At 41.4% G+C, this 121,896-nt stretch overlaps 10 protein-coding genes and 1 pseudogene across 13 annotated transcripts in view; 7 read left to right on the top strand and 4 right to left on the bottom strand.

Moving 5' to 3' along the window:
- Window positions 1–9,570: 9,570 nt before the first annotated feature.
- rorca (RAR-related orphan receptor C a) lies at window positions 9,571–21,658 on the top strand. 2 transcript variants are annotated; one of them, XM_085264244.1, is made up of 10 exons: window positions 9,571–9,851; window positions 15,009–15,094; window positions 15,202–15,343; window positions 15,460–15,900; window positions 16,007–16,128; window positions 16,794–16,926; window positions 17,255–17,362; window positions 17,533–17,643; window positions 18,385–18,497; window positions 18,620–21,658. In XM_085264244.1, exons 1-10 carry the CDS (start codon window positions 9,845–9,847, stop codon window positions 18,779–18,781), a joined length of 1,425 nt encoding a protein of 474 aa, XP_085120370.1. In that variant the 5' UTR covers window positions 9,571–9,844; the 3' UTR covers window positions 18,782–21,658. The 2 variants fall into 2 exon arrangements, with proteins under 2 accessions (XP_085120370.1, XP_085120371.1); XM_085264245.1 differs by lacking the exon at window positions 9,571–9,851 and adding an exon at window positions 10,658–10,834.
- A 1,736-nt stretch (window positions 21,659–23,394) lies between these two features.
- On the top strand, window positions 23,395–39,605 carry sh3gl1b (SH3-domain GRB2-like 1b). 2 transcript variants are annotated; one of them, XM_085263612.1, is made up of 10 exons: window positions 23,395–23,781; window positions 31,092–31,160; window positions 33,309–33,381; window positions 33,466–33,609; window positions 33,806–33,939; window positions 34,134–34,292; window positions 34,921–35,024; window positions 35,125–35,258; window positions 35,762–35,797; window positions 37,198–39,605. In XM_085263612.1, the coding sequence occupies exons 1-10, from the start codon at window positions 23,737–23,739 to the stop codon at window positions 37,389–37,391; spliced, it is 1,092 nt and encodes a 363-aa protein (XP_085119738.1). In that variant the 5' UTR covers window positions 23,395–23,736; the 3' UTR covers window positions 37,392–39,605. The 2 variants fall into 2 exon arrangements, with proteins under 2 accessions (XP_085119738.1, XP_085119739.1); XM_085263613.1 differs by lacking the exon at window positions 35,762–35,797 and having other exon boundaries at window positions 23,399–23,781.
- Window positions 39,606–40,584: 979 nt separating this feature from the next.
- On the bottom strand, window positions 40,585–49,653 carry mpnd (MPN domain containing). Its single transcript, XM_085263611.1, is given in 13 exon segments — window positions 40,585–41,482; window positions 41,553–41,645; window positions 41,737–41,826; window positions 42,169–42,239; window positions 42,702–42,870; window positions 44,953–45,029; window positions 45,119–45,191; window positions 45,276–45,372; window positions 45,454–45,604; window positions 45,607–45,709; window positions 48,622–48,843; window positions 48,943–49,145; window positions 49,498–49,653. Coding segments are annotated over 13 exon segments (1,440 nt in total). The 5' UTR covers window positions 49,502–49,653; the 3' UTR covers window positions 40,585–41,395.
- A 1,708-nt stretch (window positions 49,654–51,361) lies between these two features.
- Window positions 51,362–55,151, bottom strand: LOC146546753 (galectin-3-binding protein B-like). 2 transcript variants are annotated; one of them, XM_085265721.1, is made up of 6 exons: window positions 55,041–55,144; window positions 54,674–54,746; window positions 53,517–53,708; window positions 53,300–53,431; window positions 52,917–53,187; window positions 51,362–52,844 (listed from the first exon to the last, which is right to left on the bottom strand). In XM_085265721.1, the coding sequence occupies exons 2-6, from the start codon at window positions 54,729–54,731 to the stop codon at window positions 51,821–51,823; spliced, it is 1,677 nt and encodes a 558-aa protein (XP_085121847.1). In that variant the 5' UTR covers window positions 54,732–54,746; window positions 55,041–55,144; the 3' UTR covers window positions 51,362–51,820. The 2 variants fall into 2 exon arrangements, with proteins under 2 accessions (XP_085121847.1, XP_085121848.1); XM_085265722.1 differs by having other exon boundaries at window positions 54,674–55,151.
- A 6,288-nt stretch (window positions 55,152–61,439) lies between these two features.
- LOC146546752 (granzyme B(G,H)-like) lies at window positions 61,440–62,835 on the top strand. The gene is made up of 4 exons (XM_085263614.1): window positions 61,440–61,590; window positions 61,691–61,820; window positions 62,020–62,274; window positions 62,376–62,835. Exons 1-4 carry the CDS (start codon window positions 61,487–61,489, stop codon window positions 62,541–62,543), a joined length of 657 nt encoding a protein of 218 aa, XP_085119740.1. The 5' UTR covers window positions 61,440–61,486; the 3' UTR covers window positions 62,544–62,835.
- A 7,986-nt stretch (window positions 62,836–70,821) lies between these two features.
- On the top strand, window positions 70,822–81,169 carry LOC146546751 (trypsin-3-like). The gene is made up of 6 exons (XM_085263892.1): window positions 70,822–70,879; window positions 70,968–71,118; window positions 71,210–71,342; window positions 71,502–71,756; window positions 71,863–71,989; window positions 81,051–81,169. The coding sequence occupies exons 1-6, from the start codon at window positions 70,822–70,824 to the stop codon at window positions 81,167–81,169; spliced, it is 843 nt and encodes a 280-aa protein (XP_085120018.1).
- Window positions 81,170–88,803: 7,634 nt separating this feature from the next.
- Window positions 88,804–90,856, bottom strand: LOC146546750 (granzyme K-like; annotated as a pseudogene).
- Window positions 90,857–94,564: 3,708 nt separating this feature from the next.
- Window positions 94,565–96,053, top strand: LOC146546749 (trypsin-like). Its single transcript, XM_085264503.1, has 5 exons — window positions 94,565–94,696; window positions 94,784–94,931; window positions 95,021–95,153; window positions 95,312–95,566; window positions 95,673–96,053. The coding sequence occupies exons 1-5, from the start codon at window positions 94,639–94,641 to the stop codon at window positions 95,865–95,867; spliced, it is 789 nt and encodes a 262-aa protein (XP_085120629.1). The 5' UTR covers window positions 94,565–94,638; the 3' UTR covers window positions 95,868–96,053.
- A 2,887-nt stretch (window positions 96,054–98,940) lies between these two features.
- LOC146546748 (trypsin-like) lies at window positions 98,941–100,111 on the top strand. The gene is made up of 5 exons (XM_085264391.1): window positions 98,941–98,998; window positions 99,083–99,233; window positions 99,329–99,461; window positions 99,590–99,847; window positions 99,944–100,111. Exons 1-5 carry the CDS (start codon window positions 98,941–98,943, stop codon window positions 100,109–100,111), a joined length of 768 nt encoding a protein of 255 aa, XP_085120517.1.
- Window positions 100,112–116,087: 15,976 nt separating this feature from the next.
- Window positions 116,088–118,369, bottom strand: LOC146546747 (granzyme A-like). Its single transcript, XM_085264390.1, has 5 exons — window positions 118,306–118,369; window positions 118,030–118,171; window positions 117,276–117,414; window positions 116,752–117,021; window positions 116,088–116,640 (listed from the first exon to the last, which is right to left on the bottom strand). The coding sequence occupies exons 1-5, from the start codon at window positions 118,367–118,369 to the stop codon at window positions 116,491–116,493; spliced, it is 765 nt and encodes a 254-aa protein (XP_085120516.1). The 3' UTR covers window positions 116,088–116,490.
- Window positions 118,370–121,315: 2,946 nt separating this feature from the next.
- The window catches only part of LOC146546746 (trypsin-3-like), a 1,177-nt gene continuing 596 nt past the window's right edge, over window positions 121,316–121,896 (top strand). Inside the window, exons 1-3 of the mRNA XM_085264392.1 lie at window positions 121,316–121,373; window positions 121,462–121,612; window positions 121,704–121,836. Coding sequence (XP_085120518.1) covers window positions 121,316–121,373; window positions 121,462–121,612; window positions 121,704–121,836 — 342 coding nt within the window. The remainder of the gene's footprint in view (window positions 121,374–121,461; window positions 121,613–121,703; window positions 121,837–121,896) is intronic.

The raw sequence follows: 121,896 nt of genomic DNA, 5'->3' as shown, positions 1-121,896 counted from the left end.
ATCGCTGGAACTCAGCGTGTCCGAAGTGTACTCAGAAGTGTCTTCAAATGGGATGGGAACATCACTCTCCTCAGAGCTGCTTTCCACTGCAATTTTTGTCTGGGTTTGTTTCCTCTTCCACATTCCTTGCTTTTTGTGGATTATTTCTTTTTTGCCTTTCAGTTTATTTGTCCTTTCTTCATGGGCTCTCTCTCTCAATTGCCTGCTTTTCAGGTGTATCAGTCAGGATTCGTGTCTTCACACGCTTTCGATTTGTTTGTTTCCTGGGCTGCTGACTTTTGGGTAAGGGTAGAATATCAGTGGGAGACACATATCGAGCATGGTTGGGGTCACTTCGTGAACCACATGCATGTACAGGGTCTGGTAAAAATCTGGAACTGCTCTGCAAGCTTCTTGATATGCTCTGATAGCTCCTTCTCCACCTCCTCAGAGAAGACTCTCTTTGCTGAAGCTGTTCCACTATAGCCAACCGATTTGACCTCCTATGTGTCCCTCTTTTTAATATATCGCCTGAGTGTTGACCTGTCAATTTGTCTTTCTTTAGCCACTGATCTTATGGACTTTCCTCCCTTGACTTCACTCGCTGCCCTTTCAATCTCCTCCAGGGGTGTTGAGCCCCAGCTGGTCTTCCGTCTGTAGGTCCTTGGCATGATATCTTTTCTATAATAGTTAACATATGACAAATACAACAAAAGGGTTCAGTATACTGAACTAAAATACTATTTAATAAGTCAGAGCCTTAAATAAATTTCAGTGCCTTATGGTGGGGTAGGTTGAACCATTGGATCAATTTACCCCATAGCCTTTGGCTCACTTTGCCCCATAGCCACCATTTTGAAAAAAACGGGCTAGCTTAGCAATTTAGGCTAATCTTTAGAAAACTTCTTCAGATGATATTATATTTTAGAAACCCACCAACATGTATAATATATCATTTTAGACACAGATACGTTTGTTTTAATATTACAGTCAATTTACCTGATATGCAGAAATTTTACTTTGACAAGCAAAAAACATTTTTTTGTGTAATACAGACTTACCCCTTCTCCAATGTGCTCCTCTTTAATATAGCAGGATGGAAATGATGAGTGCTTCCTGGATTTATGGTCACATGACAAAACATGTACACAGTTACCTAGATACAAGGGGTGGTTCAACTTACCCACTGGCTCATCTTACCTCACTCTCCCCTATATGTTTTTAGGGTAATTAACCTACTAATTTTTATCATTCAGAGGACCAGTGTGTAGGAACTACAGCTAAATACTTTTTCCAGGCATAAAGGAGAACTGGAACCATCATTTCTTTACAGTTTGTGTTTGCCTACTTTCAGCTCCTATCCAAAATGTCATACACAACTGAAGACTTTATGTGAAAGATGGACATGCTACACACTGTTTCATGCAGTACGAATGAAGCCCCTAGTTAAGAGTTATGATCAAAATAACACAAATACACACACCCATAACAGTGTCATTTGTGTCTTACACATGCCCTGAAGCACAACACATAATTTACAAAACAAATAGCATGCTGTCTTGAAACTTATAAACTTGATTGGAATCTTAACTTCTATGTTTGAAGACCTGTAGAGCCTGTATTTATACTGTTGTTGGTATCCGAGTTGGAGAATCTCTTTTAAAAGATTACCGAAACAGACAGCTCACTGCACCCACAGATGATCTCCTGTGAGCAAGCACTAGGTGATGGTGATTGATGTACACAGAAGATGAATGTGTGCCTCCTATAAGGTCTACAGGCACATCATGGGGGCTCTGTGAAAGAGTGTTCCTGACAACAGCTCCACCCAAACAACGGTCGTATACAGCGTCCTTTAACATAAAATAGCTGCAGTAAAACTGACTTGATTTGAGTGTTTTTTATGTTGAAAATGTTGCTTTATCCGGTCGTTAAATCTGACGTCACTAGCTGTGTCTGGGCCTAAACTCCGCTGCAGGTCCATATATCAAACGATCACTATGGCATTACTGAGAGTTGAAAAACTGTCTAAAGTCTTTCATCTTTAATAAAATGATCAGCGTTCTGCTCTACCAGGTGTAACAATTGAGTTTAACATCCAGGCATCCATGAAAACAGAATTTATGACATTTAACGGAGTTAGAAGTTAGCAGGAAGTTAGCTCGCTAGCTTCTATCTAAATACAATATAGCATGTCCTGACTGCGGGGTTTTGGAAGCAAATTAAAACGTACAGCTCTGTTATCACTTCCAACATAAATGAAGACAGAAAACTAAACAGCAGTGACGTTTGTAGGGTTACTGAAGTTTGGCTAGCTGGTATATAATGATGTGCTACGTGACCGCTAGCGACACAGCTATGTTAGCATAATATAAACAAGCTAACTTTTTTCCACTCGATAAAAGTTAACGTGAGTGTTCTCGGTGGTCAGAAACAAATGTAATCACATGGCAGGATGCTGTAAAAGGACCAAACTTCAGCCAGGAGAACAACTGAGATAATCCATCCACAATACGAGGTTAGTCATTCATATACTGCTGCATGGGCTGGGCTGTAGTTACATCCTAAGGTTTTAAAAACTGAGCTTAAATAAATGATTAGCGGTAATAAAAGCCGAGGGAGGTCAACAGGGATCACTGACTGTTTTAGGAGCTTTTTGAGATCAAATAGAAGAAAATACATAACATTAAACATGTTAACAACACAAAAGCCATATTAAACGCAGACTACTTTAGGCCCGGAAGTAGGATTCGTCACTTCATCACTTAACGACCGGATAGATGACGTTCTCAAACTGTGTAGAATAGAAGCAGATGAGGCATGAAAAATATGGACTGAAGCAAACAGAATGAATATAATTTATGAAGGGAAAAGAAATGGTCTTTGAAGAAGCTAAATATGTCATGACCCTGGTGTTTGACTTTTGCTGTTCTTTGTCCTTAATTAAGAGTTTTCTTCCCCCCTTGTATTCCTGTAACTATGTTTTGGGTAATATGAGGAGTTTCTAGTGCTTGAGTTTCAGTCAATGTCTATTTTTCTACTTGCATTCAATTTGGCGTGTTTTTGGTGTAATTAGTTTGATTCTGTTCACCTGTGTTTTGTTTTCCTCGGCTGTTTCCTCTCTCCTGACTTAATTCGTGTATATTTAAGTCTTCAGTTTTCCTTAGTCTTTGTCACGTCCTTCCTCAAACTCAGTGTGCTCTTGCTTTGTGGCTGGGGTTTTGTATTTCTGGCTCCAGCCCTGCCTGTTTTGTGTTTTTTAAACGAGACATCAGTGTTAAACCTGCTTTTCTGAGTTCTGTCTCCAGAGTCCTGTAGTTGTGTCTTCCTCTGCCTGTCACACCACCGTTCTGTGACTTGGTTAGGCAACTATTCAATACTAAAACTCCCACTTCTGTGAGAGCTGAATTAAAGTCTCTGAAAGCTGATCCGACATAAGAAGAGAACGTGGTCGTGTGCGTGTCTGTATGTCGCCCACACACTTCACACAGACCTGTGTGAACACTCGCACAATATGTGTTTTCTTGTACTTACATGCACATGTGTGAATCTTTGCATGCACAAATGTGTTTTGGTGGGTGTTACCGTACCTACAGCACAGATGATTCATTACAGACGAGCCACGAGGTCGGGGGCCCTGCAAGGCTGTTGTCATGGAAGCGAGTGTAAGACACAGTAGATCTCCTTTCAGTATCATCTTCAGATCGTTGGGACGTCAGGCTGGTTCCCTCTGAGTGTCTCACTCTTGTGCAGTGTCTCGCCTTTTCTCTCCTGTTCAGGTTCTTTCTTTGTTAGTTTATATTTTGTATGGATATAAAAGATTCAGAAGAGCTTTTTTTAAACACATTTTGTACACTTGGTCTTTGTTCTTACTCGCAGCATACTTAAACTGCAATCCCTTTAATAACCACTTGGGGCTATCTCCAAGTTATCTGTGCTGTGTGGCAAGCAGGATAGGACCCAAATGTTCCTCACTGTAAACACACTATCAATCAATAGCAATGGAGAAAGAGACCCTATGAGTGTCCTGTGAAGCAGGCTTTCTGATAGATTGTGTTCACTCATCTTTGTTCATTTGTCTTGTTCACATGCATAGACAATAAATGTTAATAAGGGTAAGTGTTTTTCTCTTCTTTTCCTCCCCAGGAGCACATCTAAATATATGCTCATGCCAAGAAAATGTGGAGTGGATTAGCAGTTAATTAGTAATGAAGGGAAGGGTGGGAAAAATAACAGCAGATGGGAGGAAGGAGATAAGAGGTAATGAACATTCAGGCCTTATACGCTGGAGCCACTCGAATGTCTGCAGCGTGGTCATTCAAAGACCCCTGTGGCGATGAAGAGACTTGCTCATGATCTGGTTTGGAGTCATTATAGTTGGAGAATGATATATAAGCTTATGTCCACCAACGGTTTCAAGGTGGAAGCGCTGATTTTGCAATACTTGCCTTCAATGCTGATGCTAGAATAATGTTATGCTGTAGCAGGGACTGAGAAATGACAAATACATGAGCTGAATACATGAGTGAGGATCAGTAATATTATTCTGAGGAGATAAGTACGAACCCCAGTAGGCAGCAATCCCTTGTCCAGCTCTGTCCTTATTTAATGTTCCTCTAAGACTCCATTTTTATCTCCCAGTCATAATCTGCCATAATCTCATCTGGGTCCTGGTATTATCTATTAGGCTGTCTAAATTGATGTTTATTCCTCTGTCCTTTTATCAAACCCCTGTGACAACTCTGAAAATGCCTTCAGCCGCTTTTTCCTGTCACGATTGTAAGATTTGATATTATCTAGATGGAAGCAGAAACAATATCGACAGACAACGGAACAAAGAGCGTGTGCACACACAGATACACCATGCTAAATGTCAGGTTTAATTGGATGTCTATCATTTGAATATCGCCTTTCAATACCAAATAAACAGCACAACTTCACAGATGACAGGATCCAACGATAATGGGCACCTAAGGGTAACAAATGCAGCCATCTCTGGTATCCACAGCTGCTGATGGAGGACAAATACCAACTTAAAAGTGAACTGAAGGGCACTCCAGTTTGCATCTTCTTTGTTTGTTTAGTACTTTAGTGCATGCTCGGCATGTCACATCCAGTTCACCTTGGAGAAGTATGACAGCAGTTGTAGCTGGTGGCATATGAGAGGAAAAGGTGGGTGAGGGTTTATTTGTTTGTTTAACACAGATATTGTTTGATTAATTTAAAAAAAAAAACATTTAATCAAAAGAAAAACCGACTATCTGCCTCAGCAGGTGTCAGCCGGACTTACAGTGTTGCTTTGTAGATCATGTCAGAGGTTTATCCTGGTAAATCTTTGTGGTTCACATGAATTCCACTTACTTCTTTTTCCTGCCTCCCTTTCTGCCAAGCTCCTATGCCTTCCTCAAAATAAACTGCATTAACTACTATGACTCAATTACTTTATATCTGCTGGCATTATAAATTCCACATTTAAAAGCTTTTAGTCAATGACTAAACACTGCAAAGTAAGTGAAGTTGGCCCTTATGGTGATAAATGTTGTATTTGTAGATTGCTACCACGATGATAATGTTCTGCTGGTTGGCTGGAGCCTGTTTGGAGGCGGCACAGGGCTACATTAGAGCACTCTGTTGCCCAAGTGCTCAAGTTTCTCCCACACTTCCTTAAAGGTATCTGCTTGCTAAGTTAGCTATAGGTGGGGATGTGAGTATGAAGGGTCTCTTGTTGTGCCTCCCTCCTGACCCTAGCTGGACAGGCAGTAAAGAAATGAATGGATAATATGCAGAATGTGACTGTGAGCCTTCAGGACAAGTCGATGCAAAATCGCAGACCAGATATCGTTCTTGAATGTGGAAACATTATCCAGCAGTCTCATCTATGGCACGCTTAACCTGCTGGTTCTGCAACTGTCCACCATCTAACACGACCCTCCATAAACTTTTAAACTTTTGTCATGATACGACTGAAAGCTTGGAGAGCAAGTGTAACGGTAGCTGCGTGCACCTGGAGCAACTTCATCAAACACCAGGAGGAGGAGGAGACATCCCTCGTGTTTTGGAGGAGATGGGGAGGGATGAGAGGTAAAGAAGCGCGCGGAAGTGGTACCCTATAGTTTGACATACTGACCTATTGATGCGAACCTGGTGCAGGTGAAAGAAAGGTGCAAACCAGATTACAGCCACACAGAAAGTCCAAGTGAGAGATTAGTAAGCATTTGAAAAAGGAGAAGGGAGAGGGTTTAGCAGGATGAGGGAGAGGAGAGGAGAGAGGATTATGGAAGCCAGAGCCTGGATCCTAAAATAATCCTCTCAGTGCACTGGGCTCGCTGCAGTGTGTGACAAAGGCCAGCTGAGGTCTTATACTGTTGTTGCATACATGCACCACGCTGTGAAACTTCACCACTCACTTCTGAACGTGTTAGCATCATTAGTGCAGTCTCTGTTTTAGAGCTGATGGCGATTTGATTTGTTCTTTGATTTCTGTTTCTCTGACACACACACGCACGCACACACACACACACGCACACACTCATTCCATTTGACTTAATCTGGAAAGCTGGTTGAGCGCTACGTGCCCGTATGTGAAGCTCTAAGCGCCCCCTTCTTTCCATGGGCAGTGTTCTAATTTGGGTATTGCCATGGTTATATAAGATTCAGGATCAGGAGGTCGGTGACGTTGGCGGCGAACACCAGATAGATGTGTGACTACTTCATGGCGACATGATATAATCCGAAAAAGATAGCAGATGAGGATGAGGAAGGAAACATACTGAATGCTGGGGAAGAAGAGGAAGTTTACATTTGCAGAACAAAATAAAGCTGAACGTTCCTCCAGCGTTTCCCAGCACTGTATTCTTAAACAAGGACAATCAATACACTGTGGCTCTGCATTTAAGTTTAAATGTTTTGCTTTCCTTTTTGTTTCAAAGATGTGTGGGAGAAGTCGTACAACGAGAATAGCAAAGGCGCGCAGTGTACACAAACCTCCGACAAACAATGAGCACAAATATAAAGCATGCATAGGTGGAGATGAGAGACTGATATGATTCAGGAGAAAAGTATTCACTGTGGAAAAAGACAAGAGGAGACTCACCACGCATGCACAGCAGAAAAACCAGAGAAGGAGGGGCGTAAAAGCTCTGCGTTGCTCCACTAACCTACTTACCATAATCCCTCTCTTCTCCCTATTTCATAACTGTGCCTACGTTACATGATACACTCGTCATCTCGCCCACGCCTGCAAATCAGTTATTTACATCAGAGCTGTTATTAATCGTTTTGGTGTGCTGTACGGTGCCGGGGTGTTTCTGCTGCGCTGTACACACACCTACTTCAACAAACACAAAAGGGAATCACAACAGGAATGAAAATGCATGTCATGCACAGAAGCACAGCTAAGCACACCCTACATCCCTCGCTTTCCCTCCTGATGTCTTTCTTTCTTTTATAACTACACTACACAAACACTGTGGTCAGTTCATTAGTCTGTATTTTATGGTTAAAAGATTTGCTCTCAGCTGCTTCCCAAGTCCAACATTTAGCCCGGATTTCCCCATATCAGGAAACGGAAAACAAAACAAAATGCAGCACAACAACCTGTGCTCACACTTAATTCCTCTAGCCAGATTAGTGTTTGTTAATCCTGTGATGTAATTAAGCTCTCTTGCAATGTATCCAAGTAAAAGGTAAGCTGAGCACAATCTTCATGTATATAAACATATCTATATATCTATATCTATATATATATATATGGGTGTTTAGTTTGCAAATGGAGTACCACATTCTTTCAGCTAGAACATACTAAAGTAAATGGAGTGTTGTTTGTGTGACTATTCTTACTGACTTCTGTATTTACACAAGAAGTGTTTACCACTTAACACATTTTCATTCATAGAATTTATAACTATGCTAAAAACAGTTTTAACATGCATGCAGATGTCACAGCGCTGCAGTATATTTAAAGACAAAATGTTTTTCAGCCTATTATGGGTCACTTTAACAGCCATGAAGAATAAATAGATTTTCAATGTCACATGTCATCATCTCTGCTGTCAGGATCTTTACATCTCGCCTGTATGTAAGGTTTTTATGGAGGTCTAGCTTGTAGGTCCAATTTTAGGCTGGACAGACTTTGCCAGTTTGTTCTTAATGATGTGATGTGTGATCATTATTTTGTATTTTGGCTTTCATTAGTGGTTTTTAAAAATACAAATGATTTGGGGACACCAGCCTGGAGCAAAAGCAAAAACTTCTGTGAAAAAATAGTCCAATTTGGACTATTTTTTCACTTAATGCTTTCCATTGATGCTGAATTAAAGTAACACACAGTATGTGGGGGTTGGGGCTGAGGCTGCTCTGTCAGCCAGCGCTGCCTTCTTCATCAGGATGGGGAACTTCACAGACTGGAATATCATAAAGGAGACTTCACTACTAGCTGACTAGAAGACCAGCATTCCCCAAGCATCACATGAGGCAAACTGGCTTCTGTGTGTCCAGCCTGGGCATTTCTGGTCCCTGTACATCTGTAGAGAGGCCTTGGTTTGCAATGCCAGCAGTACGTAAGAATGAGCTTCTTCTGAAGGGTATCTGCCCTCTCCCATAGAGGCAGGGTGAGGAGCTTGGTGGTCTGAGGTACCAGAGTAGAGCTGCTACTCCTCCACATCCAGAGGAGCCAGCTGAGGTCATATGGGAATTTAAATGGAAAGGGACTGGTTCTGCTTTCCTCAGAGCCCTATGCAACATGCCTCCTTCATAAAGGCACTTCCCATATGGAAAAGAAATAGTAAAAACATATATGATTTACTCATGAAAGTGGCCAATTTCTCATTACTTTCATATATCTTTTTAGTATGTATACAAAACATACAAGTTTCATTATATAATTTGTATAGTTTTCACTCTTGTATGCTTTTCATACAAGTTTCATACAAGACAGATAAAAACTTTATAAGATTTATATATATCTTTTCCATATGGGTTGGACTGGAACAAACGACCAACCTTCCAATTAGTGGATGACTGACTCTGCCTCCTGGGTTACAGCCATCTGACCAGGATCACCCCTGAACACCTCCCAGGAGAAGTGTTTGGGTCATGTCCTTCCAGGAAGAGGCCCCAGGACAGACCCAGGATTACATCGCTCCAGCATATCCTGCATGGATGGCTGGTTATGCTGCTTTACTTTAAATTACGACTGAAAACTATATTAAAAAATAAATATATGTATATGTGTATATATATATATGTGTGTGTGTGTGTGTGTGTGTGTGTGTGTGTGTGTGTGTGTCATTATTTATATACCTAATAAAGCTGTGATAGTTTGAGTTTTTGTGTTTGCTGCTCTCTGAGTGTTCTCACACTCAATGATGGGGGGGTCTTGGGGGTCTCGGGACCTCCCTGGCAGTCTGCGCGTGCCGCAGGTCTGCAGGAGGAGAGTAAACAGTTCCCACGCTGGTCTGCTGCCGGTCTGAAGTGACACACTGCCACACTTTCCCACGCACGCGAGAGCCTCCTTAAAGCGCGAGGGGGAGGGGGAGCGCGCGTCAGCTCTCTGGGCACGAGGCGGGCGGGCCGCGGGATGAGGATCATGTGTAGTCCACGCGCCGAAACTAGGTTAGAGCGAACCGCGCAGCAGAGAGGAGCAGAGCGCAGAGCAGGCCTGGAGTTTCCCGCAAACAGAACGCACATAGCGGAGGCGTGCTGTCACACACTTGCGGGTTACGGATCCATATGAGGAGTCGTTGTTGTGACGGTTTCCAGCGGCTCCGGTGTGGAGCGAGTAAGTGCGCGTTGCTGTCACAGTTCCTTGGCTTCATTTCCACGCGGACATTTATGACCCCAACAGTCGGTTAGACCCACGGCAGACATGAGAGGTGAGGTTTCTTTTCTTACTGTGGAAAACGTGACTTTTGGGTGTATTTGCGTGTTTGTTCGTGCGCTAGCGGCCGCAGAAAGTTTCCGACTACGCGCAGCTGATCGGACGTGAAGTTACCAGCTGTCACTTCAAAGACTGCCAGGCTCGTTTGCACACTTTTGACACAAAGAGTGAAAAATATAATTTTAAAAAGAGGGTCGTGTTAAACATAGATTATGGCCGTGAGCGCGGATCCGAGCAGGGATTCGTGATTAGAGGAAATCTAATCGGCGAGCGGCTCCGGTTATGTAAGAGGCAGGGAGGAGGAGGAGAGCGGAGTGATTCGTGGCTGCACAAAAACCTGCAGCCAGGATTGTTTACGTTATTTCCAGCATCAGCTCTCAGTGATTATTAACCTTCCTACTGTTTATACTTACAGACACGCTTTAGAAGTAGTTTTACTGTTAACATGTTAGAGCTGCCTGCTGTGTGATACAGTTTACTACTACTAATAATAATAATAATGATAATAATATGGAGGTTGTTTGAGTTTCTCTTTTGTCCCGGTGTTTCCTTTAATTCATAAATCAGAGAGTTTTGTGTTTTCAGACTCGGTTTTTCTGTGAAAGAGAGAGAGGAGGTGCTCCATTGACCTAGTTCTGTCATTGAGGATTACGGCGCGTGCGTGAGTGCGCGTGCGTGTACACCGATACTGTTGTCAGACTAATAAAACACAGTCGATCATTTCCTTCAGGGATGTTTTCATCGGATGGGAGCTGAGCTGGGACAGCCTGCTGTCTTTAAAGATTCAGTTTTCTTCAAAGTTGCAGATAAAATAATGGGACACAAACGCGTCTCCTCCTCTCATGTGCGTGTTGTGTTTGGAGTTGACTTTGCCCGTTTCAAATGGCTTTTGCGATGCTGGACCATCATGCACACCGCTGTGACAGGCAGGATATGGACACAGCAGGGTTACAAGACACAGCCACTCACAACACAAATGTAAGCTAGATCTTAAAGTGCACTTGAATTTGGCCTTTTCCAGAGTCATGAGTGTAACTGAGTTTGAGGCGCGTGGGTGCAGAGAGTTTCATACTCGGTGCCGCTGCATTTGAGCTCAGTTACCCGCCCCCCAATCAAAGGCACGGTGGCAGTAAAGAGGGACGCCGTCTCTGCTGTCCAAGGACACTGCTGTGCTGAGCTCAGCATCAAAGCCACTATCTGTGGGCTGTGCAGCCTTGGGGAAGTTCACAGCAAGTTACTGTATGTGTCAAGGTGCCCTTTGTGTCTGACAACTGCATGCTAAGATTCCAGTCCTCTTATCTAAAGCTTTAACTCTTCGTGTAACCTGCAGGCTGCTGTGTGAGCACAGTGTGACAGCTCTGTGTGTGTTATGACTGCACTTCATTCTGCAGTCACTGTGTTAAAAATATCATTTTGTTCTCTTTAACATTTGTTTAGAGTAAAAAGTATCATAATCCATTATCATTTGATAGGTGTGCTAATACACGATAAGCATTTCTGTGAAAGCAGATAACAGACATGCGAACAGACGTAAAGAGATTTTAATTCAAGGTGACTGTGATTGTTTCTGCACAGTCCTGAATTTGTTCCTGCTGTTTGCAGCAGCGAGCGCGATTACATGCTGGGAAGCGAATTCCTCAGTCCGTCTTTGCTTGTGTTGCACAGGCCCACTTGGGTTTGAGCTTGGAGTAGCGCGCACACACACACACACAGCCAGCTGAATGCACTTTATCTTTTCTGATCAATGGTGCGGGATTACAGAGACCCGCTTTCTCGGCAGACGCAGCACTGTGCTCAGCATATAATTATTTAATACAAGGCAAACAAAAAAGTAGAATGAAGGCGTGCAAATATTTATATTAAGGCAATCACTTTAAATGTTTAATTGTTAGCAGTGTAATACAGCCAGTGTAAAAACGTGAAGAGAAACACCCTTTTAATCTGGCGAGGCTGACGTGTGCAGACAGGCTTGTGTACGGCACATTGTGTATATGCACTGACGTGGCTGGCTTCCAGTGATAGGCTGGTTATACTTCAAGCCAGATGTGTCTCATTACATTTGTCTGAAAATCTGAGATAATTAGAAGAAAAAGTGTACTGTGGGAGTGTGACATCCTCTGTGTGCAATAAAATGTTTCATTTCACCGCAGATCAATCTATTACGCTTGCAGCACATTTTTAAAATGTTCGGGGTTAGTGTCAGGCCACACTGTGCTCCATAGGTAGGTCAGTGGGAGGAGAAGAAGAGAAAAGGCAATCATTACTCCTCATCTACCGGAGCTGTACAGAAAACAGGTGGCCACTGGGGCCCTCAATGGGAAACCTGTAGAAAGTGGGTAATTGAATAACCTGGCTGCAGCAAGCTCTTCAATGGCAACCAGTCCTCATGCTATGTTGCACAAAACCATATGCCGTGCTATACCACACATGCCCCGGATACCCGTTCGATTATGGGTTAAGTGTACAATATGTCAGGTAAATGTAAAGTCTAGGGCAAATAGGACCTTGGACGGTATTTGATTAGCTGGGATAAGAGGGCAAAGTCTGCCTCGCTCACTGTTTACAGCGCTGACAAAGAAAGAAGTGTTGAGTAACTGGCACAAAAGAGACTTTTACATGAAAACCTCTTTGAATTGGAAGGTTTCAAAGGCCGTAAACCTGATGGAAGAATAATTCTTTTTGAATTGGAGGTTCCAACAGGTAGCACAGCCACAGGTAGCACAGCCTGTGAGGTAAAAGTTTACATATTTGAGCTCGATCAAGCTTCACTTATACAGCTGGTGTCAGTTAGTACTGAAGCCACTGATCACTGAGCTAATATTAGGTTCTAATGTGACTGTGTCTAAAAACACACAGATTTCTGGGCTTAAACATACAATCTGGCATTGAAACAAAGAGGAGTTTCTTTGTTTGGTCCTGGAACAAAAATGAATGCTGAGAAATAAACAGGGCGAGAATAAAGACGCTCTTGTTCAGACCCGTCCTGCACAGCAACATGTTTACGAATCACAGCAGCGTGTGTTAGCCTTTAGGGCTCGGCATGATTAATCTACAGGCTGGTATTTACACAAAATCAAGTGTACTTATGTGCAGCATTTTAGTTTATGCAACATTTATTGGTTTATTTGGCAAAGAGCCCCTGAGAGCAGGGGAAATCTCTGCACAGCCACTCTGCACCAGGGTAAAAATAGATTTATGGCCAAGCTCAAAGTCAGATGCGATTTCACTCAAACACCTGACATGCTGTAACAAGTTAAGACCTACTATTTGCTGCGTCTGCCTGCGTTTTACTGTACGACATGCTGCTGGAAATAAGTTGGATATTTGTGTCTTCAGTCTAGTCTCCTTCTATAATCAAATGTTACACCCTTGTCTTTCTAAACCAGAAGCAGGAATCCACCCCGCCTGTACTTAAAGACCGAGTCAGATCTGATTCCACCTTAAAACCTGCCAGAAGCAGGATTGTGTTCCTTGCAGGCTGCCAGCGCAGGCGCCTCCCCTCCACTGAATGGGAAACTGTGTCAGTGGAGCAGCTCTTGTTTGCTGAGCTTGGCTGTGCCGCTCAGCTGACTGGCAGGTGAGGCTGCGACTCACAGGCCTGACTTCTCCCTCGAAAGCCAATAGGAGCGCAGGAGGGTGTGGGACTTTCGTCACACTGTTGCCGGGACAACCACCTTTGAATGAGTTCGTTCGTGGAATGCAGCCAGATGCAGTTATATAACAGGCTGAAGGGCGGGGTAAGGCTCTGAGGGGGGAGCGATAAAGGGAGCAGTGGAGAATGGGACTTTTTTTTTCCATTGCCTTTTATTTATTTATATCCCACACTTACGTTTCAGTGTCTAGCTCGTTCTAGATAAACCAGATCCTTAAAGATATGTCACCTGTGCTGCACACAAAACTTCTCTATAAGGCAAAAATAAGGGGAAATTAATGAGGCAATAAGTCAAGATTTGCAGGATGTCAGTCACCGATCCGTCTAATTTAGCCTCAGTGTGTGACGCAGGTCTCTCCCCACGCAGAGTGACTCATGAAATTTATTGGTTGTGAGTGGTTTAAATCAGCCCCTTCAGAAAACAGCAATTTTCTCAAAAGCTCTGAAGACCAGTTAAATCCTTTTGTGTGATTTACCGGTTACCTAATGCCCCTTGTGACCCAGCAAAGGTGGTTTAGTGGATTGTTTGGTGCGGCTGAGAGCCCTAGAAAAATGGGATTTTGCACACAGCATACACGGCGACAGTCAGCGTGGCAGTAATAGCTGCTGTTTACCCGCTAACATTGTGTTCAACCTGGAGGAAAAGCTACAGAGCAAGAAAGAGCTGTGAAACTTTATAACCCAGGGCCTCAGCTAATGCAATTGACCTGCTATTCTGGGCTCGAAGGAGGCCCGGCTACTTAGATAAACAACATAATGAAAAGAACAGCCTGTTCCTCGGTAAGAAGGCTCAGGCTTTCAGTGAACTCCACGGGTGTACTGCGTACGTTTCTTTTGTGTTCCTTCTCCTCCTAACATAATCACAAATGTGTCTCATCTTCATCCGCTGCATTTCAAATATCGTGCCGCAAAGATGATGCAATGCCAGTTTCTGTGAGGAAAAGTGCGCCAAAAAGTCTCCTATGCACGGCCGCCACTCGATCTCAAAAAGCTGAGCGTTATGTCAGCCTGGAGTAAAGGCCTGACAATACCTGCATTCAGCATGACTGCCCTAAAAAGCAGACTCTGTTCTGGGTTTTCTGCAGAGGATTGAATCCGCTTTCATTTTCATTGAAACTTACTGATATTTTTATTATAAATGTGACCAATTCGATTTTGCCAGTAAAATCATAAAGAAAAAAATGTTTCTGACAGTTAAAAGCAGATATAAATAATTGATCAACTCTTGTTTTAATAAAAGGTCCAAAAAATATTGAGAAACGCCGCGAGCAGAGCAACAGGTTTGCTGAAAACAGGTTAATGTTTCAGGCGTCGCCCCCGCTGAGAGATTTTAACGATGAACGAGTGATGGATTACGTCCTTTTTATGTTTTGTGTTTTATGTGTACTCTGTATAAATTGTATCATATTTCTGTTATTGTCACATTTGTTCTGATGAATCTGTACCTGTGAATGTGGATTTCATAGTTTCTCGTTTTTCTGCACTTGTCTCTCTCTGCAGCTCAAATAGAAGTCATTCCCTGTAAAATCTGTGGGGACAAATCATCAGGGATTCACTATGGTGTCATCACCTGTGAAGGCTGCAAGGTGAGCAACATTCATCAGCAGTTGGTTTAAAAACAGGAAGAGCTGATCTTTAGAAAGTGTCGATGCGTTTTGTCAGATGCGCCCCTCACGTCTGCTTTTGTTTGCAGGGTTTCTTTCGGCGCAGCCAGCAGAACAATGCCATGTACTCGTGCTCGCGACAGAGGAACTGCCTAATCGACCGGACCAACCGTAACCGCTGTCAACACTGCAGGCTGCAGAAGTGTCTCGCTCTGGGCATGAGCCGCGATGGTGAGTTCGCTTACAAGATCTGTATTTAATTCACTCCATTTTCGCCCATCACAGTGGTGAGACGCTAACGCTTGTTTTACCGAGACCTTTAAATGTTTCGTTTTTCCCCACTGCAGCTGTAAAGTTTGGTCGAATGTCCAAAAAGCAGCGTGACAGCCTGTACGCAGAGGTCCAGAAGCACCAGCAGTCCCAGGAGTGCGGAGGGATTGGTTCCCGCGAGGAGAAGAGCGACACGGCTGACCATGGCCGTACCTACAGGAGAGGCTCCAGCGCCACGCTCAGCGATCTGGACGACATCACAACGCTGCCGGAGGGGCTGCTTTTTGACCTGCCGCTGACCCCGGACGATGGCGGAGGAGACTACTGTAACCTGGATATGATGGGAGGAAGTGCAGGCAGCGGCTCCTCCTCGCAGAGCTCCCCAGAGCAGACCAGCTTGGACTTTGGTGACGGAAACCACAGCATCAAGCATGAGTACCAGCTGCTGCATGACTCTGGACTCTTCTCACACGCCATCTTCAACCCGCTGCCTGACGGCTGCTCCCTGCTCGAGATAGGTCAGCATCAAACCCTCTAATAAGACGTTCATGAATATTAGAAACCTCTCGAATGCTCTTGCAAATCTAAAAACAGAAACTAAAGTAAGACTTTCTTTTGGTTCAGAGCGCGTTGCCCAGAATGTGGTCAAGTCCCACATCGAGACGAACCAGTACACCTCGGAGGAGCTCAAGAGAATGGCGTGGACCTTGTACAGCCCAGAAGAGACCCGCTCATACCAGACCAAGGTAAACTTTAGACAGATTATTGCTGACAAATTTGCTGCTGACCTAAACGAGTGCAGAGTCATTTTTGAGGGTTTTTTGTTGCTGCTGCGAGTCCAACTGTAAACTTGCAGAAGTTGGTGAAACTGTAAAACAGAGTAACACAACACAGCTGGTATCGTGCGCACCATTTCAGCCGCCGTTGTGCGTTTACATTGTTTTCCCTGGAAATCAGTCACACGGCCTCCGTGCAAATTGTGAAAGTCAGCGAGCGACTGTTTGTTGAGAAACAGTGAGACTTTATGACTTTATAATTAGCTAATCTGACACAGTGGGACAAAAATGATGTGCAGCGTGATTCCAGCTTGTTAATCCTACTCTGTAAACTCACACTGTCCTTTACAAGGTTATCAAAGGAATGCTTTCAGTTTTTACAAAGCGCAGAAATCAGAGGTACGACTTGTTGGAATGTTCCTTTCTTCGTTGTCGCTTTAATCTGAACATTCGTACAGGAAGGCCACAGATGGACACTGCAGATTCACACGAGATGCGTGAAATACTTTAAACCACACTGTACGACCGAAACCCCCCCCCCCCAAAAAAAACTGTAACCATGCCAAACAACTTGTTTAATGTCTCATGTGTTGCTTTAATCCGATGGCCTTCCTGTGTTTGTCTTTCTCTTGCAGTCAGCTGAGGCGATTTGGCAACAGTGTGCCGTTCACATCACCAATGCAATCCAGTATGTGGTGGAGTTTGCTAAGCGCATCTCTGGCTTCATGGACCTCTGTCAGAATGATCAGATTATCCTCCTCAAAGCAGGTCAGTACATGACACACACAAACACAAACGCTTTATTTTAGCTCTCTCAGATCAGAACATCGCAGCTCAAAGTGGTCCCATTGCATTTTAAATCAATATAATTTATGTGTAGTTTTGTGTAAATCTAAATCTTCGCCTTTGTGTATTGTTGTAGTAGAGCATCTTTACTGGAAATGTTGTTGTTGTTATTAATGTGTCAGTCACATGTGGGATTATTTGAAAAATGAAATAAACCGAACATGTGACTGTGGTAACTGGTTTTATCGTGTTTGATCTCTGCTCAGTATGAATGTGTTTATCCTGAATGGCTTTTTGTTTGTGTCAATAGGCTGCATGGACGTCCTGCTCATCCGCATGTGTCGGGCCTACAACCCCATCAATAATACAATGCTCTTTGATGGAAAATTCTCCACTCCTCAGCTTTTCAAAGCTCTTGGTGAGTCCACACGTTTACGGTCTCTTCCTGGCTTGCTAGTTTTCTCTCCAAACAACTTTTATGAAGGGAAGAGCGGAGGATTTTAGGTCATTTTTAAATTGTTTACCGTTCTCATCACAGCCACTAGATTTTTGTTCTGATGCCATTTTTTTCCCTCTCTGTCCCCGAAGGCTGTGACGACCTTGTGAATGCGGTGTTTGACTTGGCTAAAAGCCTGAGCCGTATACAGATGTCTGACGAGGAGATTGCTCTTTTCAGTGCTGCTGTGCTGCTCTCGCCAGGTGAGATGACAGGAAATCACCCACTCACACATGCTAAACTGGTGTAACTGATATTCGGTGCGTCCGAGTACCACCTTGATGCTCTGGTTTTGTTTTTCTAATGCACGTAGAAGGGTCAGTACAGGTTTTCTGCCTGGGATCTGTAAACTTATAAACCTTTTTGTTGGGGATTGATTGCTTGATTGATTGAAGCTTCCCTGTTTTGTTTTTTTTACCTTAAAAATGAATGAACCTGTCCGGATGTCCTACAAATGTAGCATAAGAACTGTGTCTGCATGCTGGGTTTGAACAGGTTTCAATGCAGTTCAAATTTACCTCACAGTACTAGCGCTCACAAGATATTTATAAACCCCATAATTTGCTAAATGTTCTGGCACAAGCTGAAAACTACTGTTGGCCTTTTACCAAAGCATACTATTGATGAATGAATGATTCATCTTCACCCCTACCTTGCAGCCCGCCTACATCATCATTGTATCATAGTATAAAAGTGAAACTGAAACCATGGCGACTGTGGTTAAATTGTGGATGTTTAACAGTCAATAAAAGCTCACGTTTTGGAAAAAGGTGTGCAGTCCTGTAAAACACAGACAGTTATATATATACTTTTTTTTTTTTATAGCAAAACAATATAAAACTACTTGTAAAAAGCTTCATGTTTTGTTTATATGTAGTTACACATTTAAAACTTACTGGGTTCAGATCCAAACAATGACCCGATGTGACTGCCTTCTCTTTCAGACCGACCCTGGCTGACGGATGTTCAGAAGATCCAGAAGTTGCAGGAGAAGGTTTACGTGGCTCTGCAGCGCTGCTTACAGCGACAGGGAACATCAGAGGAGAAACTGGCTAAGGTACAAAGCCTGCTGCAGCTCCTGTATCACCATTATTTTGGCTAAAACACCCTAATATTTTAACATTTACTGGAAGTTGTGTCCACTTTAAATCCTTAATCTTTTCTACATTTCTCTTCTAGATGGTGTCTAAGCTTCCCATGATGAGGTCCATTTGCAACCTTCACATTGACAAACTGGAGTTTTTCCGTCTGGTTCACCCAGAGACGGCGTATACGTTCCCTCCTCTGTATAGGGAGGTTTTTGGCAGTGAACTCACCTTCCCAGACTCCACAGAGGGCTAGGGCTATTTAGCTAAGTGCTGTGAGTCATATAGTGACACTGAGGTGCAGGGAGAGGAAGATTCAAATGTGGCAACCAGCTGAAGGAACACCAGCCAGCAGCTCAATGACAATCCTGCATGCTACGCTTTAGCGCACACTCCTCTCACCTCTGGCTCTCACTGCTCTGCGAGCCAGTCCTTTAAACCTAACACGACAGGAAGTGCTGCTGGGTAATCCATGCACTTTACCTCCTTTTAGGGAGTTAAAGGAACTATTCAAAAGTAGCCTACGCTCTTTGTATTCTCAAAATTATTTTTCTATAAGACCTTAAACCTCTCGTTAGGTTGAGTTCTTTTCTAATAAATTGGACTCTCGCCGCTCTCACAGTTCCTGTAAGCTATTGTTGAATGTACCTCCCGTTCCCTGAACCATTCAGCACAGCCCTGCGCTTGATATAGAATGTACATACCTAAAATCCTCACCTACTTTGTGGAGATTTGCAGTAACGATGCCTGTTTCCATCGTCAGTCTAGTAACTGTTAATTGTTTCTTTAAGTATTTTTGGTAGCACCCATATTTTTTCAGTTTTCTAACATATGAACAAACTGTTTAAAGGGACCATGATCAAACTCTCGAGCAGACAGAGTTTTTAAACTGTGTGGGTCATGGGCGAACATTTAGCGTCTCTGTTGCCAAGCACTTGGAAAGTCTTGCACACGGAGTACAAAACTTAGCGTTTACGCTGAAAATGTCGTAGGTATTTTTATGAGCACACCCTCAGACACTGACGTAAGTGATCTCTCTATTTTTTTTTAAATCTAATCAGTGACCTCAGTCCTATTACCTTTTCCCTTTGCGAATGCCACTTAGAGAGACGCACACAGAGCTATTGTGGGTCTTTCGGAGAGAGACAGGCTGTTGCTGAGATGTAAAAATGTAAACTAGCACTTACGAGTCCTCCTTAGAATCAAAAAATGACCTCTGGGCACGAGATGTTACGGGTTCGCGCTCATGCTAAACCAGTGAGAAACACTAAATAAACCCTCCCGCTGCCCAGAGTCCAGCCCCCGAGAGGTTATCGTGCCCCCCGGAGGATCCCCTCCTTACCGTCGCCACCCACAGGTTCAAAAGACTCGGGATTAAAGAAAGCTCTTGAATGTGACAGTTAGTGTATCACCACCAGTATGGTTGGAGGTAGGTGGATGGTGGTGTTAGAAGATTTCCTTTCTGCTCAGGTCCTCGCCGCTGTGGGGTCGGGCAGGCGTTCTGATCAGAGAATTCACCCTTCTGTTTCTTGTTCTCCACTCCTTTACTACCTCACCCTTTTCAAACACTACATGGCACAGCAAAGGGTTGACAGAGCCATCAGCTACCCCCCTGAGTTATTATTTCTGCTTCGTATTAGAAATCAGCAATTAGTGCTAAAATCTGAACACCAGTGCTAACTGTTTCAAAATGTACTGTGTTTTTGCTTAAAACTGGACAGGAAATGAGTGCAAATGACCTGCTGGATGTGCTTGCCCTGAGGACATCCTCTCCGATTGTCAGAGCAACTCATGCCCTTAGGTCCAGGAAGCCCGGGATAGATACAGATCTATCTTGAATCCTGGAGACGCACTCTGCAGACAGAGGGTGCGTCTTCATAGCTGGGGAATGTATTGGACTTGTGTAGAAACAAAGGAGCATCCATTCTGCCAATATCCTAAAAAGGCTGTGAAGAAATTGTAATTCTAAGTTCTATTTCGAGCATTTTTTAAGACAATCACGCGACAGATGTTGGATGTCTGCTTTTGTGTAAAAATGTAAGCCAGGTTTGCTCTGCACTGCTGGGACAGTGCTCTTCACCATACACTATATTTTGTCAGCTAGTATGAAGGGGGTGTTACTGTTGTCTTGGTACTTAAGACAGAGGCATTGTGGGATTGTGCAATGTTGTCTTTCCCATCGTTCTCAGTACATTGAGCTGTTTTTTTGCCGTGTACTATAGCTAATATTTTCATAAGCACTTTGACTAAGTTGACCTTGCGGCACAGCAAGTAACGCTATTTATAATGTAATGTACCAAATACACAGCCACCTTCTTTTCAGATCGGCTGAAAATGGCCGAACGGCATTTAGAGATTGTAACAAAGTGCAATACTTTGTGCGTCGAGCCTGAAAACGCTAGACGCGCTAACTTCATAAGATTGAGTATATTTTGTGAGGTTGCAGGCCTAAAGTCTGTCCGGGGGGCAGTAGTTACGCTCTGCACTCGCATTTCTGTTTAGAGTCACTCAGGGAGATAGCTGGGCTCTCTGTCCTACAGTGTCTGCAGTCAGTCTAGCTAGCAAGACACCTTGCACCAACATAGAAGACCTTTAAACCTTGATCACTGTGTACAGTACATGTTCTTGTGAATGTTTGATTACAGAAGTATCAAAGATTTTACCCCTGTCTAATATCATTATTGCAAAATGTTTTTTTTGAGTTATAGATTAAATAGGATATATATAAATATATATATCTACATATAAATATAAAAGATGGATTATAATCTCGGATTCTTGTGTTGGTTTTGTTGTGATCTTTCATTTCTAAATTTTTATCCTTTTATGTGCTTGTTTCTCATCGGTTTAGTGTCCTTTTGTCTTGGAGAGATGTAATTCTATTTTTTTTAAAGAGCGTTTTTAAACATGTCGCCCTAAACTTTCTCTTTGTCATGATCCTTCTGTTTATATTTTCACTCTATTTTAAGATTATAACTATGAAATCAATATAGATTTTAATATGGAATAATTTATGACATGTCATGAATATAAAGCCCTTTAGGGTTTAACACAGTGAAGTGTTATTGCACAATGGTGATACTATATGTGGATTTAAGAATGTAATAAAAGTGTTTTTGCAATTAAAAAGAAAGTTTGTTGTGATTTTGTGTTTTGGTGACAAGCTGCTGGTAAGAAAATTGCTTCTTTGTTAAGTTTTTGGTTGGGTTGGTTGTTGGGTGGCTTAACAAACTAAACATTCTTCTGAAAATGCTCAGGTCCAAGGACTGGGCTCAAAGTAGCTGATGTGGAAAGAGAAGCTTTGAAAGCCGTGCAGGGGGCTGGAGAACTACAGCTGAAGACCAGTTTAAAAACTTTTAAAAAAGAAAGTCAACCTCCTTAGAAGCAAAATAGAAAGCAAAGTGCAATAATGTTTAAGAGGCATCTCCTCAGCTGTGTTTCATGAGCTGGAAGATGTTTACACTGTTCTGTATTTTGTAGAGTAGGTGATGGAAAAATGTGCACCACAAACAAAGAACTGATATAATACAGAGCTTTACATAATGACCCAGGGTTTAATGTAGGCTGTAGGTCAAAGGGCACGACCAACGCACCAAACGTGCAGCAGAGAAATCATTAACAATTCCAACTTCCCAGTTATCCATGTTTAGATTTTGGCACGTCTTAATTCCTGTAACTCTCTGTCAGTCAACCCTGCCCATATGGAAAAGATATATATAAATCTTATAGAGTTTGTATCTGTCTTGTGTGAAACTTGTATGAAAAGCATATAAGTGTGAAAACAGATATAAGACCCCTTGAAAAATTATATAATGAAACTTGTGTCCCACCTGCAACTTGTCCGAAATTCAGCTATAAGGCTCCTGACGGTTACCAGAGAGAGTATTACTCGGATACTTGCATCTTTACATTGGCTGCCAGTTAAGTACAGAGTCGATTTCAAGGTTCTGTTATTTGTTTTTAAAGCTCTCCAACGCTTGGCTCCGGGTTACATTTCAGATCTCTTAGCCCGCATTAACCACTCGAACTCTGCGGCCTTCCAGTCAGATGATTTTACTGGTCCCACGCTCCCAAATAAAATCTAAAGGTGACAGTTTCTTCGCCGCCGCTCCCCCGAGACTCTGGAACAGACTTGCCTCCTATTTGGAAATCTTTAAATCAAACCTCCTTGTTTTCACAGGCTTCAGATCACTTTGAAATCGGCTGCTGGTCTATTCTGTCTTTGATGGATGATGGATGCATGTGTATATGTATATATGTATTCATGTCCATGTGTGGTCCTGTGTGTGTGTATATGTATGTGCACATATATGCATGTATAGATGTAAAAAAAATAATAATTTTTTATCTCATTTATTTTAATTCTTTCTTTTATTTTGACTACATTGTCCCTCTGTTCAGCACTTTGGACAAGTAAAGCTGACTTGACTTGAATAGAATGCATCCCAGTACAAGCATGGAAATGTACAGCAAATCAGAAATACTTGTGTTTGAATCATAAACAAGTGCACTGTCTAAATTTAATATAATAATAAATGTTTTTGAGATTTGGTAGTAGCGTTGTAAACTTACTGCTTATCAGACACATTATTTTTTCCTCATTTGGTTTTATAAATATTTTATATCCCACTGAATGTAAAATTCTTCAGAGCGTCTTTAGTACATTTTGAAACTCCTGGTTTATTTCCTAATCTCAGGTTCTACCACGAGGAAATTGTAGTTTTTAGACATAAATATATAGAATTTACTTAAAATTGTGTGTATGTGATCAAATTACACCCGACCAGAGCACTAGCAGCCTGCGTTTTCCTGTTCCATCCAGCAGGGGGCAGTGTTCGCCAACAAAACATCCGCACTCTCGGAAACTGATTATTTCTTTGAAAAAAGAGCCGTGCGGCTTTGGCGTTCTGTGTAAGGCGGGCTGGCAGTATTGAGTCACAACGTTTGTGGGTTTTCTCAGCTCGGAGAGTGCTGATCCCGCTGTCTGTGGCTCCGTGGGCCCCGTTATCTGCCGTGACAGCGCGAAGAGTCTCTCGACGTGGACGTGGTCAGTTGGCGTGTCCCGACTTGGAGTGACGGCTGTGCGGTCCTATGATTTTCCCGACACGCTCTTCGCATTGGCCCATTTTCTGAAAAACTATATCGCCAACTTCACGTATACCGCAACCTTTTTCACCTCGGTTGGAAGCTGAAGACAAGACGGGCTTCAAGATGTCTGTAGCGGGCTTGAAGAAGCAGTTTTACAAAGCCAGCCAGGTTTGCAAAACTTTTCTTGCCGTTAGCGGCTAGCCTCGTTAGCATGTGCTAACGGTTTGCGGTGAGCTAATGTTTGTAAGAGTTTGTTGTGTTAGTTTGTGGTGACAGCAGCAGACTGTCCGTGTCAGCGTGAACTGTTTCTGTGGGTTTAACACTTAGCTTGTGTCTGTCTACTTTTATTAAACCATCCTAACTAACTAACTTTGGCCGATGTGAGGTTAACTGTAAGACCGCTTGCATGGTCCGCAGGTATCACAGACTCTCAGGGAGTCTGTCTTCTGTAGCTTCTGACTCGGTATCCTGTGGTAAACATTAGCTGTGCCGCAGGGACTCTCCGGGTGAGTCAGAGCTCTCACTTAAAACAAAAGTGTTGGAACTCAGTCCGAGTTTGCAGAATGCACTGAAACCACTTCATCTCCATCGGTGTAACCTGCAGAACGTCTGCTTTCAGCACAGCTGTCTCTTTTCCAGCGGTGATTTTTAGGCTGGGCTCGGATCGGTATTTAGGGCAGCTGAGAGGAGTAAAAAACACAGCACTACATACCACTGTGATAAAAATGCCCCTACTCGCACTAGAAATGTAAAAGTCATGATTCTGGCGTCTGAGCCTCGGTGTGAATGTTTTTAATTTAGGCCAGCTCTCAGTGATGGGAGGGGACGGTTTGAGAGGGTTTTTTGGAGGCGCTTTTCTTCCTACCCTGCTGATCTAAGCAGGAAAGACATTTGGGTTCTGCCCCAGCTTCCTGTCAGGAACAGACACAGATCCCTGTTGGTTTGCGTTTAACGGGGAAAATAAGATGATTTAGAAGCTTCGTGTCGAGGTTAGCAGCTCTTACTCTACTGAAAATCATCAGGAGAAGAGATTAAGTGGATTGGTGCGTTAGCAAGTGACCCCAGAAATGAGGTGGAAAGAGTGCGCTTTCCCTTTATTTGACTGCATTGCAGCTGCTCCTGTTGCCAAAACTCCATGAGAGTCAATAACAGTCACATAGCTCAGATTTTCTACACTGGAGGCATGCAGGAAGTTGGCTGTGGAAATGATATCTGTGCCTCGCTCCTCTCATCTGCTTGTTTTTCTCTTTTAACGTCTCTCTTTCACTTGTACTTGTTTTACGAGATAAAATCTTCAAGCCTGGGATGTTCTCGTACAAATTCTGGGTGGGACGAGTTTTTAGTACTGAATGAATACTTAGATACTTAGAAAGCAAAGTACTTTCATGTGAGAGTAACTCTGAATACATCAGCCTTCACGTGATTTAATGGTTGACAAGAGGCAAATATCAGACACCTTTTGCATCGTTTATTTTGTTAGTTTAATAAAACAAAACTTGGCTGATTCTAGTGTGCAGTTAGGAGGAATTATGAGTGAGTAGTCATAGGAGAAAGTCTTGATATGCAGTGCTTATTATTATCTGTCATCTTAAAAATGTTTCTATAAAAACATTTTGTTGGACCACAGCGCAGGCTTAGAAACATCAGCCAACGTTATTCTTTTTAGCTCATGATACTGGGTATTAAGACGCTGCATTCAGAAAAGGATTAGATTACTGGTGAAAGGAGATTACATTTTGATGCAGACTTCATCTGGGATTAAAACCATTTATAGGAGCGATATTTCATCTGCCGTATAATCCCAGAGCTGCTTTTTATCACTCAGAGTCAATTTTTGGTAAAGTGTGCCGGTGAAAGGATGCTGGCATTGGTGTTTAAATAAATAGACAGCGTCCTTTATTTTTGCCTGTGTGTGCATGATGTTCTTACTGCTGAAAGGCACAGAAAAGACTCCCTTCTACAGCTAGTCCACCTAAGAATTATTATCATTAGATAAACCATTGTTTTAATAGCGAATGTCTGTGACGTGAAGTAACAGAAACAACCATTTGCATCCTTTGTATTTGCTGGAGAAAACTTGAAAATGTGGGATAGCTGGTGGCTACTCGGGACAAGTCATAGTATATGACAAGGCCTCCCTTATACCTTCACTTTGATAGCAGGCTCATCTCTTAGCCATCATTTCATTCTGTGCCAAAATAAATTTCAAGTATAGTCGTACTTTAATGCTTACAAATAAAAAGAAACCGGAGTGTTCTTGGATGATTGGGTGGGATTTTTCCCACATTTGACTTGTTTTGTACAAAATTACATAAATGTGATTTGGATAAACGTGACTCGTGATGATGATATTATGAAATCATATTTTTGATAAGAGTTGAGCATTAAGTTGGGAATCACTGAGTAAGACTACTTTTAGCAGCTTCTGATTTTTGTACAAGTTTGACACCAGTGTGATAAAGTACTCTGATTCATCATCGGCTTAATTTGCTGCTTTAGTCAGCAGTACAGTCTTTGGAACAATAGATCGGGGGGTTTGAATCCTGACCAGGGCCAAAGGAGGAGAGAAGCCACTGACATCAAGCGTATTATCATGCATGAAGGGTTTCACCCTGAGACTGTACGCTAAGCAAAAGGCAGGAGGCCGAGGACAGAGTGTCAGAATGATTATCCAGGACAAGACAAAGATCCATGAGTACGTGAAACTTCAGGAAGATAGCCTCAAACGATCATGTGCTCAGCAGCCACATAAAGCTGGTTCAGACGGCCTGATGGCTTCAGGGCAGCTGCTGCAGAGTCTGGCTGCTACTGTCTCACATAAGCGACTTCTAAGTCAGAAGACGTTTGTTGGATGATTGAAGGCGGTCACTGCTTAAATAGGCCTCAGTAAGATCGGTAACCTGGCCATGCAGAGCTTCATATACAGCTGATACATAAGAAAGCGGCTCCCTCTTTCACAGCAAGTAGATCTGTTTGTATTTGATTTGGCAGTTTTACGCCGGATGCCCTTCGTGATGCTGGCCTCGAGAGATTTGTCTCCGTCTGAACTTGAACCTGGATTCTTTCTGCTTGCAGTTAGCCAATATGCAGCTGATTGTGATAAAGGTTTAAAATCTGAAATTCACTGGAAGCTAATTTAAGGAAGGAAGAGTGCCGTGCATCTGCCAGCTAGCTTCTGTTAGAGGACGTATAGGCTCCTGATCAAGCCTGTTACCATGAGTATTCTATCCATGTTACCCACCAGCAGAGCCAGCAGGCTGTTGTATGCATTAGGTGTGAAATTATTAACCAGGTATAACCTGGAGGGAGCTGGAGTTTAAATTTTAAATAGAGAAGGATGTAAAAATAATTAAAAGCACAAACCTTAGAAGCTTTTTACTTAGAGTAAAAATGACGTAAGACATCATCCGACTTCTGACTTTTAACTCCATAACAGTTCGTTGTGTCTGAGTTTCAACTACCTGAGAATCATAACTTTTTTCCACCAACTGTCTCTTTAACTGCAAACCAGACTTTTGGGATTTGCCATCTTGATGTAATCTTAAGCCAAACAAGAGCTTGAACCTTGTGATAATGTGCAGGTATATAACTAACACCGAGTCATTGTGAAGAACATGATACGTTGCACAGGCTGATCCCTCTGTGTAGCACTGTGAGCTGTTTATACCAAAACCTAGCTGTGATAGGGTTTTTCTGTGGATGCTGTTTAGCTTCTTCTCTTTATGTTTGTGTGCATGTAAATAATGATGTTACACTCACAGTAAAGACGATGCTTGGATCAGGAGAAGAGCTGAGGTGTTGTTTAGTGGCCAATCAATGTTGCCAACAGAGCTGCAAAGGAATAAGATTTGGCGACGTAATAAAAATAGCCGAGTTCCCCATTATGAATTTAATTCTTTACTAAAGTAGGGCCGTGCAGTGCTGTGTAGGTCCTGAGTTGAGGCTGTATCTATACTTGTGACCTCAGAGTCCCTGGTCATGTGATCTCTGCATACAGAAGTAAAGCCTGAGGATACCAGACTGCTGTTAGAGCTACAGCTGAGATGCGGACGTGTTGCAGTGGTTATTCTGTGTGTGTTGAAACCTGATAACCTCAGTGAAACAGATGAAAGACAAAGTTTGTCATGGACACGAGGAAGTTTCTGTGATTCCAGTTATCACATAAAGATTACAAACAGCAGTTTTGAGTCATGTAGGAAATGACTTCAAACAGCTGCTGATGGTTTCATGACCAGCTTAGGGAAGAGCAGGGGCCTGTTCTTCGTACATTGCTTACTACATCCAAGATCAAATGACACATCCAAGATCAAATCATCGCGCTAACCGTGAGCTCGCTAATCCGGTTCCCCGAACACGCCTGCTGTTGACGATTAGTACAGCTGGACGCAGTAATGTGACATCACTGGGTGTCGTAAAAGGGGCTACGCATCGATAGTAGAAACATTGATCGGCAACCCGCTGATTGGTCGGCGAAAATGTCCAAGGGGCGTGCTCGGTATTTTCCGGCAGCAGAGCAAGAACTCATGAGTGAGGGATTTCAGGAGTTTCAGAGTTTAATTAAAACGCAAGGGAACACTGCAAAGGCTGCAGAAGCAAGGAGAGAGGGCTGGCAGAAAGTTGCTGACAAATCAAACTCGTAGGTAATTTAATAATAATACTAATAATAATGGATTGGGTTCATATAGCGCTTTCCAAGGCACCCAAAGCGCTTTACGATACCACTATTCATTCACTCCCACATTCACACACTGGTGGAGGCAGCTACGGTTGTAGCCAGGCTGCCATATCGCGCCATCGGCCCCTCTGGCCAACACCAGTAGGCGGTAGGGTAGATCTATCATATGACACTATATTGTCCAATATCATATGGCATTATATTATATTATAATATGTTATATTATATCCCCTTTCACATTAGAGCCACAACAGGACCCACAAGAACATGGGAACAAGTAAAAGTGGAATACAGGAGTATTCTACAGAATGGTAATATTTATCTCTTAGATTGCTTTTCGTCTCTTGGCAAGGTAATACTGGCCTGTAATACTCTGTTAGTTTGTTCATAACAGCAACCAAGAAAAGGGCAGAGGAAAAAAAGACAGGTGGTGGTCCTGCACCCCCTCGTCAACAAGTTGGTTATGTAAATAATACCCTCACGGGAAAATCGATATCTCTCAATGAGCACACTGTCGCGCTGAGCTAAAGGATCCTGTCTATCCCGTAATATACGCTGAATTCTGAGGACTCTCCTTATCAATCTTGCACCTTCCACAATGGGTTGCTCGCGTATACGGACAGGACATGGCTGCGACAGGCTTCCCAAATCCACCTTCGCTTTTATAGCCGTGGTCTCTCATCTTGATTACACGAAGTAATTTACAATTACTACTCTGAAATATGAATTACATCTGTAATAATCACATACATGTAATAGAATGTTAATAGTACATTTCCCTTTTTTAGGAAATGACCTGTATGTATCTGTGTGACATCAATGAAAGGATCAAGTGCTGCATTATCTTTAGTTACATTGATGTTATTTATTTATGGTGAAACAGTGGTGGAATATCGCTGTTGCTTTCGTATGAATGACGCGGACATACCTGCGTGGCCGCGATCTAATCCTGTTTACATAAAGTAAACCTGCTCCCGAGCAGGTTTACGCTTACGGCTCTGTTGCTATGACAGCAAGTCCCGGATGAGCTTCGGGGAACCGACTGATCCAGGATCACGCGAAATCGTCAACAATCTAATCCGGCTAACCTACTTAGCGAGGTACGAAGAACGGGCCCCAGGTTGCTGTGTGCAGTGTTTTTCATCTATCCCCGGGGCGATCGTGGCTCAAGAGTTGGGAGTTCGCCTTGTAATCGGAAGGTTGCCGGTTCGAGCCCCAGCTTGGACAGTCTCGGTCGTTGTGTCCTTGGGCAAGACACTTCACCTGGTGGCGCCAGTGTCCGGCAGCCTCGCCTCTGTCAGTGCGCCCCAGGGTGGCTGTGGCTACAATGTAGCTTACCATCACCAGTGTGTGAATGTGTGTGTGAATGGGTGGATGACTGGATATGTAAAGCGCTTTGGGGTCCTTAGGGACTAGAAAAGCGCTATATAAATACAGGCCATTTACCATTTACCATTTATCCCCGCTAAAACCAGCCAGAGTGTTTCCAGCTGAGGCAGACTGTCTCCCGCTGGGTGCTACATGTGGGAGGGTCACTGTGGACAGTGTCCCGACCAGAGTTCATGTGCCAAAGAGGCTTAAGGTCAGGAACACTGTATGTCTCTGAGTAGATCACCGTGGGAAAGGGTTGACTGATCAGCCTTTAATGGAGTGAGGGCTGTTTTAATAATATACATGGATACATAGCATAGACTGGATCCACTGTGTGCATATGGGTCTTTAGCGTTATCATCTACTGTACCTTATCAAAAAGGTTTAAAAGATATTTCTGAAATGTCAGCAGACTGCACGGATGCCGGCTATGAAGGCCTCATGACTCATTACCTTAATTATCCTGCTGACCTTTTGTACTTAATCCACTCCCTAAAAGGGTGCTCTGAGTTGGGGGGTGGCTGAAAATGAGATCCAGGTCATACATGTGTAGCTAAAATCACGTATTCTTTGCTTGTGATGTTTCCTGTGTTTCATTAACTGTGCAGACGGTATAAATGTCTCCCTCTGTTATTACTGCATGGTGAAATATTTAACAATTAACAGAGAGCTTGTTGCAGCTTTCCTCAGAACTTCAGCAAACAAGAGCAAAGCAGATTCTTCACATCCAGGTTTTATTGCTCTCACAGTTTTATTGCTGTTGACTGGAATCATAGCAGAACCACAAACAGAGCACAAATTAGTCATTGTGGCTGGCTTTCGTCTTTGCACAACAGGGCTTCCGGGTGATATTAGGCCTCGTTTTGCTCCCTGTTCGTTTGAAAAGCTTCAATATGGTATCATGTAGCCTGTGAGTTATTATCTTGAAGTCGCTCCAGCGCAGACTCATTAAAGAGACAGAATTAGCACTTTCGTTGAATTCAGCCTCCTCAGAAATGTAGATCATTAGAAAACAGAATGTACAGCAGTACTTGCACAGTAACGTTGTTCCTTCATTTCTTAGCATGATCAGAGGCCACAGGCAAAAATCCAAGTGAGCTCTCTAAGATAGTTGCATGCTGTCAACATCAACAAGATCTACTTTGAAATAGCATAACATTGCATTTTTCATGCATTTGTGAGATTTCTGTGGTATTACTGCAAGCTTCTCTGTTGTTCTGAGTCACCCGAGGTTAAGGTTAGGACCGGGCATATAGCACGCCATGCTAGCGGGCACCGACCCGTCTTCCTGGGTGTATGATCACAGAGCAGGCAGTGATAAATTAAAGATGTGCTTCAGCTTGTTTATCTTCTCAAATGAAAACCTCATGAGCAACATTAATGAATTTGCGCTCTTGTTTTCTCAATCCTCTCCCTCCCTTCCTCCCTCTAGATGGTGAGTGAGAAAGTTGGAGGTGCAGAAGGAACCAAACTAGATGATGACTTCAGAGACTTGGAACGGGTAAGAGAGCCATCCTTGTGTAGTCTAACAGAGAAACATGCTGAAGCTGAAGGCCTGTGTGGTTTCACCGAGTACACAGGCAGCATTATTGTGTTATTTTTGTTTGACTTGAATTTACATCCCATGGAAAGCGTTATGTGATCCTATCATACAGGGTCAACAGTTTATCTGCTATATGTTGCACACATCTCAGAAAAAAGAAAAAGTAAAAGTAAATCCTTATAAACGGATCCTGATTGAGAACCGGCGCTGAAAAATACCATTTGGACCCACTTTAGGCACAAATGGCAAAGAAATGTCACTGGTGGAAGCTTCCCAGGTTTTCTGATGTCCTTGGGTTTCAAACTGTTGTGCAGACAAAACAAGTGAAAGACGTCTCTTTGGGAATGTTTTTTAACCTTTATCTGAAATGTTTCAGGGCAAAACTTTCATCATGAATAAATCCAGTGGAAAGTGCATAGAGCAGCATGTGTAGATGCATCTCAGTACAATATAATATACCGATCAAACTTTTTCCAGTTCTGAGATACCTTTACTTGCAGTATCTGACAAACCCATCTCATACCAGTGCTAAATTAATAAAGTGTAACTGTGGAAGAGCCTGGGAGTCATTCTTTTATGCATGACCTTTAAACACAGTTTTCCTGTGAGTGTTTTAAACTAGCGTGACATGAACACACAGTGAAGGTTGTTGCTGTAGCTGGAGTGAATTTCTTTTTCTCTTTTTTGCATATTTATCCCACTGACATGTTTCAGATCATCAAACTAATTTTAATATTAGACAAAAATAACTTGAGTAAATACAAAATGCAGTTTTTAGATGATTATTTCCCTTTCTCATACAGGTCGCCTGGACTTATTCAGTAATTTTGGCTGTAAAATTACAAAATAATAAAAATTTTTCTGAAACTGTTTGAATTTTGTCTGGAGCACAAACTGTAACTGAGTTACGTTATTTAAGGTTATCTAAAGAGGGCTTATAAAATGTGCCCGTTGCAGGGCTAGTAATGTTTTTAAATGGTTAAGGGGAAAAAAACATCCAGAACACGTGGGAATAAAAATCATAAATTAACTTTGTTAACCACATTTCTCAATTCTAAATTTAATTTCACTGCCACACCCAGGCCTGATCACTGTCGGACCTGTTGAATCACTTCAATAGAAGCTGTCTGACAAAGTGAAGTCAGGCTAAAGGATCTAAAGAAACAGCCGAGAAACAAAGTCACTGACATCCATCAGTCTGGAAAAGTTTAGAGACATTTCTGAGGCTCTGGGACTCCAGTGAACCAGAGAGATCCATTATTCACACATGGAGAAACTGGGAAAGGTGCTGAACCTTCACAGGAGTGACCGGCCTACCAAAATTCACCCAGGAGGTCACAGAAGAACTAGAACAACTCGGGCAGCAGGACCATGACAAGTCCACCTCTGATTGGCTCAGAAAGGCTAAATAAATGTTTTGGAGTGTCCGAGTCAAAGTCTGGACTTAAATCAGACTGTACTGCTTCAGCGGGACCTTAAACAGGCGTTCATGCTGGAAAACCCTCCAATGTGTCTGAATTAAAGCATTTCTGCAAAGAAGAGTGGGCTAAAGTTCCTCCACAGTGACGTGAAAGACGCACTGAAGGCATCACAAATGCCTGGTGGTGGAATAGCCAGTTATCAGGTTTAGGGGCTGTTACTTTTGCACAAAGGACAGGTAGGTTTACATAACCTTTTTCTCTTAATAAATTAAATTATCCTTTAAAAACTGCATTTGTAAGTGTGACAAACGTGGAAAAACCAAGGTAATAAAGGAAGGGCCAAATACATTTCCACGGTACTGTACTTCCAAAGTTGTTTGGCTTTAATGTTAGCTTCCTGCGTGCTACGTTAGGTGTCACAGTGAACTGATAGATGCGTGCTGGATGGACTACACACGGCTGAGCGGTTTGGATCTGCCCTGGGCAGCTTGGTGTCTTATCCAGGCTTTCCAGTCGGCCGTATATTGGATTTATGCAAACTTATAATATTTATCTTGTTACTGTGACAAAAGTCTGTTTGAAAACACGAACAAATTAGCACACCTACTCTTTCTCTCTGTGCTGTTTAAGTTCTCTGACCTGGGGCTCTGATGCAAATGTATGACGAGAGTGTGTGTTTCTGCAGAAAGTGGACGTGACCAGTAAAGCAGTGGTAGAGGTGATCTCCAAAACATCAGAGTACCTTCAGCCCAACCCAGGTGAGGAGAAGACCGGTTTCCCTGCAGCTGCTTAGATTATTTAAACTCTGGTTAGTTTCACCTCCATTTCCTTTATTTTCACAGCATCGCGAGCCAAACTGTCCATGCTGAACACCATGTCCAAGATTCGCGGTCAGGTGAACAACCCGGGCTATCCTCAGGCTGAAGGGCTGCTGGGAGAGTGCATGGCCAAGTACGGGCGGGAGCTTGGAGAGGACACTAACTTTGGTAAGATGTGTGTCTGTATTCTGGTTTACTGTCATATTTTCATGTCAGAATAGCACTTCTGTGAGTCATTAGTGGTTTTGATGTGTGTGGTTGTGGTGCTTTTGGGTGTGATAAATTTAAGCTTACCCAGAGTGTGCTGAAACGCTTCGGCTCTAAAGTCACATCTCCGCTTTCAATGTCTCTGTGTGTGGTTAAGGTGGCGCTCTGGTCGATGTAGGAGAGGCCATGAAGAGGCTGGCTGAAGTCAAAGACTCTCTAGACATTGATGTCAAACAGAACTTTATTGATCCACTGCAAGGGCTTTGTGACAAGGACCTGAGAGAAATCCAGGTATCATACACTGGAAATGTCTTTTATTAAATATCTTCTTCAAGTTTGAAGAAGCAGCACGATTGCTGTTTCTGTAAAATATTCAATGAAATACCTAAAGCGTCCATCTGAAACTCCTGACTGCTAACGTTAGCATTTTAAATGACAAAAGTCAGTGGGGCCAGTTTCATAGCTAAACAGTACATTTTCTGCAGCACTATCTGAAGAAACTGGAAGGGCGTCGCCTGGACTACGACTACAAGAAAAAGCGTCAGGGAAAGATCCCAGACGAAGAGGTTCGACAGGCTCTGGAGAAGTTTCACGAGTCAAAGGAAGTGGCTGAGATGAGCATGTACAACCTGCTGGAGACTGACGTAAGGATTTATTAAACGTGTTTGGCACGTGAGCTTAAGCCTGATCCTTAATCCTGTTCCTGAATCCACTTATTTCTGTCTCTAATAGAGACATGTTTCAAAAATATAACTGTGGACATTTTCAGCCTGGTGGTTCTTTAGATCTGATGCTGATATTACTGTATTATACAAAACTGTAGTGCTCCGTGACCTGGTCAAATACAACCCACCCACAGAACAAACACGCGTTCCAGTAGCTGGACCTGTAAAAACTGATAAAGCACAGCCATTCAGCGCAACACTGAAGACAGCCTGCTAACGCCTGCAGTTTATCAGTCACGACCTTTGATCCCTTTATGGTTCAGTACTTCTTATTCATAATAATCAAACTAATAATGCATCACTGCAAGATAAGGATTCATTTTAGTAATGAAGGCTGGTCGACGGGGATGAGTAGGCTACTTGGGATGAAGTCTGCCAGTTTCATATTTCCTTGTTATTTCTCTGGTGTCCTCCGATCTGTGGCGTGCGTCTGTAATTTTGGACGTTGGAAACTAGCAGTTGGTGGAAAGTTGAATTGTTTCACAGTAAAAATCAGTTCATAATAAACAAAAGAGGTGAAACTCAAAGATGAACTCCGTGTGTGTAGATCGAGCAGGTGAGCCAGCTGTCGTCTCTGGTGGAGTCCCAGCTGCAGTACCACAGACAGGCCGTGCAGGTGTTGGAGGAGCTTTCAGGCAAACTCGGAGACAGGTGCAGTAATGAAACCCGATGATTTAGCGCAGCTGTGCAGGTTTCTGCGTATGTCTTTCAACGTGCTGTGGAAGATGCATTTGTTCATGTTTTTGAACAGGATGAATGAAGCTCAGTCTCGAACAAGACGTGAATACACACCCAAACCCAAACCCGTGTTTGACTTTGGAGACAACAACCATTCAAATGGAGGCTACTCGACCCCCATGGCTCCTCCCCCGTCACGCATCTCGGGTAAGAAACCTTTTAAGAGGACTTAAAAAAAGGTTCAGTGTGAACAAGTTGCCATGTTACAGTGAACAGAGTAACAAAAGATGGCATCTTGGCAAAAGAAAAAGCAGTACTGTCTATTGTTTTGTGTTCATGCTTCCAGCTACAAAGCTGCATTAAAGCACCAAAAATGAGCCGCCCTGGCAGAATTTTAACAGCTAACCCTGCATCTGTTTGTGCCGACACAGCAGATGGGCTAAACCGAAGCAGTGTGCCCGAATAAACTTCAGTCCTTACAAATCTGACACAAAGTCAACTGAAAGTTCTTGGCATTGCCAACAGGATTGCTCAACAAACAAGCGCCACTGAGTCCAGTGAGCATCTCCGTTTGTCTGCTGTGTGAGTGAGGTTTTTTAAAAAATGATGGCACTGAGTTGGTGTGTGTGTGTGTGTGTGTGTCTGTGTGTGTGTCATCTTTCCGGCCTTTCTCCAACCGACCTTGTTCCTCTTCCTTGTGACATCATCAGAGGCGACTTTTCACTTGACCAGGCCACAAGGATTGTGTGAGTCACCGGTTATGTGTGTGGTGCTGTTTCTCAATTGTTTTAAGCTGGTGTGTGTGCGTTTGCGCTCACTTCTGGGGTGAAATGTAGGAAGTGGACCAAAAGCTGCTTTTCATTGGTTTAACAGATAGTGGTTTATGCATAAAACTGCAGCGAGTATGTGGTTTTGTTTAAAATGACTGACTTCCTGAACCTGCAAATGTTTTTTTTTTTTTTTGCTGTATCTGTATTGTAATGACATTTCAGTTAGGTTTTAGAGGTGAACACAGAAGCACGAGTACACGTAAACCTTCAAACATGTAACCCAGATACAGACACTTTGGTCTCTGCATGGAAAAACTACATCATAACTGGTTTGTAAAACTATAGTTATGTTGGCCCTCGTTCGTTGTATGTGATATTTAATTTGTGCACAGCGAAGCGTCCTGTTTCCATGTTTTAATTTGCATGTCATGGAAGCATAAAACACAAATAACTGACAGGGTTTGTTGTGGCCCTGAAAAGGCCTGTGGGTGTGGCTTTGACTGTTTATGTGTGACCTTTTTAATAAATAATAATGTCTGTCCCCATGTAACTTAACCAGTTAACATTACAGGACAACACATCTGATTGAATGAAGGATTGTTTTCATTTGTGAATCGGTACTAAATCAGCCGTGTTCGGCACAGTTTTAGAGTCTCAGCAGTGTGTTCAGTGTTAGATATTTTTTTTTGCAACTTTTTTTTTGACATTTGTCTTCATTTACTCTTTGTTTTTTTTCCATTCATCATTGTTTTGCACAGTGCAGCGAGCATCATTTATCATCTGTGTGTCCGTGTGTGAACGCTTTACTGTAAACACGTGAGCTCAGATAGTTGTGAAAGAATTTCATGCTTGAATCACAAAAAGAAAAAAGTATGACGGTGAAGGAGAGTTCATCTGATCTGATTCTCTAGATATCAGCACCTGTGTTTTGGGTTGTAAATATAAGAAGCAGTTGGTCCTTTTCCATTTATAGTTTGTGTTGCTGCTCTTGTAAACAGATGAAGACCAGAGAATGGCTGACCAAATCTTTTCCCATCTCTAGCCGTCCCAGCAGTCTGCGGGTTGAGCCAGATACAATGAGAAAATTGTGTGGCAGAGAAAAAGCCCAGTTTGTCTGTGCATGGAGCCTCCTCTCTGCTGCTGATCTCAGTGAGGTCACAGAGAGCGAGAGGGAGGATCTGGTCTTGGAAAGCTGCTGTCAGAGGAAGTTCTTTATGCTTTAGTCTGTTCAGAACGTCTCGTGAGCACCGTTTCCTAATGTTATACTGATGTTTGATGTGACTTGCTTTTCCTGGAACTGACAGTCTGTGACCTTTAACCTTTTCAAATATCCTGCCGTCTTCCTCATCTCTGCTCTGTTTACTGGTCGTTTTCAGCCCCGGAACAGCCGAGCTGCAAGGCGCTGTATGACTTTGAGCCCGAGAACGACGGAGAGCTGGGCTTCCGTGAGGGCGACGTCATCACCCTGACCAATCAGATCGACGAGAACTGGTACGAGGGCACGCTGAACGGCCAGTCGGGATTCTTCCCCCTGAACTACGTCGAGGTCCTCGTGCCGTTGCCACACTAATGCAAAGAGAGGGAGCTAGGAGGAGACTGATGTAAAGGAGGAGGGGAGAGAAGGTAGAATGAGAAGAGAGCGAAGTGGAGGGATGGTCCGCAGAGGTTTCATTTTTCACCTTCGGCTCCAACGTCATCATCACAGAGCACTTTTTGGTCACCTGGAGTCCCGAAGAACTACCCGACCAGAATATCAGCGTTTCACATGGAGTTGTCCAACAGCAAGAAGCGTATCGAGGACTAACTGATGAAACAATTTGTAAGGATTTCTAACAACAAATTAATAATGTAGAAAAAATTAATGTGGGTAATTGGAGCGGTCGGGGTGACTCTTTCATATCGTTTTCTTGTATTTTCAGTCTGTTTAAAACTCAGGTTGGTCACCAGATTAAGAGGGATGGGGTGGGGGTCATGCGTAACTTGGCTGAACATTTTCCTCATTTCAAAGTGAAAACTGCTGGTTTTCACTTCAGCTGTGGACTGGTTTGTGCCTGGTGATGCCACCTGCTGGCATGACTGAGAATTAGTAAACTGAGATGGAACCACACACAACTAGCTGTATTAAAAAAAAATACTGCTTTGATATTTTAATGATAAACTTGAGCCAAATTCTTCTCAGATTTTGAACATTTTCAGGTTTCCCCTGTTGCGTAACGACCTGTTTGTTTTATCCCTGTCAGGCTGTGCAGCAGCACTCACGCTTACTCCGTTCTAGTCTTTGATCGGTGTCCACTCAGCTGACTTTGGTATCTTAGTAAAGTTCAGCTGGTAACGTGTGAGAGGATGTTGCAACTGCACCTTTGTCCTCAAATGAGATTGATGTGTGTGACGGACATCTCCGGCGTCACACAGACCCGAAGGTTGCGCGTGTCCGATGTGTGGAAGAGCAGAGCGGTGTGTTCTGCTGAGGAGATGATGCAGGAGACTTTATAAAATGCAATAGAAACATATCGCTCGGCGTGCCTGTTTGTTTAATGATTCTGTACAACAGCCATACTTTATAACATTTCTGGCCTGTTTGTTAAGTATGTTAACCTTTTCTCAGCCTTTCGGCCCACTTTAGACACCCGTCGGCTACACGCAGAGACAACGCTGCTGGCAGCGTCCATCTCTCTGTCACGCCAACGTCGTCTTAGCTCAGAAACGTCCTCGTGCCCGTCTTTCTGACGCCTCACGGGCTCTGATTCACGTGATTGGTTAGTGTGTTTAGGGCGGATGGAGGCAGACTGTGTAGACAAGGCTGGCTTCTTGTTCTGGATTTGGCCTCGGTGCACACCTGTGGGTGGAGTCTAATCCAATACACCCTGTACAGTCTGAGGGAACAACGTGGAAGTAAAAGGGAACTATTGAGGGAAATGTGCATGTAAGCGGTTGTCCGTTTGGATTATTTTGGAGAACCTTTGTTAGCAAACCTTTCTCTTCAGTGCGTCTGATTTCAGATGCTGAATGTTGAATACACTGTGCAGTTTCTTCCTTTTGGTCCATCACTCCATGCTGCCAAACACCAACTCCTGTCTAACCTGTTTACATCTTTGACCCTTCTGCACTTGGACGCTCACATGAGGTTCGGGGTGAATGTGAGCAGAGGTGTGCTGTCTGGGTCTCACTGTTATCAGAGCCAAGTCTTTGTTTTAGTGCCTTTGGAAAAGAGAGGGGGAGTATCCCAGCTTACACAGCAACCAAAACCTAACGACTTACGATGGTCACAATGTCTTACTGCGTTTTCTCATCGTCGTCACCTTCCCGTGTAAAGGGGACATGCACTTGTGCATATTTCTGCACATTTTGATGACACTACATGCAGTTTCCTGGATATCTTGATGTGACATTTGTCAGCAGGCCACCAAAGGAAACTGTCTCTCTTTCTCAGAGATTTTAATCCCGTTTCAACATTTCTCACCGATCACTCATCGTAAAGGGTTGCATCTTTGTTTCATCGGTCTTAAATGCTCTTTTCACTGTTAAATCCTTCTGACTCTCTATAGTATTATTTTTTTTTATATATACAAGACCTAAAAACCTTTAAATTAATCTCTGCATGTAGTCCTATATTACACCTAGTACGTGTATATCTTAGATTTAAGTTGCTTTTTACTTTTGGTATGAATACAGAATTTAACGACAATATTGTGTCTTGTATTATCACAGTATTTGTACATGCTTCTGTCCTGTCCCCTCATTTCCCTGTTCTTAAAATAAATAAATAAATACAGTTTTAAATGAAGCCGTTGTTTGTAGTGAGGTGTCAAATTATGGCTTTAATGTTGGATTTTATATGGAAAACGCACACAAAAGGGTGCATCACTCGAGTGTGTGTGTGTGTTCACACTGCTCAAAAAGAATTATGAGAACTTTGAATCATCAGAGTGAAGCGAGCATAAAGCACTGAACCTACTCCGGTGCAGGTGTGGCCACAGACCCTTGTTTATCCCTCCTGACTCATTTTTCCGTAGTTTCACTTTTCCTTAGTGACCTCGTCTCCTCTGGTAGGAGCCTATAGTACCTGCGCAACCATCCAGCTCTACCAGGATGAAGCATTCATGGTTGGAGATATCAGGAGATGGGCAGTCTAAGGAGCTCGGAAAGAAAAGCGACTGAACTTCTTTAAGTTTCCTTGAAAACGTTTCATCCGAGAAGCTTCTTCAGTTCTAAAAGCAACTGGTGGAGAGTCTCAGATTTTAAGCCCTATGGGAGTGTCTATTGATCTTCTACCTAATCACATGACCCAAGGTGTGGGTCACAATCAGCCAAAGTTTTGGGTGAGCCCATTGTGAGACCTAGCCCCACCCTATCATCTTTCCTTGGCTAATTGTGACCCACACCCGCTTTTCTTTCCGAGCTCCTTAGACTACGATGAGCTAGATGACTGAGGACAGCTGGACAGGACTATAGAGGGGTATAAAGGGTTCACGCTGAGCCCATGTGACAAGCGTGAAAGAACCTGGAGATGCTGCGGCGAGCGTCACTCTGTCGTGACAGACCTGCCCGGTCTATTGTTGGGACAGCACAGAGGAGCTGGACTACCTGTGCAGCCTGAATAGGCTGCATGTACCATCTCCTGTTACCGACAACAAGGACACTAACAAAAGCAGGTCAGAATCCGTTGTTGGTGTTGGCCCTGCTGTTCTCCGGTCCCTTCATTTCTTTGGAGCAGTGTGTTTTAGACTGAAGGGGAAAAAATAACCCACACTTGTGTTTAAATAGTTCCAGTGTGTATATTTTAATGCTTTGTGGATCATCAATCAGCAGGCTTAAGGCATTGCTCTGTCCTCAAAGATGTACCTCTACAATCCACAGGCAGTAATAAATACAGTACAGGTAGAGAGGAAGCAAATGTGTGTTCCTAACAAACAGGACTCAAGTTTCACACAACCTGACAGGAAGACAGTAGACGGGCACGTTCACAACACGCTGGCACAAACACAGACACACACCTGTTCACTTCACTAGTGGAACTGAAAAATTAACTTGTGTGGCACAGCGGACTTGATGCACTCACAAATCCGGCTGCAGAGCACACTTCAGGTCGCTGTCGTAGATTCTGCACTGCTTTTCACTTTTCCCCAAACGCCGATCCATTGGCTTTTGTCAATAAAAGGCAATTATAACACAAATTTTCACATTGTATATATCTGTCAATATTTGCTCATTGCCACAGGTTACTGGCACAGACAGGCACATACTGTAGGTCCATGTGTAGAAGGTAGAAAGGCCGATTTGTCTTCTGCAACGTGGTTCTGAGTAGCGTCCTGAGGCAGAAGAGCATGGTCTCGTGTTTTCTAACATGCTGCTTTTTGGGTCTCCTCTAATGAAAACAACCTTCTGGGGCAGCTAATATCACAGCCACTGTAATGTATTTGTCTGATAATGCTGTATAACAGGTAAATATCACTCTAACGTACGAGCAATCGAGGCATCTATATGTTTGTAAAGCAGGGTTTACATTGTATTTCACACCAATCCTGCAAGCTCTGCAAAAAAAAAAGGTGTTTGAAGTGAACAACGGTGATCCGCTCAGTTCATGCTCCCCAGCTGACTGTAGACGTGCTCCAGGATCTGAGAGTAGGCCTGGTCTTTGGGAGCGTGGCAACTGAGAGAGCCCTGAGAAGGAGGACGAGCTCAGTCAGCCTGCCTGCAATCTGATCAGGTAAACAGTGAGACTTTAACTCACCTTAATTTTGTCCATCATGGTCGTATCAGGACACCAGTACTGGTTGAACTGGACGAGGTCAGGAGCTGCCCTGTAGTAGTCGACCAGCAGCATCTATGCAGAGGTTTTTTTTGTTTTTGTTTAGTTACAGCATCACAGAAGCTTTTTCCAGTCTTTTCATACGATGCATCATGCAGTATCATACCATCTCATTAAGAACATCACTGGTGAGGAAGTTGTCCTGTACGTAGGTGACCTCGACAGCAACTGGGATGCCGTAGTCATTAGGTCTTTGCTGCAGAAAGAGACCACATGTGTCAGAAAAACTCAAACCCATTTCATCTGACACTGCAACCTAACCTGCTGACCTCTTAAAAACTTTTCCATTCCCTCTTAAGAAGCTTGAGTCTATTCCGAAAACGGTCACACTTTAATACAAACTGATGAGAAGCAGCCTCATGAGAAGGTCAACGACAGCGCATCTGAAATTTCCACATTACAAAGAAAGACTGAGTCTCTGTGAGCAGGGAGGCTTCGAAACTGAACAACTCATTATGAGACCCTTTGATGGGCCAGTTCTGGCTCCAGGCTGTACGTTTAGGTGAAGGGGACCAGTTCAAACACTTGCAGCACTCACCTCAGGTGGCGGTACGACCCAAAATGGAGTTATTGTTGATGCCACGCCTTGATTTCCGTGATAATACGGACCTGAAAGAGAAGAGAGATGAAAGCTCAGCCACCAATGCGCTGACACAGAGCCAGTGTCAGAGAGTTCTTATATTTTTCTGTTTGCAAACACAAACCTATATCAACATGTAGATTTGACCATCAACAGGCTTCACTGTGAGGTGTGGTATAAATAGATGTCAGGTGAGCTCCGGCTGTTTACGGCTCGTTTTTCATTTATTTTCTCGACAAATTCCCACATTACCCTTGAATGCAACACTGCTTGAAAGGCTGATATTGACACCTGTTATCTTGCAACATCTGCTGAAACCTGAACTCTATAAAGCTGTTATGCTGTAGAACTCTGAAATGTGCGTATAATCCTGCAATCTGCTAACATCTTTCTTAAAATAGTTTAAATACATCATCCCGTCTGAAGTGCAGTGCACCGATTAATACTCAGTGAACCCGATCGTTTCTGCAGCACCGTTATGAAGGACGTACCACAGATGATGCCCAGGCAGGGCTGGAAGCCGTTGTTTGAGCCCTGCAGCCTCAGCTGATGGTCCATCTGTGAGTCGATGTCCTGCAGCGACGGCAGGGCCGGACCTCGCGGGTGACTGTGGTACCAGCCCACCAACGACAGCCCACGCATGAACAGGTTCTGACAAATCTGAGACGGCAAGCACGACAAAGAAACAATGATGGACGGCTCGTTTAATTTTCATTTTTATCAGATCAAATCAAAGAAATCACAGAAAAAATACTGCTCTGACTTTTTTGGCTGTATTTTGTAAGCAACTGTGTGATTTCACAGGACGAATTTGCAGATTTTTTTTTTTTTTGGATCAAGCTACATTTTATTTCCCAGTTTTTCACACGTGAATAAACAGACCTGACCAATCGGATCACTGCATGTGGTAACAAGTGTGGTCAGGGCTAAAACGCGCACCAGTACTGAATATCCAATGATATTTAAACAGTGACCTCAGACTCGCAGCTAGCTGAAACGATTCCTCCCAACTCTGCCAACAGGAGCACAAACCGATCAAACCAGGGAATCATCCTTGCTGCTGTCTGCTCCTCAGAGTCGGACGAATCTCTGTTTCTTCCTTCTCTTGTTCGAAAAAAAAAAAAAAAAAAAAAGGACCGTCGCTTCATGTACGCTTTTTTTTTTTTTTTTTTTTAAACCCACAGTGTGCTTTTTGGAGGATGAATTCTCTTTATACACACGTTTTCAAATTCAGATACACTCGTTGTGTAAAGGCCTTTGGATTGTAATTTTCATGCACAGCCATGATTAGAATTTGGATATTTAGTCAAGCCAAAGTTTATTTCTACAGCACATTTTAAAGAACCTGAGGTGACCACAGTGCTGTACAAGCTATACAAAATACACACTACATACAACAGTCAGTAAATCAACACTAATAAAGTGGAATGGCACGGGATCAGGGGGGTTATACTGCACTGGGGGGAAGAATTACTTAAGTGACAGGAAACAATTCGTGAAGTCCGGTGAATATTCCTCATCATGCTTGGACATTGTGTGTGGTGTTCCACAAGGCTCTATACGAGGTCCAAAATGAGTTATTATTTACATAAATTATATTTGCAAGGTCTCTGATATAAAATTAGTATAATTTGCAGACGGCACAAATATTTTTTGTTCTGGGGGAATCTAAAGGAGCTGCTCGATACGACAGGAACAAACTATCACTAAATCCAAGTAAAATTAAAATCGTCTTATTTGGGAAGTGCAGATTCATATAGATGGTGTGGCAATTGAAAGAGTTCTTGAACATAAGTTTCTTTGTGTGATAATAGAATAGCTAGAAGTCTCATATAAAATCATATATATAACAACATTTCAAGAAGTATTTCAATTTTGAGTAAAGTAAAACACATTCTGGACCACAAATCACTCCACATTCTCTACTATGGTTGCTACTGGTGTTTGTAAAGTACAGGGAGAAAGTAAGGCTCTGATCGGGTGTATCACCCACTATTTTCACAATAGGGATGTTTAAATATATATATATATATATATGTACATATGTGTGTGTGGGTGCACAGTATGTTCATATACGTAGATTTGCAAATTTGACGTGTTACTGGGGTTATAAAAAATAAATACGTGAAGCAAATTATAATGAAGAATTTCTGATGGACAGGGCATAAACAGGAAGAAGTTGTTTAGACTATGAGTTAATAAACAGTGGAAAGGGGGTGGGATTAAATAAGCTCATGCTTCTTCCTGCTCCTTTTTGAACATGTAAGTTATTTATTATTGTTATTGCTTTGTTTTCCTTTGTTTGTCTCTTTTTTCCTCTTTCATTGTTCTTATACTATTTAAACATGTTTAAAATAAAGACTCAATACAATCCAAAAATACACTAAAACTCAAGTAAATAATATAATAATAAAATGTGTATTTGCAAAATAAAAGCTAAGATAGTCTCAGCTAGACGTCAAAGCCAAAAACAACTTGATGCAGAGTCTTTGGATTCCTGTAGCTTCTGCTCGACTTCAGATTCGAAGACTCACATCTCAGATGCAGGAAACTACTAAACACTTGTGTTGTTGTACATCATTTTAAAGGCAGACACATCAACAGCAACAACCTTCAGCTCGCAGGCGAAGATTCAAGCGCAATTTTTTGGTTGGTGTGGAAATGCGTGCTGCCAGGCTGCAAACTGCAGCTTGCAAGTGTTTGAAGTGGGTTTTTCCACCTCTGTGTTTCTGCCTGCGTTACCTCCTCCTCAACAGCGGAAGCCGAGTCTCTGTCTGCCAGCCTTGTCCGACACGGGAAAGCCCTCAAGACCGTCAGCACTGAAATACAGAGCGAGAGGACAGCTTTAGCCCGGCGTTCTGCGGATTTGATCACTATGCTCTCTTTTGTTGGATAAAGTTGCACTCACGCTGCGTGTTGGTATCCCATCGTCCCCCGAGGTATCCCACCACCTCACTGGTGGTCAGGTGACAATGGAAGTCCTACAGCGGGAGAAGTGGGCAAGTTAGTCTCTTTACCTGTGATCAGTGTGGAGCTGGTCTGCTTGAAAGCGTGTTAATGCTTACCATTAGCAGCAGCACATTACTGGACACGGCTACATTGAAAGGCTGGAACCTGTTGATGGCTGAGAAGGCTGACAGCTCCACTAGTGTGTGTGGATCTCTGAGGACACAAGCACACCTTTCATCGTACTCTGATTCGCTTCATGCACAGAGCTGTGAAAGAAGTCAGGTAAAGTGGTACCTGGCAGCATCTCGGGTGCCCAAAGTGCAATATCTGACGGGAATTCTCTCTCTGTCAGTCCTCCGTGAAACCATCACATCTGTAACATCGAACAGATGAGGATGAGAGGAGGGGAGCGGGGAAGGAGAGGAGGAGGAGGAGAGGAGGAAATGATACCATGTAGTCCAGGTTTGGTGTTTTTGTTCTTGTCGTCTGCCTGCACAGCTGCCTTTCCTTCCTCTTCATCCTCGTCATCATCTTCCTCACTCACCAAGCTCTGACATCACAGGAAGTAAAACAAATGTCAAAATAAAGTTCTGGTTACACTGGATTTACCTTACTGTAATGAATGTTTCATCGTTTCCTGTTTGCAGAGACTCCAAATCGATTTCACCATCACATTTTTCTTCTTCTTTACATTTCCTTTTTTCCCATCAGCATGTGAGTCAGCACTAGCTAATTGTCGTGTCAAACCACAACCTTTATTCTATTTTCACGGCCTGGCCAGTTTTAATACTTTTAAAGGCTCGATCGCCCTTTGACAAAACCTTGGAACCACTCCTTATTTTTAACACCACATCTGTTTAAAAGGGTCTTTCCGAGTACTTATACCATCACTCCACATTTCTGCAAACCGGGGATTTTAAACTGTGAGAAAAATATATACTGGTCCAGCTCACGATGTGACACGGGTCAAGTGTTCCTCCTGTTACAGGAAGTTAATAAATGTTTTGAATGTGGGCTCGCTTTCACATTTACATTTTCTAAGAGACAAAATGTCCCCGATGTCACCCTGCAGACTTGGTTCAGAGGCTGTTAATAAATAAGTGTCTGAAAAAAAGACACAATGTATTTCAAAGTGTGATTAAAAGGATTTTCCATCCATCCATCCTCTGCCGCTTATCCTTGTCAGCGTCACGGGTGGGCTGGAGCCTATCACAGCTGTCTTTAGGGTGAGGGTTCACCCTGGACAGGTTGCCAGTCTGTCACAGGGCTAACACACACACACAGACAATCATTCAAACTTCCAATCCACTCCCAGTGTCACAGTGGACCAGGTCAGGAGACAACTGAGGAAGCTTCGCCCCAGGAAGGCAGCAGGCCCAGACAAGGTGTGTCCTAGGATGCTAAAGGCGTGTGCTGCTGAACTTGAGGAGCCGCTACAAAGAGTCTTCAACCTCAGTCTGCTACTGAGGAGAGTGCCCGCCCTCTGGAAGACGTCCTGCATCATCCCCAAAAAGAACCGGCCCAACGAGCTGAATAACTTCCAACCGGTGGCACTGACGTCACATCTTATAAAGACTCTAGAGCGGCTCTTCCTCAACCTCCTCTGACCACAGGTACAACATGCCCAGGATCCACTACAGTTCACATACAAGGTGGATGTCGGAGTGAAGGACACCATCCTGTACCTCCTACACAGAGCCCACTCAAACCTGGACAAGGGAAAAGGCACGGTCAGGATCCTTTCTTGACTTGTCAAGTGCCTTGAATAAAATCTGGCACTGTCTGCTCCAGGAGAAACTGGACAGGATGCAGGTGGAGACCCCTGCCTGGTCACTTGAATCTCCAACTACCTCACTGACAGACAACAGTATGTCACTGAAGGACATCACGTCTGACACTGTGGTCAGCAGCGCAGGAGAACCACAGGGAACTGTGCTGTCCCCTCTTCTCTTCACCCTGTACACCTCTGACTTCTGCTATAACTCTGAATTATGCCATATTCAGAGGTTTGCTGACGACAGGGCCATCATGGGGTGTATCTGGGATGATCAGGAAGAGGAGTACAGAAGTCTGGTGAGGAACTTTGTCACATGGAGTCACACAAACCACATGCAACTCAACACCTCAAAGACCAAGGAACTGGTTGTGGACTTTGGGAGGTCCAGACCAGGTCCACTGCCAGTTCAGATAGAGGGAGAGGAGGTGGTCAACACGTACAAGTACCTCGGGCTTTGGTTGAACAACAAACTGGACTGGTCATGCAGCACCTGTATAAAAAAGGCCAAGGCAGACTGTACTTCCTCAGGAGACTGAGGTCTTTTAACATCTGCAGGAAGCTCCTGAGGATGTTTTACCAGTCGGTGGTTGCCAGAGTGCTGTTCTATGCTGTGGTGTGCTGGGGGAGCAGCACAGCAAAGGAGGACATGCCCAGCCTGGAAAAACTAATCAGGAAGGCTGGCTCTGTGGTCGGCATGAAGCTGGACACTCTGGTTTATATATATATATATATATGTATATATTTCTTTCTCTTTTTAAATATCCAACAGTACAATAGACTCACAACATCCCCACTAACTTTATGTCTTTGGACTGTGGGGGGAAGTCGGAGTACCCGGAAACATGGGGAGAACATGCAAACTCCACACAGGAACACCCTGACCTGGTGGAATTGAACGAGGACTTTTTCGCTATGGGGCAACAATGCTAACCACCATTTTTTTATTTTTACATTCTGAAATCGTTTCAGTGTCTTATTTCATTTGCAGGCGACAGGCTGGACAGGACATAACGATGCTTATGTCACAATGGATGCTGGCTCTGTGTTACACCACGATGACATGCAGTTTTTACGTGGTTTCACTGCCAGAGCTGAAATTTCATGTATTAGATAAGAAAAGAAAAACTAACCTCTTCACACGGTTAAGAAATTATAATCCTGTAAAGGTTTAAATGTTTATAACGTCTACTAAGTAATCATTTCAGAAATGTCTAAACCTTCACGCTTTAAATAATACTGTTCATTTCTTATGCCTGTTCTGAGTTTTACTTTGACATCTGTGTTTACAATAATTTTTTCTTGTATTCATCACAGTCACTAAAAATAAGAGTTGTTTATACTGTAAACAAGCGTCACAAGGTGGATGTGTTGTGCTTTACCTCATCAGTGAAACATGGAAAAAGAGCTTTGTGAAACAGTGATACTCTCACAGATATTACTTCCTGTAAGTCACGTGACCAGAGGAGCAGCAAGGGGACGTGTTCATGAGTAACACAGGTGAGAGGAAACTCAAGGTCGTGACTTAATTATTAGACTTTGAACATTAAAAACTCAGTTTGAAGTCTAAAAGCAAGGATAATAAAATAGGCTTAGAAATCTGTACTAACCCATTTTTACACAAAATACATTTTGTAATGGAAGCACCAAATATTAGGAATGCTCCCCTTCAGTCATGCTCCTCTCACCATGTCGGCACTGGGCTGGTACTTGTGCAGCCAGGTGGTTTTGTACTGGACCAGCTTCTGTCCCCGGTACCGCACCGACGCCCAGCCGCAGCCAGACTTTTTGGCCGGGTTCACCAGGCGTTTGCAGTGAGTCGCCCAGGCGCTGGGGGAGTTGAAGATCTGGCCCGTCTCCACCCATCGGATTTTCCCATCAGTCAGCAGGTCTCCCACAAAGTTCTTACCCTGCAGGAGGAGAGAAAGCAAGAGTTTATGACCTCCTGTCAAGTCACGCATACTGTGGTGAGTCAGAATCATGCTCACATAACTGCTACGTGTTATTACCAAATAGTGTATGGCTAGCACGCCGTCCCCGGGCTCCACCAGGCCATCCTTGAGGAGCACTCTGAGGGTGATGCCCCTGCGGGTGAGCAGGGAGCCCCGGCCTGAGCTGGACCGCAAGTCTGCCTCCTCCCCTCCGCTCAGCTCCTCCTCATCCTCCTCTCCTCCATCCTCCACCACCTGTGGAGAGCTGGGAGGCTCTGACCCTAGGGAAGCACAAAGCAAAACTGGGATGTTGGCTTGGTACAATGCATGAACCGTGTTCTCATGCAGCAGGCTGTGAATGGCACATTGCTGCGTTTACGTGTGTGTATGTGTAGACTGACTGTGTTTCAGAGGCAGAACAAACAAACGCGCATTACTGACAGCGTCATGGCAGCCTGCATCCTCCATAACCGCAGGAGCTCAATGATAATAAGCGCGTGCACACGTGACGAAGAGGAAACCGAAACTGGCCCTTCGTGGATTCACGAGATCGGCGGGCCTTTGTTTCCTGCTACTTGACAACGGGTCTGCCGCTCACCCCCTCACCCTCACCAAGAGCTCCGTTATCCTCACCCATGTCTCAGGGAGCGAGCCTGTGCGCGGCCCGGTGTGCGCAGCTCGTTCCCGGTCCGTGTCCGGTGGTTGTTGAGAACGAGCTGAAGGCGTCCGCGGCTGCGCGGCTGGTTTCCTCGTTGTGCTGCTTTACCGTCCCCCCCACCGCCCTCTGCTTTCCCCCCGCTCTCTCTCTCTTATGTTCCACAGCGTGCCGTGCCGTTATCCGCGCTTTGTGTCACCGTGGAGCAGGAGCCCTGTCAGACCAGCTCACAGAAACACGAACCGTGACGCTTTTCTCCGCCAACACCACGAAGCGCTGCCGCGTGCGCGTGCACGTGCAGCGGGTGCCGTTCGGTGAGTTGTGCGTCGGCGGGATCGTGCAGAAACCGCGGAGCTCTCAGTCACCGGAAGCGACCGAGCGGTTCCTCCTTTATCTCCGACACCGAGCACATTTACCGGGAAGCTGCCGGCGGAGGGCAGCAAACCTCCAGCAGCCTGTCCTCCTCACCGGGCCAACCGTATGCCGCCCCCTGCTGGCAGCTCCGAGCGCAGCTGGCCGTTCTCTGGTGTTCAGTGGAGAGGGGCTCTTATCTCAAGCATTTAGACCAGGGGTTTTAAACTTGCGGCCACGTCACCCCTATTTGCGGCCCGTACATTGACGTGAGAAATGTAACACAATTTGGCCCTTGAAGGGACTTTTTTTGTTAGGGAGGATTTGTTTGTTGTTGAGTGCAATGTTAAAATAAGTTCTTTAAAAAGGCAAAAATAATTTCATATGAAGGAACTATGAGCAGAGAGTACAGACATGCGGAGGGATTTGGCTGTGTTAGTTAGGTGAGAGAACAAAAACTAATGTGTACACTTATATCTGCATTTTTATTTTGTTAAATACAAACAAAAGTATAGCAGAAGTGCTGCCGCATGTCTGACTAGAACGAGAGAACCAATGTGGTTTTTTTTGGTAGTTCAATGAAAGGCTTCAGTTAGTTAAGAGTGAGAAAAAAAATAAGCCCATGTTTGCAGTTTTGAATTGTTATACAATATCTGATTTTTTTTAAGTGTTTTGTTGTTTGTTTGGCTGGGTTTTTTGTACTACTTGAACACTAAAGTGGCCCTCCAATGAGACGACAGTGCCACCCGTGGCCCACAGCTCATTTGAGTTTGAGACCGCTGATTTAGACCCTTTACTTTAGTCACAGTATTCAAAACATTAAAGTGAGGAAATGAGAAGCGTTGTTTATCAGAAAGGTTTCTGCCTGTTTTTGTTGAATTAAGCTCGGCAGGATCTAAAAACCAGCTCCATAAAATAAAAGTGTTTATGATTTTGACACCAGTCCCATTTAAAGAAGTGCAAGAAGAATTTATTTCACTTAAAAACCAACAGAAACTAACAGCAGCAGAGTTGATGTGAATGCTCCCGGCCTCTGTACCGTGTTAAAATTAGCTGAAATAATTTGATGACATAAAACACGTCTCCTAAATGATTTAGCAATCATACATTTGTACTTACATAACTTTACTTGTAACTTCATTTCAAAAGAGTTTGTTTTTTTTCTTAAATCTTTATTTTCAATCCATCAGCCTTTGGTATCATTATCACCCCACCGTGGGGCGGGTGGGCCGCAGTTGTATCTACACAAAATCTTGGATGAATTCAAATCTCAGTGACCTTGACCTCAAAAAAGTCTTGTGAATGCGATAATTTGAGACATGGGTGATGAAGGATTTTCAAACTGACACCATAGGAGGAGGCAGCCTGCAGTATGTTTAAACGTTCTGTTACTTACAGCGGATTTTAACAGGTATTATTAATAACTGTCTCTATTCTATCATTCTACTGTATTTGTATAAGGACAGACAGATTGTGCTAAGACTGCTGGACTGTTGTCATGGCAGTGACAGTAAATATTTTCAGTGAATCAAATACATTACAGAAGTGTATACACTGTAATCTGATTACACATACATTGCATAATAAAAGAAATGCATGACCTTCTGCAGACAGAGTGATTATAACAGTAGACCAGACCTTTTTTTATTATTTTTTCACTTATCATCAGATAGAAATGCGGTGATACTGCTCTCTGCCCAGGTTTACACTAGCACCACGTGCCCAAACAAGCCACAGCGATGCATTCCACAGCAACTACAGGACAAGCTGGCTCATGTTTAGAAAACTTGCATGAAGTCAATTCTACCTGCTCCAGGATCCACCTTAATTGTCACTGTGAGGTTTCCACTTGCAGCCGCTGCACGTAAGGAGGAGAGAGCTGAAAGCATTATGTGCGTGCAGTTCTTGCGCTGACGCACACCCTCCTTCTCTTAAGTTCTCTAGTCAGTTCTAATCTGTTGAGTACTGAGGACGTACCACCACCTGGTAGGAGAACAGGTTTGAGTGGCACGGGTAGACTTGTTCTGAGATGCTGGGAACAGCTATGGGGCTGTCGCTGTCAACAGCATTAAATTCGTTCACGTGGAACACGTGCCTTCCTGCGCACATGAGAATGAGCCTGTTGCTGTAACGGATGCGGCCCTCCATCTCACTGGGTAAATTCTTTTGTTCAATCTTCAAGCTGATCGCTGGTAAAGAAGCACAAGTGACACTTTGCTTCGTGCAGTCTTCCTCTCTGACGTAGGTCGTGACTTTCCAGCGCATGGTGTGAAAAGCGAAATAGGCGCTGTTATGAACCGGGGTTTGGAAATCAGACGTCAAGCTGCTGACTCGCTGGCCTCGAAGGATGTAGACCCCGGAGTGCTGGTAAGCTCGGATCTCCTGACTGCTGAAGGTGAAGCTCCACGGTCTGCCAGTGTAAATCCTGGGTGTGTAGATGGTTCCTGTCAGGTCGCTGAGGAGCATTTTTACAGGAAGAGCATTAAACTGAAACCCCTCCAGCTTGCTAGCGTGGTACTCTGAGCTGTCAAGACTGTATAAGTCCTCAGCTGGTATCATCGGGAAGCGGACGAGATTTAGAAGTATCTCACGCATGGTTGCGTTTCCTCGAGCTTCTGCCCATCTCTCCAGTCCGCTCAGGACGACTGTTTCGTTACGCACCACGAGGTCTGAGCGAGAAAGGAGTGCTTTGACCAGATTAAAAGGAAGGCTTGTCCAGGCCGGGGAGTTGATCAGCGCCTCGCAGTTCCACGCCAGGTAGCGAAGACATAGTTGCTGCAGCGTGTCGTCACTTCTGCGAACTGCGTACTCATAAAGAGAGTTCTGACTTTGGAAGGTGGGGTCCTCGGGGAGAAACAGTCTGAAGAGATTCGCAGCCTCATTGTGATATTCAGTCAGGCCCCAGTCAGAAGCCATTTTCAGGATGCAGTGGGAGGAGGCTAATGTGACCGTAATCTTCCTCGTGTAGAAGTATCTGAAATTCAAAAATTTGATTGACAGATCACAGGTTTACATAGAAATATGTGCAAGTGTGAACTTTTTATACCTGACAAATATGTCGGCATGTTGGCTGCAATCAGAAGACACATTAATGAGCAAGCTGCTGAGGTCTGGATGCAAAGACTTGAGGTTTGAATTGAGAGAAAGGATGACCCTGTGAGCACAGATGGTCTCCACTATGTTGTTATCCACTGCCACTGCAATGTCCACGTCACAGTCCTGTCTGCTGTCAAACAGCTCGCCTAGCTGCTGAGAGAGGCTCGCATTGTGGTCCAACGTGTACTCGTGGTTGAGGTCCCTGCTCTGAGGCTCCGCCCCTGATAGAGATCACAGACACGGTGAATACACCTGTTTCTAAGACAAATGTCTTTCTGACCTTTATTTCTCAGAGGAGGTTGGAGACTTCTGTCCTTATGCTAACATCCTCACCTTTCTCACATCTAACTCCGGCATCTTCGCCGTGACCGCAGTTATGGACCCCCCAGCCAGGAAACGTACACTGGAGTAGGTTAATCTCCGACCCACCGCAGGTTAAATCGTCCATCCAGATGTTACCGACCCCTAAAACCAAAACAGCCACACAATTACAGTCTAGCCATTAACCACTGAAATGCAGCGCGTAAGAGGAGCGTCGTGGTTTCGTTACCGGCGCCAAATGCAGCTGATCCAGGAGCCTCGGCTGCACCAGGGAAACGCAGCTGTCGACACACTACATGAGCGTCATTTATGTCCCAGCCATCGTCGCAAATCGTCCCCCAAACTCCATCGTGAAAGATCTCCACACGGCCCTCGGAGTATTCCTGGCCACCAGCCAGCCTGATGTAACCTTCTTCATAGGCTAAAGGAACAACAATGCAGTGTAATCGATTTATTTGGGATTTATGGAGAAAGATGAAGGATCATGTAGATTTCACAGCACAACAGATATATAGCTATTTTCCCACTTTTATTTAAAAATACTGATATCAGATCAGCGGTGGTTTGTTCTAGAGACTGTAACAGGCTGCAGAAATTCACAGCAATATGAGCAAACGTCTCGACAGCGTTAGTACTGTACACAGCGTTACAACATCAGCTGTTCTTTACAGTGACCAGGGTTAAGACCATGCAGTTATTAAACAAACAAACAAACATGTTTTTAAAAAATGAACATCACTTTTAATTCAATTCAGTTGTATTTATACAGGGCCAAATCACAACAACAGTTGCCTCAAGGTACTTTATATTGTAAGGTAGACCCTACAGTAAATGTCTGGATGGAATTTCCTCCCAGGACAGGAAAAGTTATTAAGTGAGCTGTGACCATAAATGTTTTCCTTATAAATTTTTGATTCATTATTGCACATATATAAAGCATTAAATAAAACTAAAGTGCATCATTATTAGCACTTGCATTATACTATCGCGGCTATGTTAGGTGCAAACATCTGAAACCTTTCTTTGTATCTGCACACCTCATACCGTGATAGCCAGTTGGTGTTGGGTTGTGAATGGCTGCCATGTTAGTAAACTAACTCATAACAACATCCTGAGAATGCTCATAATCCTCTGTGCTGGTAATAATTATTTATTTATTTGTTGTGACACGATAACTTTATAAAGTAACCCTTAAACTGTCGACTGACGGTTTCTTGCGGTTATGAAACCTTGGAAACAAGCGACAACCTCATCAAGAACATGCATGCACATGCACATGTGTTTTAGGTGTGTTCTAATACTAAACAAACAACACTACACTTGTGTTCAGCTTAGATTGTAATATTAATAGAGAATTGAGTTTAATGGGAAATCAGTTTTACTCACCACTGGATAAGGTGACGCTCAGCAGCAGAATACAGAATAAAAAAGCATTTCCATTCATTTTAATGGCGCTAAACTGGAGACAAAAGGCAAAAGTGCAACACGTTTCTGTATTAAAAATGCGTTCTTTTCTTTATCAGCAATCATCCTGCTTCTTTCACACTTGAGCATAATAATGACGTTTCTGCTTTAAAAAAAATACATCAGAGTTTTAAGAGTTGGAGAAGTTTTGTGTGCACATCATCACATTCAAATGCAGCTTTGCAGAGCAGCGACTGAAATCATAAAAGAAAAACTAAATGTCCTTTTCTTTGTTGCCAGCAAATCATCAATCATACGCATTCCTGACCAAAGCTAGGAAAGGACTTACCAGAGCTCCAGGTTAAGAAAAGCTGCTCTGTGATGAGGTCCGTCAGTCCGTGAACTGAAGGAGCCACTTTACTTACTTTATTTGTAGGCGGTGGTTTTCCAGGAATTACCACACCCAACGTGCTTTTCAAACAACTTGGGATGATGCCACATTTAGTTCCAAAACATATGACTTTGTCACAAAAGATTCATAACGAGGCTTTATATTTTAATGGCCAATAATATTTTCATGAGATTATGGATAGATCATACTCAATACAATGAGAAGTGAAAATAGTAAAAACAGAAAGCAGGACGAAATGTAGACTTTAAACTTAAATATTGCATTTCTAAGCTGTTGGATCATGTATAGCAGTTGGGCATGCATACTTTTGGAGTCCCCATGCTGCCCGCACATGAGCTAGAGATAAAGTTATTTCAAAGCCAGAAGTTGATGTTTGTTTAGAGGCCAGTCTGAGTCCATCACCAGCAGATGGCGACATCATGAAGGCCAAAGAGCGCGCTCAGACAGACGACAACTTCAGCAATGCTCAAGCATCCAGGCTCACTGTCACATTGTTAGCATGAGCTGTGCTCGCCCTGCTGTGAGCTTTTAAACCATCACCAGGCTCTATGAACGTAGCTGCAGAAATAAAAACAGCTGTGCTTCCATCATCTCACCTCCACAATCTTCCTGCTTCACCTTCAAGTGATCGAGCAGCTGTGAATTTCTGGAATGTTTTCAATCATTAACATGTCTCCCAGCACGAATTTCTCGATGTGTGTTTCAAACTAAACACGGTTTTTAGTCTGTATCCAGTGTGAATGCATCACTCCCATAACTGTGAGATTCAGCTACAGTTTATCACAGGGATCAAATGTTTTTCAGTTTCCTTGATCTTACCCCGCAAGGGACACGGGAGAAAAAAAATTACAATGAACTTTTGTGAGATCTCGCAAAACAAACTCAAGATCCCGCAAAACTTTTAGCCGCATTCTTCGGAGGCCGCCAGCTCGAAGCCGACCGGGAGGTCGAGGCACGATGTGCCGGGAGAGCGGTGTTCCTCCCGGCTGTATTAGGTCTCAACCTCCCATTAGCTTCGAGAGCTCCGAAAACGTCGGAGCACTTTTGCAAATATGTGATGTCTTGTAAACCGAGCAGATATTTGACGTTTACACAACTACGTTCACGCCTCAAAATATCTTAAAAGTTTATTTTGTGACCCAGCAAGAGTAATATTACAACTAAGTAGCTGCCGCCATTGTTGGAATTCAACTTTTGCGAGATCCCGAGTTTGTTTTGCCGCCATTGTTGAAAGCAATGACTGTATAAAAGATACATTTTATACAGTCATTAGTCGAAATTCAACTTTTGCGAGATCTCGCAAAACAAACTCCGTATGATCTACACCAAAGAGTAATTAATAATTAATAATAGTTGTTTAACAATGTTAAAATTGTATGTGATGACAGAAACCAATAGCAGCTTGTGCTGATTTAACTTAAGTGAAAATCAGGTCACGCCCAAGGTCACACCAAATACAAAAGTCAGCAAACAGAGCAAACCTCTGCAGCTTCTTCAAAACCAGCTGTGGGCAACCAGCCATCACAGACTGATACAGCTACTAAAGATTTCAATGAAGAATATTTAAAACTTTCTGATTAACACTGCAGACACTAAATAAGCAATATTTATTTATCTGTGTAGGTACACCTGTAGGGAAATTTGCGTATAGAGCAGTGTGGTAAAGTAGCAGAAGCAGAAGCTTCAGATTTTATAAAAGGATGACATGTAGCTCTCATGCGTTCCATCTTCAGCAGCTAATCTTTCAGTGTTTCAGCTCTATGAGGATCAACGGGTGGGAACTTCTTATTATAAGAGCTTAAAATAATGACGACTAAACATGATGAGTGTGTTTCACACCGATAAGCTGATGAACATGATGATAACACCAGTTTCAGTCTTACACTGGGTAAAGGATGCAGCTGAAAGCCACATTTACCACATATGATAATCGTACTTTCCACTGAAGCAAACTGCTCAATAAAAGTTCACCTCAACACTCCTACAAACACATGCTGGCATCATGCTCGGTCTGCAAAAATTTCTACTCATCTGTGTCCTGGCATGCTTCGTACAACTTGGTAAGAACTGCAACTGCAAGATGATTGGATCATATCACTCATCAGACCTCACTGTTAAATATAAGCTCTCCTCTTTCTCTCCTGTCCGTCTTTCTCCATATTTATTTTAAATCCCTCTTTAATACTCTGGCACCTGTTTACTTGTCCAATCTGCTGAAGCCCTATGTCCCCCCTCTTTCACTCCAGTCAGCTAAGCAGCTGTTTCTCTTAGTCCCTAAATCGCGGCTGAAACTTAGAGGAGACTGAGTGTGACTGTTGTGGCCCCGAAGCTTTGGGGTGAGCTTCCTCTTCACATTAGGCAATCTACTTCAGTGGTGGTCTTTAAATTCAGGTTAAAAACTCAATATTAGACACTGGCTTTCAACTCAGTGGGTAACTGACACTTGTTTTACTGCAATCTATTCATTGTATTTATTATACTTATGGTACTTATATGGTATATTTCTGCTGTACAGCACTTTGGTCGCCCATGTGTTGCTTTTAAAGTGCTATAGATATAGATATACACACACATGTGTATATATATATATATATATATATATATATATATATATATATATATATATATATATATATATATATATATATATATATACATATAAAACACCCAGCACGCCCCTGCGGGCGGTTTATCCTTCAAGCTCGGGTCCTCTACCAGAGGCCTGGGAGCTTGAGTGTCCTGCGCAGTATCTTAGCTGTTCCCAGGACTGCGCTCTTCTGGACAGAGATCTCCGATGTTGTTCCCGGGATCTGCTGGAGCCACTCGCCTAGCTTGGGAGTCACCGCACCTAGTGCTCCCATTACCACGGGGACCACCGTTACCTTCACCCTCCACATCCTCTCGAGCTCTTCTCTGAGCCCTTGGTATTTCTCCAGCTTCTCGTGTTCCTTCTTCCTGATATTGCTGTCATTCGGAACCGCTACATCGATCACTACGGCCGTCTTCTTCTGTTTGTCTACCACCACTATGTCCGGTTGGTTAGCCACCACCATTTTGTCCGTCTGTATCTGGAAGTCCCACAGGATCTTAGCTCGGTCATTCTCCACCACCCTTGGGGGCATCTCCCATTTTGACCTCGGGACTTCCAGGTTATACTCGGCACAGATGTTCCTGTACACTATGCCGGCCACTTGGTTATGGCGTTCCATGTATGCCTTGCCTGCTAGCATCTTGCACCCTGCTGTTATGTGCTGGATTGTCTCTGGGGCATCTTTACACAGCCTGCACCTGGGGTCTTGCCTGGTGTGATAGACCCCAGCCTCTATGGATCTTGTGCTCAGAGCTTGTTCTTGTGCTGCCATGATTAGTGCCTCTGTGCTGTCTTTCAGTCCAGCTTTGTCCAGCCACTGGTAGGATTTCTGGATATCAGCCACCTCCTCTATCTGCCGGTGGTACATACCGTGCAGGGGCCTGTCCTTCCATGATGGTTCCTCGTCTCCCTCCTCTTTCTTGGGTTTCTGCTGCCTGAGGTATTCACTGAGTACTCGGTCAGTTGGGGCCATCTTCCCAATGTATTCTTGGATGTTCGTTGTCTCATCCTGGACTGTGGTGCTGACACTCACCAGTCCCCGGCCCCCTTCCTTCTGCTTAGCGTACAGCCTCAGGGTGCTGGACTTGGGGTGAAACCCTCCATACATGGTAAGGAGCTTTCTTGTCTTTATGTCAGTGGCTTCTATCCTCCTCATATATATATATATATATATATATATATATATATATATATATATATATATATAACTGTACAGAAAAAGATAAACTACAAATAAATACAACTGTGTTGTACTTGAATAGAAATAGAAACAAATGAGATTAAATAGTACACTGACAGAGTGGAACAGTGCAATACACAATAGTGTAAGTATTGGAAGTGAGGGGATAGTGTTATGTAGTCTAAGAAGTATGTGGAGAAGAGAGAAGAGAGTCCAGTGTTGTGTTCAGGAGTCGGACCGCTTGGGGGAAGAAACTATTTCACAATTAAAACTTTTTTTTTTACTGATTTGGTGTTGCTGGTCCAGGACAGGTCCTCTGTGATGTGAACACCGAGGACTTTGGTGCTCTTCACTCTACTTGTGATGAGCACCGACGATGACACACCAGCAGGAGAGTCTTCTATGGGTCGATGTTTGATGTTCGGCGGCGTGCAGTGACGTCAAATAATGTCTCACCTCAATTGTGTTCAAACTGCTGTAGAAATGTAAGAAAGTCCAGATATTTGTATTAAAAGTAGAGAGTACGAGTTTAAAGTTGTCATAAATATAAATACACAAGCATAGGCAGCTGTGGCTACAACTGTAGCTTGCCTCCACCAGTGTATGAATGTGAGAGTGAATGAATAGTGGTATTGTAAAGCGCTTTGGGTGCCTTGAAAAGCGCTATATAAATCCACATATTATTATTATTATAGTACTTCCCACCTCTGGAGATTACTGCATTACTTCATTTTCAATAAACACATTACTAACAAAGTTTACTAAGAAATCAGAGTCATGATGAGTCCTGATGCTCCTTTAAAATGTGCTAGGGTCATGTTGTGTAGCTCTGCCAGCTCAGCTTGAGACACTTTACTGTGTTCTGGCTCATTCAGAGAGCGTTTGTGTTTCACAGTCGGAGACTCACTGTGTTTATCTGTCAGCTCAGTCTGAATATCTGAATCCAGAATCAGCGAATCTAGAACCAGCGGTGTCTGTGGTTCAGATACAGTTTTCTGAGAATTTAAACAGACCGTGAGAGTGAGCATGTTGGTATTTCACATCTATCTATATATGTGTGTGTTTAACATAAGCTTTTCTCTACATAAACAGACACTTCTTTTTAATGATTATGTGTGTGTGTGTGCGTGTGTGTGTGTGTGTGTGTGTGCGTGTGTGTGTGTGTGTGTGTGTGTGTGTGTGTGACCTTGTTTACATATCTTTGTGGGGAAAACTGGAAAGTTTACTATACTTGTGTGGACCAACAGCCCTTATAGGGACAAAATCCTGGTCCCCACGAGTTTGAAGGCATTTTTGGGACTCAAAATGTGGTTTTAGTGTCAGAGTTACAATTAGGTTACAGTTAGAGTAAGGGTGTGTGTCTGTGTGTGTGTGAAACAGCTTCATAGTCCCAGAAATGTGTATCTTTTCCAAAAGTAATTAAGATAAGTGTCTGGTGATATAGAAAAAAAATCTTATGTTACAAACATACACAGACTCTCTCTCACACACACACACACACACACACACACACACACACACACACACACACACACGCACACACACAGCATTATTGTACTTGTACATCTGCTTCTGTAGGTTTAAACGTTAAGCTTCGTGTTTTTTGAGTTTAGCTGTTGTTACAAAAGCTTCAGCCACATCATTGGCTGGACTACTGCAATTCATTATTATCAGGATGTCCAAAAAACTCGCTGAAAAGCCTTCAGCTAATCCAAAATGCTGCAGCAAGAGTCCTGACAGGGACTAGAAAGAGAGATTAATAATCATATCTGTTATTAATCTCTGTCTCTCTTCCACAGCATGTATTTTATCCTGTCTTCCTTCTCTCACTCCAACCGGAGTCTGTATCTGCTGTACAATATAAAGCACCTTGAGGTGACTTTTGTTGTGATTTGGCGCTATATAAATAAAATTGAATTGAATCATTTCACTCACATCTAAATTAGCATTTGCTCTTTAGCTGAACATGAAGATAAAAGCCAGTTTTATCTGTCAGGGTTCCTTTTTGTCCTGTAACGATTTCATTACGAGTCACAAAAGGACATTTACAAAAGTTCTCAAAGTGATTAAACTTTATATTTTCTGCGTTGCTCTCTTCTAAGAGCAAATGCCGACAAAGAAGAAAACGAAACCAGACAACCAGCAGCCTTCTGAAACCCAAACCCACTCTTACATGTGTTTTTGTACTGATAACCGTGATCAAGTTTGTGGTTTGTACACTCGGCTCTGTGACACGTTTTCTATATAGTCTCTCATGTTTAAGACTGCTCCAGTTAACGCTGGCTGCTCTGAAAACTCTCAGTGCTGAGCGTCTCACCTGTGTGTGTCTGTCTCTGGTCCTCAACTTCTGTAAAAGAAGATGGTAACACTCTCCTCAGCTGGTGCTGCTCCACAATCCACCAACACACTGCGCACATCTGGAAAAGAATCACTTTAGCGGCCACAGTGCAGTTCATCTATAGTTTGCTGTGAACTGTGCTCATAATATGTGAGACAACATGGCCCACCAAACCTGGAATATCCCTAGACTTTTTTCATTTTTGTTGATTTCATTTGACCTTTTCAGCACATGGAAGTGAAATCATACATGGTACAAAAGCCCCAGAGAACTCGATGCAGTACATGGCCTCTGTGCAGAACAACAAGGGTGAACGTGTTTGTGGAGGATTTCTCATGACTGAGGACTTTGTAGTGTCGGCTGCACACTGTGATGGCTCGTGAGTAATCAAACATCTTCTGCTGTAATCTCTGACTCATGTCTTTGAAACACATTTAGAAAATGTATTGATTTCCTTTAACTGATTACTCCTTCATCAGCCTCACACACGTCGTTCTCGGCAACCACAATCTCAAGAATGGCAATCATCAAAAAATAAAGATTGAAAACAAAACCATCCATGAAAATTATCAACAGGTTGGACTGGGTAATGACATCATGCTGATTAAAGTAAGGACATATTCACAGTTTAACATGATACATATTTGTGGTCTTATTATTCTAATTGTATTTTTTTTATATATTATTTTAGCGTCTTTACCTCACAAATTAAAGCACGTTGAGAGAACTGTTGTTGTGATTGGGCGCTGTATAAATAAAATTGATTTGGACTGAAACAGACATTTCTATTTTTACTTTGTGTCTCCAGCTGTCTGAGAAAGTTAAACTGGGCCATGGCGTAGAAAAAATTAAGCTTCCACAGGCTGAAATAAACCTAAAAGAAAACCAAGTGTGTCAGGTGGCTGGATGGGGAACAACTAAAACTCACGGTAAACCTGTTGATGAGCTGAGGGTGGTGGACGTGTCTGTCATTCAACGAAAGGTCTGTGAGCCCCAGTGGCCTGGTCTTCCTGCCAATGTTATCTGTGCAGGTGGATATGAGACAGACAAAGGATTCTGTCAGGTATGTTTTCTGTCCTTTCCGTGTAAACTGGCTCCTTCATCACAAATATATAAAAATAAATGGAATAAAAGCTGGTAAATTAACATTCTTCCTCTTCACAGGGAGATTCTGGTGGTCCTCTGGTGTGCGACGGGTTGGCTGTTGGCATTGTTTCTTTCAACTATGAGAAAAACTGCAGTTACCCCAATAAACCCAACATCTATACAGACATCTCAAAATACCTTCAGTGGATCAACAGGATTGTGAAATCCAGAAAATATGAGGAGTAAAAACTTCACTGAAAATTTGGCTTGTATATTAATGAAATGTCAGCATTTCTGATTCTCTGTCAGTGTAGTCAAAAATGAAAAGAATTAAATATGTGATTTCCTTTTTTTAAATGATTGTTTTGTTTGAACATTATAAATAATAAAAATAACAATAAAACACAGTAAACAGTAAAAAAAACCCCTACCCATATAAATGTGATAAAGACTGTTCTCATTTACCAACTTACATCAAAAAATAAATACCATCAAAAATTTGTAGAATGTGTCCTTTCCTGTTAAATACCTGGAAGTTCAGTGAGGTTGATCCACTTGATCATATGACCCATGTCCTGAAAATACACTGTACTTATGATATAAGGTTTCTACAAGTAATAAATTACATATGAATTAAAATGACCTACAGTACTAGCAATTACTTACAGTATTTGTGTATTTCCTTTCAAGTACTCAAAATTTAGGTACAACCTAAAATTACTTACACACTACTTAAATGCAACTATTATTATTTTTTAAGTAACTGGCGTTGCAATACTTAAAACATCACGTTGCAATGAATAATTATATACCACACAATCTACACACTTGAAAATGAGCAGTTATTTAATCATATCCTCATTAATGCTGTTTAATCATTTACAAATCACTGTTTTTCCCCTTCAGCCAGTGGAACAATTACCCACTCAGTGTAAATACACTCTACTCTGCTTTATTGTCATCTTCAGATAACAACAGATGATTATCACCAACCACAGTCTTCTCAAAGTTTGCAGAGTCATCTACGCTTAAATATAAATGAAACACATATAAATGTACATCTGTAGTGTTCTGTGTGCAGCATATGTATATTCCAACACATGCACAGTATTTTAAAGTGAGCGGGGAGTGTATTGTGCAAATGATGCTCCTCATTTCTGTTAAACACTGTTGGTGGTGATTCTTTCAACTACAAAAACAACTGCAAACACCCCGATAAGCCCAACGTCTATATGACATCTCAAAATACCGTCAGTCTACTGACAAGCTAATTAAGTTTTACTTTTGCATTATTGAAATGTAATTTCTGATCGCACTGTAAGTGTGACCAGAAATAAAAAAATAAAAATATCATTAGACATTTCATATCCTTTTGTAACAATTGTGATCTTTTTTATTATCAGCTCGATTTCAACAAGAGTGAAACATTTGTTGATTCAGTCATTTCAATTAAACTGTTTAATAAAGGGTCATTGGGACAAAAGGAAGATTAAAAGAGTACATACTGATGAGGAAATAAAGTCACCAGAGATCACTGGTCTATTGCAAGACTATCACATAGAGAAAGACAACCTTTCACACTCCTGTGTGAATTTAGAATCACCCGCTAACTTCACTGCATGGGGATAGATCCCATGCGGGCGTGAGCATCACTTAACACTGTGGTCACATCAGGCCTCACACATGCAGGGCAAGACTTAGGCACTGTTATCTTGCTGGCCTTGTTGAGAGCAGCCACCCAGTCTCTCATGTCGGTCACATCATTGGCTTGCAGGAAGTACCGTCACGAAAGTGCATTGATGACAAAGCAGAACTCTGTCTTGGGCTTTTGCTTCGTTGTAGCTTCACTCACCTTATGTAGGTTAATTTCAGGCTGCCAGTCTCCACTGGGCAGGTTCTGAGGGTTGTCCAGTTCAAATAGGCTGCACAAACAATTCAGCTTCCGTGTGCTTAAATACACCTGCAACAAAAGGATGTGCATGGGCAGGTGGGCGAATGACTGAAATGAGAGTGGTGTACGTGTCTGTCATTAACCCACAAGCCTGAGGAACAATGGTGTGGTCTTCCTGCCAGTGTTATCTGTGCAGGTGGACATAATACAACACAGTTAAACCCCACAGTTAAATAGGGCAATGGCACCACCTACTGTCTCAAAGGCCCCTCTGCATGGACTTATAATGCCAAAGGATTATGGGTAATCCTCAGAGTAGGAAGATTCACAACCAGGTAATGATGTATATAAGCCTTTCCTAAAGCTGAGACTGCTCAGACTCTCTTCAAAAGCAGAAAATCGCACGAGGCCTACCCAATCTTAATTTTTTTTCTAATCAAAAAATAAGAGAAAGTGATGTCTTTCCTTAAATGTGTTTTTTTTTAAACAGCATTACCAACACAGACTGTTAGTAATAAATCGTTAATGCTACGCAGTCATATGCAAGGTGGCTACCACTGCAGAGTGAATATTAGAAGCTAATGTGCAGTAAGTTTAGGTCAGAGTAATGAATAACAATTAAATTAACCACCTCCTATAACCAATTTTGATTCACTTTTTATATAAATAAATACATTTATATAAATATGTAACTCTACATACTTCTAAAAATCTCAGACGGAATTTGGTTATTACTGCGATTCGCCTGCAATACCTTTGTGACCCACCAGGGGGCCCCCAGCCCCCAGCTTAAAAACAAATAGTTATGTCTATAACTTCTGTTCCCTGAACGAGAGGAATGAGGTACAACATTAAGTATGGGATATCACGCCCTCGCGTGTTCTGGCTGAAGAAACCTTTATTCACGTGATGAAACGCGCACGGCCCAACCTGCACATATAGCCGCTGTCATCACAGTAGGAAACCGGCCCTTGAAGCCTGGAGTTTTACACCCCTGCTTTAAAGTCTCTTTGTGCTGGCTTTCATCTTCTCTTTGTGATGTGGGCGTTGTCTTCATACCTAAATACTAAAAGAAAGATCATACGTGTCCTCATCAGGATAGGGATTTGTGTTGGTGTGTGGGGCTGTAGACTCGGGTTAATTTTGTTACATGATGGTTATGAGACAGTGTGTTTCAGGTCATTTTACAGATTAACATGAAAGTAATGAAACTATTGAATTACTTTTTCTTACTAGTAATTCATTAATGCTAATACTTCTGTAAAAAGTGCTTTGTGTAATATGTGTAATACATTCATTCTTTTAAATATTGACTGACAACAAAGAGGGCACATATCTCCAACATGCACAAACATGTGACCAACAACATGTAATTAATTTGCATGAACGTAATATGATGTTTGGCGATAGTGGTGACTTTCAAAGAGGAACCAGTGAGAATCGATGATGAAATCAGAATTGCTAAATTCTTATCAGTTCCCATCCCTACAAGGAACATGACTCAAACACTGTCTCCTCCACACAGTCCTCATTCATAAAACGCATTCTTAAAATGCCTGAACATTACGGCCAACAGGTGGATTCATATGAGCTAACAAACAGTGAAGAACCAACCAACCAACCCAGTGACTTCACATTCTGTACTGCCACAAGATGGTGCTACACTCTTTAAACGGAAACTTTAAACTCTTATTTTGAAAATCCAGCTTCACAGACAGAGTTCACGCATGACAGTTTTGGGTTGTTGTTTTTTTAAAGTAGGGCTCCATGGTGTAAATTAGACTTAATACTTGTAGTGGTTTATGTCCACTTTAAGCATCTTGGTACCAAAAATACCCCAAAATTCTGTAAAAATACAAATAAAACAGCATCTAGCTTATTATAATATATTATAGCTTGTTTGGCTTAACATAATAGCTTCATAACTTGATTTAAGTTATGAATGAATTTGGGATGAGTAGTAAGAGTAAAAAACGAATTATCATGCAAAATACCAACTGATATTTCTGTAATAAAACTACATCTGTGTTTAAAGCATCCGAGAGAAGTCACCTGATTTAAAAACATGGAGGAACACGAGGAGCAAAGTGTAAACATTACAAAAGTCAAATGATATTAAGAGCAGAAAACTGAAGAATGAGTTTGTTTAAGAAATTGTGTGAAAATCACCACATAATAAAGGTTTCGGACTCACACTGTAATACAGCATTTATAAAGATATTTATGAGGCCGTCTACAGGTTCAGATCAGAAATGAAGTCAGATTAATAGTGCAAACACACAGTCACTGAGACATCAGCATAAGTGAAAGTGTTCTGAATGTGAACACAGATGTGAAAGATGAGTATGTGCGTAAATGTTTTTCAAGTAACTATAACAACAGCTCATCTGAATGCTGTGGTTTCTGTGTTTTATCTAGTTTGCTGCACTGAGCTGCACTTTGATAATATCACTTAAATGTGTTAAGTCTTCAGTTTGACTTCTTTACTGTGCTGTGTGAAAGATCAGAGAAAACAAGCCTGGAATGAACAAATCCCAAACTGAGTGAACAAAAATAGAAATGACGGGGAGAAGGATATTTTTGGCCACAATCTGTTGCTTATTGATTATATGCTGTGTACTGATTTTACTTTCTGTTGTAAGATTGGATGTTGCTTAAGAATGCATGCAACACACTGTAAAACTAAAGCACATTAGGTCATCTTTTTATATGGAAACCTCCAAAACCTCCAAACCTCCAAAAGTTAATCCACCAGCTATATTAGTATGAAACTCTCGGGTGCACTGGGCCTGATTACATATAAGGAAGCTTGCAATAATATGAAATAAGTCCCAATTATCAACTTGGTGTCATCTGCTGGAAGAAAGTGAGAAGTAAAATTATATATATTGCATTACTGGCTGAAAACCATATTCTGGTATTAGCAGTTATTAGCAGAAAGCAAACCAGACTTAATTTCTGTGAAGATAGAAGTTTGACGTGACTGTTCAATGAGCAACAACTGGAGAAGAAACACTGACACAACAAAGCTTTAATCTGCTAATGATCTTACTTCTGTTTTGATAGGGCTGGATAACATTTGCTGAAGTACTTACTAAATAATTGATGGTTAATTAGTAAGCAGTTAACTGATATTCCACAAATATGTGTCAGATGTGTCAATATGGTCTGCAGAAAAACCTGCTCTTCCATCTTCTGGCATGCCTTGGAAAAGCTCGGTAAGAAAGTTTTGTTATTATTCTCTGATCATTTAATATGGCGTTAACTAGATTTTCTTTAGTTTGTTCTTTTGGAAGTAACATCATACATGGTGAAAAAGCACCCAAAAACCTGATGCAGTACATGGCCTCTGTGCAGAACAACAAGGGTGAACATGTTTGTGGAGGATTTCTCATCAAGGAGGACTTTGCAGTCTCTGCTGCACACTGTGATAAATAGTGAGTAATCAAACATCTTCTGCTGTAATCTCTGACTCATGTCACTGAAACACATTTAGAAAATGTATTGATTTCCTTTCATTGATTACTCCTTCAGCAACCTCACATACGTCGTTCTCGGGAACTACAATCTCAAGAATAGCAGTCATCAAAAAATAAGGATTGAAAACAAAACCATCCATGAAAATTATAAAGGTGTTGGACATCATGATGATTAAAGTAACTACATGTTGGTGTTCACAACAGCTTCACATGACATATTTGCGGTCTTATTATTCTAATTACATTGCAACAAAAGAGCAATCATATGAAAACTGGTATTTTTACTTTATGTTGTTTGTCTCCAGTTGTCCAAGAAGGCTCATCTAGGCCATGGGGTACAAACAATTAAGTTTCAACCTGCTGAAATAAACCTAAAAGAAAACCAAGTGTGTCAGGTGGCTGGATGGGGAAAAACTGAAACTGATGATGATAAACCTGCTGATGAGCTGATGGTGGTGGATGTGGATGTGTCTGTCAGTGGGGTGACTTCTAAATGGCCACCATGGTCACCACCCATCTGGGGGAGTTTGCCCCCTCACGTATACTAATGTGCCACAAACAGGACTTTAACATCACCAACCATTCCCATGTTATTACGGTGTATCCATATAAATGGCCCACCCTGTAGATTACTGTAATCCTCTGGTTAAAATGAGGAGACAATAGTTTACAATTTAGAAATTTTCCTTAAATGAAGAGAGGAGTCAAATCTTACAATAAGATAATGAACAGTGGATGGACAAAAAAAAGTAATCACTTGACTGATTCTTGAATGTATATCGGGAGCAGCTATTATCACGACCTTGGTGTTATTGGAGTTTAAAACAAAGCAATTATTGGAGAGCCAGCCGCAAATCTCGGATAAACAATCAACTAAGGTGTATCCAGCTGACAAGGCTTAAAAGACATAAACAGCAGAATATCATCGGCATGGAAATAAGAAACAAAAGAATGGAATAATGCTGAAGGTAGCATGTAAAAGAAAAATAACAATAGACCAAGGACTGAACTTTGTGGAACCCCACAGGTTAGAGAAGCAGTGCTAGAGAACTTGTTCACCCTGACAGAGAAATATCCTTTCAGAAAAATAGGAAGAAAACCAGAATAGCGCTTAAACAGTGATTCCAGACAAAACCTTGCAAAATATTTTGGTGTAACGGTATTAATGGTAACATTTTCTCATTGAGGCACCTGTTAATTGTATTAACACCAAAGCAGCAATTAACAACCCCCTCTTCTACTTAACTGACCAAATCAGTATCCCAGAATGACTGACTTGATACAATACTTGTTTATAATTCTGAGCACATACGTGTGTGTATTTACATATATATTCGTATTTGTAAATGCAAGTATGTGTACTTGTGTATATATTGTTTTTTTCTGTATATGTCTGAAATAAAGATACAATACAATACAATAAATATGTATCTGTGAAATGTTCAATCACATTAATTGTGTGGTGTTTTTTATGATCACAATTTAAAAAGACACACAATCACACAATGTATTACCTATCAGACAGTGTGATAAAAAAAAACAAAAAACACTGCTATATTCTATTTGAAAATGTAAGAGAAGCAAAGTGATTTTTACCTCGTCAAATATGTAAATAAATAAGCCACAAAGGGCTTGTTTGACAAAGAACAAATCAAGAATGTGGCCTTACTGCCTTTTTAGGCTTAAAAGACATTTAATTTGGTTAAAAATGAAGGACTGATTACCAATTTTTGATCAAGATTTTTTAAATTAAGATTAAGATTTAGTGATGTGAGAATTAGAAGTTACTGTAAAAACATGACACTTTGAGAGAATTACAGTACAAACAATAAGAGACAGACAGAAGGAAAGATATCTTTACTTCAGCTTTATTAGAAAGTAGGAAAGGTAGAAAGTAAAAGTAAAGTAAAATATTGTTTTGTATCAATTTTGTTTTTTGTGGGGTCTTTGGTGGTGTCAAGTACAAATACTGAACAAAACTAAACAAGAAAACATATTTTAAAAATTTATCTTTGTGAAAAAATCTGTTCAAAATCCTCATATTCATTTACTGGACATAGTGAATGTCTCTGGGCGACAGACTGGACAGTCTCACTGTTGTTTTACTTTTGTGTGTGCATAAACAGACTAACCACAGGCTGCTATGTGCACAGTCTGTAACGATTAGAGCAAGCCAGCAGTGACAAAGATTCCATAAAATATAACATAATCAATGAGATAATAAAATGATGCTGGTCAAGTGAAAGGTATGAAATGATAGCTCAGCCGATTAAACATCATAAAAGCATAAAACATTGTCATCTAGCTTAGTTTATGTGGACTGATGCCTGATGACTTTTAAGACTTCATAGTTTCTTTGATCCACTTGAGTTGCCTCTTTGAGAGAAACGAGTAGACTCCAGGCTTGTAAATGTCCCCACAACCGGCTCCAAAAGAAGTAACTCCAACCAGCTGAAAGCCGCACAGCAGTGGGCCTCCGGAATCCCCCTGCAGCAAGTACATATGCACTGTAGACCTTTTTCTCACTTACAGGTGTCAAAACGTCAAAAGGGTGCTGAGCTCAATGATTACATGCTCATATACATTCTTCATACTTACTTGACAGGTATCCGCTGCTTTTTTGCCATTTGAACCAGCACATACCATTTTACTGACTTTGTTGTATTTACTGATTCCTTAAGCTGAGAAAGAGTTGAAAAGAAATGTTACATTTTGACAGTGACTATCTATATGTTACAGACTTGCCACTGTGATAAAGTCTGGGTCACTACTTAATAATTTATATATTTTTTTTGGAAAATGGGAAATAGGTGAGGCGAATTATTGAAACATGTATAAACATACACAGAAATGGACTTTATAAAGTGGAAACAAACGTATTTTTTTAGGCAGGTTTGTGTGCATGTGCTGATGGTGTACTAAAGTTGTGGTGTGAGAGAGAAACTCGCAACCATTAAACAGCCCATGTGTTTCAGGAAGACAGTGTAGTGTTATAATGATAAACAAGATAATGTAAAGATAATACAGGTGCCCAAAAAAAAACAGGATGCGGTTAGAAGTCAAAATGTGATCATCAGACTTGACAGAGCAACTGCTGTGTAAAACCTCCACTTCACACTCGTGCCAACACAACTTCACCTTTTTTGCTGGCATCATGCTCAGTCTTCAAAAAATCCTGCTCCTCCATGTTCTGGCATGTCTCGAACGACTCAGTAAGAACTGCAAGTCTTTCTTATTGTCCTCCGACCGTTTAATGGAACGTTAACTTCATTTTGGTTTGCTTTATTTGACTTTTTCCAGCACATGTTATTGCCATCATACATGGAGAAAAAGCCCCAGAGAACTCGATGCAGTACATGGCCTCTGTGCAGGACTACAACGGTCACCATGTTTGTGGAGGATTTCTCATCACTGAGGAATTTGTAGTCTCGGCTGCAAACTGTGATGACTCGTGAGTAATCAAACATCTTCTGCTTCTGCTTCTCTGACTCATGTCATTAAAAGCCATTGTATTGATTACCTCTCATTGATTACTCTTTCAGGAGCCCCACACACGTTGTTCTCGGGAACCACAATCTCAAGAACGGCAATCATCAAAAAATAAGGATTGAAAACAAACTCATCCATGAAAATTATAAAAGTGTTGGACTGGGTGATGATATCATGCTGATTAAAGTAAGTACATGTTCATGTTCACAACAGTTTTACATGTTGTGTAATTTCCCCTTGTGGGACAATTAAAGGATTATTCTATGTGGTTTTATTATTCAGATTATATCTAGAGAACTATCGTATGAACATAGATATATTTTTTACTTCATGTTGTGTCTCCAGCTGTCTGAGAAAGTTAAACTGGGCCACGGAGTAGAAATAATTCAAATTCCACATGCTGAAATAAACCTAAAAGAAAACGAAGTGTGTCAGGTGGCTGGATGGGGAACAACTACAACTAATGGTGAACCTGTTGATGAGCTGAGGGTGGTGTACGTGTCTGTCATTGACAAACAAGTCTGTAAAGAACAATGGCCTGGTCTTCCTGCCAATGTAATCTGTGCAGGTGGATATGGAACAAACAAAGGATTCTGTCAGGTATGTTTTCTGTCCTTTCAGTTTAAACAGGTTTCATGTTCACATATCTTAAAAACATAAACACAATAAGTATAAACTGATAAATTAAAATTCTTCCTCCTCACAGGGAGATTCTGGTGGTCCTCTGGTGTGTCATGGGTTTGCTGTTGGTGTTGTTTCTTTCAACTATAATAGGAACTGCAATTACCCCAATAAACCCAACGTCTATACGGACATCTCAAAATACCGTCAGTGTTTCTGAAAACATTTTTTTGAGTAAAACACTTAAAATAAAAAGGTTTTTCTTTTCACTATTGAAATGTGAGAATTTCTGATTCTTTCATCTGTTTAACCAAAAACAAAAATACAAACGTATCTGTTAGGTATTTTGATACCATAGTAGCATTTACAGGATATTGTTTTATACAGGAAAACTGTTACTCAATAAGGCCCAACTACTAGTTGTTTTTCTCTTTCTCTCTGACCCAAGAATTGATGTGTAAGACTCACAGGCTGGTACCTCAAGGTCAAAAACACCACAGAGATGAGACCACTTCCTTACTCCCATCCTCCCTTTTTCTTTATCTCCTGGAAAAGGCTTGTTAAAGGCTAGGTGGTTTGTTTCAGAATTCACTAATGAAAGAACTCTGTATTTTATGTCTAGGAGTGTATTTTGCTGGGATGATCATAAATTATAGCTGAACTGATAAACTACACAAGGGATACTTTGCTCAGAAGGCAGGAAGACGTTTCCTTATTTGGTCTGTACCGGTTTGAACTGGGAAAGCTGACACACGAACCTTTTTTCATCTATATAAACTGCTGTGTATCAAATAAACCTTTGAGTCGATTTGGGAAGACAACCTGAAGCAGTCTGTGTTTCCTTGTTCTCCCAAGCTGCTCCCGACGTCGTAACTAACCCAGCTGAATGGCATACCTGAGTGTTACTTTAAATAATTAGGAATCTTATAAGGAAAGGACAGAACTCTGCTTATCGCTCACGCCACGGAGGAAACCCGGGAAGGCAATTTCCTTCAATTTTGGTGTCAGAAGTGGGATTACTGACAGAAGGTAAATATGCGTCTTTCATATTTATATAGAGACCATATTATACCTCTCTCAGTGATCGATCCATAAAAAAACGGGATATGCTGACGAAGTTTCACTTAGTGATCCAGAGAGATACACTGACTGACTTCCTCAGTCCCCGAATAAAGTAAATTAACCCTTGTGTGGTGTTGGTGGACACAGGAAGTTGCCTGTTGTCTTGAATATTTTAATTTTGTTTAAAAAATAATAATAATAATAATAATTAATTGTTTAATTAAACGTACGTTAAAAAGTGAGAAGTTGCTCACTCAGAAAAAGTGACACAGAAAGTTGCCTGTTGTCTTAAATACTTCTCGTTAAGTGAGAAGTTGCTCATCAAAGAGTGACACAGGGAGTTGCCTGTTATCTTGAAACGTACGTTAAAAAGTGAGAAGTTGCTCACTCACAGAAAGCTAGTAAATAATTAAATTTAATTTTGTTAAAAAAAAAAAAACGAAAGAAAACTGAAAACGGGTCTCACAGACCCGATTACCATACAAGGGTTAAAAGCAGTAAATTAAAAGCAGAAAGACACAGGAAGTTGCCTGTTGTTTTACGAGAAGTTGCTCGTTAAGCGAGAAGTTGCTCGCTAAGTGAGAGTTGCTCACACAAACAAAAAATTGCTAGCAATAAATTTAAAGTGACCTCAGCTGTGCCGCAGCGAAAATACTAACCTAAATCCTCCTAGCGTGTAAACCCCTCTGGAAATCACTGAACATGGGTCAGAATTATTCAAAGACCACAGACAGGTCCGATAAAAAATCTAAAGTACCTGTAAAACCAAAAATTAATAAAATACAAAATAAAGTCTCAAATAACGGCTCAGTATAACTCCCATTTCCGGTTACGTGTAACCTACGTCCGCGAATCGGTGAAGACGTCCATGATCACGTATCCAGAACATGCGGGAGTGCTTATGTGACTGACTTTGTTTACAACTTAAGAAGTTCAATGCATTCTAATTTCTTTTCGGAGCCTTATCCCGAACGATTATCGCCAGAAAACAGGTCAGTAGAAATGTTGAATATCATTTGTGATAAGAAAAGTAGTCTGCTTAAAAAGTCCTGTAGAAAATATATGATAGAATGCCGCGACGTGATGCATCAAATGTTACCGCTATGGACAAAAGGAGGGTAAATAATGACAAAGTCGCCGATTTCTTTAAGAATCTAAAGAAATTCCTGCTAACAATGTCCAGAGACAAAATTGACTTAAATGCAGTAACTATGTGTAAACAGAAGCCTGATGAATCCATCCTAGTATTCATAAAACGCTTTATGCACTGTTGGACAAGCTAGAGGTGCAAATTTAGCTCAGTTTTCCAGCAGCCGCAGACACCCAAAGCAAAAATGAATTTGTGTATTTAATTTAACATAAAGGGTGAAATGTTTGCTGACACTGATAACAGCTTATGTTTTCTCTGCCCTATGTACCGACATGATGGAGAAGGAACATCCTCTGTGTCAGCTGGACCCTCAGCAGAGAATGAACTCAACATCCTTTTTGTCCGGTACTCTATGTCACACACTGTGCCAAAAAAAAAAAAACGTGTACAGACGCCACTAACAGGTAATCCCATGACTGGGAGCCACACTTTTGTTTCTCTCACACTGTTCAACAACATGATAACTGCTCACACAAGTGAAGGTCAAACAGTGATTTTGTCACATAACTCAGACATAGGTTATGATATAACTACACCATGTCGTCACATAGATCTAACCTACCCTATCCACTGTACTATTTCTGCACTTACCTTGCCAGCTGAATACCAGAATATGACATTGTGGTCTAAAAGTGAGAATGATATAGGATTTATTGACTGTACACTTTATCACGTACACCTATTAAAACACAACAAGCAGTATATGTCAAGCAGCATCCCATTTCCACGGAAAAAGCCGCAGCCCTAGATGTCATGATAGGAGATTTATTGACTACAGGAGTAATAAAGCCCACACTCCTGTCAATCCTGTGCCAAAGCCTAACAAACCTGGCGTATGGCGTTTCATACAAGACTTAAGGCAAATTAATGCAGTCAACATTCCTCTGCCACCTCTCGTTTCAGATGTTCACAACATATTGACATGCATTGCATACACATTTTACCGTGGTGGATTTATGCTCCGCTCCTTTTTCTCAGTACCTGTGACACACAGCCGTTATTTGCATTCACACATAGAAATAAGCAGTACACTTGGACTCGTTTGCCCCAAGGCATGATAGACAGCTCTGCTGCTTTCTCAATGGTGCTTCACTCCTCCAGGGCTGCACCCTGATCCACATGTGGATGACCTCCTCCTCTGTGCTGAAAGTGAAAAAACTGTGTCAAACTGCTACACACATGCTTCTCCAGCACCTCCAAAAGACTGGCCACAAAGCATCTGCAAAGAAAATGCAGTACTGTCAGACTTCTGTTCAATATTTGGGATTCACACTGTCTCACGGAAAACGTTCCATGACTGCAGACAGGGTCAAAGCTGTGACCTCCGTCCCTCGTCCCACTACACAGAAGGACATGTCGTCCTTCTTAGGCATGGTGAACTATTGCAGACAGTGGATACCAGACTGTTCTTTTCATGACCACATTCTGCGTGACTGTTGTAAAAAAGACAAGCCTCCTCGAATACTGTGGTCCACAGAAATGACTGCCTCTTTCAATGCATTACAGGGAGTGCTGACCTCCGCCACTCAAAGGTGCTGCCTGAATTGTTCAGGAATGCCGGCCTGCCTGAGGGCAGTAGCAGCTTGCTCTATCATGATAAGGGACTGCGGGAAGCTCACACTCTCACATGACACTATTCTACACACCAATCACAAGGTCACGACCATTGTAGCAAACATAACTACACAACATATGCAAATCTCACTATAAAAGCGAGCAGCACACCTGATTCGCCATGACATTTATTGATACTATTCTGTGTTCTTCTGACCGACAGGATGGCTCAGACAGGCTTGACGTTCATGACTGCATGACACGTATACAGGAATCCACAGCACCACGTCCAGATTTAGAGCAAACACCTATCTCAGACTCAGCCACGGTTTATGTGGACGGGTCCTGTTCAAGGCCGAATGACAACTCATTTCTTTGTGGCTATTCAGTGGTGACATTGCCTGACATCATACTAGAGGCTCACTCATTACCATTTCACTCAGCACAAAAAGCAGAGCTCATGGCTTTAATACGCGCCTGTGAGCTACATTTGGATAAGCATGTGACGATTTACACAGACAGCCGCTATGCATTTGGCGTTGTGCATGACTTTGGCACATTGTGGAGACAGAGAGGATTTAGATCTGCTGATGGAAAATAAATTGCTAAATTGTGATTTTGTTCAAAGACTTTTTCAGGCTATACAGCTGCCATCGGCCGTTGCAGTTGTAAAAACGAAAGGACACAGTACAGCTGACACAGACGAAGCAACAGGTAATGCCTTAGCAGACGTGACAGCCAAGGCTGCAGCTGCATCACAGCTCCCACCTCCGCAGGAAGTATTATCTGTGCCCCTACAGCTGCCACTTGTTACACTCCCAGACTATTTAGACACAAATGTTGATTTAAAATTCATACAAGAGCAAGCCTCTGCATGTGATTACACCTATTGGGAGAATAATGACTGTACCTTAGATGACAGAGATGGCTTATACAAAATCTTAAGGGTTTGATTGCCCTCTCATATTCCCTGATGCCAGTCCTTGCCCGACATTTTCACTGTGTGAGTCATGTCGGACAAAGAGGGGTAATAGGGGCAATAAAATCAAGATTTGTAATTGAGAAAACATCACATGCAGTAAAAGCATATTAGCAACCTGTCTAACATGTGCACGAACTAATGTAGGTAGCTCAAAAGCAAAACATCAGCATTTACCACAACCAGATTTTCCATTTCATACATTACAAATTGATTTTACACATATGCCAGCGCAAGGAAGCATCAAGTACTTACTGGTAATAGTGGATCAATTTAGTAAATGAGTAGAAGCTTATCCAACCTCAAAAGAAACTGCAGAAGTAGTCTGTCAAAAGTTGAGCAATGAAATAATACCCAGATTCGGAATACCTCACCAGATTAACAGTGATAGAGGATCTTCATTCACATTAGAAGTAATTCAAAAGTGTGCTAAAACTTTAATGACCTGGGTCAAATTACTTACTCAAGTCCTGTGTGAGATTAGAATGACTCAATCTGCAGTAACCAAATTATTTCCATTTGAAATAAGATTATTTCCAACACCATGGTCAGCTTCCAGAGGGGCACCGCTAGTAGAAGGTGATGTATATTGCATTGTCCACTGATGTTCACAACCTGGTAGAAAAACTGAATAATAACTATCAGAAAGTTTGTCTCTCTCAGCTTTTCCCCTCCACAGTTCCACCAGTGGAGACAAGGAGACGCATGTTGGAGAAGCCACTAAAACCAAGGACACTCTGGGAGGCCGCGCGTGTTCCAGCCCCCAGGCTTTACTGGCAGTGACGAAGAACCAGCATCCTCACAGACGGACAACCTCAGTGGATTCATGCCAGCAGGGTTAAGACCAGCCCAATCGGACCATCTCAGGCGTCGGATCAAGCAGACGACATCTCCGGCGAGCCAGCGCCCGGAACTAGAGCAAATAAACACACACGGGTAGATGACATCTCCGGCGAGCCAGCGCCCGGATCCAGTGCACACACGCAATCACTGATTAACACACAACGTCTGAAAGAGCCACAGCAAGGTACTCAAACATCCAGCAGGAACAGAAAGCCAAAAGTACCACATGATGTCTAACCTGATAAAGCCAGACTCATTCCATCCTGATAATGGAGAAAATGAAATGCCCATTGTCATCATACGACGCTTATTCAATGTCTCTCGAACCTGGGACCAGACCAGGAGACGACTGAAGAACTGTTTTTCTTATATACTTTCTTATATATTTAGGTTATTTATCATATCTATCGCATTAACCTTAGGATTTCTCTTTGCTATTTTGTATTGTAAACTGCAACCATGTTCACATTTCTGCAGGTCATATTTTGCTGACTATACCTCATGCTCCATTTTGCAAGACACCTACTTAATGCACTCCTCACGTTCCCTAAAATCAGTAAATAGCAACATAGACGCCACTAATAAACCATTTTATGCACCCTCTAGAACAGGAGCTAACGCCTGGTATGAAAATGCCAGAACAGCCGCTCGTGATTTAGGAAACAGTAACTGTTATGTCTGTTCAAAGGCTAATCCAGAACAGGTAATAGTAGGATACCCCATATCCGGTTTCCCCCTCACTGAGGGACTAGAGAAAATCAGCGGAAATAATGCTCTCTTTAAAGACGCTTTACAGTTGACTCTGAGCCCTCTCGACTGCCTACTTAGACACACACACACACCAACTAACCCTGAGACTCCATTAGGCGAATTATTGAAGTTATCTAATGACACCGCAGGGACCTGCGCCCCAATGAAACGCCCTAAGAATAGGTTAAAGCCCTCACTGCCCTTAGGACAGATCCCTCTCCATTTTAATACTAGTATGATATGTCTGCGCAGACTAAAGTTAACTGGCCCAGACACACACATAGATTATACAAAGGATAACTATACATTCTTCTCTGACTCCCCAGGTGCACGCTGTAATGAGACATGGCTAGCTGTCTCTGTGGCTGAAGTTGTATCATATCTGGAGGAACACACACACAGTTCAAGTTCGAGCAGAGAATCGATCATTGTTCCCCCAGACGGTGTATTAAATGACACTGACTGGGGGGAGTTAGTTAAATCACACATGGTCACGCGCCTAACTAGACCAATCCCACATGCTTATTGGTTGTGCAATAATACCCTTAGATTAGCTTTACCTGTTAATTGGACCGGTACCTGTGGTTTAGTAACCGTTGATGTATGCTGTACTTTCATTCCCAATAATACCGCTCCTAACGGTTCATTCACACAAGCTATGAATAAACTTGAAGCATTGCAGATAGAACTAATTGCCAATACAGGTCACGGTCAGTGGCTACATAAGTGGCTACAGGACACGTTTGGAAGATGGAAGAAACTAATTGTAGCCTTTGTAACCGTTGCAGCATGTTTTTGATGATTATTGTCTGTTGTGTGGTACCCTGTGTACGTTCAATGATAACCCGTATAGCTACTAGTACAGCTACTTCAATGTATTTGCAATTGGCACAAATTGACCCAGATTATGTGTCAGATGTTACCAATGATGTTCCTGATGTGTATATTGAACATTAGGTTGTGAACTATTACATTTTATGATTTGCTTTTTATATTATGTTATTACATTTGTGATTTTTCCTTTCTATTTGAGTTATTATTTTTAAAAAATAATAAAAGAGGGGAACTGTTAGGTATTTTGATACCATAGTAGCATTTACAGGATATTGTTTTATACAGGAAAACTGTTACTCAATAAGGCCCAACTACTAGTTGTTTTTCTCTTTCTCTCTGACCCAAGAATTGATGTGTAAGACTCACAGGCTGGTACCTCAAGGTCAAAAACACCACAGAGATGAGACCACTTCCTTACTCCCATCCTCCCTTTTTCTTTATCTCCTGGAAAAGGCTTGTTAAAGGCTAGGTGGTTTGTTTCAGAATTCACTAATGAAAGAACTCTGTATTTTATGTCTAGGAGTGTATTTTGCTGGGATGATCATAAATTATAGCTGAACTGATAAACTACACAAGGGATACTTTGCTCAGAAGGCAGGAAGACGTTTCCTTATTTGGTCTGTACCGGTTTGAACTGGGAAAGCTGACACACGAACCTTTTTTCATCTATATAAACTGCTGTGTATCAAATAAACCTTTGAGTCGATTTGGGAAGACAACCTGAAGCAGTCTGTGTTTCCTTGTTCTCCCAAGCTGCTCCCGACGTCGTAACTAACCCAGCTGAATGGCATACCTGAGTGTTACTTTAAATAATTAGGAATCTTATAAGGAAAGGACAGAACTCTGCTTATCGCTCACGCCACGGAGGAAACCCGGGAAGGCAATTTCCTTCAGTATCCCACACTCAATCTGTCATTTCTTTCTGTAACAGCCAAAAGGCTGAATTTTTTATATTATTTCTGCCTTTGTAGTGGACCACGCTTCAGTTTGCCTGTGATGAAAGACATATTTGCATCCTTGTATGTTTTTTTGCTTCTCAAAATTTTAATTCAGTTTTTTCCAATTAAACTGAAGTTCAATATCAAAAGAAGTAATCAAATTCAGACTTGAACAGCTCTTCTGGTACAGCTTTATCATTTTACCTTTTTTTTTTTAAATTGGTAAATTATATTCATAATATAATTTTAAGTCTGCAGGTGTTACCATGGATACAGGCCAATGACTGTAGAGCCACATTCTTCTACCAGAAAATGAGAAAACATGTTTCATAACATTTCATTTTTTATATTCCTTGTTTGTTGCTCTATGAATGATGAACAGAAACATACTACAGTAAAGCTCAAAAACATGCTGGGTTCAGGGAATGACTACTTTTTGGTATTTAAGTAATATGAGGATTTTGTCGGCTTACTGTCGGCTCCAACATGTGCTCGGTTGAGATTATGTTTGTTTTTACCTTAAATGCATTACACAATATTTGTCCTCACTCTCACAAGTCACCACCCGATGTTTGTGGAGAGAGGTGATTATTGGCAAAAAGACATAAGATTTGAGGGTAATAGTAGAATGACCTGGTTTTCAGTGGCTTGGATTTTTTTTATACTGCACACACCTGTGCTGGAAGATTTTATCAAACATTATAACAACTTCATCTACTGAAACAGCATGTTCTAGTGGTTCAACAGAGACCCATACAAATCTTCCTCTGAGCTTCAGTGCAGGGCAATGAGGCTCAAACAACAACACAAAAGGTTTAATTTATGTGCACTATATCTTACTACAGCTGGAGTACAGATTTATTAGGATGAGGATAATGAATAATAAATTCACATTAATGCTGCAGATTCTGTATGAATGATAATTCAACAGATGAAAAGCTCTGATTGTACGTGCAGTTCTGCTAACCACAGTAATAGTTTCATAACTGTGAGTGTAGAGCATCGACTCTTAATCTAAAACACAAAGGCAAATAAGTATATAAAATTACACATTATACTTATAAAAAAAGAGTCCAAACCTCCAAATTCTACCAACTACATTAGAATGAAATTGTGTTGATATAATTATATAGATATGAGAAGCTCTATTCAACCCAAAAGAGTCATAAACTGGCTGTTAAGCCAGCAGGAGTCAACCCAAACGCAGACTCACAGGCAGGACTTTAACTCAAAAAACACAGCTCTTATTGCTGGATATGAACAGAGGTTGAAAGAGTACTAAAATATTCTACTCAAGTAAAAGTAATATTACTTTGATGAAATTTTACTCAAGTACACGTAAAATTACCTGTCTAAAAATGTACTCAAGTAAAAGTAAAAAGTAGCTAATTTAAAATGTACTCAGAGTAAAAGTTAAATAGTTGTTTTTTTTTGACAGCAGGAGAACAATGGGATACAAATCTCAAAGTAGTTGTTTTTTAATTAAAAGAAAAACAAATTAAAGTGCAATGGCAGTTAAACTGGGTAATGGTCATAAGCATTGTTGGTCAAGTTACTTGAAAAATTACTTTCCCCCAAAAAGTAATCCCGTTACTTTACTGATTACTTATTTTCAAAAGTAATTATTTACTTAGTTACTTTTTAAAAGCATGATTTACAACCTGAATAGGTAATAAAGCGATAGATCTTTCAGCCCAATTCTACTTTTTCTGCATAATCCATCATATAAAATGTAATTAAATTACATTCCTGCCTGCCTGCTGAATAGATATGTCTCAAAGGCATGACCAGGTGATTGAAAACAGCTGTGGGAGTCAGTTTCCGCCTACACCACACCCCAAAACCCACTGCTCCACCCCTCCCCTGCAGCTGAGCCACAAACCACTCCCACTGCACCGTCTCCTTCACTGACAATGTCAACCTCTGCTGAGTACTCACACAGTCATTCAGATACGATGGTATACATCCACATAGACTTGGAGCAAAACTTCTTTCCCCAAACATCTCATACTCTATTATCCACTTAGGTACCATCACAGCAGGTGAAGTCAATTCATCACAGTCATCACTCACTCAGTCTGACATCATTTGGGTCCTAAATGGTGGAGATAGGACCCCAAGTAAACATTATGAATCCCATATTGAGAGCTCTTCCTTTATAATAAGGAACCACATATTTTTTGATCCCTTGAACTTCTCACCGTCTACACAAACATCACTATATAACTTTCCCAAATCATAATAATTAACAACATCATTATAAATAACAACAGACCAACAACAGAGAGTTTTGGATATTACGCAAAAACAGGAGGGACGTGGGATCGCTCTGATACACGGCATACGATACGGCATCGTGGTGGGGGCCGGCATCACGGGCATCGGCAAAAAATAAATAAAATTGCTCGTACTCATGCTGCCCCGACATCAGCCAGCGCCTATTGGTAATGGTACAGGCACCGATCGTTTTTCCATCGCCCATTTGCTGGAAGTAAGGGCTCCCTCCGTTTGCGAGGTGTGCCTGCTGCTTGCGGCACAGGGAGGAGAGGGCTCTGGCTGGCTGGAGCAGCATCTAATAACCAACTCGCAAAATACAACAAAATAAAAACAAACCAACAAACACAAAAACACCAGACATTATGATACAGACTTATAATTTGCACCGATGTTTTTTCGAAATTCTATACGCGAAAAGTGAGTGCGAGAGCCCTCGGTGCGCCTGCTCGCTGCTGAAGTCAAAGTAAACTTTATTGTCATCTCTGCTACATACAGTCCAGTATATAGAGAGACGAGACGACGAGGCTCCAGTTGCAGTGCAAGGAAACAAACAATAAATATAAGTAGAGTAAGAAAATAAATATACACTTTAGGACTAGGGGTAGTCGCCAGAGAGAGTGTTCGCCCAGGGCGCCAAACAGGCTAGGACCGCCAATGCAGTGATTATATACTGCACGTGCTCCAACTCCAACTATAATATCATAATTATGACTGCAGAGTGTTCGAGCTTATATCTAAATCTAAATCTGTTATTTCCTTGTTACTTCTCTGAGATTTCAGGTAGTGCCTCTGCTTTCTTCACTTGTTAGACAAACATTTTTTTTGCATAACACAAAAAGGAAAATAAATATGTAATGTCACAGATTATAGATTTGTATATAGATGATATTTATATAGAGTGTTCTTCCTGATAAGGAAGAGCTAAGAGAGACATATGTGGAACAAAAGTGATTATAGTGATATATATAAGAAGAGTTATTTATGAAAAGCACAGACAGACTGCACAGTAATGAATAAAGTTCATGATTCCCAGCTAAACAATTGTAATTTCATTGACTTCCCAGGCGTAGAACATGCTGTTCCAAGCTCTAATTTGTGTTTTTCAAAATATTACAAATGTACAGAAAACTACACAAGAGGCTGAAGGTCTTGGGGGAAATCAGCGCTGTTATTGGCAGTATTGTAAGAAAACAGTGAAGAAACAATAGTTTCTCATTCATTATTCTTCCAGGAATATTCATCCAGTGTTATTTGGGGTGCCCGAGATTTTAAGAAGGCTGATGATCACACAGAGTGCAAGTATTTGCAAACATACTTATTATAATTTAATCTCTGGCTCTCTTCCACAGCGTGTCTTTGGCTGCCTTTCCCTCAGCCTTGTTCTGTTGGAGGTTTCTTCCTGTTAAAATGGAGTTTTTCCTTCCCACTGTTGCCAAAGCGCTTGCTCATCATAGGGGGTCATCTGATTTGGAGGGTTTTCTCTGTATTACTGTAGAGTCTTTACCTTACAATAAAATCACAGTGTAATTTACCCCCAGGGTTAAATATTAATTATACTTTAATACTACCTAAAATACTTAGTTGCATCTTGTGAGCATCTGCTCTGCCAGCTGATTGAGTGGCTTGTTTTGTACACCTGACCAAGGAACTAGGGATGGGAATCGAGAACCAGTGTTCCAGTTCCTTGTCATTCTTAGTCTGCTTGTCTATCGATCCGATTTATTGGTTCTTGTACTTAAACTGCAATCAGCTGGTTTCAGTTTTGTGTCTTGAAATGTGAGGTTCAACAGGTAACAAACTGATGAGCAGTCAGGCTGAAGCTTCCATTTCTACCTGTTCATGTTTCTAAAGCAGAATCACGTTGATGATCGCTTTAAAACAGGGGTGTCCAACTCCAGGCCTCAACCTGCAGGTTTTAGATGTGTCCTTGATCCAACACAGGCAAATAAATGGCTAAATTACCTCCTCAACATGTCTTGAAGTTCTCCAGAGGGCGGGTAATGAACTAACTATTTGATTCAAGTGTGTTGAACCACGATTATATCTAAAACCTGCATGAAACCGGCCCTTGAAGCCTGGAGTTTTACACCCCTGCTTTAAAGTCTCTTTGTGCTGGCTTTCATCTTCTCTTTGTGATGTGGGCTTTGTGTTCATACCTAAATACTAAAAGAATGATCATACGTGTCCTCATCAGGATAGGGATTTGTGTTGGTGTGTGGGGCTGTAGCCTCGGGTTAATTTTGTGACATGATGGTTATGAGATAGTGTGTTTCAGATCATTTTACAGACTAACGTGAAAGTAATGTAACTATTGAATTACTTTTTCTTACTAGTAATTCATTAATGCTAATACTTCTGTAAAAAGTGCTTTGCGTAATATGTGTAATACATTCATTCTTTTAAATATTGACTGACAACAAAGAGGGTACATATCCAACATGCACAAACATGTGACCAACAGCATGTAATTAATTTGCATGAACGTAATATGATGTTTGGCGATAGTGGTGACTTTCAAAGAGGAACCATTGAGAATTGATAATGAAATCAGAATTGCTAAATCCTTATCAGTTCCCATCCCTACAAGGAACATGACTCAAACACTGTCTCCTCCACACAGTCCTCATTCATAAAATGCATTCTTAAAATGCCTGAACATTACGGCCAACAGGTGGATTCATATGAGCTAACAAACAGTGAAGAACCAACCAACCAACCCAGTGACTTCACATTCTGTACTGCCACAAGATGGTGCTACACTCTTTAAACGGAAACTTTAAACTCTTATTTTGAAAATCCAGCTTCACAGACAGAGTTCACGCATGACAGTTTTGGGTTGTTTTTTTTTTTTAAAGTAGGGCTCCATGGTGTAAATTAGACTTAATACTTGTAGTGGTTTATGTCCACTTTAAGCATCTTGGTACCAAAAATACCCCAAAAATTCTGTAAAAATACAAATAAAACAGCATCATCTAGCTTATTATAATATATTATAGCTTGTTTGGCTTAACATAATAGCTTCATAACTTGATTTAAGTTATGAATGAATTTGGGATGAGTAGTAAGAGTAAAAAATGAGTTATCATGCAAAATACCAACTGATATTTCTGTAATAAAATTACATCTGTGTTTAAAGCATCCGAGAGAAGTCACCTGATTTAAAAATATGGAGGAACACGAGGAGCAAAGTGTAAACATTACAAAAGTCAAATGATATTAAGAGCAGAAAACTGAAGAACGAGTTTGTTTAAGATATTGTGTGAAAATCACCACATAATAAAGGTTTCGGACTCACACTGTAATACAGCATTTATAAAGATATTTATGAGGCCGTCTACAGGTTCAGATCAGAAATGAAGTCAGATTAATAGTGCAAACACACAGTCACTGAGACATCAGCATAAGTGAAAGTGTTCTGAATGTGAACACAGATGTGAAAGATGAGTATGTGCGTATATGTTGTTAAAGTAACTATAACAACAGCTCATCTGAATGCTGTGGTTTCTGTGTTTTATCTAGTTTGCTGCACTGAGCTGCACTTTGATAATATCATTTAAATGTGTTAAGTCTTCAGTTTGCCTTCTTTACTTTGCTGTGTGAAAGATCAGAGTGTCAGGGTCCCCGAGCAGCTATGAATTATATTATTATTGTATGTATATTTGGTGTTGCTGTCCTTCTCCTTGTTTGCACGTGTGTGTGTGTGTGTGTGTGCGTGTGTGTGTGTGTGTGTGTGTGTGTGTGTGTGTGTGTGTGTGTGTATCTGTTTCTGCGGGCGCCTTCAGACCTGGTGGGTGTGGCCCTGCTGGCGGACTGGCCACACCCGAAGCCACACACCTGCTGATCAGGCCTCGTCGGGGGAGCTACTTAGGAGAGTCTTGGAGCTCCCACCGACGCGGGATCGTTCCGTGAGACTCCACGTTAGTCACCCAGTTTAGGGTTAGTCGTTTAGTGCATGCCTGCTATTGTTAAGTATCCTGACAGCTGCCGCTATTGTTTCCCGCAGGAGGAGCGTGGGAGGCTCAAAGGGCAGGGAGCACCCGGAGTGCAGACACGGAGCAGAGAGCACAAGGAGGACACGACACGGTAGTCTTGGGAAACACGGGTATTTATTGTTGTTTTGCACCATACACTGTAAATAAACGCACTGTTCGCACACAGAGCACCGCGCCTGGGTCCTCCTTCCCTACACCCCCACGGTCTGCCTGTCAAACCGTGACACAGAGAAAACAAGCCTGGAATGAACAAATCCCAAACTGAGTGAGCAAAAATAGAAATGACGGGGAGAAGGATATTTTTGGCTACAATCTGTTGCTTATTGATTATATGCTGTGTACTGATTTTACTTTCTGTTGTAAGATTGGATGTTGCTTAAGAATGCATGCAACACACTGTAAAACTAAAGCACATTAGGTCATCTTTTTATATGGAAACTACAAAACCTCCAAAAGGGCGGCCGTGGCTTAGGGGGTTGGGAAGCGTATCTGTAACCGGTCGCCGGTTCGATCCCCGTGCTCCCTGTCCTGGTCGTTGTGTCCTTGGGCAAGACACTTTACCCTACCGCCTACTGGTGTTGGCCAGAGGGGCTGATGGTGCGATATGGCAGCCTCGCTTCTGTCAGTCTGCCCCAAGGCAGCTGTGGCTACAACCGTAGCTTGCCTCCACCAGTGTGTGAATGCGAGAGTGAATGAATAGTGGCATTGTAAAGCGCTTTGGGTGCCTTGAAAAAGCGCTATATAAATCCAATCCATTGTTATTATTAAAAGTCAATCCACCAGCTATAATAGTATGAAACTCTCGGGTGCACTGGGCCTGATTACATATAAGGAAGCTTGCAATAATATGAAATAAGTCCCAATTATCAACTTGGTGTCATCTGCTGGAAGAAAGTGAGAAGTAAAATTATATATATTGCATTACTGGCTCAAAACCATATTCTGGTATTAGCAGAAAGCAAACCAGACTTAATTTCTGTGAAGACAGAAGTTTGACGTGACTGTTCAATGAGCAACAACTGGAGAGGAAACACTGACACAACAAAGCTTTAATCTGCTAATGATCTTACTTCTGTTTTCATAGGGCTGGATAACATTTGCTGAAGTACTTACTAAATAATTGATGGTTAAATAGTAAGAAGTTAACTGATATTACACAGATATGTATCAGAAATGCAAATTTAGCAACTGGTTGATTCACACGAGAGAAAGCCAACTAATATATGTAGGTGTGCACGTCTCTCTATGCTGGCACTAGCTTTATTCGCATGTCATCTAGCTTTGAAAATTCGCCTTGTAATCGGAAGGTTGCCGGTTCGAGCCCCGGCTCCGACAGTCTCGGTTGTTGTGTCCTTGGGCAAGACACTTCACCTGTAGCCTACTGGTGGTGGTCAGAGGGCCCGGTGGCGCCAGTGTCCGGCAGCCTCGCCTCTGTCAGTGCGCCCCTGGGCGGCTGTGGCTACAATGTAGCTTGCCATCACCTGTGTGTGAATGGGTGGATGACTGAATGTGTAAAGCGCTTTGGGGTCCTTAGGGACTAGTAAAGTGCTATACAAATACGGGCCATTTACCAAAATGCTGTCAGCAGCATTTTATAATTTATAAATTTGGAAGAAAACAGCAAGTCCAAAAAGAGAGTCTTAAATTACCAAAAAGTCAAAGCAAGTAGCAAATGGTGCTAATATGATGATGATTGAGCCACCCAAATGTGTTTCAGACTCATGAGGGACTTTAAACATGATAAAATTCCAAACATAAAAACTTGAGTTGCATAAATAATGTGGTTAGAGGGTAAATTAAGATTGATTGTAATCATACTTGTCAGTGAAGCAAACTGCTGTATAAAAGGTTCACCTCGCACTCCTACAAACACATGGTAACCCTGGCAACTGGTTGATTCACACGAGAGAAAGGTGCTCATTTGACAAAGAACAAATCAAGAATGTGGCCTTGCTGCCTTTTTAGGCAGGTTTCTTAGAATTAAAAGACATTTAATTTGGTTAAAAATGAAGGACTAATTACCAATTTTTGATCAAGATTTTTTAAATTAAGATTAAGATTTAGTGATGTGAGATTTAGAAGTTACTGTAAAAACATGACACTTTGAGAGAATTGCAGTACAAACAATAAGAGACAGAGAGAAGGAAAGATATCTTTACTTCACCTTTATTAGAAAGTAGGAAAAGTAGAAAGTAAAAATAAAGTAAAAAATATTGTTTTGTATCAGTTTTGTTTTTTGTGGGGTCTTTTGGCAGGGAGGGGATGTGTCAAGTACAAATACTGAACAAAACTAAACAAGAAAACATATTTAAAAATTTATCTTTGTGAAAAAATCTGTTCAAAATCCTCATATTCATTTACTGGACATAGTGAATGTCTCTGGGCGACAGACTGGACAGTCTCACTGTTGTTTTACTTTTGTGTGTGCATAAACGGACTAACCACAGGCTGCTATGTGCACAGTCTGTAACAATTAGAGCAAGCCAGCAGTGACAAAGATTCCATAAAATATAACATAATCAATGAGATAATAAAATGATGCTGGTCAAGTGAAAGGTATGAAGTGATAGCTCAGCCGATTAAATAGCATAAAAGCATAAAACATTGTCATCTAGCTTAGCTTATGTGGACTGATGCCTGATGACTTTTAAGACTTCATAGTTTCTTTGATCCACTTGAGTTGCCTCTTTGAGGGAAACGAGTAGACTCCAGGCTTGTAAATGTCCCCACAACCAGCTCCAAAAGAAGTAACTCCAACCAGCTGAAAGCCGCACAGCAGTGGGCCTCCGGAATCCCCCTGCAGCAAGTACATATGCACTGTAGACCTTTTTCTCACTTACAGGTGTCAAAACGTCAAAATGGTGCTGAGCTCAATGATTACATGCTCATATACATTCTTCATACTTACTTGACAGGTATCCGCTGCTTTTTTGCCATTTGAACCAGCACATACCATGTCACTGGTGATTAAAGGTGCGTAGTTGTAATATTCACAAGAGTTACACTTATGTCTGCCGATCACAGTCACGCGGACAGACTTGAGAACATCCGAGGTGTGGTTCTCTTCAGTTATTCCCCATCCAGCAACCAGACACGTGGTGCCATCTGCAGGGTCTTTGACAATTTTGCCCAACTGGAGCCATTTTACTGACTTGGTTGCATATACTGGTTCCTTAAGCTGAGAAAGAGTTGAAAAGAAATGTTACATTTTGACATTGACTATATGTTACAGACTTGCCACTGTGATAAAGTCTGCGTCACTACTTAATAATTCATATATTTTGTTTGGAAAATGGGAAATAGTTGGAGCGAATTATTGAAACATGTATAAACATACACAGAAATGCACTTTATAAGGTGGAAACAAACTTATTTACATTGTTGTATCTTTGCTTGACCGGCTACTGGACACTGAATTTTATGCTTACCTTGAGCAGCATGAGGTCATTGCCCACAATATGATTGAAATAGTTAGGATGAGCAAAACGTTTCTCAACCTCTCGGACCTGCCTCCACTCTTCTTCCTCTTTGGCGATGGAGTGCGCTCCCAGGATCGCCTTGCTCATTCTGCAAAAGAAAAACTCAGTGTAGTGATGACACTTCACTTACACCAAAAGGTCAGGAGTGTGTAAAACTGTTCAAATCATAGTTGTGTATTATTACATACGCCTGGGCTATGGCTGTTACTGAGCCTCAGATGGATCTGCATGACACTTTCCTCCAACTGAGTGACAAACTTCAACATTATTAAATGTTATAGATTAAAAAAAAAAAGGGATTTTTCTCCACTTGAAGGAGGGCAGGATGTAATCGGTTCTTTGTGTTTGTTTGTCTGTTTGCTAGTTTTCAAGCGTTGTGTGATGTCAGACACAAATAACAACTCAAGCTGATTTCATGTTGGTGAAAATCAGGTCAAAGCCACATCAAACTTGAAATTGCCCACAATTGTTTATGGATCATCTTCAAACTGTACAACACACTTATTATTTTTTCAATACAAAGCCCTTTGACATCACAATGAGTAAAGATAATAAAATACACAATTTTAGTATGTAATTTTCAAGGTCAAAAGTTTAAAGGTCGTGTTCTTATAAAAGCATAACATTTTAGTGCAACCCCTGCCTGTCAGGAGGAGTTACGCTCTGGGTAAGAAAACACATCAGTTACCTTTATAAAGCTTTATATTGATCATATTTATTTTTGCATTGTATGAAAATCCAGCAATAACATTTATATTGTACTCACTCTAAATCGAGATTGGAGCAGTTTGTGGGTGTGTTAATTATCTCCATCTGCATTACACTTCACATCTTCTGTTGAAAATAAATACTGCAATATTTTGATTTGGAAATTTAGGAAAAGTGAACCTTGGGTTCTTACCCAGTGCAGTGAGCAGCTGTCAGGACCCATTGTGGGTGGATTAATGTCCCCCCCCCCCCCCCCCCCCCCACACACACACACACACACATAGATTTCTTGCTTGTCAAATAAACCATGAAGGGCAGCAAGTGTGGCTTAACTTCCTTCCTTCCATCTCAGAACCATGACCCAAAACAACAAAAAAAATCCAGTCACATAAGAAAATCAGCAGATTTTTAAGTCAGTAATGTAAACTAAAGTACAAAACATCATTCACCTGACTGGATGATGGAAAGAAGCATGAACAAGATGAAAACACTGAAATTCCTCAGGCACAACATGTCGTCGTACTTCTCGCTGAGCGGATGTTGAATTCACTGAAGTCCACTGTGATCCACAGCTTTATACGCTGAGCAGACACCACATACACACACACACACACACACACACACACACAGCCAGTAGTGTTCTTAATGTGTTATAACAATCATCAGTAGTTTTGAAAATAAAAAATATAATTTGCCAATTTGCTCACATGTTAATCATATGTGCTTTTTAATAATCATCATTCATTTTCTAGTTTTACCAGTATTACTGTGAACTGGGTTGAAGCCACACAGTGCCCACAAAATACACTCAACAAAAATATAAACGCAACACCTTTGTTACTGCTCCCATTCCCCATGGGATGGACGTAGAGACCTAAAATTCATTCCAGATACACAATATAACCATCCCTCCCAAACAGTGGTCACAAATCAGTCCAAATGTGTGGTAGTGGGCACATCTGCTATATTGAGATAATCCATCCCACCTCACAGGTGTGCCACATCAGGATGCTGATCTGACATCATGAGTAGTGCACAGGTGTACCTCAGACTGCCCACAACAAAAGGCCACCCTGGAATGTGCAGTTTTTTGCGCTATTGGGGGTCTGGGGACCCAGAACCAGTCAGTATCTGGTGTGACCACCATTTGCCTCATGCAGTGCAACACATCGTCGCATGGAGTCTATCAGATTGTCAATTGTGGCCTGTGGAATGTTGGTCCACTCCACTTCAATGGCTGTGCGAGGTTGTTGGATATTCGTGGGAACTGGTACACGCTGTCGTATACGCCGGTCAAGCACATCCCGAACATGCTCAATGGGTGACATGTCTGGTGAGTATGCTGGCCATGCAAGAACTGGGACATTCTCAGCTGCCATCTGCCCTGAACAATGTGAACCATGATTCATCCGTGAAGCGCACACCTCTCCAACGTGCCAGACGCCATCGAATGTGAGCATTTGCCCACACAAGTCTGTTACGGCGACGAGCTGGAGTCAGGTCAAGACCCCGATGAGGACGACGGGCATGCAGTTGAGTGTCCCTGAGACGGTTTCTGACAGTTTGTGCAGAAATTGTTTGGTTGTGCAAACCAATTGTTCCAGCAGCTGTCTGGGTGGCTGGTCTCAGACGATCTTGGAGGTGAACCTTCTGGATGTGGAGGTCCTGGGCTGGTGTGGTTACACGAGGTCTGCGGTTGTGAGGCCGGTTGGATGTGCTGCCATATTCTCTGAAACGCCTGTGGAGACGGCTTATGGTTGAGAAATGAACATTCAATGCACGGGCGACAGATCTGGTTGACATTCCTGCTGTCAGCATGCCAATTGCACGCTCCCTCATTGCTTGTGGCATCTGTGGCATTTTGCTGTGAGACACAACTGCACATTCCAGGGTGGCCTTTTGTTGTGGGCAGTCCGAGGTACACCTGTGCACTACTCATGATGTCAGATCAGCATCCTGATGTGGCACACCTGTGAGGTGGGATGGATTATCTCAATATAGCAGATGTGCCCACTACCACACATTTGGACTGATTTGTGACCACTGTTTGGGAGGGATGGTTATATTGTGTATCTGGAATGAATTTTAGGTCTCTACGTCCATCCCATGGGGAATGGGAGCAGTAACAAAGGTGTTGTGTTTATATTTTTGTTGAGTGTATATCAGAGATCACCACCTAGTGGTTTAATGTGAATATTGAGTGTCAGTGACACAATGAGGTTAGGATCATAAAAGCAAAGATATTTGATTGATTGTTAAATATCTGATTCTGATTTACAGTGATTTTGATTTTTCAGGTGGAGAATATTTAAATGAGTGAGGCAAATGTGAATTGAAAAGTCTATGACACAAAGTTTCTTGCAAGTTGCACAAAATTTACCATGGAAAAACAAATCCTGTATTCAGCCTGCGGTGGCTGTAATAGCTGCTAATAGAAGAGTTTATTTTTCGGAGGCGAGATGTTATCAGAACGAGAGAGAACTCTCTGTATTGAAACTCTTCACTCAGTCTTCATGCCAAGTGTGTCGGTGAGCCCACTCTTTGCTCCTCACTAACACAGTTTTCATGAAACAGAGCAGAAATAAATCGAGCTCAGCTTCTTTTTCTCAGCAGTGCGCACACAGCGAGCGGCTTCTCTCTGCAGAATCTGTAATTAATACTGTTACTGTGTTAGATGAATGCCTGAATGTTGGCACACGCATGTGGCACAGTAACATTATATCAAAACATACTGATTTTCCTTCAGCCTCCTCTCACTTATCAGAACTGCCTATTTTCAGAGATTACCACTGGACTGAAACCTGAGTTTACACTGGATTATTTTGGTCAGAAGGCCTGCAAACTGCAGCACTTTATTCCTACCTCTGTGCTTACGTTGAGTGTTTGGAACGAGCAAAAGCATCTGGTCTGCTGACCTGAGAGAATGAGGCAGGACATAAGGGTGCAGCAGCTCAGACAGATAACATGAGGCACAGCCATTAATAGGAGATAGGAGGCGATTTTGGAACACGGCCATTGTCTCAGTCTCCTTTGTCACGTTCTTCCTCTGTCCTCCCCTGTGTGGTTTCCAGAAAAATCCTTAAATCTTTATGCAGTCCTTTCAATATGTCGACAATACACACCACACTTTTAATCTTAAAAGGCTTCTTTTTCAGTTTTCCACCAATAAATCTTGAAGTTGCCCTTGAAGTCGGTCAAAGGTGGATGTGAGCCAAATTTAAATGGCTTGTTAACATGACCCCGCTTCACACACAATGTTTTAAGAGAATTCATTCGACACTTTTTGAGCTATCATGTTTACAGATGGTATGGCATGTTTCCCTTAGCACTTCAGCTAGACTTTTACAGTCATCTGATAACTCTGCCCTGCCACAAGGAGCCTGTCTTAGTAGTCTACTATCTTTTGTTTCTTCTGCAAAGATGCACTCCACATGTTTACACTTTGCTCCACTCTTATACATGTTCCTCGTTTTTCACGAGGTTCACCACACAGTCATTTCCATCCTTTTGGCAAAATCCAACACCATCAGCATTTCTCTCCTTAACACCATACCTAATCAACACCTGATCAACACTTCCTCATTGCCTCTGCTCCCTTCACCTGCACGGATGTTTACTGCTTCATCCAACTGACTTCAGCATCACATCTTCAATTTCCAGCTTCAAACTCATGAATCTTTCTGACACTCTCTTTACCGCCACAGCACTATTTACATATTCTTCCTTCAAAAGACCATGCTCCATAATAATGCCTTCTACAGAAGAGTCGTAGTGCCCTACTACAGGACAAATCCTGCAACCCTCGCTCCATAAACAGTTCACACAGTGGAAGAAATGGTCCCAAGGAGGCGCTAAATGAAAAGGCATCTCCTTCCTGTTTTTACATTGCTGGTGGACAGATTATGAGCCAAGTACCATGATGTTATTAGTCTTGGTTCAAATATGAAATCAGCAACTCAGTGAGAATTGTTGTTTTGAGCTTTAACAGTGGTGCAAAATGCTTCAACAACCCAGCTTTTTGAAGGTTTAGGCAGGTTTGTGTGCATGTGCTGATGGTGTACTAAAGTTGTGGTGTGAGAGAGAAACTCGCAACCATTAAACAGCCCATGTGTTTCAGGAAGACAGTGTAGTGTTATAATGATAAACAAGATAATGTAAAGATGACACAAGTCCCCAAAAAAACCAGGATGCGGTTAGAAGTCAAAATGTGATAATCAAATTTGACAGAGCAACTGCTGTGTAAAACCTCCACTTCACAGTCCTGCCAACACAACTTCACCTTTTTTGCTGGCATCATGCTCAGTCTGCAAAAAATCCTGCTCCTCCATGTTCTGGCATGTCTCGGACGACTCAGTAAGAACTGCAAGTCTTTCTTATTGTCCTGCGACCGTTTAATGGAACGTTAACTTCATTTTGGTTTGCTTTATTTGACTTTTTCAGCACATGTTATTGCCATCATAGATGGTGAAAAAGCCCCAGAGAACTCGATGCAGTACATGGCCTCTGTGCAGAACTACGACGGTCACGTTTGTGGAGGATTTCTCATCACTGAAGACTTTGTAGTCTCGACTGCACACTGTGATGACTCGTGAGTAATCATACATCTTCTGCTGTAATCTCTGACTCATGTCATTAAAACACATTGTATTGATTACCTCTCACTGATTACTCTTTCAGCAACCCCACACACGTTGTTCTCGGGAACCACAATCTCAAGAACGGCAATCATCAAAAAATAAAGATTGAAAACAAAATCATCCATGAAAATTATCAACAGGGTGGACTGGGTAATGACATCATGCTGATTAAAGTAAGTACATGCTCATGTTCACAACAGTTTACATGTTGTGTAATTTCCCCTTGTGGGACAATTAAAGGATTATTCTATGTGGTTTTATTATTCAGATTATATCTAAAGAACTATCGTAAGAACGTAGATATATTTTTTACTTCATCTTGTGTCTCCAGCTGTCTGAGAAAGTTAAACTGTGCCACAGAGTAGAAATAATTCAAATTCCACATGCTGAAATAAACCTAAAAGAAAACCAAGTGTGTCAGGTGGCTGGATGGGGAACAACTAAAACTCGTGGTAAACCTGTTGATGAGCTGAGGGTGGTGGACGTGTCTGTCATTAACCCAAGGGTCTGTAAAGAAAAATGGCCTGATCTTCCTGCCAATGTAACCTGTGCAGGTGGATATGGAACAACCAAAGGATTCTGTAAGGTATGTTTTCTGTCCTTTCAGTTTAAACAGGTTTCATGTTTACATATCTTAAAAACATAAACACAATGAACATAAACTGATAAATTAAAATTCTTCCTCCTCACAGGGAGATTCTGGTGGTCCTCTGGTGTGTCATGGGTTTGCTGTTGGTTTTGCTTCTTTCAACTATAAGGCGAACTGCAATTACCCCAATAAACCCAACGTCTATACGGACATCTCAAATTACCGTCGGTGGATCGACGAGGTTCTGGAAAAAAAAAAGTTTCCGAAAACATTTTTTTGTGTAAAACACTTAAAATAAAAAGGTTTTTCTTTTCACTATTGAAATGTGAGAATTTCTGATTCTTTCATCGGTTTAACCAAAAACAAAAATACAAACGTATCCCACACTCGATCTGTCATTTCTTTCTGTAACAGCCAAAAGGCTGAATTTTTTATATTATTTCTGCCTTTGTAGTGGACCACGCTTCAGTTTGCCTGTGACGAAAGACATATTTGCATCCTTGTATGTTTTTTTGCTTCTCAAAATTTTAATTCAGTTTTCTCCAATTAAACTGAAGTTCAGTGTCAAATGAAGTAATCAAATTCAGACTTGAACAGCTCTTCTGGTACAGCTTTATTATTTTTACTTTTTTTTTTTAACTGGTAAATTATATTCATAATATAATTTTAAGTCTGCAGGTTTTACCATGGATACAGGTCAATGACTGCAGAGCCACATTCTTCTACCAGAAAATGAGAAAATATGTTTCATAACATTTCATTTTTTATATTCCTTGTTTGTTGCTCTATGAATGATGAACAGAAACATACTACAGTAAAGCTCAAAAACATGCTGGGTTCAGGGAATGACTACTTTTTGGTATTTAAGTAATATGAGGATTTTGTCGGCTTACTGTCAGATCCAACATGTGCTCGGTGGAGATTCTGTTTGTTTTTACTATAAATGCATTACACAATCCTTGTCCTCGCTCTCACAAGTCACCACCTGATGTTTGTGGAGAGGGGTGATTATTGGCAAAAAGACAAGATTTGAGGGTAATAGTAGAATGACCTGGTTAGCAGTGGCTTGAATTTTTTTTAATACTGCACACACCTGTGCTGGAAGATTTTATCAAACATTTTAATAACTTCATCTACTGAAACAGCATGCTCTAGTGGTTCAACAGAGACCCATACAAGTCTTCCTCTGAGCTTCAGTGCAGGGCAATGAGGCTCAAACAACAACACAAAAGGTTTAATTTATGTGCACTATATCTTACTACAGCTGGAGTACAGATTTATGAGGATGAGGATAATGAATAATAAATTCACATTAATGCTGCAGATGCTGTATGAATGATAATTCAACAGATGAAAAGCTCTGAGTGTACGTGCAGTTCTGCTAACCACAGTAATAGTTTCATAACTGTGAGTGTAGAGCATCGACTCTTAATCTAAAACACAAAGGCAAATAAGTATATAAAATTACACATTATACTTATAAAAAAGAGTCCAAACCTCCAAATTCTACCAACTACATTAGAATGAAATTGTGTTGATATAATTGTATAGATATGAGAAGCTCTATTCAACCCAAAAGAGTCATAAACTGGCTGTTAAGCCAGCAGGAGTCAACCCAAATGCAGACTCACAGGCAGGACTTTAACTCAAAAAACACAGCTCTTATTGCTGGATATGAACAGAGGTTGAAAGAGTACTAAAATATTCTACTCAAGTAAAAGTAATATTACTTTGATTAAATTTTACTCAAGTACAAGTAAAATTACCTGTCTAAAAATGTACTCAAGTAAAAGTAAAAAGTAGCTAATTTAAAATGTACTCAGAGTAAAAGTTAAATAGTTTTTTTTTTTTGACAGCAGAAGAACAATGGGATGCAAATCTCAAAGTAGTTGTTTTTTAATTAAAAGAAAAACAAATTAAAGTGCAATGGCAGTTAAACTGGGTAATGGTCACAAGCATTGTTGGTCAAGTTACTTGAAAAAAGTAATCAGTAAGTAATTACTGATTACTTTCCCCCAAAAAGTAATCCCGTTACTTTACTGATTACTTATTTTCAAAAGTAATTAGTTACTTAGTTACTTTTTAAAAACATGATTTACAACCTGAATAGGTAATAAAGCGATAGATCTTTCAGCCCAATTCTACTTTTTCTGCTTAATCCATCATATAAAATGTAATTAAATTACATTCCTGCCTGCCTGCTGAATAGATATGTCTCAAAGGCATGACCAGGTGATTGAGAACAGCTGTGGGAGTCAGTTTCCGCCTACACCACACCCCAAAACCCACTGCTCCACCCTTCCCCTGCAGCTGAGCCACAAACCACTCCCACTGCACCGTCTCCTTCACTGACAATGTCAACCTCTGCTGAGAACTCACACAGTCATTCAGATACGATGGTATACATCCACATATACTTGGAGCAAAACTTCTTTCCCCAAACATCTCATTCTCTATTATCCACTTAGGTACCATCACAGCAGGTGAAGTCAATTCATCACAGTCATCACTCACTCAGTCTGACCAACCCGGGTACTACTGACATCATTTGGGTCCTAAATGGTGGAGATAGGACCCCAAGTAAACATTATGAATCCCATATTGAGAGCGTTTCCTTTATAATAAGGAACCACATATTTTTTGATCCCTTGAACTTCTCACTGTCTACACAAACATCACTATATAACTTTCCCAAATCATAATAATTAACAACATCATTATAAATATCAACAGACCAAAAACAGAGAGTGATCAAAATCTGCTGATGCTACCATCACTCCCAACACTTCTTAATGTCAGACCATTAGCAAATAACAACAGGGCTCATAACACAGGGCTTGTTAAATATCGCCCGCTAACCATAGTTTTGGATATTACACAAAAACAGGAGGGACGGTGGGATCGCTCTGATCTTATTATCACATTCTCACACATCACAAACTTACGTTGCTCATTAACACACACTTCTCACGGAATGACCACTTCTCTGCTGGTAATCTGGAGCAGAAAAGCTCAGGTGCCTTGCCCACGTTTCTCCCTGCCCATAGTCTCTCTCATACAAAACGGCGGGGTGGCCACTCTAAAAAACTACAGGTGAACTAACAACTGAACAGAATAAAACCGTAACAATGGGGCCTTTTGTACAAAAAAGATCATGTAAATTGCCAAACATGAAAACTTGCGTCGCATAAATAATGTGGTTAGAAGGTGTTACTTCCTTTTTTAACTCTTATGCTACATTCCTGTACCCCTAGACTGGGGCGTAACAGAAAGTAAATTAAGATTGATTGTAATCATACTTGTCAGTGACACAAACTGCTGTATAAAAGGTTCACCTAGACACTCAAACACATGGTAACTATTTCGGCATCATGCTCGGTCTGCAGAAAAGCCTGCTCCTTCATCTTCTGGCATGCCTCGGAAAGCTCGGTAAGAAAGCTTTGTTATTATTCTCTGATCATTTAATATGGCATTAACTACATTTTCTTTAGTTTGTTCTTTTACTTGTTTCAGCACATGGAAGTCACATCATAGATGGTAAAAAAGCCCCAGAGAACTCGATGCAGTACATGGCCTCTGTGCAGAACAACAACGGTCACCATGTTTGTGGAGGATTTCTCATCACTGAAGACTTTGTAGTCTCGGCTGCACACTGTAATAAATAGTGAGTAATCAGACATCTTTTCCTGTAATCTCTGACTCATGTCACTGAAATGCATTTAAAAAATGTGTTGATTTATTCATTGATCACTCCTTCAGCAACCCCACATACGTTGTTCTCGGCAACCACAATCTCAAGAACGGCAATCATCAAAAAATAAAGATTGAAAACAAAACCATCCATGAAAATTATCAACAGGTTGGACAGGGTAATGACATCATGCTGATTAAAGTAAGTACATGTTCATGTTCACAACAGTTTTAGATGACATATTTGCGGTCTTATTATTCTAATTACATTGCAACAAAAGAGCAATCATAAGAAAAATGGCATTTTTACTTTATTGTGTTTGTCTCCAGTTGTCTGAGAAGGCTCATCTAGGCCACATGGTACGAACAATTCAGCTTCCACCTGAAGAAATACACCTTCAAGAAAACCAAGTGTGTCAGGTGGCTGGATGGGGAAAAACTAAAACTGATGCTAATAAACCTGTTGATGAGCTGATGGTGGTGGACGTGTCTGTCATTGAGAAACAAGTCTGTGAGGACCAGTGGGGTCATCTTCCTGCCAACGTTGTCTGTGCAGGTGGATATGGCACAGACAAAGGATTCTGTCAGGTATGTGTTCTGTTTTCACTGAAAGTTAAACTTGTATTCCATCAACAAAAGAATCATTTTTTTAAATAGAAAAATTAAAATCTTTGCTCCTCACAGGGTGATTCTGGGGGACCTCTGGTGTGTCAAGGGTTAGCTGTTGGCATTGTTTCTTATAACCACAATGGTATCTGCAATTACCCAGAGGAGCCCAACGTCTACACCGACATCACAAAATACGTTCAATGGATCAACAAAACTGTGACTGGCAGAAACAGTTTGGTGTAAAAGTTCGTCTTTTGCATACTGAAACTTAAACATTTTGAAGTTGTTTTCTCTGCTTGCTTTGTCATCGTGACCAAAAAATGGAAATAAAAATGCTTCTGACAAGCCGCAGTCTCATTTCCTTTATTTCAGTGTCATTGCAAACATATGAGTTAACAAAACAAACAAGAAACTCAGATACTATGTGAAATGACTTTTTGTCAAGTGAATGTTAGATAAGCTAATATCAAGGCTATCACCATTATCCCTTCAACTTCCTGTTTTCACAAAACTACAGTGATGCTGTTAGTGCCAGCTGACCAGAGTCTCTTCAGGTTGTTTTGTTGCTTTAATTAATTTATTATCAACAACAATATAAAATTATGCACAAAATGAACTACTAATGTAAAAAAAATATGTGTTTTTATTTATATATATTTTTATTATATAAATATTCTTTTATTTATTCACTCCACATAAAATGTAAAAAAAAATTACAAAAATACAAAAACAACTATTTACAATTCAACTTTTAACTATTTAAATTTTCAGATTTTTCCTTATAAACAAATTTAAAAGGAAACAACACAAGATACTGCAAACCACAACACAATAAAATATTGATTAAAATATGCAAAACAAAAAGAAAAAAAATGAATGCCCAGATCTTTAATTAAGGGAAAGGTTGGCATTTAGAAATATTAATATCACACTCAACTGACTGTGTTTTATCTTCCCATTCCACTGATGGGTGGACAGTTCTCAGGTGCCTGTGCAGCTTGTGTGTGGAGCAGGCTCTATATGATAGTCTTTTCTGGAGAGATTATATCTCTCGGCTGGCCTGGGAATGCCTTTGTGTTCCCCCGGATAAGCTGGAGGAGGTGGCTGGGGAGAGGGAGGTCTGGGCTTCTCTGCTTGGGCTGCTGCCCCCGTGACCCAGCCCCGGATAAAGCGGAAGAAGATGCAATGGATGGTGAAAAGCAAAAGTGAGGTCAGAGGTCAAATGTGATAGCCCATACACCAGTATCTTCTCCTAAACGTTTCCAGTTCAAACAAAGGGAGCAGAATTATAAGCAGAGTTTTAAAGATAAAAGTCATTTTATAAAAGTTTGACCTTTTTTGACCTTAAAGAAGAGGCCAGCTTTCTCAGGAATTTCTATATATCATTCCATATATGCCTATATGTTCTCAATACAAACAGTGACAGTAATGATCATATATAACATTATTATCACTTCAACCTTCAGAGAGTTTCTATTTACCTTGAAGGAGAGGTCAGAAGTCACCAAGATGACGGCTGAGATGCAGGTTTCATTACTGAGATGATTCACGAGTGTATCGTATCACTGAGTGTGTATGTGAAAGCTGCTTCATCTGCTTTGTTAAGAAACTCATTTTAGTTCATTACACATTATCCAAAAGTGTCAGTACAAGTTAGCATTTTTCTGTTTTGGGGGTTTTTCTTTTTCTTTGCCTGTCCCGTTCGGCACTGTGGCAATCAGAATTATTGTGTGAAGGCCAAGAGAAATACCCAACGGATTTATTTTTCCAAGTGGATCATTATGGCTTATCCATACCGGTTCACTTGATTGATCTTTATTATTATTATTATTTATGTATTTATTTATTTGTTTATTTTAAAATTTAAGTAATTACAAATGGAAAAGACATGACTGGGGGACTGGAAAGGGAAAAACGCAGAGAAGAGAATTTCAAGAAAAGGAGAGGGAAAGAAAAATAGAGGGCAAGAGGGACAGTGAGAAAGGAGACTAAAAATCCGCTGGATCACCTGCTGGAAGAAAAAGAAGAAACCAAGAAAAAAGAGAACAACACAGTAGGGAGACCACAGCATCAACCTGGATAAGTTGATGCTCACGCACCTGTGCACGTGAATGTGCTTGTATTCAAAAGGTTCCTATGAGAGTGATAACTTAAGATTATTATTTGTACTTAGAAAAATATAATCATTTATGCTTAGAGATATATAATCGTTTGTATGTTGATAAAATATGTCATCCTTATTTAGGTCTGCTAAGGTTCTGTGTGCACTGTGTGCACCATGAGAGGGGAGGACGTTCCCCTCCCTTCTGCTGTTTCGGCATACCTCATACACATGTTAAGTTCATGGGAAGGTCGCATCTTGTTTGGTGATATATGGTATGGCAGAGCACACACTCTATATCTTTTCAGTTACAACAGTCTTTTGTCTTAGTTGGGCTGCTGCAAGGAGGACTCCCACTATTCTCCCGGGAGGCTCCTGGCACCGGTCATCATGGGAGTTTCATCTCTTTGCAGATAACATAGTAAAACATTGTTAGGCCTGACTGAGCAGTTTTCACAGGCTCATATTTTGACACACACACACACAAACTATGCATATTCATGTAATCACTGTTGTCAGTAAAAGTAGCTGTACGAGGAGTCCGTCCGAGGTTGACGGGGTTCATGTGGAAGGAACAGCGCTTGACCTTGGTCGGCTTTCCTCGCGAGTGAGCTCACAAAGAGCTCTGTCTTGTGTCTTGTTTTGCTGCTGCGGTTGGTTGTCTTACGTTCCAGCAGGGTTTGTACTTAGATAAACCCAACAGTTCCTCCATCTAACTATCTAATAGTGTGGGGAGCCATAGCCCTGCCCCCCAAGACATGAAGCAGGCATGGATGAGATCCAGCCCCCAGACATCTAGAGGCCCCCAGAGCATGAGAGCCCTGGGAGGACCAGGAGGGGCAGCTGTGCCACCCACCCAGAAAAGAGCTGAGGAGCGCCCCCACCGTTCCCGCAGGCTCTGCCGGCAGCCAGCTGTGCTAGCAACGAGGAGCAACGAGGCTGTGGAGGAGCTTCGCACGTGTTTGGAGTCTACAGACTGGGACACAATGAAGGCTGCTTCTAACAGCTTGGACGAGTTTACGGACACTGTCACCTCCTATATCCATTTCTGTGAGGACAGCATTGTGCCATCACGCACCAGGGTGAGTTATAACAATGACAAACCCTGGTTTACTCCTAAACTCAAAAAGCTGTGGCTGGAAAAGAGAAAGGCGTTCAGAAGCGGAGACAGGGACTGCTACAGAGAGGCCAAGTACAGGTTCACTAAAGAAGTGGACATTGCTAAACATCAGCACTCTGAGAAGATGCAGCAGCAGATCTCAGAGAATGACTCGGCCTCTGTGTGGAAAGGTTTTAGGAATATCACAAACTACAAGCCTAAAACCCCCCACTCCACTGATGACTTGATCTTGGCCAACACCCTTAACGACTTCTACTGTCGTTTTGATGAGCCATCAGGCAGCCTTCACACCTCCAACGGCCCCAACAATAGAGGCACTTTGGACACTAATTCCCCCACCTCTCCCCCCTCCATAGAGCCATCACCACCTTCAAACCGTTCACCTACAACACCCCCCTCCTCACCCCACACAAAAGAGGATTTCACACCACCTCCTCCCACCACAACTCTTCATATTCATGAAGCAGATGTGAGGAAGCAGTTTAAGAACCTGAATGCTCGGAAAGCTCCCGGCCCAGACGGTGTGTCTCCTGCCACCCTCAGACACTGCAAACGAGCTGGCCCCAGTGTTTTCTGGCATTTTCAACTCCTCACTGCAGGCATGTCATGTGCCTGCCTGCTTCAAGTCCTCCACCATAATCCCTGTCCCCAAGAAACCTAGGATCACTGGACTAAATGACTACAGACCCGTGGCTCTGACATCTGTGGTCATGAAGTCCTTTGAGCGCCTAGTTCTCTCCCATCTCAGGACCCTCACGGCCCCCCTCCTGGACCCCCTGCAGTTTGCATATAGAGCCAACAGGTCTGTAGACGACGCCATCAACATGGCCCTACACTTCATCCTGCAGCATCTGGACTCCCCAGGAACCTACGCCAGGATCCTGTTTGTGGACTTCAGCTCTGCCTTCAACACCATCCTTCCAGACCATCTCCGAGACAAGCTTTCCCAGATGAATGTGCCTGATCCCATCTGCCGGTGGATCACTGACTTCCTGACGGACAGGAAGCAGCATGTGAGGCTGGGAAAGAATGTCTCGGACTCCCGGACCATCAGCACCGGCTCCCCTCAGGGCTGTGTTCTTTCTCCTCTGCTCTTCTCCCTGTACACCAACTGCTGCACCTCCACCCACCAGTCTGTCAAGCTAATCAAGTTTGCAGATGACACCACCGTTATTGGACTCATCTCGGACGGGGATGAGTCTGCCTACAGGAGGGAGGTTGAACGTCTGGTGTCCTGGTGCAGCCACAACAACCTGGTGCTGAATGCCCAGAAGACAGTGGAGATTATTGTGGACTTCAGGAAGCACACAGCCCCACTCCCCCCCATCATCCTGACTGACACCCCCATCACCTCTGTGGACTCATTCCGCTTCCTGGGTACCACCATCACCCAGGACCTGAAGTGGGAGCCCACCATCACCTCCGTCATCAAGAAAGCCCAGCAGAGGATGTACTTCCTGAGGCAGCTGAAGAAATTCAACCTGCCAACACGGACGATGATGCAGTTCTACACTGCAATCATCGAGTCCATCCTCACCTCCTCCATCACCGTGTGGTACGCTGGAGCCACTATCAGGGACAAACAGAGACTGCAGCGTGTTGTGCGCTCTGCTGAGAAGGTGATTGGCTGCAGACTCCCATCTTTGCAGGACCTGTACACCTCCAGGACACTGGGGCGTGCAGCTCGGATCTCAGCTGACCCTTCTCACCCTGGACACAGTCTGTTTGACCTGCTCCCCTCAGGCAGGAGGCTCCGGTCCATTCGCACCAGAACCTCTCGCCATAAGAACAGTTTCTTCCCCTCTGCTGTTGGACACATGAACAATAACCATATGACTGTTCCCGCTACTAACACATGACCCTACGCTGTGTCACTGCATCATTCCATGTTTGGCACTGATCACCACCTGCACTCATGTATATATCTTTCAACATAGCACTCTTAATTCTTACTCTCATGTATATATCTCATGTATATCTCATGCACATATCTTTCCACGTAGCACTTTTAATTCTTATCCCTATTTTTTCCATGTCTATTTAAGTGTTATTTATGACACTATGTTTGCACTGAAGCACCGCAGCAATTTCCTAATGTTGTAAACCTGCTCAACATTTGGCAATAAACCCCATTCTGATTCTGATTCTGATTCTGATTCTAGAGTGGACTGAGCTGCGAGCCTAATTTTCAAATATTAATATTCATGTAAACTCTGAAGTGATATTAAGGTGTTTTACAATCACAGTTTAAGGTATATTTGGTGTTTGAACTATTTAAATAGGCAGCTATAAGCGTTTGTAGAGGGAGTATTATGGTTCCTAACCACCGTGAACAAGTTTAACAGATGGTTTCTCCTAAAAGCTTGGGTATTAATTAATGAATTAACTAATAGGCACAGACGTTTATTCTGTTGTGTAAAAATAATAACATTTTTAAGTTATCAAAGTGGCCTATATATCACGTTTAACCTGAGTAGCGAAAGACCACGGGGGGTTTGAAAACGATGTGCCAGGAGTTCGCTGTTCTCGCCAGCTCTAGTGAGCCTTGACCTCCCGGTCGCCGAGCTGGTGGGTAACAGACGTCTCCGAAAACTCCGTAGCACTTTTGCAAATATGTAATGTTTTGATAAATTGAGCAGATATTTGAAGTTTACACAGCTACATCCTCACCTGAGAAAATCTTAAAAGTTTATTTTGTGACACAGACAGAGTTATAGGTGTCATATATAACTCCAGTTTCCATTGTTGGAAACTGGAATTGGCTGCGTCGCGCTATGAATTCTGGGATAGGTTGGGCCATGAAGAATACACCCGACCCATCTCTGGGTCTCTGGGGAAACGGAGGACGTATTTGTCAGAGTCTTCAAATTTGAACGGTCTTCGTTGCGTCACTGTAACGTAATCGGCCTACAAATGTGGCCGCCAGCTACGATACCGGAGACTGCTTCTTTTTCTTCTTCTGCGTTTAACGGCAGCTGGCATCCTTGTAGATGCATTGCTGCCATCTTCTGTTTCAATCCATTGTTACTCTTTTAAATTCTACTACTTATCCCTGCGTCTTTCAGGATTTTACAAAGCTTCAAACGACACGTTGACTGTTTAAATAAGTCGTCGACAATTTTGATAGTCAACGTAAACTTGACTAGTCAACTAATTGTGGCAGCCCTACTCATTTTTTTTTTTTTTGGGGGGGGGGGGGGGGGATCTAGGAGCAGACACAGCCTCTTTGGTGATGGGTTTGGAGAGATGATGAAAGAAGAGAAGAGAAGCTGCAGAGAGACTTACAAGGTTCCGACTCAGTATGGTCAGATTACATTTGGCCACCACTTCAAGTTGATGTGAAATACTACACACTGTCATTCTGACACCCCCCCCGGCTTATCAAGATGGATCCTATCCCAGCTGTCTTAGGGTGAGAAGCAGGGTACACCCTGGACAAGTCACCAGACTGTCGCAGGTCTCTCTCTATTCTCTATTTCTGCTATCCATTGATGGCAATCAGCGAGGCTGTACTGAAGACCAGTGTTGTCATCTATTCTCCTCCAGTTGATCAGCTACCTGATGGTGGTAACCAGGCCTCACTGTTTCATGTTTCCATGTCTATGCTTCGTACTTACCTTTTCCTCTTTGTTTCTTTGTGCCTCCAGTAACCTTGTCAAGTCACTGCTCAACTCACCTGCAGCTCAGTAATCTGGACGCCGGCCTCCACGGCAAGATTCACTTTATTCACTTTGTGTCTCAATTGTGGAAACCTAAACAACCCACTGTTCTCACTTGCCTGTCCTTTTGCCTGCCATCTTCTCAGGATCATTCATTCATTCATTCACTCACCAAAAGTTGATCATATAAAACCCAGATTTATTTTCATTTTTTATAAAATGTAAAATGATGAAATGAAGGACGAAATGTAGATTAATGTGACAGACTGTGTTGCAATGCAGTCAGTGAAAAGGTTCCAGAGCAACCAAAGATAGCGTGATTGACTAAGCTACATCTTTGCTCCAATTAAGGATGTGGTAAAAGAAGTCAAGATAAGTGTTGACATGTTTAGCATGTAGTGATAAGATTGCCCACTGTTGTTATTATCTTCCTTTAACATTAACTAGTAATGACTTTCTGAACCTCTTCACAAATAAAATTTTAATCATTGGAGAAAGAATTACTCATAACCATCTCACAGACAAAACATTATGCACAGCTACTTTCAGTACCACTGATATTCATTTAGAGTATTTTTCTCCAATTGATCTTTCTGAGTTAACTTTAGTAATTACTTCCTCCAACCATCAGCATGCCTTTTAGACCCCATTCCTACAAGGCTGCTCAAAGAAGTCCTGCCATTAATTAATGCTTCAGTCTTTTTTAATTAAAAAAAATGTTATGGATAAGTCTAAAAATTAAAAAAAACAAAACAAACAAACAAAAAACCCCACAATGGTGGTCTAGTACTACCAAGTATTCTTACTCTGGATGGCATTACTTTGGCCTCTAGTAACACTGTGAGGAACCTTGGAGTCATTTTGACCAGGATATTAAATATATTAAACACATATGTTGGACTGCTTTCTTCCATTTGTGCAATATTTCTAAAATTAGAAATATCCTGCCTCTTAGTGATGCTGAAAAACTAGTTCATGCATTTATTACTTCTAGGCTAGAAGACTGTAATTCATTATTATCAGGAAGTCCTAAAAACTCCCTGAATAGCCTTCAGCTAATCCAGAAGTTTTGAAAGTTTTTCCTTCCCACTGTTGCCAAAGCGCTTGCTCATAGGGAGTTATATTTTTATACATATATTATCTTTCCCTTACATTATAAAGCGCCTTGACACAACTGCTGTTCTGATTTGGTGCTATATAAATAAAACTGAAGCTAACTGAGTTACATAAAGCTGGTGGTCACCAAACACTGACTTTATTTAACTGTTAAAAAATCTTAATGCTCATTAAAAAATTTTAGGACATTTTTACCACAATGTAATAAGGCTGTACATGTATAAGCCTCTTTCTGTCGAGGCATCTTAGCACTTATATGAAAACACCAAGATTAAAGAGTTCCCATGATGGCACGAAAGTCCCACCCATGTTATCTGAGTGTATCGGGTTGCATTGCAGCTGATTCAAACAAAAGTTTAAATAACAAACTATTTTTAATTTTCTATTAAACCCCAGTTTCATTTTGTTGCTTCAAGGTACGAGCTAAACAAGCTGTCATTTTTGTCCACCCAGAGAAAACAGAAATAAGGACTCTCAGTAAGCAGAAGAGTAGAAGTAGCTCACTTATCGTCTAAATTCAAGTCTTTTGGTAAGAAAGGGGCGTATATAATATTCCGTGTTTATTCTAAAACTTGAAGTCTGTGTTTTGGAAAGTTGCAAAACCACATTCATCAAAGGATGTTACTGCAAGCTGTGATAAAATCATGTTCTTGTGAGGCGCATACTCTGCATTAGTTTGTACTTATTTGTGTTCTGATATGCCTCAGATGATAATAAGTAGCAGCACATCAGCACTTTTTGTCTGGCCCACCAATGTGTAAATATGAACGTTGTAACTTGAGCTTTTCTCTAATTACATTTGCACTTGGAACACCGCTCTATATGACCCAAGTGCAGAACTGAAGCTACATTTGTGTTAAGTAGTCAGATATAAAAATCACTTTTCACTGCTCCACACTGAAAATAATTTGAGTTATATATTTCTCCTTTTTTCACTTTTTAAAACTTTCAAATTACATGCATATTTATTATTTTTGTTTTATTGTTGATACCACGTCATATAATCTACTGATGATCTTGGATTTTAACGTATTCAGCTATCCTACACGAGCAGGTTTTAACATAAAGAAGTTTGAGCTGTGAAGAAGAAATGCAGATAGAGAAAGCAAGAGCAAGAGATGCAGCATGGCTGATGCAAAGTGCTGTACATGTTCCAGTGTACAGCACTTTGTGTCAGCTGTGGTTGTTTTAAAGCGCTTTATAAAGAAAATGACGATGATGGCCCGTCATGGTAGATTTGAACCCAAGCTTCTGCAGCTGTCAGGGTTCCTGGCCCAGCATTTTCAGTTTACACTCTCTCACGGTTTAGTTTTCCACGTGTTTCCGGTTTGTTTAGTTCTACTTCCTGTGTTATTAGTCAGATTTAGTTCAGCTGTGTACTTACCTGTTTCTAATCATCATCATCCTATGTATTTAAGTCCTTAGATTCCTCCAGTTTGTTGTCTTGTCATCCTCAATCCCACATGTGATTCCAGTTCAGCCATTCATTAGTCTCATGTTCTGTTCATCCTGTCATCACAATAAACACCATCCAAGTGCTTCACCAGCCTGCGGGTCCTGCGTTTGGGTCCTCTCTTCTCCACATCCACACACCAACGTGACACCTGCTGAACTCAGTGAGCTACGCTACCTCATGTCTTCTACTTTGTGTGCTATTTGCATTTACACTTAGCTAAATAACAGTAGTTTAGGCCATTTAAAACAACAAAGTGTTATTTCTGGTGCTGGTACACAGTACTTACTATTTACTTAAAACACCTAGTCAAGAAACTCTATGTACATGAATTTAAATGATTCATGTGTCTGGAGAGATTTAATTGTTTTGTTTTTGTTTGTTTGTCTTTTGTTCATTTGAGCTGTGTCTGTCTACAAATCTCAAAGGAAGTCCAGGCAAACAAAATCATACAAATGCTTCGCATTTTCTGAAAAAAAAATTAAAATTAAGTGTCATGGGGCTTATTGGCTGAAGACTAGAATTGATGACAGAAGTGTTGACCAACTGAGGGCGGCTGAAATGTCTGTAAGAAGAAATTGCCTGGTCTCCTATTATAAGTATTATTTGTACTTTTGGATAAACAAATAAAGGAAACCTTTAAATATACATATTTTTAGTTATCAGTTAACTTGTTTGTACTTGAAAGATTGCACTAAGATAGTAACACCTTTTTTCTTTTCACAAAATAAATTATTGGCCTACAGCCTTCGAGTGCTCCTAATTTTTTGCTGCCTGGTTCCATACAAGACTTACAATTTGATTTTTGTCTGATGACCTTTGAAAGCACCTTGAGGCAACTGTTGTTGTGATTTGGTGCTGTATAAATAAAATTGAATTAAATTGAATTGAAATAACAATAATAAATAATAATAATAATGACCTATGTTCATATCCATCATGGGATGATTCTTTTCCTGGATTACAACAAGAGACCTGTACAGTAAGAAGACTCAATAAGCAGCTCTCCTCAGACCGATGCACACCTGGCTCCCTCTGATGGTCAAAGAACAAAACAAATACTTCTGTGACAAGGCATAAAAAAAGAAAAATGCACGATAGTCTAAATGACTGAAAGCAGCAAAAACTCAAAAATCTAACAGAAACAAAATTATGAATACTGGAAAAAATGAAAAAATGGAAACATATGAAGCTCATGTGTAAGTATTTGTACTTTGTTACTTCCCACCTCTGTTGTCAGCACATAGAAAGTAGCGTAGGGAGCGGCAGAGAGAGGGCGACACAGTCTTTAATCTTTAAATAAAGATTTAAAATATCATCTCATATTTGACCTCTGACCTCTCTTTCAAGGTAAATAGACATTTAAATGTTGAAGTGATAATAATGCTGTACAGAGCCATTTAAAACTATGGGAATTCTAAATGTCACATTATAGTTTACATCCAAATGTCACATTTGACCTCTGACCTCACTTTTACTTTTCATATTTGCCTTTCTTTCAAGTCGACCCTAAAATGTGTTAGATAGTTAAAGGAAATAGTTTTCTAAAGATCAGTACCTGTTATCCATTATCCGCTCCTACATAATGTCTGTGTAATCACATTGAACATCTGTCATGCTACATGACACATCAATAAATAACAATAATAATACAATAATCAGTAATAATACTAACATCACCTCTACTGTTGTACTACTATGAATAGTAACAATAATACTGATAACATATGTTTCAAGAAGGCTGCTAAAAGATTTGTGAAAAAGAATGACTCTGGTAAATGGACTGGTTCTTATATGGTGCTTTACACAGTTAGCCTCACCCATTCACAAATGTTTAATATGCTTTTTCTATGTAAGTGTCTATCCAACATTTACAACAATCATACTCTATGTTCTTCGTCGGAGAGCAACTTGGAGTTAGTATTTTGCCCAACGATATTTGGCATGTGGACTGGAGCACCCAGGGATTGAACCACCAACCTTCGCAGATGACTTGCTCTAACCCCTGAGCTTCAGCCACCAAGGAGGTGTCATTATTGGGCAGGTCAACAGTGCTTTTGTTCTTTATTACACCTCAGCTGCAAAAAACTGGTCATACACAGACAGAGAGCTGGAAGAAATGTGTATGGAGGTGTGGACCCACTCCTGAGATTCTGATATTTTAGCTCCAGTTTCATCTTTTATATGATTTTTTAAATGGTGTGAAATTATCTAGACTATTCAGAACCCCTTTAGGGCTAACACACAAGGACAGACAACCATTCACACTCACATTCACTCCTAGTGACAATTTGGATTATCCAATTAACCTATCCCCACAAGCTGCATGTCTTTGGACGGTGGGAGGGAGCCGGAGTACCCGGAGAGAACCCACGCAAACACGGGGAGAACATGCAAACTCCACACAGAAAGACGCCGGCCTGATGGTAGAATTGAACTCAGGACCTTCTTACTGTGCGGCAACAGTGCTAACCACCGTGCCACCGTGCTGCCTCACCATCCAAATGAAAATGGTCCACAAATAATTAAAAAGGGAGAGAAGTCAACAACTTTTGTTTTTATACAGTACACATGCTGTACCACTAGAGCTACAAGAGTTTTGCTTATTATTGCACATTTAAACTTTTCTAAATCAAGTCATTTATTTACAAAAGTTTAAATGTGCAAATGTGCTGGAAATGAGTGAGAACTCAAATGACACCAAGTGTTAATTGGATTAAAAACTGTGTTTTTGTCATTGGCTTAGCAGTTTATTTAAAAAAAAAAAAATAAATGTATTTAATTAATTCATTATGTCAGTCCTGGTGTTCCATAAATAATGAATGGAAATAAAATTATTTAATATATCTAAACTAACCTCTGACTTATTAAAGCAGGAATTACATGTGCCAATTAAAGATTCATTTTCTATTTTCTCAAGATTCAGTCACCAATTTTCATATCGGCCATCAACCACCGCCTGCAAAGTAAAGACCAGGTGATGACCAGTGGTACACCAAGAGCAAGCAAGACATCGACTCGTCACTGATCCACCTCACCACGATCTACAGTGAGGATATCAGGATGTAATTCAAGCGTGGCCAAATGATAGCAATGAGAGGGGAGGTGATCCAGACTGTAGGAGTGGAGCTACCAGAATGCAGATCAGCAGATATACAGGACAGGTGCAAGTACCTTGTTACATCCTGTGAGGCTGTGGGAGTGTGTGGGCGTGGTGTTGTCTTCTCCCTCTCCTCCTCCTTCTTTCTTGCCCCTCCCCTTGTCTCTCTCTGCCCCTGCCTTCTCCTTTAGGACACACCTGCTGCTCATCTGCCCTCGTTTACCACCAATTACCCTCAGAGGTGATATAAGCTGGAGAAGAGCAGTGTGGATGTGGGAGAGGCTTCTGGTGGAGTTCTTCTGTGATGGGCAGTGTGTGATACTGGTCTAGGTATGGAAAAGGCCTGCTGCGTGTGACCAGCCCCACCGTGCGTGGCTCTTTGTGAGTAGTTCTTAACTGAGCGGTGGTTTCCCTTAAGTGACGGCGGCCTCCATTAGTTTGTTTGGCCTGCCTGGGTATTGGCAGCGTTGCTGTCTTTTTCTGTTGAAGCCTTATAGTTGTTTTCTTTGTTGAAGTGGTCACTATCTCTTTGGGTTGACCTGTCTGATTTATCATTAAAGCAGCGGTGCTGTCTCTTTTTGTTGTTACTATTTATATGATTATTGAGTTAATTGATTATAATAAAGATTTCTTTTGTGTTAAATGGGGGAACCATGACAAAGATGCTCGAAGGTCCATCACAGCCAAACACAGTAGGTAAGGCAAGTGCTTTGATGCCAGTTAAACAGTAGAAGTAAGATCCAAGCCACTAATGCATGCATCACCACAGCTGTCATATACCCAACTGGAATAATAATCCACAGTAGGAGATAGATGATCATGATGTCACGACATGAAAACCATGATCCAAAGTCCAGCACCTACAAGTCTATTAACAAAGGAAAGAGACGTGGCGAGGATAAGAGAGTTTCAAAGCCCAGTCTAAGATGCAAATGCATCAGGAAGACATGCACCTGAGATGAGCTGCTCCAAGAATTCCTCAGGTAGTTAAAGAGGAAAAGGAACTGTCATGGACAATAAAGCCTCTACATGTGGAGTCTACCACAGCCGAGAGATTCCAAGTTACACACTGTACAAATTTGCGCCAAAGACAATAATCAACATACAGTAGCAGGATGTCAGAGCAACCTGGGACAGCGTCCCTGATAAGGATGGATGAATGGATATGTAATAATTATTTACAATCATAAAGTAAATAATTGATCTTCAGTAATAAATAACTGATTAGTAAATAATGTATTACTTCTGTACTTGCTAAATCCTCAATATTAGCAGCGACTTAAAGCCTAAAAAATGTAAAAGCTCTACATGATCACATTTTATTCATGTACCTACAGACACAAGTGAGAACAGTGTTTATTCATTGCTTTAATATTTAAATAGAAACTGTAATACATTTTCAATGAATTGATTTGGTCAAGCTGCTGTCACAGTGTGGTGCTGTGGACTCAAAGCAGGACTCAAGCACGAGGGAATAAATTCAAAAAGGCAGCTTTTACTACTAGGAATACTCTTACACTAATACAGAAAATAAAACCAAAAACAAGAAACTAGGGACTCAAACCAAAAAACTAAGAAACTAGGGAACTAAACTGGGAACAGAAGTAGGAAATACAGGGAGCACTGAGGAAATACACAGAACATTGGGGTGGAGATGGTACAATGCAGATATTTCAAAACAACTTTACTGGATCAACACGATTCTCAGGAAAAAAGACTTGTTAAATCTTACTTAATTAAAGATTTGCTTTGACACCCTGGGATTGTACTTGTGCTGTTAAATCGCTGTCAATACATTTTTTTTTTTTTTAAATATTGCTTTCTTTGGTAAAACACAAGTGCAGTTCTATAATGACTGAAATATACTTACGACTGAAGGGACAATGTTTTTACACACATAATCAGAACCTAGCAAAAACCTTTTAACTATTCCATCTATTAGCATCGTACTCCACCATTATGCTATCAAACTGAGAATATAAAGTCAATATTAAGCAATGTGTTAATTATTGGACCAGTGGGGCAATAAATAAATATCAGACAAAGTTTTACAATTAACAGCTATTCAGTTTCCATCTTGTCTACAGTTTCATGAGCCTTATTAATATGGATGACATTTCATTTTTAATCAGGTTTAATCAATAAACTTCTGAGGATGGTAAAATGGGGTAACTGTCTAAATACAGCTAAGTTTCATAACCGTGAGTCTGAGGAAGTGCTCTGAAGTTTAAATCTTATCTGGAAATTGTGGTTTCTGTGGTTCATTCAATTTGCTACAGGATCTGAAGATAGTGACAACTGGCCAAATCAAACAGTTCCTAAGAACAGTATCATGGACTTGCATCTGACTTCTTCAATTGTAGATAATTAAATAATCAAAAGCTCTAATTTCTGAAATGTATTTATTAAGTGTGAGACAAGAAAAATGGTTAAAATAAAGAAATGAAGGAGAGAAGGAAACATATTTAGCGCACGTGCTGTTGCACCAGATCTAAAAATCAATATTTTTTTTACATTACTTACTGATAAAAAAGTGTAAACCAGCCAGATCCAATCTACCAACTTCTCACCAACAAGTGAGAAGTCAAATGAGCATTTATTAGATAAAAAAACTGGATGATTGGTTGGATGCTGCTAATAGACTTAAATTAGTTTATGTATTATTTTATGACAACGCACAGACGTCCAAGCTCCAAACAAAGTAATCACTTGACTGATTCTTGAATGTATATCGGGAGCAGCTATTATCACGACCTTGGTGTTATTGGAGTTTAAAACAAAGCAGTTATTGGAGAGCCAGCCACAAATCTCGAATAAACAATCAACTAAGGTGTATCCAGCTGACAAGGCTTAAAAGACATAAGCAGCAGAATATCATTGGCATGGAAATAAGAAACAAAAGAATGGAATCATTCTGAAGGTAGCATGTAAAAAACAAAAACAATAGACCAAGGACTGAACTTTGTGGAACCCCACAGGTTAGAGAAGCAGTGCTAGAGAACTTGTTTACCCTAACCGAAAATCCTCTTTCAGAAAAATAGGAGGAAAACCAGGCTAGTGCTTAACCAGTGATGCCAGACAAAACCTTGAGGCTATAAAGCAAAATATTTTGGTGTAACGGTATTAATGGTAACATTATATCATTGATGCACCTGTTAATTCTGTGAAATGTTAAATCAAATTAATTATGTGGGTTTTTTTTATGATCGCAATTTAAAAAAACACACAATCACACAATGTATTACCTATGAGACAGTGTGATAAAAAAAAAAACACTGCTATATTTTATTTGAAAATGTAAGAGAAGCAAAATGATTTTTACCTCATCAAATATGTAAATAAATAAGCCACAAAGGGCTCGTTTGACAAAGAACAAATCAAGAATGTGGCCTGACTGCCTTTTTAGGCTTAAAAGACATTTAATTTGGTTAAAAATGAAGGACTGATTACCAATTTTTGATAAAGATTTCTTAAATTAAGATTAAGATTTAGTGATGTGAGAATTAGAAGTTACTGTAAAAACATGACACTTTGAGAGAATTACAGTACAAAAAATAAGACACAGACAGAAGGAAAGATATCTTTACTTCAGCTTTATTAGAAAGTAGGAAAAGCAGAAAGTAAAAGTAAAGTAAAATATTGTTTTGTATCAATTTTGTTTTTTGTTTTGTCTTTTGGCAGGGAGGGGATGTGTCAAGTACAAATACTGAACAAAACTAAACAAGAAAACATATTTAAAAATTTATCTTTGTGAAAAAATCTGTTCAAAATCCTCATATTCATTTACTGGACATAGTGAATGTCTCTGGGCGACAGACTGGACAGTCTCACTGTTGTTTTACTTTTGTGTGTGCATAAACGGACTAACCACAGGCTGCTATGTGCACAGTCTGTAACGATTAGAGCAAGCCAGCAGTGACAAAGATTCCATAAAATATAACATAATCAATGAGATAATAAAATGATGCTGGTCAAGTGAAAGGTATGAAGTGATAGCTCAGCCGATTAAACATCATAAAAGCATAAAACATTGTCATCTAGCTTAGTTTATGTGGACTGATGCCTGATGACTTTTAAGACTTCATAGTTTCTTTGATCCACTTGAGTTGCCTCTTTGAGAGAAACGAGTAGACTCCAGGCTTGTAAATGTCCCCACAACCGGCTCCAAAAGAAGTAACTCCAACCAGCTGAAAGCCGCACAGCAGTGGGCCTCCGGAATCCCCCTGCAGCAAGTACATATGCACTGTAGACCTTTTTCTCACTTACAGGTGTCAAAACGTCAAAAGGGTGCTGAGCTCAATGATTACATGCTCATATACATTCTTCATACTTACTTGACAGGTATCCGCTGCTTTTTTGCCATTTGAACCAGCACATACCATGTCACTGGTGATTAAAGGTGCGTAGTTGTAATATTCACAAGAGTTACACTTATGTCTGCCGATCACAGTCACGCGGACAGACTTGAGAACATCCGAGGTGCGGTTCTCTTCAGTTATTCCCCATCCAGCAACCAGACACGTGGTGCCATCTGCAGGGTCTTTGACAATTTTGCCCAACTGGAGCCATTTTACTGACTTGGTTGTATTTACTGGTTCCTTAAGCTGAGAAAGAGTTGAAAAGAAATGTTACATTTTGACAGTGACTATCTATATGTTACCGACTTGCCACTGTGATAAAGTCTGGGTCACTACTTAATAATTCATATATTTTGTTTGGAAAATGGGAAATAGTTGGAGCGAATTATTGAAACATGTATAAACATACCCAGAAATGCACTTTATCAGGTAGAAACAAACTTATTTTCATTGTTGTATATTTGCTTGACCGGCTACTGGACACTGAATTTTCAGCTTACCTTGAGCAGCATGAGGTCATTGCCCACAATATGATTGAAATAGTTAGGATGAGCAAAACGTTTCTCAACCTCTCGGACCTGCCTCCACTCTTCTTCCTCTTTGGCGATGGAGTGCGCTCCCAGGATCGCCTTGCTCATTCTGCAAAAGAAAAACTCAGTGTAGTGATGACACTTCACTTACATCAAAAGGTCAGGAGTGTATTTTTCTCTACTTGAAGGAGGGCAGGATGTAATCGGTTCTTTGTGTTTGTTTGTCTGTTTGCTAGTTTTCAAGCGTTGTGTGATGTCAGACACAAATAACAACTAAAGCTGATTTCATGTTGGTGAAAATCAGGTCAAAGCCACATCAAACTTGAAATTGCCCACAATTGTTTATGGATCATCTTCAAACATCTTAGGGGACATGAGTACCTAGTTTGGCTATGCATTTGACCTTGACCTTCACTGTTAGCACCCAAGGTCAAAGCATGGAGAGAGAGCTGTACAACACACTTACTATTTTTTCACTACAAGATCCTTTGACATCACAATGAGTAAAGACAACTGTAGTATGTCATTTTCAAGGTGAAAGGTTTAAAAGTTGTGTTCTTATAAAAGCATGAAACATTTTAGTGCAGCCCCTGCCTGTCAGGAGGAGTTACGCTCTGGGTAAGAAAAAATATCAGTTAGCATTACACTTCACATCTTCTGTTAAAAATAAATACTGCAATATTTTGATTTGGAAATTTAGGAAAAGTGAACCTCGGGTTCTTACCCAGTGCAGTGAGCAGCTGTCAGGACCCATTGTGGGTGGATTAATGTCCCCCCACACATAGATTTCTTACTTGTCAAATAAGCCATGAAGGGCAGTGAGTGTGGCTTAACTTCCTTCCCTCCAATAATCTCAGAACCATGACCTAAAACAAAAAAAAATATCCAGTCACATAAGAAAATCAGCAGATTTTTAAGTCAAGAACAGATGAGTGAGCACACATCCTACACCAACTGAGAGATATCAGTAATGTAAATTAAAGTACAAAACATCATTCACCTGACTGGATGATGGAAAGAAGCATGAACAAGATGAAAACACTGAAATTCCTCCGGCAGAACATGTTGTCTCAACTCTCGCTGAGCGAATGTTGAATTCACTGAAGTCCACTGTTATGCACAGCTTTATACGCTGAGCAGACACACACACACACACACACACACACACACACACACACACACACACACACACACACACACACAGCCAGTAGTGTTCTTAATGTGTTATAACAATCATCAGTAGTTTTGAAACTAAAAAATATAATTTGCCAATTTGTTCACATGTTAATCATATGTGCTTTTTAATAATCATCATTCATTTTCTAGTTTTACCAGTATTACTGTGAACTGGGTTGAAGCCACACAGTGCCCACGAAATATATCAGAGATCACCACCTAGTGGTTTAATGTGAATATTGAATGTCAGTGACACAATGAGGTTAGGATCATAAAAGCAAAGATATTTGATTGATTATTAGCTCTAAAATATCTGTGACGGCTGTGTCTGATTTACAGTGATTTTGAGAGGTTGAGATTTTGAGACTTAAAAGATTTTGAGACATTAATAACCTGTTGGATTCACTGAAAAGGCTGAAGAGTCGGTGACTGAAAGCTGCGAGCAGAAGTATTTATAAGAGTTTTACTTTCAGGTGGAGAATATTTAAATGAGTCAGGCAAATGTGAATTGAAAAGTCTATGACACAAAGTTTCTTGCAAGTTGCACAAAATTTAACATGGAAAAAAAATCCTGTATTCAGCCTGCGGTGGCTGTAATAGCTGCTAATAGAAGAGTTTATTTTTCGGAGGCGAGATGTTATCAGAACGAGAGAGAACTCTCTGTATTGAAACTCTTCACTCAGTCTTCATGCCGAGTGTGTCGGTGAGCCCACTCTTTGCTCCTCACTAACACAGTTTTCATGAAACAGAGCAGAAATAAACCGAGCTCAGCTTCTTTTTCTCAGCAGTGCGCACACAGCGAGCAGCTTCTCTCTGCTGAATCTGTAATTAATACTGTTACTGTGTTAGATTAATGCCTGAATGTTGGCACACGCATGTGGCACGGTAACATTATATCAAAATATACTGATTTTCCTTCAGCCTCCTCTCACTTATCAGAACTGCCTATTTTCAGAGATTACCACTGGACTGAAACCCGAGTTTACACTGGATTATTTTGGTAAGAAGCACTGCAAACTGCAGCACTTTATTCCTACCTCTGTGCTTACGTTGAGTGTTTGGAACGAGCAAAAGCATCTGGTCTGCTGACCTGAGAGAATGAGGCAGGACATAAGGGTGTAGCAGCTCAGACAGATAACATGAGGCACAGCCATTAATAGGAGATAGGAGGCGATTTTGGAACACGGCCATTGTCTCAGTCTCCTTTGTCACGATCTTCCTCTGTCACAGGGGAGCTGTGTGGTTTCCAGAAAAATCCTTAAGTCTTTATGTGTTCCTTTCTATATGTCGACAATACACACCACACTTTTACTTTTAAGCACTTTTAATTTTAAAAGGCTTCTTTTTCAGTTTTCCACCAATAAATCTTGAAGTTGACCTTGAAGACGGTCAACGGTGGATGTGAGCCAGATTTTAATGCTTTGTTAAGATGACCCCGCTCTACACCCCTACAACATTTTAACAGAATTCATTCGACACTTTTTGAGCTATATGTTTGCAGAGAGTATGGCATTGCATACGCTACCACAATTTCTTGGTAAAACTATACGTGGCAAAAAAGCCCATGAGAATTCAGTGCAGCACATGGCCTCTGTGCAGAACACCAGAGGTGATGTATATCAATGATTTCTAATCACCAAATACTCTGTGGTCTATGATGCATGTCGTATAGCCTCATTAGTAATCAGACATCTTCTGTGGTGATGCACACCACCTCTCAGTGATTAATTCTTCAGTTAATGAGAAAAACCACTTTGCTCTCAGTAAACATAAAGTTCCATGTGAGTTTATCATTCTTAACATGTTTGCTGTGTGCTCACCACTACTGTTAGCATCAGTAGGTCCTAAAGATAAAATGGCCATTCGTTGTGTTTAAACCCTCCTAACGATGCTCCTTTCCCTCATCGTTTATCTTCTATCTGTATCGTATCATGCTTGTTGGTGTCCATCTTTGTTTTGGTATTGCATGGACAACAACATGGTAGCGACTACCCAGAATGTATTGCTATTAAAGAATTCCGTTTCATATCATTTGTGTCTTCCTACACTTCCTGATTCATTATATTCACCATCCTCCATCCATTCTCCTCCCTCTCTCTCGTTTTCTCACATCCATCAGCTCCTCACAGTGCTCCTCCCATCTTCTCCACACACTCTCTTCACTTGTTGGAACATTTCAGTTTCGATCCTGAATCTTCCTGCACATCCTTTCCAGTCTCCAATTTCCAGCTTCAAACTCATGATTCTTTCCAAAACTCTCTTTACCGCCAAAGCACTATTTACATATTATTCATTCAAGAGACCAAGCTCCATACAGGAGGGCACTACCACTTTTCCGTAGGAGAACCTCGCTCCATAAACAGTTCACACAGTGGAAGAAATGGTCCCAAGGAGGCGCTAAATGAAAAGGCATCTCCTTCCTGTTTTTACATTGCTGGTGGACAGATTATGAGCCAAGTACCATAATGTTATTAGTCTTGGTTCAAGTATGAAATCAGTAACTCAGTGGGATATTGTTGTTTTGAGCTTTAACAGTGGTGTAAAAATGTTTCAACAACCCAGCTTTATGAAGGTTTAGACATGCCTGCTTGTGTACAAAAGTTGTGGTGTGAGAGACTGTGAGAAACTTGCAACCATTAAACAGCCCGTGTGTTTCAGGATGATGAGGTAGTGTAATACTGATGAACAAGATAATGTAAAGATAATACAAGTGCCCAAAAAAACAGGATGTGGTTAGAAGTCAAATTGTGATCATCAGATTTGACAGAGCAACTGCTGTATAAAAGGTCAATTTCACACTTGTGCCAACACAACTTCACCTTTTTGCTGGCATCATGCTCAGTCTGCAAAAAATCCTGCTCCTCCATGTTCTGGCATGTCTCGGACGACTCGGTAAGATCTGCAAAACTTTGTTATTGTCCTCTGATCGTTCAATGGAACGTTAACTTCATTTTGGTTTCCTTTACTCTGCTTTTTTCAGCACATGGAAGTGACATCATACATGGTACAAAAGCCCCAGAGAACTCCATGCACTACATGGCCTCTGTGCAGAACAACATGGGTCAACATGTTTGTGGAGGATTTCTCATCACTGAAGACTTTGTAGTCTCGGCTGCACACTGTAATGACTCGTGAGTAATCAAACATCTTCTGCTTCTGCTTCTCTGACTCATGTCATTAAAACACATTGTATTGATTACCTCTCATTGATTACTCTTTCAGGAGCCCCACACACGTTGTTCTTGGGAACCACAATCTCAAGAACGGCAATCATCAAAAAATAAGGATTGAAAAAAAAATCATCCATGAAAATTATAAAAGTGTTGGACTGGGTGATGATATCATGCTGATTGAAGTAAGTACATGTTCATGTTCACAACAGTTTCACATGATGTGTTTGTGGTTTCATTATTCA

This window comes from Mchenga conophoros, linkage group LG23 (assembly GCF_057382185.1).
Source record: "Mchenga conophoros isolate Kocher_MC1m ecotype Shallow Benthic linkage group LG23, M_conophoros_male_GT1.1, whole genome shotgun sequence".
Taxonomy (NCBI): domain Eukaryota; kingdom Metazoa; phylum Chordata; class Actinopteri; order Cichliformes; family Cichlidae; genus Mchenga; species Mchenga conophoros.
Note: the sequence above shows the minus strand (reverse complement) of the source record. Positions and strands in the feature narration are given on the sequence as shown.

Bases quoted from the DNA above. Each gene is read 5' to 3' on its own strand.
- LOC146546752 (XM_085263614.1), top strand. From the start codon at position 61,487: ATGCAGTACATGGCCTCTGTGCAGAACAACAAGGGTGAACGTGTTTGT. The intron at 61,821-62,019 runs GTAAGGACATAT...TTGTGTCTCCAG, and splicing joins ATGACATCATGCTGATTAAA to CTGTCTGAGAAAGTTAAACT. The intron at 62,275-62,375 runs GTATGTTTTCTG...TCCTCTTCACAG, and splicing joins CAGACAAAGGATTCTGTCAG to GGAGATTCTGGTGGTCCTCT.
- LOC146546749 (XM_085264503.1), top strand. From the start codon at position 94,639: ATGCTCAGTCTGCAAAAAATCCTGCTCCTCCATGTTCTGGCATGTCTC. The intron at 94,932-95,020 runs GTGAGTAATCAT...TTACTCTTTCAG, and splicing joins ACTGCACACTGTGATGACTC to CAACCCCACACACGTTGTTC. The intron at 95,567-95,672 runs GTATGTTTTCTG...TCCTCCTCACAG, and splicing joins CAACCAAAGGATTCTGTAAG to GGAGATTCTGGTGGTCCTCT.
- LOC146546747 (XM_085264390.1), bottom strand. From the start codon at position 118,369: ATGTTCTGCCGGAGGAATTTCAGTGTTTTCATCTTGTTCATGCTTCTT. The intron at 117,415-118,029 runs GTAAGAACCCGA...TTTCTTTTGCAG, and splicing joins ACAGCTGCTCACTGCACTGG to AATGAGCAAGGCGATCCTGG. The intron at 116,641-116,751 runs GTAAGTATGAAG...TACTTGCTGCAG, and splicing joins AAGCAGCGGATACCTGTCAA to GGGGATTCCGGAGGCCCACT.
- LOC146546748 (XM_085264391.1), top strand. From the start codon at position 98,941: ATGCTCGGTCTGCAGAAAAGCCTGCTCCTTCATCTTCTGGCATGCCTC. The intron at 99,462-99,589 runs GTAAGTACATGT...GTTTGTCTCCAG, and splicing joins ATGACATCATGCTGATTAAA to TTGTCTGAGAAGGCTCATCT. The intron at 99,848-99,943 runs GTATGTGTTCTG...TGCTCCTCACAG, and splicing joins CAGACAAAGGATTCTGTCAG to GGTGATTCTGGGGGACCTCT.
- sh3gl1b (XM_085263612.1), top strand. From the start codon at position 23,737: ATGTCTGTAGCGGGCTTGAAGAAGCAGTTTTACAAAGCCAGCCAG. The intron at 23,782-31,091 runs GTTTGCAAAACT...TCCTCCCTCTAG, and splicing joins AGTTTTACAAAGCCAGCCAG to ATGGTGAGTGAGAAAGTTGG. The intron at 33,940-34,133 runs GTATCATACACT...CATTTTCTGCAG, and splicing joins AGGACCTGAGAGAAATCCAG to CACTATCTGAAGAAACTGGA.
- LOC146546753 (XM_085265722.1), bottom strand. From the start codon at position 54,731: ATGAATGGAAATGCTTTTTTATTCTGTATTCTGCTGCTGAGCGTCACC. The intron at 53,709-54,673 runs GTGAGTAAAACT...TTGTTCCTTTAG, and splicing joins GAGCGTCACCTTATCCAGTG to CCTATGAAGAAGGTTACATC. The intron at 53,432-53,516 runs GTAACGAAACCA...TTTTGGTTTTAG, and splicing joins ATCAGCTGCATTTGGCGCCG to GGGTCGGTAACATCTGGATG.
- LOC146546751 (XM_085263892.1), top strand. From the start codon at position 70,822: ATGCTCAGTCTTCAAAAAATCCTGCTCCTCCATGTTCTGGCATGTCTC. The intron at 71,119-71,209 runs GTGAGTAATCAA...TTACTCTTTCAG, and splicing joins GCTGCAAACTGTGATGACTC to GAGCCCCACACACGTTGTTC. The intron at 71,990-81,050 runs GTTTCTGAAAAC...AACCCAAAAGAG, and splicing joins CATCTCAAAATACCGTCAGT to TCATAAACTGGCTGTTAAGC.
- rorca (XM_085264244.1), top strand. The intron at 15,344-15,459 runs GTGAGTTCGCTT...TCCCCACTGCAG, and splicing joins TCTGGGCATGAGCCGCGATG to CTGTAAAGTTTGGTCGAATG. The intron at 17,644-18,384 runs GTGAGATGACAG...CTTCTCTTTCAG, and splicing joins TGCTGTGCTGCTCTCGCCAG to ACCGACCCTGGCTGACGGAT.